Genomic DNA, 144,179 nt, shown 5'->3' on the forward strand with positions numbered 1-144,179 from the left:
ATTAGAGGGAACGTTGATTCAGACCCAGCTACAGTATGGAAACTGCTTTGGTCGTGCTAATGATCTCTGGCAGGCCCGGGACAGGGGTTTATCCTCTGTCCTGGCGCTTCTTGACCTCTCAGCGGCTTTCGATACCATCGATCATGGTATCCTTCTGCGCTGCTTGGAGGGGTTGGGAGTGGGTGGCACCATTTTACGGTGGTTCTCCTACCTTTCTGGTCAGTCGCAGTCAGTGTTAGCGGGGGGTCAGAGGTCAACTCTAAGGTCCCTACCTTGTGGGGTTCCTCAGGGGTTCGGTCTTCTCCCCTTTGCTGTTTAATATCTACATGAAACTGCTGGGTGAGATCATCCAAGTACATGGGGTGAGTTACCATCAGTACGCTGACAATACTCAGCTGAATATCTCCAACCCATGTCCACTCAGTGAAGCAATGGAAGTGATGTGCTGGTGTCTGGATGCTATCAGGGTCTGGATGGGTGCCAACAGACTCAGACTCAATCCAGACAAGACGGAGTGGCTGTGGGTACTGCCTTCTAAGGACATGTCCATCTGTCCATCCATTACCCGGGGGGGGGGGAATTATTGACCTCAGAGAGGATTCATAACTTGGGCGTCCTCCTCGATCCACAGCTAACTTTAGAGTACCATCTTTCAGCTGTAGCAAGGGGGGCGTTTGCCTGGGTCCGCCTGGTGCACCAGTTGTGGCCCTATTTGGACAGGGAGCCTTTGCTCACGGTCACTCATGCCCTTATCACCTTGAGGTTCGATTACTGCAATGCTCTCTACATGGGGCTGCCTTTGGAGAGTGTTCGGAAACTTCAGATTGTCCAAAATGCAGCCGCGCGAGTGGTATTGGGCCTTTCAAGACATGCCCATATTTTGTCATCACTCCACAGACTGCATTGGCTGCTGATCTGTTTCTGGACACAATTAAAAGTGTTGGTTATGACCTATAAAGCCCTGCATGGCATATGATCAGACTACCTCCGAGACCGCTTTCTGCCACACGAATCCCAGCATCCGGTGAGGTCCCACAGAATTTGTCTCCTTAGGGTCCCATCGACCAAACAAAGCCAGTTAGCGGGACCTAGGGGAAGAGCCTTCTCTGTGGGGGCCCCGGCCCTCTGGAATCAACTGGAGATTCGCACTGCCCCCCCACTCCTTGCCTTACGAAAGAGTTTAAAAACTCATCTTTGCCGCCAGGCCTGGTGTTTTTAGATCTTCCCCCCTGACCAATGAATGTTTTTAGTATGATTGTCGAATGAATTGTAATGATAGCTTTTTAAATTAGAATTTTAAGGAGTGTTTTAATGTATTATTAATTGGATTGTTTATTTCTGTTTTTTGTATATGCTGTGAGCCGCCCCGAGTCCTCAGAGAGGGGCGGCATACAAATCCAATTAAATCTAAATCTAAATCTAAATCTGGCTGAATCGAAACTCACTGATATACTCTCGGAGGGATGCTTGGCCTTTAAGTTCTTTAATTGCCTGGTAGCTGTTGGAACTTTGACAGGATCTGCAAATATCTCCTCCAGTCAATTAAAAATAACCTGGAAATTCTGGAGGAGGGGGCTGTTCTAAACAAACAAAGGCTGAAGTGCTATCCCAATCATGTGGAAAATCCTCCGCCGTAGAGCCATGAATAACTGACATTGTCCCCAAAAAGCCAGGAACATATTTACATCGTTAAATTTATCTTGCATAGCAACAGGGCAATTTCTCCTTGGAGCCGGAGCAGGTGGGGCCGAAGCTGAGCCATCTGGCCAGACATTGCAATTACCTGATACTGAATCTGCTGATTCTTTTCATGAAGTTGATCCATGATTCTAATTGTTGTGTGCATGTGGACTGGGGTGGAAGTCAATCTGCTCTGTCCACTTTCTCAATTTGTAATTCAACATAAATTGTCCAAGAGCAAGACTTATGCACTGACTTGTCACATGGCTCACCTTTAAATAGCCAAAAGACATGGCCAATTTTTCTAGAGATATATTCACACAGAGATCTCGTCTTGCTCAGCCACTCATACCTTCTGACACTTCTGTGTATTCTAGCATCAAGAAGAGGCTTCTCTTCTTCTCCTGAGTCACTCGTGCACCTTTGGAGGTGCCAAAGGCCCTGGTTGGCTTTCGGCCTCTAACCCCACATCTTCTCCAACTGCCTTGCTCTCAGACCCAGTACAGTGTCCTAGGATACCAAATCACATCTGTTTCTCAATCCTTGAAATCCATGATCAGCTGCGCAGGACGTGGATGGGCCACAACAACTGGTTCCTTTGCTGCTACCATCTTGGAAACGATGTGAAAAAAGTATGAAAACCCCCCTATTTTATTTTCAAAATGTATGATAAATAAGAATACAACTTTGTGTCATCACATAAGTAAACTGAACTATGGTACCAGTTTTTCAAAATTAAACCTACCTTGATGGTTTATGAAAATATATAACACAATAAATTAATTAATTTTTAAGATATCAATGATTTTAAAAAATAATTCTGGCAGAACAATTTGAAGGTATTGGGCAAAAGGAGTCAAATGATCTATTTCCTATTGGTTTTTAGTAGCTAGGGAAGGAAGAAGACATGGTATTGTTTTTATTTCTTTGCCTTTTATTTTCAATTGTACTGGGTAGGGATTAATTATGCTAATCTCCAGGCTGACATAATATACTATTCCAGTTTCAGCATTATGTCAGAACATGATGAGAAGAGAACCTAGAATTCTGCGGATATTCAACAGGCTTTGAATGTTGCCTTCCATATAGACAGAAGTCTCTCTGGGCCATCTCACCAAAAATGTCAACATATCCAATTTTTCATTAGGCAATCTTGCAGGAAAAATACAATACTCCGTTAATAGATTTTAGAATATATTTATTTTAATCCTGTCTTATATTTTCAAACACAACTAAAATGGAATCTTATTGTATTTTCTTTCTTTTAACTTGAGTTAAAATATAAGAAAGGTATTGTTTAGCTCTCTTTGGAGATTTTAAGAGTTGCTGAATAACATTTCATGTAGAATTCATAGTACTTAAATCAGAAGCTGCAAGCCTCCATCTACAACCAATACGAGGCCTGTTACATAAGGAGTTTCTAAAAGGAATGCAATAGTTTGGGCAACTTCCTGTGGCTGCCCAAATCTTCCAAGAGGAATTATTTTTTTCAGCTCTTCTTCCTTCAAATGGGCTGTCATATTTGTATGAATGAAGCCTAAAAAAAGAAGAGGAATTTGTAAAATATGACTTCAAAATTTATATGTCACAGGACAATTAGGAGTCTCCTGAGGGAGATATACATATTTTTTTACTTTACTACATTCTGCAAACATACTCTTAAATTAATTGAAATATTTTATACATAGCATAGACACAAAAATAAACACACATACAGTGGGGGGGGGGAAGTATTTAGTCAGACACCAATTGTGCAAGTTCTCCCACTTAAAAAGCTGAAAGAGGCCTGTAATTGACATCATAAGTAGACCTCAACCATGAGAGACGACATGAGAAAACACATCCAGAAAATCACATTGTCTGATTTTTAATGAATTTATTTGCAAATTATGGTGGAAAATAAGTATTTGGTCAATAACAAAAGTTCATCTCAATACTTTGTTATATATCCTTTGTTGGCAATGACAGAGGTCAAACGTTTTCTGTAAGTCTTCACAAGGTTGCCATACACTGTTGCTGGTATGTTGGCCCATTCCTCCATTCAGATCTCCTTTAGAGCGGTGATGTTTTGGGGCTGTCGCTGAGCAACATGGACTTTCAACTCCCTCCAAAGGTTTTCTATAGAGTTGAGATCTGGAGACTGGCTAGGCCACTCCAGGACCTTGACATGCTTCTTACAAAGCCACTCTTTCATTGCCCTGGCGATGTGCTTGGGATCATTGTCATGCTGAAAGATCCAGCCACATTTCATCTTCAGTGCCATTGCTGATGGAAGGAAGTTTGCACTCAAAATCTCACGATATATGACCCCATTCATTCTTTCATGTACATGGATCAGTCGTCCTGGTCCCTTTGCAGAGAAACAGTTGCCACCCCCATGCTTCACAGTAGGTATGGTGTTATTTGGATGTAACTCAGCATTCTTTCTCCTCCAAACACGTCGAGTTGTGTTTCTACCAAACAGTTCTACTTTGGTTTCATCTGACCATATGACATTCTCCCAATACTCTTCTGGATCATCCAAATGCTCTCTAGCAAACTTCAGACGGGTCCGGACATATACTGGCTTAAGCAGGGGGACACATCTGGCACTGCAGGATCTGAGTCCCTGGCAGCGTAGTATATTACTGATGGTAGCCTTTGTTATGTTGATCCCAGCTCTCTGCAGGTCATTCACTAGGTTCCCCAGTGTGGTTCTGAGATTTTTCCTCACCATTCTTGTGATCATTTTGACCCTACAGGATGAGATTTTGCATGGAGCTCCAGATTGAGGGAGATTACCAGTGGTCTTTTATGTCTTTTATTTTCTAATTATTGCTCCCAGAGTTGATTTCTTCACACCAAGCTGCTTGCCTATTGCAGATTCAGTCTTCCCAGTCTGGTGCAGGGCTACAATTTTGTTTCTGGTGTCCTTCAACAGCTCTTTGGTCTTCACCTTAGTAGAGTTTGGAGTGTGACTGTTTGAGGTTGTGGACATGTGACTTTTATACTGATAACAAGTTCAAACCGGTGCCATTACTACAGGTAATCAGTGGAGGACAGAGGAGCCTCTTAAAGAAGAAGTTACAGGTCTGTGAGAGCCAGAAATCTTACTTCTTTATAGGTGACCAAATACTTATTTTCCACCATAATTTGCAAATAAATTCGTTAAAAATCAGACAATGTGATTTTCTGGATGTGTTTTCTCATGTTGTTTCTCATGTTTGAGGTCTACATATGATGTCAATTACAGGCCCCTCTCATTTTTTTAAAGTGGGAGAACTTGCACAACTGGCATCTGACTAAATACTTTTCCCCCCACTGTACATAGACATAGAAGGGTAATTCATATTCATAGTCTTAATGTTTATTTGCATGCCCATTCAGCAGTCTGATAGTTCTTAATAAGGCTTGCTCCAAATAAATTATATGCAGAATTGTAATTTTAGCAAAATATAATAAAGAGACATACACATTTAATAAAATCAGCAGAGACTATGGGTTAGAAATATATTTTTCTCTTGAGTTGTAAAGCTGGAAGTTTTAGTCAAAACCTATACACTGTGTGCACAATTATTAGGCAAGTGAGTATTTTTGACTCACTATGCATAATTTTTATGCATATTTTCCACCTTCATGCTGTATAAACTTGAATGTTTATTAAATATAAGCAGATCATGTGATGTGCCTTTCTGTCATGTGGCCTAAGGAGATCAACACCCTATATCAAAGTGTGCATAATTATTAGGCAGCTTCTTTTCCTCAGGCAAAATGGGCTTAAAAACAGATTTAACTGAGAATGAAAAGTCAAAAATTGTAAAAAGTCTTATAGAGAGATGCAGCACTTTTGAAATTACTAAGATATTGGGACATGATCACAGAATCATCAAATGTTTTGTTACAAATAATCAACAGGGTCATAAGAAACGTGTTGAGAAAAAAAAAGTGTCAACGATTTGAGAAGAATCAAGCATGAAACTACTGTGATATTCCAGAACTGCAACCTACCTGGAGTGTCCAGAAGTACAAGGTGTTTAGTGCTCAGAGACATAGGCAGGGAAGGAAGGTTGAAACCCAACCACCACTGAACACAATACATAAGTTGAAACAGCAAGACTGGGCCAAGAAATATCTCAAGGCAGATTTTTGAAATGTTTTATGAACTGATGAGATGAGAGTGTCTCATGATAAAATGAATGGGCCCCTGGCTGGATCAGTAATGGGCACAGAGCTCCACTTCAAATTTGACACCAGCAAGGTAGGATACTGGTATGAGCTAGTATTATGAAAGATGAGCTAGTTTTCAGGTTGAAGGTGGACTCAAAATCAACCTACTGCCAGTTTTTAGAAAACACTGTGGTACAGGAAAAATTCTGCACCTTTTAGGAAGACTGATTTTTATGCAGGACAATGCTTCACCACATCATCAAAGTACTACCTAAGAATGCCTCTACTTATGAACTTTTCTAGATAAGAACCAGGTGTTCCAGATTTTTTTGCCTCTTCTCAAGAACCATTTTCCACTTACAAACCCGAGCCTCCGAAACTGCAACCGGAAAAGGCAGGGAGAAGCCTCCGTGGGGCCTCTTTAGGAATCTCCTGGGAGGAAACAGGGCCTCCACCCTCCTTGGGTTTTCCCCAATCGCACACATTATTGGCTTTTAGATTGATTCCTATGGGGAAAATTGCTTCTTTTTACAAACTTTTTTACTTAAGAACCTGGTCACGGAATGAATTAAGTTTGTAAGTAGAGGTACCATTGTACCCCACTTTATGGCTAGCCAGTAAAGATCTTAAAGATTAAAGAATAATGACATTCTCTCCTTTCCGCACCTGACCTAAACCATACTGAGAACTTGTGGGTCCTTCTTAAAAGGGATGTTTGTGATAAACGTAAACAGTACACTACTCTGAACAGTGTCTGGGAGGCTGTGGTTGCTGCTGCACCAAAAGTTGATCATCAACAAATCAAGAAACAGACTCTAGGAATGGAAGGCTTATGACTGTTATTGAAAATCACTGATATTGTTTTGAACTATCAGAAATGTTTATTTGTAAATTTTGAATTGTTTATTATGTTCACTTTAACTGATGAAAAAGACATTTTTAACTGTTAGAACTTTAAATTTTAATTAGACTTTCTCCCCCACCACCACCAAATTTGAAATTTGAAATGCTCTGTTAGAATATCAAAATTCTAAGTTAGACATTTTTCCTCTTCTAAAAATCTGTGGTAAAATCTACACTTTCATTTTTTAAAAATCCACTCATGGAAACAGAAACTGATACTATTGTGATCTGCAGAACATGTTCCATGTATACACTTATGCCCATAGAATACCCAAATATATATGTACCAAATATAAATTAATCAAATTACTAGAAGAAAAAGTTAAGGGTCTAGAGAAAACTCTAACCCCTCTGACACTCAACCTATAAAATGAGATACCTCAAACCTTGCAAAAAGAATATGCCCAAATTGAACATAGTAATGATGAAACAACTGCTAAAAGAATTGACCCCTTAGAGCAGAGGTCTCCAAACTTGACAACTTTAAGACTTGTGGACTTCAACTCCCAGAATTCTCCAGGCAGCTATGCTGGCTGGAGAATTCTGGGAGTTGAAGTCCACAAGTCTTAAAGTTGCCTAGTTTGGGGACCCCTGCCTTAGAGGAAGGTGATGACAGATGGAAACATGTCACTCATAGAAAAAAAAAACCTGTCCATCTCAACCCACTCTGATGCAGCCCCACTGATGCTAAGCAATTGATTTCCTAGACTCTCCCTGGAAGAAAACATGCAGATACATAGAGTATCATTAAGTATCATTAAATGTCCCTAATATTTATGATGGTCCCTAGCACCATCAAATATTTCTGTGATAAAAAAATACCCCAAACCTCCCTAGGAAAAAAAGGGTGAGTATTGGTGGATTGATTGATTGATTGATTGATTGACTTACTTACTTATTGTTAGAGTTGAAAGGGACCATGCAGGTCATCAAGTCCAACCCCCTGCCTAAGCAGGAACCCTATAGCACCCCAGCCAAATGGCAGTCCAATCTCCTCTTAAAAATGTCCAGAGTATTGGAGTTCACAGCGTCCGCTGGTAGGTTGTTCCACTGGTTGATCGCTCTGACCGTCAGGAAGTTCTTCCTTATTTCCAGGTTGAATCTCTCCTTGATCAGCTTCCAGCCGTTGTTCCTCGTCTGGCCCTCTGGTGCCCTGGAGAATAAAGTGATCCCCTCCTCTGTGACAACCCCTCGTATACCTGTAGACTGCTATCATGTCCGTTCTGGCCCTCCTTTTCTCTAGGTTATCCATGCCCAATTCCCGCAGTCTCTCTTCGTGATAGGAGATTCAATTCTTAAGGGAACAGAACCAGCTGTCTATAGACCAGCCAGTCAATCCAGATATGTATGTTGTCTTCCTCGAGCTAAAATCAAAGATGAGATTGAGAACCTAGCCAAAATGAGAGAACCTGTTGGCATTGTGGGTGGGACTGCTGAAAATAGTGGAGCTCTCCTGAGCTCCATGAAAATCAGCTGGTATCTGCATGCTGGGGGAACCTATGTGGTCAAAACCACCTTGGAAGGGTGGTGAAGGAAGGAAAGGTGCTTCGTCAATCACGAGGAAACCACAATTTCCTTGTTAGGTCCAAAGAAAGCTTTCCCGAATGCAGTAGGGATGACAGCCATTTTTGTCAAGTCACAAGGTGTGACAACTGGGACAATAATTGTGTTGGAACAGTTCACTAACTGCTGAACCCAACACCACTACAGTCCCAGACTTCAGAAAAGTGGACTTCAACAAGCTCAGAGACAACATGGAAAATATCCCCTGGAAGGAAGTTCTGATGGGTAAATGCACATAGGAAGCTTGGGAGGCTCTCAAAACACAATCATAGATGCCCAACATAATACAATCCCTATGAAAAAGGAAAACAGGAAAACCAAAACAACATAAATAAAAACACAATAGGGGACCACTTGTGGGAGCTCAATGAGTACAAATCACCAGGACCAGATGGATTACACCCCAGAGTCCTAAAAGAACTGGCAGACACCATTGTGGAACCACTTCTCCTCATCTACCAAAAATCCTGGACCACAGGAGATCTACCGGAAGACTGGAAATGAGCTGATGTAGTCCCCATCCACAAAAAAGGTAAAAAGACTGACCCAGGCAACTACAGATCAATCAGTCTGACTTCTATACCTGGAAAAATACTGGAGAAAATAATCAAAAAACATATTTGCCACTACCAAGAAACAAACAAGATAATATCCAACAGCCAACATGGGTTTGTCAGAAACAAATCATGTCAAACCAATCTCATCATTTTTCAACACCATAACCAAATCAGTAGACCAATGCAGCGTAGTTGATCTCATATACTTGGACTTCAGCAAAGCTTTTGATAAAGTAGATCACAATCTCCTAATCCACAAATTACGAAAAAACGGGGTAGACTACGACACATGCAGATGGATAAACAGTTGGCTGACCAACTGCACCCAATGAGTTGTCCTCAAAGGCTCCAAATCCAGATGGAAGAAAGTAGGCAGTGGGGTACCACAGGGTTCTGTCCTGGGCCCTGGGCTCTTCAACATTTTCATCAAAGACCTAGATAAGGGAATAGAGGAGGAACTAATCACATTTTCAGACACCACCACGCTGGTGGGGATAGCCAACACCCTCGAGCAGGGGTGGGCAATTAATTTTGCCATGAGGCCGCATGAGAAATTGGGATGGTTTTAGAGGACCAGACTAATATAATTAACTCAGTTCTACCCAATACTGTATATTGCGAAGGTCGTAAGCATAGTTCCCTCTAAGCTGAGCAGTGAGCAATCGCTCACTTAAAAATCATCATCAACTCAGAGTTTTCCAAACCTGCCCAGAAGCCGAGAGGGAAAGAGTGAGAGGGAAGGAGAGAGAGAGGAAGAGAGGAAGAGAGAGAAACAGATAGAAAAAAGAGAGGAAGGAAAAGAAAAAGAATGGGAGTGAGGAAGAGAGAAAGAAAATCAAAATCTAGTTTGAAACTAGCTCAACTATTTAAGTGGCATTTTGATATTAACAGAGTTGCCCTATTATGAGCTCACTGTTATAGACACAGAGTACAATATTTTATTTTGAAATTCTCTGAGGCAAAACAGGGTGGGTTTTTTATTTGTTTGTTTGTTTGTTTGTTCATTCATTCATTCATTCATTCATTTATTATTTCTGTGCCGCCCAGTCTCGAAGGTAATCCTCGACTTCTGTTCTGACCCCAATGGAGGCCAACGTTTCTATCTCCTGAGTAAGACGGTTATTAAGTAAGTTCTGCCTCACTTTACCATCTTTTTTTGGCAAATTATTTTTTTATTTTTTTCTCTCCAATCACAGTACAATAGAAATTATAACAACAACATCAAATCGTTTTACAATAAATCAATTTCAGGAAGTTACAGAATACAATGCTACCACCTTCACTTTTCACATCTGAATAAAAATAGCTGCCCAATTTTTTAATGCTATAGAAATATACTATTAGCTAAGACCCCATTTAAGCTGTTCCAAATTCTAGTATCTCACACTGAATAGGCTGAAATGTTTCAAATCTCTTCTAATCGCTTCCATATCAATTTTCATATATAAGCAATACCCTTTACAAATAGTTAACGCCTATTAATAAAATACCCTTAAAAAAACATTTGAAAAATTCTTACAGTAGTGTAGTCAAAGGGGAAAAAATAAGCCCAATAATATCACCAAATATTGCCTAATTAATCCAATTACCAACCTAATTACTTTTTTTAAAAAATAGTTTGAGTTTTACAAATTAAAAAAGGGGAAATGGGAAGGGGTCCAAAGAATCAAAGAGATGTAAAACAGTAAACAAATGATTACATCATAGTACAAAAAGTTTTGAAGTACAGTGATGCATCGTCTTACGAACTTAATTGGTTCCGGGACAAGGTTTGTAAGATGAAAAGTTTGTAAGACGAAACAATGTTTCCCATAGGAATCAATGGAAAAGTGATTAATGCATGCAAGCCCAAAACTCACCCCTTTTGCCAGCCGAAGTGCCCGTTTTTGCATTGCTGGGATTCCCCTGAGGCTCCCCTCCATGGGAAACCCCACCTCCGGAATTCCGTGTTTTTGTGATGCTGCAGGGGAATCCCAGGAGGGGAATCTCAGCAGCGCAAAAAAGGGTGCTTTGCTGGCAATGGAAGTCCGGAGGTGGGGTTTCCCAGGGAGGGGAGCCTCAGCCAAAATTGTAGCATCGCAAAAACATGGAAGTCCTCAAAACCCCACCTCCGGACTTCCGTGTTTTTGTGATGCTGTGATTTCGCTGAGGCTCCCCTCGCTGGGAAACCCCAGCTCCGGACTTCCATTGCCAGCGAAGCGCCTGTTTTTGCACTTCTGGGATTCCCCTGCAGCATCGCAAAAACATGGAAGTCCGGAGGTGGTGTTTTCCATGGAGGAGAGCCTCAGGAGAATCCCAGCAGCGCAAAAATGGGCGCTTCGCTGGCAACAGACATCTGGAGGCAGGACATCCCAGTGGCGGCGGCTTGGGTTTGTAGGGTGAAAATAGTTTGGAAGAAGAGGCAAAAAAATCTTAAACCCCGGGTTTTTATCTCGAAAAGTTTGTATGATGAGGGGTTTGTAAGACGAGGTATCACTGTATACAGAGAATTGTCAATATCTTTGGGTAGTTGTTTTGTAACCAAGATTACATCTCATAGAAAAAGGAGAATATATAAAGTATATATACATAGTCCATAATAATGGGTAATTGAAACATTTTTATAAGGGACCCGGGAAAGGGAAGAAATTGAAAAATCAGAAAAGAAGTATAGAAAAGGTAGGAGTAGAAGAAGGCGATAAGGAAAGAGATAAGGAAAGGGGTAAGGGGGATCTGCTGAGTCGAGATATGTGACATGATAGTAGAATAGAGTAGTAGGTGTATAGGATAAGAGAATGTAAAATTTTGATATGGAATTGAGTCAATAATAAATGATTGTGTTGAAAAAGTGTGGTTTGGTTCTTATTTCAGGTTAGTATAGAAAAAGAAAAAGATTATGTTGCAATAATTTTGTCTTCAGAGTCAAATTAATTATTGTCTGTTCTGCCGGGCTCTCTGGTAGGAGCCTCCTGAAAATTCAAGGGTACAAATTTCAGACACACACACGTTTGAAAATTCAAAACAATGTTCTTTATCACAAAATTCAAAATAAACTAAGCACTCTTTTTGTATTGCAAAGAGCACTCGTCCCAAAACAACCGGAGAGTCTGTACTATTTCCCTTAAGCAGTATTTCCCTTAAGCAGTACTTAGCTAGCTGCTATGAAGAAACTTCACACCCCTTCTTCTTCCACGTTGCTCTGCTTTGGTTTCAAAGGCGTGAAAAATCAACAAAGTCCAGAAAACAGCAACACAGGATTCCTGAAGAACTGCGATCAGATACTCTTCCACAACGGCCAAACCCACGCGCTGCTATTTATAGCAGCAGCCCTAATTACTGGAGCCCCACCCAAACAGGGGTGGCCTCTCTTATCTCCTGTAATATGTCCTTACTTGGTCTCTTCTACGCATAATTCTGCGCTTGCGCGGGTCCAAGACGTCTTCATCCGAATCAATGGAAGATAATTGAAATTGACTGCCTGGGCTGTGTGCCAAGCCCCCCTCTTCCAAGTCACTCCCACCTTCTTCTTCATCCGAAACTAAACTCTGAACTGACTCTGTCGGCAATAACACAGATCTATGACATGTTGAAGTTTCCCCTGCATCCACCTCCACATTCCCTGGGGCAGGAGCTGGGCCAGAGCCAACCACAACATTGTCAGTGTTTGGATTCCTTGTATTAAGTGTATAATATTTTGATTTAGAGCGTTCAAAGATGAGGTGAATTTACTACTTTTAAGTGATAAAGAATTGGTATTTTTTTTGCTGCAGTCCATTGATACCATTTATCCCAAATCTTATAGAAATCAGATTCTTTTTTATTTTGGGTTTTCATAGTAATTTTGGTCATCTCGGCACATTCCATAATTTTAGAAATAACTGTTATAATCGAGGGGATTGTTTCCTGCTTCCAAGTTTGAGCATATGAAATTCTGGCAGCCCCTAATATCTGTAAAGTGAGATTTTTTCTTGGCATGTAAGTTTTTGTCTGAATATCCCTAGAAGGAATAATTCAGGTTTGAGTGCTAGGTCTATCAATATGACTTGGTCAATTAGGATTTTAATATCTTTCCAGGATTTTTTAACATAGGTGCAGGTCCACCATAAGTGATAGTACATTCCTGGCTTTGTTTTACATTTCCAGCATTTAGAGGATAAGTTCGAAAACATTTTGGATAGCCTGGCTGGAGGAAGGTGCCATCGATAAAACATTTTCAGTTGATTTTCTTTATATGACATTGCCAGAGTCATCTTATAATTTGTGGTCCATGTTTTTTCCCATTCTGCAAGATTGATGGTGTAACCGAAATTCTGGCACCAGGCTATCATGCAACCTTTAACTTGCTCTTCAGAATTGTCATGCATTAATAAGTAATTGTATAATTTAGAGATCATTTTTACAGTTGGGCCAAAGAAAATTAAGTCTTTTTTTATGATCAATATATTTAGAATTGATTTGTAAATAAGTTAACCAGTCCAAATTAATCCCTATGTCTTGTAGTTGTTGTCTTGTTAGCAAGGTGTTCATCGAGTAATTGTTGATATGTCAGTAGTCTGGAAAGAGAAAAGAGGTTAGGGTAAGTAATTAGTTCGTTGGGCGATATCCATTTTGGTACAGAGTGGCAATGATTTCTTTTTATAAGTTGCCAAGTTGTTATTAGGGTTTTTGTAGATAATGGTGTTTAAAGTAGTTGGGTATTTTTTGAGAATCCATCATGAAAAAAGAATGCCACCCGGATTGAAGGTCGAAGCCTTCAAGGGTTAGCAATCTTGTATTCTTAAGAGTCACCCAGTCTTTTAACATGGTTAAAATCGCTGCATGGTGATATAAGTGGAAATAGGGAAGTCCGAGGCCACCTCTACTTCTATGATCTTGAAGATTTTTTAGTTTGATTCTGGCCTCTTTTTTTGACCATATAAATTTACAGATTTCCTTATGTAAAGTTTCAAAAAAAGATTTTATTCAAATTTATTGGTGCGACTTGGAAGAGGTATAAGAATCTTGGGAGGATGTTAGATTTAATGGCAAATGTTTTCCCCATCAGAGAAAGATTCAATTTGGACCATCTTATTAAGTCTTTTTGGATATTTTTGAGTAACCACAACAATAGTTATCTTTTTTTATGGTTCTGTAATTTGAAGTCATCCATACACCCAAGTATTTGATTTTTTTAACTGTTTTTATATTAATCAGATCTTCCAGAAGATTAATTTGTTTTGGGGTCATGTTTTTGCTTAACATCTGAGTCTTTCTCTTGTTAATTTTTAAGCCAGATACTTCTCCAAATTTATATATTTAATTTAATAAGATCGGGGCACTTTCTATTGGGTCCTGTACAATGAAAACAACATCATCCACAAATACTTGTAGTTTGAACTGTTCTTTTTTGATATTAATACCATGGATTAAATCATTATTTCTTATATTGTTCAAAAGTGTTTCTATGGCCAAAATGAAAATCAGTGGGGCTAACGGGCACCCTTGACGTACGCCTTTTGTATTTTTTCAGTAATATTGTTAAAAAGAATTTTCGCAAATTGTTGGGAGTAAATAGCTTTAACTAAATTAAGGAAATTTTCACCGAAGTCCATATACTGAATTTGGGTAATAAAATATTCCCATTGTAAACTGTCAAATGCTTTCCTTAAATCCATAAATATTAAAGCTACTGGTTTATCAGTGTTTATCATAGAATGCAATGGTATTTAATATTACTCTTGTGTTAGTTGATATGTTTCTCGAGGGGAAAAATCCATTTTGGTCTGTATGGATAATAGTATTTAAAATTTTCTTTAAATGGTCTGCAATTATTGAAGTGAAAATTTTATAGTCGGTGTTAAGCAATGGGTCTATAATTTTCAAGATGTTCTCTATTCTGTTTATCTTTTGGTATTAATGTTATATACGCTTCCGACCAGGAATTGGGAAGCTTGGCATATAAAAGTGCATCATTATAAATATGTAACATTATTGGTTGGAGTGAGTCTTGATGTTGTTTGTAGAATTTGGCAGGAATTCCGTCGGGACCGGGAGTTTTATTGTTCTTTTGTTTTGCAATAGCAGTTTAAAGTTCTGTAATAGTAATTACATCAATTAACATAAGTCTTTGTTCATCATTTAGTAGTATTTTTTCATTTTGTTGTAAGTAGTTTAGTATCGTTTTATCATCTATTTTTACTGTATTGTATAATCGTTCATAAAAGTCATAGATGATTTGTTTTTTATCAGTGTTGGTGGACTTCAAATTTTCAAAATTATCATATAATACTTCAATATTCTTATCTAGTTTTTAATGGGCTAATTTAAGGGCCAACCATCGACCTGGTTTGTTAGCGGATTTGAAGTGCACTTGTTTTGCCATTTTTAATTTGCGTGAAATTTGCTGTTGTATTATTAAATTTATTTGATGGTTGATGGTTTTTATTTCTGCCAGAATTGAAACAAAGCAAAGCTTTTTCAGCATGTTCTAAAGATGGACTTAATTTTTGTAGGTTCTCTTGTTTTTTTAAAATTTTATTTGATGAATAGGATATGTAACTTCCTCAGATGTAAGCTTTGGTGGCATCCCATACAACTAGTTGGGATGTCTCACCATTACAATTAAATTCAAAAAAAGTAGATAGATCTTGTTGCGTTATCTCTTGAAATTGTTGTTCATTAATAATTGTTTGATACATCGACCATCTTTGTGATTTTTTATTATTTAAATTTCTGAGGGTTAATAGTAGAGGGTTGTGATCTGCCCAAGTAGTGGTCTGTATTTGTATATCTATAATTTCATTTATAATTTCTAAATTTGACCAAGCCATATCGATACGTGAGAAAGATTTGTGTGGTGGGGAGAAAAAGGTATATTGTTTAGAGTCAGGGTGGTAATATCTCCAAATATCTTTTAGTGCAAATTCATAAACTAAAGAGTCAATTGTAGATGGTAGTATTTTCTTTGATCTATGTTTGGAACTGCCTTTATAGTCATTAGTTCTGTCTAAAATAGCATTAAAATCGCCAATTATGATAAATTTTGTTATATCCAGTTCTAGTATTTTTTTATGCAAATTCTTTTAAAAAGTAGATTGGTTGGTAGAGGAAGCATATATTCCTATGATGTTGATTTTTTTATGTCCTAAATTTAATTGAACTATAAGTATTTGACCGTTTGGTTCAGCATAAATAAATTTTGGAAAAAAGGTTTTTTTAACATATATAGCTATGCCTCTTTTTTTAACAGACCCTGATGCAGTAAAAAGTTCTCAGAGAGTGGGAAAATGTAGTAAATTGATCTCATCTTTTAAGACGTGTGTTTCTTGCAGACATACTATATCGTAATTATAGTTGATCAATTTATGAGAAGTTTTTGTTCTCTTTTGGAGTGAATTTAAACCATTAACATTGGTAGAAAATATTGTGATCTGATTTTGTTGAGAGTTACTGTGTGATCTCTTTTGCTTTCTCTTTTTGGGCTTCAGCCTTTGCTCGAGTTGTTGGTCTCTTCTTGCATATTCGTCATCCGGTTATTTAATTTCATGGTCCTTATCTAGTAGGTTGTCTTCCGAGCTAAGCTCTTCAGACATAAGTTTATCTCTGCTGTCATCTTCTCTTGGTCTTATGTCATCGACCTGTTTAAGAACTTGATCATAAAATTCCTTTGCTTCGTCAGGTGATGTAATTTTGTATTTTTTATCTATCAGGTCACCATTATACCTTCAGGAATAAGCCATCTGAATGGGATATTGTTCTTGTTTAGTTTATTAACTATCGTTTGATATAATTTTCTTTTGTCTCTGACACGCCTTGGAATTTGACGAAGAACAACAATTTCTCTACCTTTGTGAGATACCTTATTTTCTTTGGACATATTGTATACCTCGTCCTGGATAGTTCTTTTGAGAAATCTAATATGAACTTCTCTTGGAAGTCTATGGCGTCTTGCGTAGGAGGTCGAAATTCAGTAAATTTTATCTGTATGGTCAATCATTTCTTGGGGAGTCTTACCAGTGATGTTCGCAAGTATCTTGCCCATTATATGGGGGAGATCTTGGATTCAGTAACATTTTGAAAATGGAGGAAAAACGCTGATTTTTCTAATTCAAGATTAATTATTGATTCTTCTAAATTTTTATTAATATACTCGGTTCTTGCTTCATTAAATTGTAACCGAGTGTCCATCCTGTCATTGGTTTCTTCTGTTTTTTATTCTTTGGACATTCTGTGTTAGTATCCCTTGGATGTCTTCCATTCTTTCATTGAGTTTTTCCATGCGTTCATCAAGATGCCCGACATGGTCTTCTATTTTTTTTATATCCTCTTTCATTACTCCCATGGTTCCTGTTAAGACATCGTAGTCCCGGTCTATCGACTCCTGCATCTTGGTCATCATGTTGAAGAGTGAGTTTAGAGTAATGATTGGTGCTGATTGCGGAGGTTGTATCGTAGGTGCTTTTTCCGCTGAGGCCATTTCTGTAGTACGTTGAGAAGTGGGAGTCGATGGTTGTGAAGTGTTCTTCTTCCAAGATTTTGTTATGGTAGATTGAGTCGAATAGGACATTTTAAATTTGTTAAAAATGAGTTCCAATGTAATCATACAGTTTTGAAAATTAATTGTACGAAAGAAATTTGTACAGTTGATAAGTAATAAATATCAGTAGGTTGAGAGGATATTATAAATAGTAAGGCAAAGTAGAAAGAATTGAGAGTATAAAAGTATCAGGAAGACTAAGATATTAAGATAAAGTCATATAACAAATATAATATCTAAAGTATATCATATAAATATATAATAAACGTATAATCAATCTGAACAGTTACAGTAAAAAGTCAGTTCATCAAAAAAGATCAATCGAAAGTTGATTCAAATATTAGTTTTTTGTTTTAAATAAGGAAGTACAAACAATTCATTCTATAGAAATAAATCCACTATATATTACTATATTTACTAAGTTCTAACAAATATACTATGTATATAATTAATTCCTCACGTGATTCAAAATTAATCAAAAAATCAGTTATTGGGGGTTAAATTAAACTGTTTAGATATTAAAGTAAATGTGTTAGATATTAAAGTAATGTATTAGATATTAAAGTAAATTATAAGTTTATATGAGTAAGTACCATCAAAGTATGTATTATTTATAGACTTTTAAAGTAATAATTCTATGAGTAAAGGTATGGAATAATAATAGAAAAAGATAAAAGGAAAAAGAAAAAAGGAAAAAAGGAAGAAATACAGCTCCCAGAAAAATACAGTTCCAAGAACAAATATATAAAGATACTTAGTGACTATTTCAACTTAATCTAATTTAATATAAATTTAATATGAATATAATATAGGTTTAAATTTAAATATTAAAGTAGCCTATAAATGTAAAAAGTTGGCGAGGCAGTAAAATATTAATTTCCTCTTTAAATACTTATAACGTTATTTTGATTGTAGTAGGTCCTGTAGGTCCTGTAGATATAGTAGATTCAACAGCTAAGTTAATCCAATAGGTGATGTGTTGGTTCAATACATAGAAACAGTTTCAATAGAGAAGTAGACAAGTTCAAATAAATTCAAACCGTAAGATGACTGCGAAAGTTCCAAGTATGTTTAAGAAAGTTAATAAGTAACTGATCAAAGGAGGATTAGTCTATTGTTATTGCTGAAATCAGGTAAATGTCCAAATGTCCAAATATCCAAAAGGGGGCCCAATAAATATAAATAACGTTGTCTGAGTGATCAAAGGTAAAGTCACGTAGGTCTACAAGGTATTTGGGTCAGTAGCAAAAAAAAATATACATGGGTAGGGAAAAAAGGTATGGAGTGAACAGACAAAGGGTATGTAGGAAAATTCCGGTTGTTATAAAGTTGTTATAAAGTTAATGAAAGTTGATTCATTCCATTCAAAGTTTTGCTCCAAACGATGACAGCAGTCTAACAGAAACTCCTTTCTCTTACCTTCAGCACATTCTAAAGTCTTTCGCCCTTTGTGGTCTATATATCTAACAATCTAATAGTATTACTGGGGTCCAGCGAAGGATATGTTGTTTATGCCTACCCGGCTTTTTATTGCAGAGTCATTGACGCCATATTTTTTTAATTAAAAAAAGAGAAGTCGCAGTCGCCGCTTTCTAGTCCGTTACTTTCATAAGCTTTCAAAACCCAAAGTACCACTCAAAATCTTTCAAATCTAGTCCCAAAAAGTGCTTCATCACTACCGCGGCTTCCTCTAATGAATCAAGAACGCCACGCTTCCGGATCTGCCTGAAAGATAGATCTCTTTAAGAGACAATCAGGAGGGGTTTCCCCACTTCCTGAGGGGCCCGCTAGCCAGCCAGCTGGAATTTCCTCTTTGAAACCGTGGGCTCTACGGGTCCGCGGTCACCCAATACAGCAATCATAGCTCTCAAAAGGCCGAAAACTATCTCGGAGAACTGTGAATCGCACCGCAGCAGCGTGCCACCAACATAATTACTAATTGCTTTATATAAAAAATTAAAAATGAAAAGGATAGAATCAAAATAAAATTAAATCTATAAAAAATAAAATGAAATTAAGTCTCTAAAGAAATTAAGAAATAAGAAAAACTTAAGACAGAGAATAGAAAAATACTAAATAGATAAGATAAATATAGATGTAAAGACACAGCAGGTGAAAAAAAGAAAGCTAGAAAAAAGAAAAGAAAAAGAAAAGTGCAAAACAAAAAAAAGAAGAGGAGGAAAGAGAAAAGAAAGAACTTTCCTCTTCTTCTCATTGACTTCTCCACCTATATAAACATGTGATTCTGATAAATCCTAAGTTCTAGATTTAATTTTAAATTTTCCCAAATATTAAATTTTTCTCCATGAAACATTTTCAATTTTTGCAAACTTTTAAAATTGCTTTGTGTTCTACCAGGCTCTCTGGTAGGAGCCTCCTGAAAATTCAAGGATACAAATTTCAGACATACAAACGTTTGAAAATTCAAAACAATGTTCTTTATCACAAAATTCAAAATAAACTGAGCACTCTTTTTGTATTGCAAAGGGCACTCGTCCCAAAACAACCGGGTAGTCTGTACAATTTCCCTTAATCAGCCTTTAAGTACTTAGCCAGCAGCTGTGAAGAAGCTTCACACCCCTTCTTCTTCCACTTTGCTCTGCGTTGGTTTCGAAGACGTGAAAAATCAATAAGCAATGAACAAAGTCAAGGCACGATTCCTGAAGAACTGCGATCAGATACTCGTCCACAACGGCCAAACCCACAAGCTGCTATTATAGCAGCAGCCCTAATTACTGGAGTCCCACCCAAACAGGGGTGGCCTCTCTTATCTCTGTAATATGTCCTTACTTGGTCTCTTCTACGCATAATTCTATGCTTGCGTGGGTCCAAGACGTCTTCATCCAAATCAATGGAAGATAATGGAGATTGACTGCCTAGGCTGTGTGCCAAGCCCCCCTCTTCCAAGTCACTCCCACCTTCTTCTTCGTCTGAGGAAACTAAACTTTGAACTGACTTTGTCAGGAATAACACAGGCCTATGACATGTTGAGGTTTCCCCTGCATCCACCTCCACATTCCCTGGGGCAGGAGCTGGGCCAGAGCCAACCACAACACCTTGTATATAAAGAAAAAAAAATTCCTTAGAAATTAACTTATTACATGAATCAGTTCATTTCTTATCTAGATAAATTCATTCCATTCTTAATTCATTTTAATACTTATTTCATACACATTATATCTTATAAAAATCTTATAGAATCAATTAGCTGTTCCTAAAGTTTAAGATCATTTTTTTATATTCTTGCCATCGCTTAGCATACTTCACTCCGCCATTCAGATCATGTATTTCCATATAAACATATGTTTCTTTTATATCCTAAGTTCTAGATTTAAATTTAAATTTTCCCAAATAGTAAAAAAAAAAATTAAGAAAAAGATCTAATAAAAAATTTATAAAACGAAAAAAATACAAACCCTCATTATAACCAGTATCATATAACACATAAAAGCTTTTTACTTATTAAATAATTCCCCTTTCCTCAAACCAGATATTCTCCAAAACAAAATACATTCCCTCTAAAATTATACCCCCCCCTTTTTTTACGCTTTTCCCTCCTGATGTTAATACTATCAAATCCATATTATTATCAAGTAGATTACATATCCAGAGTTTTTTCCCATATATATGCCTGTTAATAAATTCAATAATTTTAATATAGTTAAACATTTAAGAATAACATTTAAGTTGCTCTGCAGATCTTTCCCATTCCTCTCCATGACTATGTTTATTTATTTATTTATTTATTTATTTATTTATTTATTTATTTATTTATTTAGATTTGTATGCCGCCCCTCTCCGCAGACTCGGGGCGGCTCACAACAAAGTGAAAAAACAATTTACAACAAATCTAAATTTCTACTAAAAACATTTAAAAACCCCATTTTCTAAACACACATACATACACACATACCATTCATAAATTGTATATGCCCGGGGGAGATGTCTCAGTTCCCCCATGCCTGACGACACAGGTGGGTCTTAAGGAGCTTACGAAAGGCAAGGAGAGTAGGTGCAGTTCTAATCTCCGGGGGGAGTTGGTTCCAGAAGGTCGGGGCCGCCACAGAGAAGGCTCTTCCCCTGGGGCCCGCCAACCGACATTGTTTAGTTGACGGGACCCGGAGAAGGCCCACTCTGTGGGACCTAATCGGTTGCTGGAATTCGTGCGGCAGCAGGCGGTCTCGGAGATATTCTGGTCCAGTGCCATGAAGGGCTTTAAAGGTCATAACCAACACTTTGAATTGTGACCGGAAATTGATCGGCAACCAATGCAGACTGCGGAGTGTTGGTGAAACATGGGCATACCTAGGTAGGCCCATGACTGCTCTCACAGCTGGATTCTGCACGATCTGAAGTTTCCGAACACTTTTCAAAGGTAGCCCCATGTAGATAGCATTACAGTAGTCGAACCTCAAAGTGACGAGGGCATGAGTGACTGTGAGTAGTGAGTCCCGGTCCAGATAGGATCGCAACTGGTGCACCAGGCGAACCTGGGCAAACGCCCCCCTCGCCACAGCTGAAAGATGGTTCTCTAATGTGAGCTGTGGATCGAGGAGGACGCCCAAGTTGCGGACCCTCTCCAAGGGGGTCAATAATTCCCCCCCAGGGTAATGGAAGGACAGATGGAATTGTCCTTGGGAGGCAAAACCCACAGCCACTCCGTCTTATCCGGGTTGAGTTTGAGTCTGTTGACACCCATCCAGGCCCCAACAGCCTCCAGACACTGGCACATCACTTCCACTGCTTCGTTGACTGGACATGGGGTGGAGATGTAAAGCTGGGTATCATCAGCGTACTGATGATACCTCACCCCATGCCCTTGGATGATCTCACCCAGCGGTTTCATGTAGATATTAAATAGCAGGGGGGAGAGGACCGACCCCTGAGGCACCCTACAAGGGAGAGACCTCGGAGTCGACCTCTGACCCCCCACTAACACAGACTGCGACCGACCGGAGAGGTAGGAGGAGAACCACTGGAGAACAGTGCCTCCCACCCCCAACCCCTCCAGCCGGTGCAGAAGGATGCCATGGTCGATGGTATCGAAAGCCGCTGAGAGGTCAAGAAGCACCAGGACAGAGGATAAACCCCTGTCCCGGGCCCGCCAGAGATCATCCATCAACGCGACCAAAGCAGTTTCCGTGCTGTAACCGGGCCTGAAACCCGACTGCTGGGGACCTAGATAATCGGCTTCTTCCAAGGATCGCTGGAGCTGGAGTGCCACCACCTTCTCGACAACCTTCCCTAAAAAGGGAAGGTTGGAGACTGGCCGGTAGTTATTATGTACGGCTGGGTCCAGGGAAGGCTTCTTGAGGAGGGGGCGCACAAACGCCTCTTTATAGGATGATGGGAAGGATCCCCTCCCCAAGGAAGCATTGATAATCTCCTGGACCCAGCTCCGTGTCACCTCTCTGCTGGCCGAAACCAGCCAGGAGGGACACGGATCCAGTAAACAGGTGGCGGAACTCACAGCTCCAATGGCCTTGTCCACTTCCTCTGGTGTCACCAGATCAAACTCTTCCCAGACAGATGGACAAGTACGTGCCCCAGTCACCTCAACTGACTCGTTGTCAGCCGACTCTGTTTTCCAATTGGAGTCGAGGTCCGCCCGGATCTGAGCGATTTTATCAGTGAAAAATGTGTTAAAATCCTCGGCACTACTCTGTAAGGGCTCCCCAACTCCCCTCTGATTAAGAAGGGAGCGGGTCACCCCAAACAGAGCGGCCGGGCGGGATTCCGCTGATGCAATCAAGGCGGCATGATACGCGCATCTTGCCGCCTTGAGCGCCACTTTGTAAGTCTTAATAAAAGCTCTTACAAGTGTTCGATCAGATTCAGACTTACTCCTCCTCCATTGCTACTCTAGACGTCTCTTCTGGCGTTTCAACTCCCGGAGCTCCTCGTTGAACCATGGAGCTCTACGGGGTCTAGCGCCACGGAGAGGTCGCAAAGACGCAATCCGATCAAGAGCCTCCGCTGCAGCCTTGTTCCAGGCTTCCGCAAGAGAGTCCATCGAACTGTGGATGAGTGCATCTGGAATAACCCCAAGCGCCGTCTGAAAGCCCTCTGGGTCCATCAGGCGTCTGGGGCAGAACATCTTAATTGGTTATTCAAATCTTCCCATTGTTATTCAAATCTTATTCAAATCTTCACATTGCATTTACTTCCCAAATCCAAAATCGCAATTCCAAGATGGAAAATCAGCTCCCAAAGCCACACGACAGCCACACAACAGCCCCAAGATGACACGTCATTTCCTCAAAGGCAAAAGGGACAATTTCAAAGGGAAAGCAAAAAAACACCATAATCCAAATAAACAATCTGATCTGATCCAAACTCCATCTTTAACAGCCTTTAAAGCTCTTCAAAAGAAGAACGTCGATTAGGCACTTTAGCTAATCCATGTTCTCGCTGTATGCCCCCACTCACGAGCAGCCGCTGTGATCTATTTCCGGCTTCTCTAATCATGATCATAACCGATTCTCGAACAGATCCAATTAGCTTCCTTAGCACTCCAAATTCACCAGCACACCGCTTAAAATTTCTTCACCAGTGCTTGTTTTTAATTCCCTTTCCAGATCTTATCGGTCTTCTACAATTGCCTGCATTGTGTTGTCTCCCGTGGCTGGTGCCGGCACAGACATGGCTGCCTGACCGGCCTCGCGTGAGACCAGGTCGGTTCGCCTGGAGGGGGTTTGCCGACCCCCTACCAGGCCCCCGATAGCGTCCCCTACATCACCTCCCCTCCAGGGAGGATCGGGTCCAGCTCATCAAAACCGAGACCCCCGGACGGTGGGGATTTGGAGCTACCCTCTAGAGACCGAGGGCAGCTCCATGTTGCCACGGCCATTGACCCCACCCCTCTCCACTTTACCATCTTTCTTGCCACAGTCGTTAAGTGAATCCCTGCAGTTGCTTGTCAGAAGATCCCAAAAAATGTTCACATAACCCTGGGACATGGCCACCATCATAATTACGGAGCAGTTGTCAAGTGTCCAAAGTTTGATCCAATAACCTCTTTCTTTTTCTAACAAAGTCCTTCATAGAAACATAGAAAAATAGAAGACTGATGTCAGAAAAAGACCTTGTGATCCATCTAGTCTGCCCTTATACTATTTTCTGTATTTTATCTTAGGATGGATATATGTTTATCCCAGGCATGTTTAAATTCAGTTACTGTGGATTTATCTACCACGTCTGCTGGAAGTTTGTTCCAAGGATCTAGTACTCTTTCAGTAAAATAATATTTTCTCATGTTGCTTTTGATTTTCCCCCCAACTAACTTCAGATTGTGTCCCCTTGTTCTTGTGTTCTTGTGTTTCCTATTAAAAACACTTCCCTCCTGGACCTTATTTAACCCTTTAACATATTTAAATGTTTCGATCATGTCCCCCCTTTTCCTTCTGTCCTCCAGACTATACAGATTGAGTTCATTAAGTCTTTCCTGATACGTTTTATGCTTAAGACCTTCCACCATTCTTGTAGCCCATCTTTGGACCTGTTCAATTTTGTCAATATCTTTTTGTAGGTGAGGTCTCCAGAACTGAACACAGTATTCCAAATGTGGTCTCACCAGCACTCTATACAGCGGGATCATAATCTCCCTCTTCCTGCTTGTTATACCTCTAGCTATGCAGCCAAGCATCCTACTTGCTTTCTCTACCGCCTGACTGCACTGTTCACCCATTTTGAGACTGTCAGAAATCACTACCCCTAAATCCTTTTCTTCTGAAGCTTTTGCTAACACAGAACTGCCAATACAATACTCAGATTGAGGATTCCTTTTCCCCAAGTGCATTATTTTACATTTGGAAACATTAAACTGCAGTTCCCATTGCTTTGGTAAAGAAATCAATGAGATTAGTCTGACATGATTTGCCTTCAGTAAAGCCATGCTGATTTGGGTCCAATAAGTTATTGTTTTTTAGGTCCTGATTTATCCTCTTTTTGAGTAGAGTCTCCATCATTTTAACTATAACTGATGTCAAGCTAACTGGCCTGTAGTTATCAGCTTCTTCTCTACTGCCCTTCTTGTGGATAGGCACAACATTGGCCATTCTCCAATCCTCAGGAACATCTCCTGTTAACAGGGATTGGTTAAACAAATCAGTCGGTGGGGTAGCAATGACAGATCTGAGTTCTTTAAGAACTCTGAGGTGGATGCTATCTGGACCCATTGCCTTATTTATCTTTAATCGTTCAAGTTATTCTAAGACATCGACTTCCAAGATCACTGGAGATGAATTTGTACAGCTGGAAGCAATGTTATATCCCTCTATAGTATTATTTTGTAAGGTGTCTTTTGAGAAAACTGAACAGAAGTAGCTATTGAACTGGTCAGCGATCTCATTCCCATTAATGCATGTATTATTCCCGGTACTAAGCTTCGTGATGCTGCAGTTTTTCTTCTTCCTATCACTAATATATCTGAAGAAGGTTTTATCCCCCTTCTTTACAGATTTGGCAATTTCTTCCTCTTTAGAGGATTTAGCAGCATATATTATCTGTTTCGCACCCTTCTGTCTCATTTTATACACCTCTCTATCAGCTATGCTTCCAGACTCTTTATACCTCCTATAGGCAGCCTTTTTTACTTTTCTTTTTTTAAAGTAATTTTTATTAATTTGTTTTAAAAAGCATAATCAAGAAAATATATATATATTGACATATTTGCAATATTTGCAATACACAAAAAAGAAAATAGAAAAACATACATACACTTCTAAACAAACAAAAAAACACCTGGACAATTACAAAATTACAAATAACATAAAAATATCATCAATTTCCTCTTGAGAGAAGGAGAGTTACAGTCTTGTTGCATCTCAAATTATTTTCTGGTCAATAGAAGTCATCGGCATTCACTGTTGTTCTTTTTGGTTATCAATGTCTTCATTATTATTATTATTATTATTATTATTATTATTAATTTTATTTTTTTTTAAACTGCCTTCCATAACCTTTTTTATTAATTAATTTAGTTACATAAACATTTGTTTTCACAAAAAAATTGTTGTAATTGCATCATATTTCATCTTTCTGTCAATAAGTACATATCTTAAAGCATCGTTATTATCGTAGTTCAATTTGAACTTCTATTTCTCCTCTTAAACCAGTAATAAAATATGTTCATGTTTTATAATAATCAGAGTCTTCTTTGTTTTTAAATTTTAATGTTAAGGCATCTAGTTCTGCACAATCAAGAATTTTCTTTAGTATTAATGAGTCTTCCGGAGGGTTAGGTTTTTTCCAGCATTGGGCTATTGCCATTCTAGTTGCAGTCAGTATGTGTATCAGCAGATAGTATTTATTTTTGTCTAATTTTTTATTTATTATTCCTAGCAGGAACGCTTCCGGTCTTCTGTTTATTTTGATTTGGAGTACAGTATATTTGTTAGCCAATCTTGTATTTTAATCCAAAGTTTCTTTATTTTTGGGCAGGTCCACCAGATGTGGTAAAATAGAAACATAGAAGACTGACGGCAGAAAAAGACCTCATGGTCCATCTAGTCTGCCCTTATACTATTTCCTGTGTTTTATCTTAGGATGGATATATGTTTATCCCAGGCATGTTTAAATTCAGTTACTGTGGATTTACCAACCACGTCTGCTGGAAGTTTGTTCCAAGGATCTACTACTCTTTCAGTGAAATAATATTTCCTCACGTTGCTTTGGATCTTTCCCCCAACTAACTTCAGATTGTGGCCCCTTGTTCTTGTGTTCACTTTCCTATTAAAAACACTTCCCTCCTGAACCTTATTTAACCCTTTAACATATTTAAATGTTTCGATCATGTCCCCCCTTTTCCTTCTGTCCTCCAGACTATACAGATTGAGTTCATTAAGTCTTTCCTGATACGTTTTATGCTTAAGACCTTCCACCATTCTTGTAGCCCGTCTTTGGACTCGTTCAATTTTGTCAATATCTTTTTGTAGGTGAGGTCTCCAGAACTGAACACAGTATTCCAAATGTGGTCTCACCAGCGCTCTATATAAGGGGATCACAATCTCCCTCTTCCTGCTTGTTATACCTCTAGCTATGCAGCCAAGCATCCTATTTGCTTTTCCTACTGCCCGACCATACTGCTCATCCATTTTGAGACTGTCAGAAATCACTACCCTTAAATCCTTCTCTTCTGAAGTTTTTGCTAACACAGAACTGCCAATGCAATACTCAGATTGAGGATTCCTTTTCCCCAAGTGCATTATTTTACATTTGGAAACATTAAACTGCAGTTTCCATTGCTTTGACCATTTATCTAGTAAAGCTAAACCATTTACCATATTACAGACCCCTCCAGGAATATCAACCCTATTGCACACTTTAGAGTCATCGGCAAATAGGCAAACCTTCCCTACCAAACCTTCCCCTATGTCACTCACAAACATATTAAAAAGAATAGGTCCCGGAACAGACCCTTGTGGCACACCGCTTGTAACCTGTCTCTGCTCAGAATACTCGCCATTAACAATAACTCTCTGATGTCTATGCTTCAGCCAGCTTGAAATCCACTGAACTATCCAGGGATTAAGTCCAATCTTCACTAATTTATCTATCAGCTCTTTATGTGGAACCATATCAAAGGCTTTGCTGAAGTCCAGATAGGCAATATCCACGGCACCACCTTGATCCAACACCTTTGTGACATAGTCAAAGAAATCAATGAGATTAGTCTGACATGATTTGCCTTCAGTAAAGCCATGCTGATTTGGGTCCAATAAGTTATTGTTTTTTAGGTGCTGATTTATCCTCTTTTTGAGTAGAGTCTCCATCATTTTAACTATAACTGATGTCAAGCTAACTGGCCTGTAGTTACCAGCTTCTTCTCTACTGCCCTTCTTGTGGATAGGCACAACACTGGCCATTCTCCAATCCTCAGGAAATAGGTAATAGGTCCCCATATGTTCTTTGCACCTCCAACATTGTGGATTTATCCCTTTGTACATTTGTGCCAGTCTTGCTGGAGGGAGGTGCCATCTGTAATACATTTTGTACAAATTTTCCCTATATGCTGTTGATTTTGTTAATTTGTAGTTTCTGGACCATATCGTATCCCATTTGTCTAGGCTTACACTATATCCAAAATTCCTGCCCCAACTATGAATATTGTTTTTGACTATATAATCTTCCATTTTATAGTTTAATAGGTACTTATAGAATTTCGAAATCATTTTCTGGTCTGGACCTAATATTATTTTGTCAAGTTCTATTTCTCCTTTTTGTATCCCATTTGTTTTTTTATCCTCCTGATATCTCGATTTTATTATATTGTATGGCCACCAGTCTATTCTTATTCCATTTTTTTCTAATTGCTCCCTTGTTTTCAGTTCACCTCTTCCATCTAGTAATTTATAATAATTAACCATGTTATTTAAATCTTTTATATTGGGATGCATTATGGCCTCCATACTGGAGAACCATTGTGGGTTTTGTGAATAGTGTGATCTTTTAATCTTGGTCAATACTTAGAGGATCAAATTTCTAATAATGTGTTGTCTAAAGTATTTATGGGTTCTATCTTTCCTGCCCCATAGAAAGGCGTGCCCCCCTACCACCAGGTCATGGTCTTCTAGAAATAGTAACCGTTTATTCTCTAATTTGATCCAGTCTTTTAGCCAATCCATAACTGATGTTGTATAATATAGCTCAAAGTCCGGTAACCCGAAACCTCCCTGCTTTTTATTATCCTGTAGATACTGTATTTTGATCCTTGATTTTTTTTCCTGACCAAATAAGTTTTGTTATAATTTTGTTAAGCTTTTGAAAGAAGGTTTTTTTAAAGATAACTGGAATTGTTCTAAATAAATATAGTATTTTAGGGAGAATAGTCATTTTGATTACAGAGATTCTTCCCATAAGAGAGATCTGTAGTTTGTTCCATTTTTCTAATTTTTTACTAATCTCTTTGATCAGTACTGTATAGTTATCTTCCTTGATTGTAATTGTCTTTGAGGACAGATTTATACCCAAGTATTGAACTTTTTTTACAATTTGTAGTTCTAATTTGTTTTCTAATATTTTTTCTTTGTTTATTAAATTTCTTGTTATTATTTTAGTCTTTTGTTTATTAATTTTTAATCCTGCTACTTTCCCAAATTTAATAATTTCATCTAATAATTTCCCGCCGCATTCAATGGGATCTTCTATGTTAAAAAACTAGGTCATCGGCAAATGCCTGAATCTTATATTCTTGATCTTTTATTTTCAGTCCTGTAATATCCTTATTAGTTCGAATCTGTATTAGTAAAATCTCTATAGCCAATATAAATATCAATGGAGAGAGGCACATCCTTGTCGTATACCTTTTTCTATATTTATATTATCTGCTAATTCACCGTTAATAATCACTTTGGCTGTTTGATGGGTGTATATTGTTTGGATAGCCCTAATAATTTTTTCTTTAAATTTCATCTTTACTAATTGATTTATTAAAACATTCCAATTTAAATTATCGAATGCTTTTTCTGCATCCAAAAATATCAAAGCTACGGTTTTCCCAGGGTTTGTCTCATAGCATTCTAATATATTTATTATATTTCTTAGATTATCTTTAATATTTCTATTTGGTAGGAAGCCGTTTTGGTCTGGGTGTATTATTTCATTTATAATTATTTTGAATCTTTCTGCTAAAATCATTGCGAAAATTTTATAATCTGAATTCAATAGTGCTATTGGTCTGTATTGTTTTATCAAATGTCTTTGATTTATGTCTTTAGGTATTAGAGTAATTAAGCTGTCCTTCCATGATTGAGGGATTTTCCCTTTATTTAACACCTCATTTAACATTACTAACATCAGTTTTTTTGTGGGTTCTTGCATTTGTTTGTATAGTTTCGCTGGGATCCCATCTGTTCCAGGTGTTTTGTTACTATTTTGTTTTTTAATTGCTCTCTCAAGCTCTATCATTGAAATATCTTTTTCCATTCTCTCTATATTAATTTCAGACATCTGTGGTAGTTCGGACTCGTTTGAATATAGTTCTATATCTTCTTCTCCTATCTCGTCTTTTTTGTATAGACCTTGAAAATAATTTTTAATTATCCTTTTCCCCCCCTCTATTTCAACTTGTTTCTCTCCCATTTTGTCATCTAATTGCTGGATATATTTCTTTTCTTTTTCCTTTTTTAATATATATGACAACCATCTTCCTGGCTTATTCGCATGTACAAATTGATTTTGTCTTTTGAGCTATCTCCTCCTGTACTGAAAGATTAATTTTATGTTTAATTAATTCCCTTTCTTCCTTTATTTCCACATTTTCTGGGTCTTTTATCAATTTAGTTTCCAATTCTAATTCCTTTTGATTTTCTTTCATTTGGTTATTCTTATTTTTATTTCTTTTACTTATGTATGGTATTGTTAGACCTCTTATAAACGCCTTTGTCGTGTCCCAAATGTTTTGGATTGATGTATCATTATTCCAATTTTTTTCTAGAAAGAAATTTAGTTCTTTATCTATGTATTGTTTATATTGATTGTCTTCTATTATTTTAGTGTCCATTGTCCATCTATACCTCCTACTATAATCTACTTTAATTGTAATACTTAGCGGATTATGATCCGCCCAAAGATTGGGTTCAATTTCAGCCGCTATTATCTCTTTTTGGAGTTCTATATCTGTCCATACCATATCTATTCTGGACAATGACTTATGTGGGTTCGAGTAGTAAGTATGTTTATATTCATCTTTGTGGAGTTCCCTCCATATAACTTTCAGTTTAAATTCCTCTATTATATCTTTAAATTCATCTGGCAATTCTTTTTTCTTTTTATTTCTTTCCATTCCCTTATAATCTTTCTCAAAACTTGCTATTACGTTAAAGTCTCCAACCACACAAATGTTTTCTTTCTCAAGTTTTATTATTTTTTGACATAGTTTTTTATAAAAGGCTTTTTGGTCGTTATTAGGTGCATATATCACAATTAATGTTATTTTTTTTCCTTTTAATTTCAATTTCCATAATAAGTATCCTCCCTTCTTTGTCTCTTTCTATTATTTTGGGGGGGAAAGGCAGCCTTTTTTTCATTGACTTCCTTCCTAGAAGGAAGATTAGAAAGAATAAAATGGAAAAGAGGATACAAAAAAAAGAAAAAAAGAAAAGGGTTCAGTTCAAAGTTCTGCTCAGCAATGTTCCCTCTAATTTGTTTTCGGTGTGGGCGGAAAAGTAGAGTGTGTGAGCGGCACATTTTCATGCCTGAGCACAGATGTTACCCAAGACAACTTGTTGCGTAATTATTTGGGGCTCAGTGCTGGGGCAGAATAAGGCCCCTACCCACTATGTTATTCTGTTATTTTATATTTCAATTAATATCATTATCCTCTTACAAATCCAGATAGGCCATCATGCCTACTCTTCCTTCTTATACATTCTTCTTAAAAGAAACTAAAAACCCTTATACAACCTTTTCCTAATTAATAAGAAAAAAATCCTAATAAAACCAATATCTATTACTATTAAAACTAAAAAAACCAGCAAAACCAAAAACACAACTATTAATAAATCTATGCTTTAAAATCTTCATTTCTTAAATATTTATCATAGCATTATAGTAATCTATAATCTATCTGAACACCAATGCATCAATTAATATATTTCCATATTTACTTTTCTATAATAATTTCATTCAATATTTACAAACTCAATTTTCAGACATTTAGCATTTACTATTATTAACTTTCATCAATCTTCTACATTTTCAAATATATTTTAAATTCATAATGCAAAATCATAAAATCCTACAGCACATATCATAAAACCCTTATTTATGTTCTGTCAGGCTCTCTGGTAGACTCCTCCCAAAATTTCCCAGGTACAAATTTCAGACACACACACGTTTGAAAATGCAAAACAATGTTCTTTATAATGAAAAGTCACTTAAACTAAGCCCTCTTTTGGTATAGCAAAGAGCACTGGTCTCCAAACAAACTGGTAATTTGTACAAGTCCCTTATCAGTTCTGTGATACTTAGCTTGCAGCTGTGAGGCAATTCACAGTCCTTCCTCTTTCACAAAGCGAAACACACTTTGCTCTGGTTTAGTTTCAAAGCGGGGAAAAATCAGCACACAAAAGGTCAAAGTCAGTAAAGCAGTCACGAAACACAACGATCAGATAATCCTCCACAATGGCCAAACCCACAGGCTGCTATTTATAGCAGCCTCACTAATTACCACAGCCCCACCCAACCACAGGTGGCCTCATTTTCTTTGATAATAATCTCTCAGTTGTTGTTGCCTATGCATCGCTCTCCGCATGCGTGGCTGTATCATTAACTCTTGTTCTGAATCCAAGGAGAAACTAGATAATTGATCTCCTTCTGAGCTGTCTGCCACACTCTCCTTCTCCCTGTCACTCATGTCTTCTTGGTCAGAGGAGCCTTCATCAGCAGATTCCACCAGGGGCAAAACAGGCCTGAAGCATGTGGATGTCTCCCCCACATCCACAGTCCTTGGGGCAGGAGCTGGGCCAGAGCTAACCACAACACCTTATCATATGTATTTTCCATTAATTCTACCTATGTAATTCTATATAGTTCTAAAATTCTAATCCATTTTTACAAATTAATACATCCTAATATTAAACAACATCTAAATATATATTTTACCATCATTCCATAGTCAATTCATATTTAATAATCACCATGGTGCAAAAAAGGATGTTGAGAGACTCTAGAAAAAGTGAAGAGAAGAGCAACAAAGAGGATCAGGGGACTTGGGGCTAAAACATATGAAGAACGGTTGCAGGAACTGGGCATGGCTAGTTTAATGAAAAGTAGGACTAGGGGTGAGACAATAGCAGTGTTCCAATATCTCTGAGGCTGCCACAAAGGAGGAGTCAACCTATTCTCCAAAGCACCTGAGGGTAGAACAAGAAGCAATGGGTGGAAGCTAATCAAAGAGAGAAGCAACTTAGAACTAAGGAGAAAATTCCTGACAGTTAGAATCTGTGGAACAGCCTGCCACCAGAAGTTGTGAATGATCCAACACTGGAAGTTTTTAAAAAGATGTTGGATAACCATTTGTCTGAAGTAGTGTAGGGTTTCCTGCCTAAGCAGGGGGTTGGACAAGAAAACATCCAAGGTCCCTTCCAACTTTGTTGTTATTATTATACAAGCCAGTTAGAAAATGTTTCACATTTTAAAATATCTGTACAAGCCACAAGAGACATCACTTAGAGGAACATCTTCCCACCTTGTAGACAGTACTTCCAGAAACCAAGAATAACCATAAACATCTAGTATCCAGTATCTAGTTCAGGAAACACAGACATCTGTATACTATATTTACAATAAAATTAGAAGGGAATTTGTCATTATCCTGCATAAAAACATTAAACATGATCAATGTGTTTTTTATTACATACATGGCCTTGTAAATCCTCCACAAAAAGCCTGGATAGCAGATAATCAGATGACACCTCTGCTAAGTATCAAAATGCCACTTAAACAGTTGAACTAGTTTCAAACTAGATTTTGATTTCTCTCTGTGTGTGTGTGTTCCTTCTTCCTTCTCTTTCTCCCTCTGTTTCTTTCCTTCTCTCTTCCTTCCTCTTTTCTCTCTCTCTATCTCGTTTCCTCCTGTCTCTTTCTCTATCTCTTCCCTCCTTCCCTGCCTCTTGCTCTTTCTCTCTTCCTTCACTTTCTATTTCTCTCTACCCTCCCTCTTTCTTTCTTTCTTTCTTTCTTTCTTTCTTTCTTTCTTTCTTTCTTTCTTCCTTCCTTCCTTCCTTCCTTCCTCTCTTTTTTCTCTCTCTTTTCCTTCCTCCTGCTGTCTCTCTCTCTCTCTTCCCTCCCTCTTGCTCTCTTTCTTTTCTCTTCCTCCCTCCTTCCCTTTCTCTCCACCCCTCTTTCTCTCTCTCTTCCTCCCTTCCTTTCTTTCTTTCCTCCCTCCCTCCCTCCCTTCCTTTCTCCCCTTCCTCAGCAAAGTTCTTAGTTTGGTGTGTGTGTGTCTGTCTGTCTGTCTGTCTTCCCCCCGCCTAGCCAGGACACAACGGAGCCGAAGGATTTACGTGCAGGAGTATATAGTTCTTTTTTTAAAAAAAACCTGCTTGGCTTCTGGAGGTTGGGTCGAGTTGAAAAAGGCCCTCTGGCTTTGTGAACGTTTGACTTCCCGAGACGGGAACAGTTTGTGAAGGGAACAAAAAGGGAGTCTGGCTTGTATGTGTGTGTGTATGGGGAAGGGAGGCTTCGGTTGGAGCACTGAATTCTCCCTTTCCTCAGCAAAGTTCTTAGTTTTGTGTGTGTGTGTCTCTCCCCGCCCGTCCAGGACACAACGGAGCCGAAGGATTTACGTGCAGGAGTATATGGTTCTTTTTTTAAAAAAGTCGCTTGGCTTCTGGAGGTTGGGTCGAGTTGAAAAATGCCCTCTGGCTTTACAAAGGTTTGACTTCCCGAGACGGGATCGGTTTGTGAAGGGAACAAAAAGAGGGTCTGGCTTGTATGTGTGTGTGCATGGGGAGGGGAGGCTTGGGCTGGAGCGCTGAAGTGGGAGAAAGAAAGCAGAGCCGAAGGAAGGTGGGTGCTGTTCTGCCGGGCTTCTCAGCACGAGCCTTCAATTAAGTTCAAAGGTAGGAATTCAGACACACACGGTTGTAAGTCAATAATACTGTTTTTTATCGAAAGTAAAAGAGGAGCCACATACATTTTTAGTCAGGCAAAATGCTCACCTTCAAAGCAACCACCTTAAGTGCTGTGAACAACAATAAAGAAACACAAAGCAGATAACAAGCAGCTGTGAAGACGTCACAGCCACTCTCCTTCAAGAATTCGCAAAGTCACAAACTTGACTATGATTTAGTTCAAAAGTCCTGGAAACATTTCACAGAGAGTCCTTGTAGAATCCTGATACAAAACACATGTCCTCCTTTACCGAATGGATAAACTTCCACAACCATAGGGCAAAACGCTGACTATTTAACAGCAGCCCCAATTACACCCAGCCACAGGTGTTCTACCTTATTTCCTGTAGTATTTACGCAGTTGCTCTTTCCTAGACATTGCCCTGCGCCTGCATACATCAATGAATGTCTCTCTTTCTGAATCCATTGATGATAATGATGATGAATCACTCAGGGGGCGACTACCTAATGGGCTGTCTGCCATTACCCCCTCTGAGGATCCCATTTCACTTCCACTATCTGCTTAGAGACACTTCGCTGTGAAAAGCAGTCGGCAATAAAACTGGCCTCTGACCCTGGGAGGATTCACCCACATCCACCCCCACAGTCCTTGGGGCAGGAGCTGGCCCAGAGCCAACCACAACACACACACACCGGAAGGCCCTCCCCTGACTCCAGCGCAAGTGGCTTCTGCAGAAATTGCACATGAAATGCTTGAATGAGGGCGGGAGCATCGACCAATGCAGCCTCCACCCCTGAGCAATCATCTGGCTCGCCCTCCACCCATTGCACTAAGTACTGAAAGCAATCGTCCACCCAACGGGAGTCCCAGGTGGCGTGGATCATGACGTCGGGCAGGTGATCCCGAACACAGGGTGCAAGCAGGATAGGTACACTAGGACGGAGCAGGCAGTCAGGACGAACAGGGACCAAGAGGAAACGATGGAAGACAGGTGGACGTGCATGTTGGCAGGCAAGGTGAGACAATACGCCACCTGATTGATTGGGTAAGGGCCCATGAATCGTGGATCCAATTTGTGATCCAATTTTGTTTCCTTTTTTTCTTTTCTCAAATTGACTGAAATTTAAGTTTAATAATTAAGTAAGAAATGTAGATAAGTATTAATTGGTTAAATGTTAGATGGGCTGAAATAATTTTTAAATTTGGGATTAGGTAAATGTACTATTAAGAGGGGGGGAAGAAGTCTGAAATTCGTATATGTTTATGTTTTGTTTTTAATTTTCTTTTGTTAACATCTGATTGGCTATACAAGATTTTCTTGGTTTATAGAAAAATGTATAAAGAAAGAAGGAAGCACTTTGGCATAATGGTTAATAAGTTAGAAATATAATTGGTGTACCTTTTGAAGGAACATTAAGGAGGGAATTTAATTAAAAGAAAATGTAAATTAGAAAAAAACTATTGCAACTTTTTTGATGATTGATATTAGTTACTAACAAAATACTACATTTTATTCATGGAAAATTAGATGGTACATTGTATTGTTTGAAGGTATGTTGAGAGAAAAATTTAAAAAAATTACCCCCCCCCAAAAGGTCCTTCCTTCCTCTTTCCTTCTTCCCTTCCTTCCTTCTTTGTTCCCTCCATTTCTCCTTCCTTCCTTCCCTCCCTCCTTCCTTCCTCTCCACTTCTCTCTCTCTCTTTTCCGTCTTTTCCCTTTCTCTCATTCTTTCCCTCTCCCAGGTACCTCTCCCTCTCTCTCCCCCTCTCTTATTTGTTTCCCCTCCACTTTTGCTCTCATTTCTCTCACTTTCATTTCTGTTTTTCTCTCTCTTTCCTCTCCTTTTTTCTCGTCATAATCCAGAAGCAGGCGCTGCAGGACCCCAGAGGGGGCAGTGGTGGCCGTTTCGTTTAATAATCTCACTCTGGTGCCCGACTCCTCTGCGCAGGCTTGGAAAAGTCTATGCAGGGGTGTTTTTGTCTGCGCGGTTGCACAGCCGCACGCCTTAGAGGGAACACAGGTCTGCTCTAGAAGATAGGCTCAAGATCCAGATGGATCTTGACAGACTTGAACACTGGGCCCTATTTAACACAATGAAATGTAGTGTAGAGAAAAGTAAAGTCTTATACTTGGGCAAGAAAAACCAAAAGTATATATTAGGTGAAACGAGGCTTAATAGCAATAAGTGTGAGAGGCATCTTGGAGTCTTTGTGGGCAACTAGCTAAATATGAACCAGCAGTGTGCAATGTGCAGTAGCAGCCAAAAAAAAGAATGCAATCCTAAACTGAATTAACAAAGATCAAGATCAAGTGAGGGATTAATACCACCCTATAAAGCCTTAGTAAGACCACACCTAGAGTACCACATCTAGTTTTGGTCACCACACTATAAAAAAGATGCTGAGACTCTACAAAAAGTGCAGAGAAGAGCAACCACAATGATTAGGGGACTGGAGACTAAAACATATCAAGAGCAGTTGCAGGAACTGGGCATGGTGAGTCTTATGAAGAGAAGGACCGGGGAGACATGATAGCAGTGTTTCAATATTTGAGGGCTACCACAGAGAGAAAGGGGTCAAGCTATTTTCTAAGGCATCTGAAGGCCAGACAAGGAATAATGGATGGAAACTGATCAAGGAGAGATTCAACCTAGAAATAAAGAGAAATTTTCTGACACTGAGAACAATCAACCAATGGAACAGCTTGCCTTCAGAAGTTGTGGGAGCTTCATCACTGGAGGCTTTCAAGAAGAGATTGGACTGCCATTTGTCATAAATAGTGTAGGGAAGTGATGGTGAACCTATGGCACAGGTGCCAAAGGTGGCATGCGGAGCCGTATCTGCTGGCACTCGAGCCATTGCCCTAGCTCATCTCTATCGTGCATGTGTGTGCCGGCCAGCTGATTTTTGTCTCACAGAGAGGCTCTGGGCGGATGTTTTTTGCTTTCAGAGAGGAAGCTTTTTTTCACCCTCTCCAGGCATTGAATTATGGGTGCAGGCACTCGCATATCCAGGATAGCACATGCCCACGCTCTTTTGGCACCCGAGGAAAAAAGGTTTGCCATCACTGGTGTAGGGTTTCCTGCTTGGGGAGGGCGTTGGACTAGATGACCCTTCCAACTCTGTTAATCCGTTAAATATCTATTAAAATAAACGAATGAGATGGGCAAATTTTCATTTTTTATGTAGTTGCATAATAATTATACACACTGATAGTTGCCCAGTAATTATGCACCAGTAGAGAAAAGCCAAAACTTCACTTTTACTTTCTTAAATATTCAGGTTTGAACTTTATTAACATTTTGGATTGACAGAGAGCACTGTAGTTTTTCAATAATAAAATTAATCCTCAAAAATACAACATGTCTAATAATTGTGCACACAGTGTAGTTCGAATATGGTATTAGTATGAAAATAGTATATCATGAGAAGAGGATTCTATTTATATGTACCAATATGTGTTGGTACATGATATGTACCCACAGTATCTTCACTTTTTCTTTAAAATGTACATATGCATTTAATTATATATGGATATTCTTTCAGGTATCTAGTATTTCTTTATTCCTGCTATCTAACACCATTTGGCAGGATCTCAAAAATAACCCTGTGTGGCTACCTCAAGTGTCTCCCATGTGTGTATGTATCAGGACTGTCACTGAAGTAAATTCGCCATTATCTTGAAAAAAAATACACAAGTACCCCTAGCAACCATTTTAATTTGCTTTAACTACTAAATATGAAGCTGATACAATTGTTCAATAGACATTTGGGAGAAATACCCACCCATAGTTATGTGCCCATGTTTTATTTATTTATTTATTTATTTATTTTTATTTTATTTTATTTTATTTATTTATTGTTAGAGCTGAAAGGGAATATGCAGGTCATCAAGTCCAACCCCCTGCCTGAGCAGGAATCCTAAAGCGCCCCAGCCAAGTGGCAGTCCAATCTCCTCTTGAAAGTGTCCAGAGTTGGGGAGTTCACAACCTCCGCAGGTAGGATGTTCCACTGGCTGATCGCTCTGACTGTAAGGAAGTGAGTATTTGTATTTGTATTTGTATTTATTAGATTTGTATGCCGCCCCTCTCCGAAGTGAGTGCTTCCTTACTTCTAGGTTGAATCTCTCCTTGGTTAGCTTCCAGCGATTGTTCCTCGTCCGGCCCTCTGGTGCTCTGGAGAATAGAGTGGCCCCATCCTCTCTGTGGCAACCCCTCATATAGTTGTATACAGCTATCATGTCCCCTCTGGCCCTCCTTTTCTCTAAGCTATCCATGCTCAGTTCCCACAATCTCTCTTCGTAAGTCTTGTTTCAAGTCCCCTAATCATTTTGGTGGCTCTTTTCTGCACCTTCTCCAGAGTTTCAATGTCTCTTTTGAAGTGTGGTGACCAGAACTGGATGCAGTACTTCAAATGTGGTCTGACCAGGGCGTAGTAGAGTGGTATTAATACAGTGGTACCTCATGATACGAACCCCTCGTCTTACGAACATTTCGTGATACGAACCCGGGGTTCATGATTTGTTTGCCTTGTCTTAAGAACCATTTTCACCTTACGAACCCGAGCCGGGGGCGTGGGCTCTCCTACTGCGCATGCGCTCTACCTTGTGCTCTCTTACTGCAGCAGGGATTTCCCTGCCTTGTGACTGTCATTTCCGGAATTTCCTCCCTGCCTCCCTCCTATTCCTCCTCCTGTATTCCGCCTCCCTCCCAGCTTTCGGGCAGCATTCGCCTTCCTCCGCCGCCATCGGCACCCAGCTCCTCCTTGTCTTCTCATTTCTTTACAAGTTGAAAGTCGGGCGGCGGCGCAGAGGCTGGGGGCGGTGAGGGTGTGTGGAAGAGGCACCTAAGGCAGAACTTTCAGCTTCTGGGTGGATGGGAGGAGTTAAGTGGCTGGGCTAGCAAAATCTCCGTGCTGCTTAATTTCTCCCAAAGCTGAAAGAAACGCTGGTAAATAAAAGCAGAACTTTCAGCTTCTGGGTGGTTGGGAGGAGTTAAGTGGCTGGGCTAGCAAAATCTCCGTGCTGCTTAATTTCTCCCAAAGCTGAAAGAAACGCTGGTAAATAAGAGCAGAACTTTCAGCTTCTGGGTGGATGGGAGGAGCTAAGTGGCTGGGCTGGTAAAATCTCCCTGCTGCTTAGTTTCTCCCAAAGCTGAAAGAAACGCTGGTAAATAAGAGCAGAACTTTCAGCTTCTGGGTGGATGGGAGGAGCTAAGTGGCTGGGCTGGTAAAATCTCCCTGCTGCTTAGTTTCTCCCAAAGCTGAAAGAAACGCTGGTAAATAAGAGCAGAACTTTCAGCTTCTGGGTGGATGGGAGGAGCTAAGTGGCTGGGCTGGTAAAATCTCCCTGCTGCTTAGTTTCTCCCAAAGCTGAAAGAAACGCTGGTAAATAAGAGCAGAACTTTCAGCTTCTGGGTGGATGGGAGGAGTTAAGTGGCTGGGCTGGTAAAATCTCCCTGCTGCTTAATTTCTCCCAAAGCTGAAAGAAACGCTGGTAAATAAAAGCAGAACTTTCAGCTTCTGGGTGGATGGGAGGAGTTAAGTGGCTGGGCTGGTAAAATCTCCCTGCTGCTTAGTTTCTCCCAAAGCTGAAAGAAACGCTGGTAAATAAAAGCAGAACTTTCAGCTTCTGGGTGGATGGGAGGAGCTAAGCGGCCGGAGGAATCAATGTAAAACGCCGCTGGGCTGTAGCTCCTCCCATCCACCCAGAAGCCGAAAGTTCTGCCTTTTGTTTACAAGCCTCCATGCGTTTCTTTTGGCTTTGGGCTGCTTGCTCTCCCGGAAAGACCCCAGCCCACACCTTCGGGAGCTTCCCAGCCGGGTCCCTTCCACGGGGCAGTGGCCACGGCTCCCCCCAGTTCTCCCGCTGACCCTTTTCACACACGCACACCATCCCCAGTCTCCGCGCGGCCGGCTGTCATCTTCTAAAGAAGCAAGAAGAGGAGGAGGAGCTGGGCGCCGGTGGTGGCGGAGGAAGGCACCCAGCTCCTCCTCCTCTTCTTGCTTCTTTAGAAGATGACAGCCGGCCGGCGGCGCGGAGAATGTGGCTTGGAGGCTGGGAGGGAGGCGGAATACAGGAGGAGGAGGAGGAGGGAGGCCAGGAGGGAGAGGGGGAAGGAGGGAGGGAGGAAATCAGAGAAGACGCACGTACAAACCGCCCGTGCGTTTCCCTCCCTTCCCTTCCAGTCATTGCAAGCCGGACAGTAACTGTTGACTTTTCCGTTAATCCACCCACGAGGCTCCCTCCGGGCAGCCTGCGCTGTCTCCCCCCGTCTCCCCCCCTCCACCCACACCCGAACAAAATCCGAATGCCGGCGGAAATGAGGCAAAAGGGGTGAATTTTGGGCTTGCACGGATTAATCGCTTTTCCATTGATTCCTATGGGAAACTTTGTTTCATGTTACGAACTTTTCACCTTACGAACCTCCTCCTTTCACCAATTAAGTTCGTATCATGAGGTATTACTGTACTTCCCTGGTCTTGGAGTGTATCCCCCTGTTGATGCAGCTTAGGATAGTGTTGGCTTTTTTGGCCACTGCTGCACATTGCTGGCTCATGTTTAGTTGATTATCCACCAAGACTCCAAAATCTCTTTCGCAGTCACTACTGCTAAGTGGGGTTTCTCCCAGGCTGTACGTGTGTCTAGGTTTTTTTTTACCAAGGTGAAGGACTTTGCTCTTGTCGACGTTGAACTTCAGGTTGTTAGTGTGGGCCCATAGTGTTAATCTCTCTAGATCTTTCTGTATTTTGAGCCTGTCTTCTAGGGTGTTGGCAACCCCTGCCAGCTTGGTGTTGTCTGCGAATTTGATTAGTTCCCCTTCTACTCCCTCGTCCAGGTCATTGATGAAAATTTTGAAGAGTACAGGGCCCAGGACGGAACCCTGTGGTACCCCACTGCCTACCTTCTTCCATGTGGATTTGGAACTGTTGAGGACAATTTGTTGCGTGCGGTTGGACAGCCAACTGTTTATCCATCTGCATGTGTTGTAACCTACCCCGTTTTTAAAAAAAATTGTGGATTAGGGGGTTGTGGTCAACTTTGTCAAAAGCTTTGCTGAAGTCCAAGTATATGAGGTCTACTGTGTTGTGTTGGTCCACTGATTTGGTTATGGTGTTGAAAAATGATATGAGGTTGGTTTGGCATGATTTGTTTCTGACAACCCCGTGCTGGCGGTTGGATATAATGTTGTTTTTTAATTATTTTCTCCAGTATTTTTCCAGGTGTAGAAGTCAGACTGATTGGTCTGTAGTTGCCTGCGTCAGACGTTTTACCTTTTTTGTGGAGCTTGTTTCCAGTCTTCCGGAAGGTCTCCAGTGGTTCAGGATTTTTGATAGATGAGAAGTGGTTCCGCAATGGTGTCTGCCAGTTCTTTTAGGACTCTGGGGTGAAGTCTGTCTGGCCCTGGTGATTTGCACTCGTTGAGCTCCCACAAGTAGTCCCTTATTGTGTTTTTGTCTATGTTGAGTTCGGTTCCGGGGCTATTTCTTGTAGACTTGCAGGTTGGTTGGTAGGTGGTCCCATTTTGTGTGAGCACTGATGCAAAATAGGTGTTGAGCAACTGTGCTTTGTCTCTGTTGTCTGTGATTTTATTACCGTCTTCATTTTTTAGTGTAATGACTGTTTCCTTGATTTTCTTCTTGTTAATATGCTGCAAGAATTTTTTTTTGTTGTCTTTGACTTTTGTTGCAAGGTATTGTTCGTGTTGGGCCTTTGCTGTTTTTGTTTTTGGTTTGCAGGTTTTGGCTGTTTGCTGATATTCTGCTTTGGTCATGAGTCCTGCTTTCTATTTTTTGTACGTATTTGGCTTTTTTTTTCTTTTATGTTGTCTGCGAGTTCTTTGTTTAGTCAAGCTGGTTTCATTTTGGTTTTCCTGTTTTTCTTTTTCATGGGGATTGTATTGTTTTGGGCATCTATGATACTATTTTTAGGGCCTCCCAGGCTTCCTGTGAGATTTTATCCTTTAGAAGTTCCTTCCAGGGTTTTTTCCATGTTCGCTCTGAGCTTGTTAAAGTCCGCTTTTCTGAAGTCTGGCACTCTAGTGGTGTTGGTTACAGCAGTTGGTGATTGTAATATGTTGAATTTGAGGATGACATGGTCACTCTCACCCAGTGTCCCTTCAATTCCCTCTTTTATGTTCATGAGACTTTCATGTTCAAAAAATATGAATCTTATGTGACAAAGAATAGGTAACTGTACCCAAAACTCACCTGGAGCAACCATGTTGACTTGAATGTTCTTCCTTGCTACTTCTTTAGCAAAAGAACGTGAAAATCCAACTAATCCTGCTTTGCTAGCACTATATGCACTTTGACCTGCATTGCCTTTTAAGCCAACAATGCTTCCTAAAATAAACATAAAAACAATAAAGCTTTTTAGAAGTTCAAAATTTGTAATTGTACATATTCAATTTACAATAACAATATTGAATGTTGATAGCTTTTAATTTTAAAAATTGCTCATTTAATTCAATTTGTTAGGACTTACAATGAAAATTCAAGCTGTCATTTGTATAAAATAACTTACATATTACCCAATGTCTACTGGAAGATTTAAAGCAATATGCCAACAGTAACTGTGGTGAATTAACAGTTGAATTAAATATATGTAATGATGTACTCTATAATTTTTGTTTTTATACATACTTGAAAAAATATAAAGCTATAAATTAAATAAATAAAATCAATCTGTACAGAAAAAATAAAATTATCTAAGTCTCTACTACATTTTAAAACTGAATAAAAAATATGCTTAGCCACAATCATTTTTAAAAGCAACAACAATATAAATAATATTTTCTGTGCTAAAGTGGGAGATATTATGGAACTGTTATAATGTTTGGAATTACCGGTATTTGATTCTAAAAGAATAAAAGGAAAAGCACTATTTTGTTTTGAAACATTGAAAGGGAAGAGAAAGCCTTTCTCTGGTGGAAGGCTCACCCCCAAAATGCCAAAAGTAGAGCATTAAATTATCATTTATTTTCAAAACCAACAGTCTGCAGTTGAGTCCTAGGTCTCTTGCATCCAGAAAAACCATGAGGTGACAAAGTTTGCAACTAGTAAGGAAAGGAAATAAAGACAGAAACGTAGTGTAACATCCTAAATGAATTAATTAACCTATTCCAACATGCAGGACATAGAAATGAATTGGTGTACATGAGTTGGTTGTTATTCTAATAATTTGACATACTACAATGGGACCATCCTTGACAGTCTTATAGTTTCTTAGTGCATTAAAGTAGAAAGAAGACAGTCATTCTTAACATGTGTCAAATATATCAGTTAAACTAGACTTATAATAAATGTGACAGAAACAAAAATTTCATTCATTCTTTTCATCCATCAATATTTGTGCCGTGCTTTTCCATTTTCAGTTCCTCATTTATATCATAAAGCTAACATTTAAATGTAACCTATATGTAACTTAAAGAAAATATTGGAATGTGAGCTTCTTATATAATTATTGTTGTAAGCATTGTTGCAGAAGCTTCCTTCCCTCATTTTTTAAAACCAGAAAGAATTTAAAAGGCTTATTAATATAATTGTTTATTAGAGCTGATATGCCCCTCCATCTTAAAAAAAAATCTCTTAGTTAAGATACGTAGTAGAAAAATAAATAATAAAAGGAAACTTATAACTTGATTTCTGAAAAAAAAAATTCAGAAGGGAGTTCGTCAAGGCTGTCCTATGTCCCCGCTTCTATTCATAACTGCACAGGAAATTCTTTTAAATAAAATTTGCAATAATACACAGATAAAAAGTATTAAAATCAAGGACCAAGAATATAAAATACAAGCTTACACAGATGAATATGCGATAAAAAATACCCTAAACCAACACTTCATTTGATGACCCATATAATCACTGCAATGAGATTAACATATGCCCAAAATTGGAAAAATCAAGACACTCTTTCAGAAAAGCAAATAATAGAGAAAATATACAGATATGCTTATAGTTCATTGTAAGGTGCGCAGTGCGCTGGAGCGCAGGCAAATCCTAACGACAGCCGAGAGTTTTCCAAGCTGGGGCGGAGCCGGCGCAGTTTCTCCCAAACCGACAGTTGATCCGCCACTCCCAAGCTGTCGGTGGGGGAGAAAGCCCCAGCTTCCTTGGCTCTCCTCCCATGCCCTTCCGCTTCCCCTCATGATAGACACCCGCGCTGCGTCGGAGGAGGCGTTGGCCTCCTCCCCAGCCGCCGTGCTGGGAGCTGTCTCCTGGAGCCGGAGGCGACGGGCCCGGGATTGGCTACTCTGCCCTGAACTCTGCCTCCTCCCCCGCCGCCATGCAAAGCATCAAGGCTTCTGAGGTGAGCTGCGTGGCGGCGGCGAGAGGCAGAGCCAAGGGGAGGGCACCCCAGCCAGCAAAGCCGGCTTTCTGGGAAAGCAGCACGCTTTTCAAACGTGTTGCTTTCCTGTACCTTTTTCTGGGCGGGGGGGGGCTCGGAAGGTGGCCGCCTCCTTCCCCCTGCCCAGGAAAGAGGTGCAGGAAAGCAGCACATTTGAAAAGCGCGCTGCTTTCCTGCAAAGCCGGCTTTGCTGGCCGGCGAAGGGCTTACTCTGGGGGGAGAATCACTAACCCCCTCAGAGAGGGTTCGCAACTTGGGCGTCCTCCTCGATCCACAGCTCACATTAGAGAAACATCTTTCAGCTGTGGCGAGGGGGGCGTTCGCTCAGGTTCGCCTTGTGCACCAGTTGTGACCCTACTTGGACCGGGAGTCACTGCTCACAGTCACTCATGCCCTCATCACCTCGAGGCTCGACTACTGTAACGCTCTCTACATGGGGCTACCTTTGAAAAATGTTCGGAAACTTCAGATCGTGCAGAATGCAGCTGCGAGAGCAGTCATGGGCTTTCCCAAATATGCCCATGTTACACCAACATTCCGTAGTCTGCATTGGTTGCCGATCAGTTTCCGGTCACAATTCAAAGTGTCCGGTCACAATTCAAAGCCTTCATGGCACCGGACCAGATTATCTCAGGGACCGCCTTCTGCCGCACAAATCCCAGCAACCAGTTAGGTCCCACAGAGTGGATCTTCTCCGGGTTCTGTCAACTAAACAATGTCGCTTGGTGGGATCCAGGGGAAGAGCCTTCTCTGTGGTGGCCCCGGCCCTCTGGAACCAACTCCCCCCCAGAGATTAGAATTGCCCCCACCCTCCTTGCCTTTCATAAGCTACTTAAAACCCACCTCTCCCGTCAGGCATGGGGGAATTGAGATCCTCTTTCCCCCTAGGCCTTTACAATTGTATGCATGGTATGTATGTATGTATGTATGTTTGGTTTCTATATTAATGGGTTTTTAATCATTTTTAGTATTAGATTACTATTGTACACTGTTTTATTGTTGCTGTTAGCCGCCCCGAGTCCTCGGAGAGGGGTGGCATACAAATCCAATAAATAAATAAATAAATAAAATAAAGCCGGCTGCTCGCCGGAGAAGTGGAGAGAAAGAAGGGAAAGAGAGGGAGGGAAAGAGAAGTGGAGAGGAAGGAAGGAGGGAGGGGAGGGAGGGAAGGAAGTAAGAGAGAGAAAAGAGAGAGAGAGAGAAAGCAAGAGAGAGAGAGAAGTAAGCCCCTTACCATGGGGCCCCCCCGAATGCGCCGGCCCCGCCGCCAGCCCGATGTCTGTCCGTGGCGGGGGCCAAATCCGCTGGCCCTGCCGCCAGCTCGATGTCTGTCCGCAGGGCCGCCGATAGGGGGGTACTACTGGTAGTGGTGTACCGGGCCCGGCCATGAGGGGGGCCCGGTTTTGCCCGCCATCGCACATGCGCAGTACCGGCCCTCTCTTGCCTGCCTCACCAACGAAAAAGGCGGGCCCTCTGGCCCTCGCGAGGCAGGACTCGAAGAAGCCCCGACGGAGCCTTTGGCAGCGCGGTCCTCCAGTCCCAGAGTAAAGCGTGCGGCGAAGGTAGGAGCCCCTTCAGGGTGGCGGTTGCAACTTGCGCTTGTGTTAAATTTTGTTTCTTTCCTAAGCAGCCTTCTGTGTAAAAAAATCCATTTGGGAACGAGTCGTTCCCAAATGGATTTTTTTACACAGAAGGCTGCTTAGGAAAGAAACAAAATTTAACACAAGCGCAAGTTGTAGGCTTCCCACGCGTGCGCCAGCGTCCCCCAAAAGGCCGCCCCGCGCACCCTTTTCCAAGGGCGCACACGAAGTCGCGGCCGCCCCCCTGCGCCTCTAGCCCCCTCGCGCCCCCGTGGCTACTCGCCGCTGCCCTCGCCCGCCCGTCCGCTCCGCCTCTCTTCCCTGCAGGCATTCTCACAGCGGGGGCCACCGCGCTCTCTCCATCTCCCTGCTAGCCTGCCCGGAGCATTCAAAGTAAGAGCGAAGGTTTTTCTTACTTTGAATTTTCCGGGTTGGGCTGGCAGCAGGGGGGTGGACAGAGCGCGCGTCAGCCCACGCGCCTGACATTCCAGGCGCCGTCCCCTGACCCCGGTTTCCTGGATTCCTGGTGGCGCCAACCGAGCCCTGACCAGCGGGCTCCCGACCGAGCCCTGCAGCAGGAACGAAGCGAGTGGGGGCTCCCCGCCCGGCTGCGGCTCTTGTAACTCGGCCCGGGATGGGTGTGACTCTACGGGCTGCCCTCGTCGGGGAAAGGGAGCGGAGGGGTGGCGGCGACCGAGCCCTGACCAGCAGGCTCCCGACCGAGCACTGCCGCGGGAACGAAGTGAGTGGGGCGCTCCCCGCCCGGCTGCGGCTCTTGTAACTCGGCCCGGGATGGGTGTGACTCTACGGGCTGCCCTCGTCGGGGAAAGGGAGGGGAGGGGAGGGGAAGAGAGGACCAGGAGGACACAGAAGGGAAGGAAGGAAGGAAAAATAGGGAGGGAAGGAAGGGAAAGACGGAGGGGAAGGAAGGGGAAGAGGGAGGAGAAGGAAACAGGAAGAAGAGATAGGTTGGTTGGTTGGAATGAAGGAAGAAGGGAAAGAAGGAGAAAGGGGAAGGGAAGGAAGGAAAGGAAAAGAGGGAGGGGGAAAGGAAGGAAGGAGAGATAGGTTGATTGTAATTGAAAATTACAATTGAAAGTAATTGAAAATTACTTTCGCCAGCCTCCGGAGAATGAGAGAGAGTGAGAGCGATGACAGAACAAGATAGAGAGAAAGAGAGAGAGAGAGAGATATAGGGGGAGAGAGATAGCAAGAGAAAGAGAACGAGAGAGAGAAAGAGTGTGAGAGAGAAAGCAAGACAGAGAGAGAGAAAGAAAACAAGAGAGGGAAAGTGAGAAAAAGAGAGAGAGAGAAAGAGGGGGAGAGATAGAGAAAGAGAGAGAAAGAAAAGAGAGAGAGATCAGAGAGGAAGGAAGAGTGAGAGAGAGGAAGAAAGCAAGATAGAGAAAGAGAGAGAGAAAGTAAGAGATGAGAGAGGAAGGAAGAGAGAGAGAGGAAGAAAGCAAGAGAGAGAGAGAGAGAAAGAGAGAGAGAGAGATGAGAGAGGAAGGAAGAGAGTGAGAGAGGAAGAAAGCAAGAGAGAGAGAGAGAGAGAAAGAAAGAAAGAAAGAGAGGGGAAGAAAGCAAGAGAGAGAAAGAAAGAAAGAGAGAGATAGAAAGAGAGAGAGAGAAATGAGAGAGGAAGGAAGAGAGTGAGAGAGAGGAAGAAAGCAAGATAGAGAAAGAGAGAGAGAGAAGGAAAGAAAGACATGAGAGAGGAAGGAAGAGAGGAAGAGAGGAAGAAAGCAAGATAGAGAATGAAAGAGATGAGAGAGGGAGTGAGAGAAAGAGAAAGAAAGCAAGAGAGAGAAAGAGAAAGAAAGAAAGAGATGAGAGAGGAAGGGAGTGAAAGAGAGGAAGAAAGAGAGATAGAGAAGAGTGGAAGGAAGAGAGAGAGAAATGATAGAAAAAAGGGGAGAAAAAAGAGAAATGAGAAAATGATTTAGGCAGAGAATGACAGAAAAGAGAGAGAAACAGAGAGAGAAGTGATTCTTGATTTAAAGCATATGGTAAAAGCACTTAAATAATAACAGAGAAAAAAACCCAGCCCTCATCTGTTTTTATTAATAGTTTTGCTGGTTGTTTTAGTTTTAATAGTAATGGATTTTGGTTTTAAAAAATTATTATTGACAAAATTGAACGGGTCCAAAGACGGGCTACAAGAATGGTGGAAGGTCTTAAGCATAAAACGTATCAGGAAAGACTTCATGAACTCAATCTGTATAGTCTGGAGGACAGAAGGAAAAGGGGGGACATGATCGAAACATTTAAATATGTTAAAGGGTTAAATAAGGTCCAGGAGAGAAGTGTTTTTAATAGGAAAGTGAACACAAGGACAAGGGGACACAATCTGAAGTTAGTTGGGGGAAAGATCAAAAGCAACCTGAGAAAACATTATTTCACTGAAAGAGTAGTAGATGCTTGGAACAAACTTCCAACAGACGTGGTTGGTAAATCCACAGTATCTGAATTTAAACATGCCTGGGATAAACATATATCCATTGTAAGATAAAATACAGGAAATAGTATAAGGGCAGACTAGATGGACCATGAGGTCTTTTTCTGCCATCAGTCTTCTATGTTTCTATTAATTTCTTTTAATAAAAAAGAAGGGATTTATTTATTTATTTATTTATTTATTTATTATTTCTATGCCGCCCAGTCCCAAGTTTTTCCTTATTTCCAGATTGCATTTCTTCTTGGTGAGGTTCCACCCATTGCTTCTTGTACTACCTTCAGGTGGCATGGAGAATAAATAGATGCCATCTGCTCTGTGGCAGCCCTTTAAGGATTGGGAAACTACTATTATATTCCCCCTCAGTTTTCTATTTATTGAGTTAAACATACTCATTCTCTTAGCCCTTGTTCATAGGATTTAGCCTCTAGGTCAGGGGTGTCAAACTCAATTTCATTGAGGGCCACATCAGGGCTGTGTTTGACCTCAGAGGGCCGGGGGAGGGCTTGCCCAGGGTGTGTGGCCATGGTGGGCATGGCACCGGATTTGGGGGGCAATAGTTTTAAAATGGCTGGGGGGGGGCAGACACTTAGGCTGTATGGGCCCCCAAAATTCCTGATTGTGGCCCTGTCTGTCCGTGGATGGGGGGAGGTGAATCTGCTGGCCCCGCCGCCAGCCCGATGTCTATCCGTGGACGGGGGGTGCAAATCCGCCGGACCCGCTGCCAGCCCGATGTCTGTCCGAGGGGGGCGAATCTGCCGCCAGCCCATTGTCTGTCCGTGGAGGGGTGTGTGTGAATCCACCGGCCCCGCCGCCTGCCCGATATCTGTCCGTGGAGGAGGGGGTGTGAATCTGCCGGCCCCGGCGCCAGCCTGATGTCTGTCCGTGGGGGGGGGCGAATCTGCCGGCTCCACCGCCAGCCCGGTGTCCGTCCATGGCGGGGCGAATCTGCCAGCCCCGCCAGCCCAATGAGAAAGAGGGAATGAAGGAGGGAAAGAAAGAAAGAGAGTTATAAAGGATAGAGAGAAAGAGGGAGGGAGAGAAAGGAAAGAGAGAGAAAAGGAGGGAGAGTAAGAGGGAATGAAGGAGGAAGAGAAACAAAGAAATAGAGAGATAAAGGATAGAGAGAAAGAGGGAGGGAGAGAAAGGGAGGGAGGGAAAGAGAAAGAGGGAATGAAGGAGGGAGAGAAAGAAAGAGAGAGATATATAGGATAGAAAGAGGGAGGGAGAGAAAGGGAGGGAGGGAATGAGAAAGAGGGAATGAAGGAGGGAGAGAAAGAAAGAGAGAGAGAGATAAAGGATAGAGAGAAAGAGGGAGGGAGAGAAACAAAAGAGACAGAAAAGGAGGGAGAGAAAGAGGGAATGAAGGAGGAAGAGAAACAGAGTGAGAATAAAGGATAGAGAGAAAGAGGGATGGAGAGAAAGGGAGGGAGGGAAAGAGAAAGAGGGAATGAAGGTGGGAGAGAAAGAGAGAGATATAAAGGATAGAGAGAAAGAGGGAGGGAGAGAAAGGAAAGAGAGAGAAAAGGAGGGAGAGAAAGAGGAAAGGGAAGGAGGAAGAGAAACAAAGAAAGAGTGAGATATATAAAGGATAGAAAGAGGGAGGGAGAGAAAGGGAGGGGGGAACGAGAAAGATGGAATGAAGGAGGGAGAGAAAGAAAGAGAGACATATAAAGGATAGAGAGAAAGGGGGACGGAGAGAAAGGAAAGAGAGAAAAGGAGGGAGATAGAGGGAATGAAGGAGGAAGAGAAACAAAGAAAGAGTGAGAGATATAAAGGAGAGAAAGAGGGAGGGAGAGAAAGGGAGGGAGGGAAAGAGAAAGAGGGAATGAAGGAGGGAAAGAAAGAAAGAAAGAAAGAAAGAGAGAGAGAGATATATAAAGGATAGAGAGAAAGAGGGAGGGAGAGAAAGGAAAGGGAGAGAAAAGGAGAGAGAGAAAGAGGGAATGAAGGAGGAAGAGAAACAAAGAGTGAGAGAGATAAAGGAGAGAGAGAAAGAGGGAGGGAAGGGAGGGAGGGAAAGAGAAAGAGGGAATGAAGGAGGGAGAGAAAGAAAGAGAGAGATATAAGGGATAAAGAGAAAGAGGGAGGGAGAGAAAGGAAAGAGAGAGAAAATGAGGGAGAGAAAGATGGAATGAAGGAGGGAGAGAAAGAAAGAAGGAGAGATAGAAAGGATATAGAGAAAGAGGGAGGGAGAGAAAAGGAGGGAGAAAAAGAGGGAATGACAGAGGGAGAAAGAAAGAGTGAGAGATATAAAGGATAGGGAGAAAGGGAGGGAGAGAAAGGAAAGAGAAAGGGAGGGAGAGAAAGGAAAGAGATGAGAGAGGAAGGAGGAGAGAGAAAGGAGGGGGAGCGAATTATGGATGTCAGAACTCGCGTACGTGTGATATTTATGTATGTATGTATGTATGTATGTATGTATGTATGTATGTATGTATGTATTTAGTTATTTAGTTATTTATTTATTTATACTTCTATGCCGCCCAGTCCCAAAGGGATTGCCGCTCAGACACTATACCTTTCCGCCCACACTGGAAAAAAATTAGAAAGAACACTGGATGTGCGAAGATGGACCAAATGACAAGAGACGTTAGGGGCACGAACGTTGATGAAACATACAAACCATGGGATAAATGGTACGACTAGATGCAGAATAGAATAACCCAAAGAAATGTTAAAAGACCTATACAAACTCAAGATAACAACAAAATAATATTTATGTTTAGTAAGATAGTAGTTACCGTATATACCCGAGTATAAGTCGACCCGATTATAAGCCGAGACAGCTACTTTTGCCACAAAAACTGGGAAAACTTATTGACTCGAGTATAAGTCCAGGGTGGAAAATACAGTGGCTACTGGTAACTTATAAAAATGGAATATTCTTGTATTGTAGCTTCTTAAAATTGTTTTTGTAGGAGAATAAAAAAAAACATATGAGGAACGGTTGCAGGAACTGGGTATATCTAGTTTAATGGAAAAAAAGACCAGGGGAGACATGATAGCATTCTTCCAATATCTCAGAGTTTGGCCCAAAGAAGAGAGAGTCAATCTATTCTCCAAAGCACCTGAGGGCAGAACAAGAAGCAATGGGTAGAAACTAAACAAGGAGAGAAGCAACTTAGAACTAAGGAGAAAATTCCTGACAGTTGGAACAATGAATCTGTGGAACAGCCTGCCACCAAAAGTTGTGAATGCTCCAACACTGGAAGTTTTTAAGAAGATGTTGGATACCCATTTGTCTGAAGTAGTGTAGGGTTTCCTGCCTAGGCAAGAGGTTAGACTAGAAGACCTCCAAGGTCCCTTCCAACCCTGTTGTAATTATTATATTATGTAACTTTTTTCCTCCCAAAATGTTTTTTATTTCTTGCATCTTTCTTCCTCCTCTTCCAATATCTTTCTTTTTTTTAAATTCTAAAAACCTCTTAAAATATATTTAGGAATGTTATCTTAATCTTAAAACCTGTTATCTTAATCTTCATTGCAATATCATTATAATTTTCTTAATTATTGGGATTTCATATATTCTTTCAAAACAATTGCTTAAATCAAACTAAATCAAATTAAATATGATAAATATTCAGATTTTCCATTTAAAATGTATTTCATAAGTTAAAATCATTATTACTATCTCAATAGATCAGTAAATAACAATTGGGGGTTACTCATAGATTACAATTACTCAATCATTAATTGTAAAATCTTTCTTCTACATGATATTTATCTTGCATAAGGAGTAATCATACTCTTTTAAAAAGGTAAATCTATTCATATTAATTATGTAGAACAAATGATTAATGACAAAATTCACACTATTATATTATCCTAACCTTTGTATTGTTTTAAACAAGTCAGCATTAACAATCCTCTTGGGAAGGATAAGTATAGTTGGAAGAAAAAGTTTAATTACACAGAGTTATCCCCAATTTGAGCAACATTTTCTTACAAAACAACCCATCCTGTTAATCAAATTTAAATGGGTAACTTACATTTTACTTGTACATTTTATTTACTTGTAAAATATTGTTGCTGGCTTGATCAGAAGAGAAAGCCATGGTTCCTTGTTCTGAAAGTCTTTTCAACCTTCCCACTCCTTCCCCCAGTGTTTCCTGTAGAGGAGGAGCTGTGATTGGTACAGACTGCTGCCAATCAGATAGCTCTCTCAGTGCCTCCTTTCTGTGCAGAGAAGGAGCTGTGATTGGTTCAGCTTGCTGCCAATCAGGCAGCTGAGGGGTACCAAGAGCAGAAAGAAAAAAAACCCTCCTGTTGCCAGCCATGAGGTTTCTTTCCTCCCTGCCTTTCACATTGGAACTGTGGAGCTTTGGGACAGTTTTCAGGTCAGTGAAAGTCAGTGACTCTAGTACAAGTCGAGGTTGGATTTTTCAGCACATTTTTTGTGCTGAAAATATCAACTTATACGCAAGTACAGTGGAACCTCAAGATACGAACTTAATTGGTTCCAGGGGGAGGTTCGTAAGACGAAAGGTTCGTAAGACGAAACATTGTTTCCCATAGGAAACAATGTAAAGTCAATTAATCCGTGCAACAAAAAAAAAAACCCCGCAAAAAAACGCTGCCGCCCGGCTGTCACCTTTTAAAACAGCCGGGCGGCTTCCCTCTCTCTCTCTCTCCTTCCTCCCTCCTCCTCCTCTTCCTCCTCCTCCTCTTCCTCCTCCTCCCGTATTCCGCCTCCCTCCCAGCCCGCTAGGCAAGCCAGTGGTTCCCGTCACGGAGCACAGCCATGTGGGCTCCGCTCTGTTCCCTGCCGGCCCGATTGAGGGGCCCGCGGTCTCCGCCAGGGACAGCTTCCTGGCTTTCGTTCTTGTTGGATTCGCGAGCTTTCATGCCCAGGAAGCTCTCCGAAGTGAGGAGAACCGCCGCTGTCGCCGCTCGGCCGCGCCTCCTCGCCCGCTGCCCGCCCAGGATGCAGACCTGCTGCCTCGCCCTGCGCCTGCCGCCGGCCCGATCCTGCGTCTCTTGCTTCTGGGCTGGCTCCATTCTGTTCCCTGCCGGCCCGATTGAGGGGCCGGCGGGAGGAAAGCGAATGCCTCTCTTCGTTGCGCTGCCTGGCTGGCAGCGGAAGATGTAACCGAGCCCACGGGGCCGGGCTCCGTGGCCGGCAGGGAACAGAACGGAGCCTTCCACGGCAGCTGCCTGCTGGGCTGGTAAGAGGGGGAGCCGAGCCCAGGCAGCGGAAGATGTAACCGAGCCCACGGGGCCAGCTCCGGCTTCGGACGATGGGTGGGAGGAGTGACGCAGAAACCGGTGGCTGTGGCAGCTCGTCCCACCCATCGCCCATATCCAGCAGAAGCAGCAGGATTCAAAAGTGCTGGGGTGGGGGGGCTGTCGGGACACCCCCCCACCCCAGCACTTTGAATCCCGCCGGCCAAGAGCACTCGGGCAGCAGCTTCTGCCAGGATTCAAAGTGCTCCGCCCCCCTCCCAGCCTCCGGGCCACCGCTCGGGTGTCATTTTGTGGAGAAGCGAGAAGCGGAGGAAGAGCTGGATGCTGGAGGTGGCGGAGGCTTCTCGCTTCTCTACAAAATGACAGGGAGGAGGAGGGAGGCAGCTTTTACATTGATCCCTTTCTCTGGCCACTTAGCTCCTCCACCGAAAGAAAAGCGTGGACGCTGCCTCCCTCCTCCTCCCGTATTCCGCCTCCCTCCCAGCCTCCGGGTGTGGCGGCAACAGCAGCAGTGCTGCTGCTCACTTCACCCAGTCCTCTCCTGCCTCCGGCGCCGATGTTCCCCGCTGCATCAGGCACCGCCAGCCATGAGTCGGACACACCCTTGCCGCCGCGCCCAGCCGCTGCCCGCCCTGTCCTAGCCAGAGGTTTCTTTCCTCCCTGCCTTTCACATTGGAACTGTGGAGCTTTGGGACAGTTTTCAGGTCAGTGAAAGTCAGTGACTCTAGTACAAGTCGAGGTTGGATTTTTCAGCACATTTCAGCATAATGTGCCTTCCCGCCTGCTGCTGATTCCACAGTCGCACCTGCTTGCTTGGACAGCCATCCTAGTGGTTGCAGTGGGGTGCAGAGCCGCACAGTGTGCCAGCTAAGGGAAAGGACGGCAAATGTACAGTCCCAACCTATGGAGACTCCTGGATTCCTTCCCCAATCTTGCGTGGCCCCTACAGATGCCCCCATGCAAGTGAGGTTGAGCTGGCCATCCACCCCCTGGGCCAAGCCTAGTCAGCTGTGATCACCCTGGCCATGCCCCCCTCTCTCACCCCTGCCCTCAAGAACAGCATTTTATGAAATCGAATTTGACACCCCTCTTTTAAAAGAATGCAAAAGACCAGCTGTTTACAAGGAATATAAATCCTTCCATTCCCCACTATTCTATCAGAGCTGAAGAAGTTTCTTGGATGAGAAGCGAAATGTCTCCTAAAGAAAAAACAAGGCATTCCAGTTGTTTCCTGAAAAAGGACAACCATGAATAATAATAATTAAATAATAATAATAATTGATTAGATTTGTATGCCGCCCCTCTCCGAAGACTCGGGGCGGCTCACAACAACGATAAAAACAATATTATACAGGCACAAATCTAATATTAAAAAAAACTAAAAACCCTATCATAATTAAAAACCAAACAGCACATACATACCAAACATAAATTATAATAAGCCTGGGGGAAAGGTGTCTCAAATCCCCCATGCCTGGCGGTATAGGTGGGTCTTAAGTAGTTTACGGAAGACAAGGAGGGTGGGAGCAGTTCTAATCTCCGGGGGGAGTTGATTCCAGAGGGCCAGGGCCGCCACAGAGAAGGCTCTTCCCCTGGGGCCCACCAGACGACATTGTTTAGTCGACGGGACCCGGAGAAGGCCAACTCTGTGGGACCTTATCGGCCGCTGGGATTCGTGCGGTAGCAGGCGGTTCCAGAGGTATTCTGGTCCAATGCCATGTAGGGCTTTAAAGGTCATGACCAACACTTTGAATTGTGACCGGAAACTGATCGGCAGCCAATGCAGGCCACGGAGTGTTGTAGATACGTGGGCGAATCTGGGAAGCCCCACGATGGCTCTCGCGGCTGCGTTCTGCACGATCTGGAGTTTCCGAACACTTTTCAAAGGTAGCCCCATGTAGAGAGTGTTGCAGTAATCGAACCTCGAGGTGATAAGGGCATGAGTGACTGTGAGCAACGACTCCCTGTCCAAATAGGGCCGCAACTGGTGCACTAGGCGAACCTGGACAAACGCCCTCCTCGCCACAGCCAAAAGATGATGTTCCAATGTCAGCTGTGGATTGAGGAGGATTCCCAAGTTGCGCACCCTCTCTGCGGGGGTCAATAGTTCCCCCCCCCAGGGTAATGGACGGACAGATGGAATTGTCCTTGGGAGGCAATACCCACAGCCACTCCGTCTTGTCTGGATTGAGTTTGAGTTTGTTGACACCCATCCAGTCCCCAACAGCCTCCAGGCACCGGCACATCACTTCCACTGCTTTGTTGACTAGACATGGAGTGGAGATGTACAACTGAGTATCATCCGCATATTGATGATACCTCACCCCATGCCCTTGGATGATCTCACCCAGCGGTTTCATGTAGATATTAAATAGCAGGCGGGAGAGGACCGACCCTGGAGGCACCCCACAAGGGAGAAACCTAGAGGTCGACCTCTGACCCCCCACTAACACCGACTGCGACTGACCGGAGAGGTAGGAGAAGAACCACTGGAGAACAGTGCCTCCCACTCCCAGCCCCTCCAGCCGGCGCAGAAGGATATCATGGTTGATGGTATCGAAAGCCGCTGAGAGGTCAAGAAGCACCAGGACAGAGGACAAGCCCCTGTCCCGGGCCCGCCAGAGATCATCCATCAACGCGACCAAAGCAGTTTCCATGCTGTAACCGGGCCTGAAACCCAACTGTTGGGGCCCTGACCTGATTGACTAAGAATTTCTACAGACTCCTGTTAACTATCAATTTATCCTGAAATGTAAAGTACTTTCTGTAGGTAAAAGATACCACATACAAAGGAGAATTTTAAATATTAGGGATAAACTTTTATAATAACTTGCAATTTTGTTTGTTTGTTTGTTTGACTTATATGCCGCCCCTCTCTGTGGACTCAATTAATAGAATAATTAGTTTAAAAATTGTCTTAAAAACTAAACATTTAAAATCAAAATGTCACATACATACTATCACACTGAATACATTCATTGGGCAAAAGCTGAGGCCTAATGACCCCAAGAATGGCAACATAAATGTATTTTCAAATTCTTATGGAAGGCAAGGAGGGTGGGGGCAGTGCGAATCTTTGGGGGGAGTTGATTCCAGAGGGCCGGGCCCCCCACAGAGAAGGCTTTTCCCCTCGGCCACGCCAGCCGACATTGTCTGGCTGATGGGACCAACTCTGTGGGACCTAACTGGACACTGGAATTCGTGCAGCAGAAGGCAGTCTCAGAGATAATCTGGTCCTATGCCATGTAGGCCTTTGTAAGTCATAACCAACACTTTGAATTGTTCCCGGAAACCAATCGGCAGCCAATGTGGTCTGCAGAGTGATGGAGAGATGTGGGCATATTTTGAAAGGCCCAAAACTGCTTGTGTGGCTGCATTTTGGACGATTTGAAGTTTCTGAATACTCTTCAAAGGTAGCCCCATGTAGAGAGCATTGCAGTAGTCGAACCTCGAATTGATAAGGGCATGAGTGACCATGAGCAGAGACTCCCTGTCCAAATAGGATCGCAACTGGTGCACCAGGCGGACCTGGGCCAACGCCCCCCTCGCCACAGCTGAAAAATGGTGTTCTAAAGTCAGCTGTGAATCGAGGAGAATGCCCAGGTTGTGGACCCTCTCTGAGGGGGTCAGTAATTCCCCCCCAGGGTAATGGATGGACAGATGGACGTGTCCTTGGGAGGCAGTACCCACAGGCACTCCGTCTTATCTGGATTGAGCTTGATTATTGAGCTTGATCATCCAGACCCTGACAGCCTCCAGACACCGGCACATCACTTCCACTGCTGCACTGAATGGACATGGGGTGGAAATGTACAGCTGAGTATCATCAGCATATTTATGGTAACTCACCCCATGCCCCTGGATGATCTCATCCAGCAGTTTCATGTAGACATTAAACAGCAAGGGGGAGCTGATCGACCCCTGAGGGACCCCACAATGTAAGGACCTAGGAGTCAACCTCTGACCCCTGCTAACACCAACTGTGACTGACCAGAGAGGTAGGAGGAGAACCACCGTAAAACGGTACTGCCCACTCCCAACCCCTCCAGTCGGCACAGAAGGATACCATGATCAATAATATTGAAAGTCGCTGAGAGATCAAGAAGGATCAGGACAGAGGATAATCCCCTGTCCCGGGCCCGCCAGAGATCATCCATCAGCGCGACCAAAGCATATTGACTTATGCAAGGGTATTTTAAAACACTGCTTCAGAGATAGGTTCCTCCCGGTTCAGACCTGTTTGCCTGAACCTGTAGCCACTCGCTGGTGACATTGTGATGATGTTACAGAACTGGTTCTGTCAATACCAGTCCATGGATACCACCATCTTTAAAAAAGAAAACTTGAATTTTTAGGGGAATTTTTCCCGGTTATTTTCTCTTCTGTGCATGAGCAGAAAACCAAGTTTCTGACACTGCACATGCGGCACCATCTTGTTTTCTACATTTTTTAAATATATATATATATTTTTTTGGCAGCAAGGCAAATTAGAACCCACCCCTAACCTGCTTACATTATTTTAAGAAAAATAAAGTACTAAAGTACTAAAATAATGAATCCAAGTTTGCTTAGGTATACATACCAACATTGACAATAGCACCACCCTGCTGTTGAATCATACTCTTTACAGCAGCTTTACATGTCAACATGGTTCCCAAAAGATTGGTCTGAAGCTGGGATATAATATCTTCAGACTTGGTTCGCAATAGTAGTCCATCCCTGGAATCAAGAAAAAAACAGTGGTATTTAATTGATTATAGTCGGACAATTATTAATTTATTCTAATAATTTCATTATGAAGTTGTATATCTAAACTCAACTTACTATATTTATTAAAAGAACGTTGCTAATTAAGAATTAACTAACATTGTATATAAATATGTTTCCACATTTTACCAAAATAAATTTTCATATTGTAATTGCAATATACAGTATTTGAAGTCTTCCAAAGTTTAGATTTATTTTAATATGAAATGATATACAGAAAACTCTATATAATTCTGTTTAGCATGTTATCAATTTATAGATTCAATGAAGTTAAAAGGATATGTCAATATCATATTTTGATCTTCCTGTATTTGTCTAAGTCAGGTGTGCTGTGAAACAAAGCAGTCATGGATTCTTTGGCTAATTTTGGATCCATGGATGTGAACAGGGCTGTGACATCAAATGAGGCCATGGTTTTGCCCTCATCTGTAGTCACATTACCGATTGTTTGAAGGCACTGTAATGGAGTGTTAATGGAGTGTTTTCTTCTTCTTGTGAGGTGTCCAAGCCTTTTTGCAATGTTGTATGCAGGGGTCCCTGGTATGATTGGATGGAGGGGTATGGCAGGTTTCTGTAATTTGGGGTGTCCACAGAAGCTTGGGAAGATGGGTTCGCTGCATCTCATCCGTTCCACTGCATCCCTGACTTAACTGAGGACATTGAAACACTGGGATTATGGATCTCATAAACCTCTGCTTAACTACATGTTTCCAATTTGATGGAAAAATTTATCAACAAATTAAAGGTACATCTATGGGATTACCACTTGCATGATTTATAGTAGAGGTTGTTGTGCAATGTCTAGAAGCCATAGCACTTCCACAAATACAACCAAAAATGTGGATCAGATATGTAGACAACAGTTTCACTATAATAAAAGGGAACAATTAGAGCCGGGGTGGGCAATTAATTTTGCCATGGGGCCGCAAGAGAAATTGGGATGGTTTAGAGGGCTGGACTAATATAATTAACTCAGTTCTACCCAATATTGTATGCTATGGTTAGCTTTGGCCCAGCTTCTGCCCCAAGGAACGTGGAGGTGGATGTGGGGGAAACATCCACATGCCGCAGGCCTGTTTTGCTCCCAGTAGAATCTGCCGACGAAGTCTCCTCTGACCAAGGAAGCGTGAGTGACAGGGAAGAGAGGAGTTTGGCAGACAGCCCAGGATGAGATCAGTCATCTGTATCATCCCTGGATTCTGAACAAGAATTAATGACACATCCACGCATGCGTAGAGTGATGCATAGGAGACAACAACTGAAGGATTATTAAAAGAGAAAATGAGGCCACCCGTGGTTGGGTGGGGCTACTGTACTTAGTGCTACAGATAAAAGCGCAGCCTGGTGTTTTAGCCTCATGGCAGTTTATCTGATTCATTGTTTCATCAAGATCGTGGTTTTTGCTGTTCAGGATTGTGTGTGTGGACTCTCTGGACTTTAGAATTGGACTCAATTTCCCAGTTATTGGGTGAGCAATTGGACTGCATTTAACCTGTGCCTTGTGTGTACCAGAAAATCCCTTTGACATTTAAAAAGGGAGCTGTTTCTGTTTTTCTGTTTATAAAAACTTTTGGGTTTTCCTTTTATCGTGTGGTGTGTGTCTTCCTGGACTAATTACCCTGTAGTTACAGGCGGTTGAGACACACCGGCAGAACAGAATAAACTGCCATCAACCCCCAGACACATACCGTTCCAGAGTGAAGTGTGTTGGATTGTTTGCTTCTCTTTTTTCCGGCATTTATCTGATCATGGCTGCTGGTATGGCAGAAATGCAAGCAGTCTTCGATGCTTTGAGGATGGAAATCCAAGAGTTAACTCAGACAGTGCAGCAGTTACAGAACCAGGTGGATATATTATCTCAACAGCCTATCATTCCACAGGTGCAGCCAGCAGCTCCTGCCCCACAGCCACTACCAAGGAGGAAATATTTTGTGGCTCTGCCTGAAAAATTCTTGGGTGACAGATGCCTGTTTGCAGCTTTCCTCAGTCAAGTGCAGTTGTTTATTAATGCACAACTGCCCCATTTTCCAAGAGATGCAGAGAAAGTGGCGTTCCTCTGCAGTTTGTTGGCCGGCCCCGCTGCTTCCTGGGTGTCTCCATTGCTGGACAGAGATGATCTGATACTGCAGGATTATACCGCCTTTTGTACTCAGTTGCGACAGCAATTTTCGGATCCGGTGCGGGAGCAGACGGCCACGAGGGCGTTGAAATAGCTGAAAAAAGGTTTGTGCCCATTAGTGGAATATTTAACTGACTTTCGTAGCCTCAGTGGACAGGTGCAGTGGAATGAGGCCGCCTTGATGGAGGCGTTTCAGGATGGCTTGTCAGAGACTATGCTTGATGAGCTGGTGCACGAGGCCCTGCTGGGCACCCTGGATGAGCTGGAGCAGCATTGTTTGGCCATTGAGGCTCAGCTGCTGGCTCGAGAGGTGCGCCTGGCTGGGCGGTCCCCCCCCTGTGTTTCGGGCGTCACACCAGTGCCTGCTCCATGGCGGGGGGTGTTCGCTATGCCTGTGCCAACCCCGGTTCCTGTACCCCATTGCTTCCTGCCTGCCCTGCCTCCTCGTCTAGCGGATCGTGCCCCTGCCGAGGAGCCCATGGAGGTGAATTTTGTCAACCCCATTTGTCCCTGAAGGAGAGAGTGCAGCAACGTGCGAAGGCCGGTGCTTCTATCGCGGGGGGGGGCAGGTCATTTCGCAAATGCCTGTACCTGCAAGCAAAGGAGCACAGCTGCTGCCGCGGTTTCCAATCCTCCCAGTCCTCCTGTTGCCACGCCAACTCTTGCAGGACAGCTCCCAGAGTCATCAACTCATGTTCCCACCATAGTTACAGATTCCTCGATGGCTGTCTCCATGCCCCTGGTTTTCCTGCCGAATGTGCAGTCGGGAAACGAGGGCGGCCCAGCTTGGTGACAACGCTAGGTCGGGCTGGCATTTCATCGGTTAAGGATTCTTCAGATAATGACCCCGGAACGTACCGTCACCTCACAATTAATGTCAAGCTCCTGGTGGATCGGCGTACTCAATCGATTTCTGTTCTTGCCCTCGTGGATTCAGGGGCCACCACGAATTTCCTGGATGAGAAGTTTGCACAGAGACATTCGTTGCCCTTGAGTCCTGTGGACCCTCCATTGACTGTAGAAACCATTGATGGGTGGGTGTTGTTGTCTGGGCCCATCCGTTTTCAGACCTTGCCGGTGCGGGTCAGCATCGGGACTCATGAGGAGGCTTTACAATTTTATGTCACGTGGGGCCTCCATTTCCCTCTTGTCTTGGGGTAGTCATGATTAAGGACGCATGATCCTCAGGTGGTGTGGTCACAGAACAGTGTCACGTTTTCCAGTTTACAATGTGTAGACCACCATCGTCACGTTTGTGCCTCGCAAGGGCCCGTTATCCCCACAGCAGTGTTACCAAAGGGCCTCGCTGAGTTTGCGCATGTCTTTAATGAAAAAGAGGCGGAACGCATGGCACCGCATTGTGCCATAGAACTGTTACCCGATGCCAAGTTGCCGGCTGGTCATTTGTACTCTGTTTGTCGGAACCTGAATTAGTGGCCCTCAAGGACTTCATAGATAAAAATCTGGCCAAAGGGTTCATCAGGCCATCGACCTCCCCGTTATCAGCACCCATCTTGTTTGTTAAAAAAAAACCTGGAGACTTACGTCTGTGTTGTGACTACCGGCGCCTGAACAGCATTACGATGCGCAATCGCTATCCCTTGCCACTGATTCCGGAATTAATGGAACGTTTATGAGCTGCCATTGTTTTTTCTAAGATAGACCTACACAGTGCTTACAATTTGTTTCGTATAAGGCCAGGGGATGAGTGGAAAACAGCGTTTGGTACCCGACATGGGCATTTTGAGTATACGGTGATGCCTTTCGGCCTCACAAATGCCCCGGCTGTTTTCCAGCATTTGATGAACGATGTATTCCAGGACAATACCCTAGAAGACAGGTTCAAATTATGGAAAGACCTAGACAGACTAACACAGTGGACCCACACCAACAAAATGATGTTTAACATCGACAAGAGCAAATTCCTTCACCTAGGCAGAAAAAACCCTGGACACACATACAACCTGGGAGAAACCCCTCTTAGCAGTAGCGGCTGTGAAAGAGACCTTGGTGGACAATCAACTAAACATGAGCCAACAATGTGCAGCAGCAGCTAAAAAAGCCAACACAATCCTAAGCTGCATCAACAGGGGAATACACTCCAAGACCAGGGAAGTCTTAATACCACTCTACTACGCCCTGGTCCGATCACACATGGAGTACTGTATTCAGTTCTGGTCACCACACTTCAAAAGAGACATTGAAACTCTGGAGAAGGTGCAAAAAAGAGCAACCAAGATGATTAAGGGATTGGAAACCAAGACTTACGAAGAGAGACTGAGGGAACTGGGCATGGATAGCCTAGAGAAAAGGAGAGCCAGAGCAGACATGATAGCAGTCTACAAGTATACGAGGGGATGTCACAGAGAGGAGGGGATCACTTTATACTTCAGGGCACCAGAGGGCCGGATGAGGAACAACGGCTCGAAGCTGACCAACGAGAGATTCAACATGGAGATAAGGAGGAACTTCCTAATGGTCAGAGCGATCAACCAATGGAACAACCTACCAGCGGACATTGTGAACTCCAACACTCTGGACATTTTTAAGAGAAGATTGAACTGCCACTTGACTGATGTACTATAGGGTTCCTGCTTGGGCAGGGGGTTGAACTCGATGGCCGTCATGGTCCCTTTCAACTCTAACAATAAATAAATGTTAGACCATTTTGTGGTCATATATCTGGATGACATTTTAGTGTACTCCCCCTCCAAGTCTAGTCATTTGGGACATTTGTGCCGAGTACTGCTCCGGTTGAGCATCGTTTATATGCTAAGCTGGAGAAATGTCAGTTTTTGCAGACCATTATAGAATTTTTAAGTCATGTCATTTCTCCAGGGGGCATAGCCATGGACCCGGGCAAGGTGTCAGCACTAAAAACCTGGCAACCCCCAAGGAGAGTCAAGGATGTGCAGAGGTTGTTGGGGTTTGCAAACTACTATTGCACATTCATACCAGGGTTTACCCAGTTGACCGCACCTCTCACCCGGTTGTTGCAAAAATGGGTGTCGTTTCAGTGGGGTGAGAAGGAGCTTTTGTAGCTCTTAAGGACGCTTTCATGAAAGAGCCCTTGTTAGAGCATCCATCCTTCTTGGTCATCAGAAACGAGTGTCCCTCGCCTTTGTATCATAGGTACTAGGGACATTCATTTCTTGCATCAATATCGTGCCTTGGTCCCGCCTGCATACCAGACCACTCCAGTGGTTCCTCCTACCCTTTCAACGGAACCGATCCAGTCACTCATCACGGCTGGTGCTGGTACCCAGGAGGGTCAGGCGTTCCCTTCCATGGTGGCAACCAGTGGCACTGCTTCAGGGTTCCCCCTTCCTGAAGCAGGAAGAAGTGATCATCACCACAGATGCAAGCCTTACAGGTTGGGAGGCCCACTCCAAAACACAGATGGCCCAAGGCCTATGGACACTCGAGGATCTGTCAGAGATTAACATCAATCTCCTGGAGTTGAGAGCCGTGTTCTTGGCCCTACAAGCCTTCCAGACACAGAGTCAGGGCAGACACGTGTTAATACTCCTGGACAATGTGGCCACTCGATCCCACATAAACCATCAAGGTGGGACGAGATCGGACAGACTAATGCAGGAAGCAGAATCCCTCATGACTCGGGCAGAGACAAATCTACTCTCACTGAGAGCAGAACACATTCCGGCTGTACAGGCTGATTGGCTCAGCAGGTCTACCCTCCACCCACCAGAATGGCGCCTGGAGGAGGACGCATTTCAGGACATTGTCAACAGATATGGCACACCACTCATAGACCTGTTCGCTACACCGCAAAATACACAGCTTTATCGCTTCTTCTCTCGGTTCCTGTCACAGGGGGCCGAGGGGGTCAATGCCCTCAGGATTCCATGACCTGGAGGACTGCTGTACACCTTACCATCGGTGTGCCTTATTCCCAAGGTGATTGCCAAGCTGATATCAGAACGAGCCAAAGTCATCTTCATTGCTCCGTACTGGCTTCGACGACCATGGTTTGTGGATCTGATGGACTTGACGATTTCTCCACCTTGGCGGCTTCCGAGCCATCGAGTATCCCTCAGCCAAGGGTCAGTGTTCCACCCAGACCCTCAATGGTGGAAACTTGCCGCGTGGCACTTGCGGGGAACAGAATGAGACAGGCATCACTTCCGGAAAAGGTGATTTTAACCATTCAAGTGGCACGGAGACCATCAACCATTCGAATATATCAAGCCATGTGGGCGGCCTTTTATCAATTTTGCACAAACAGCCACATGGAACCACAGTCTTCATCAGTGGAGAACCTTTTGGCATTCCTGCAGTCCGGACTCGACAGGGGACTGGCCCCTAATACTCTGCGCAGACAGGTGGCCGCCATTGCCACCATTGTGAAACTGGATAACTGGAGATCCATAACCCATCATCCCTGGATCAAGGACTTCCTAAAGAGAGCTTCCAATCTGCGCCGTCCGACAGTACACAGATTCCCTTCATCTGTCTTGGATGCTTTGTCCGCACCACCATTTGAGCCTCTCCGCCACGTTTCATTACGGTTTCTGTCTTTTAAGACAGCATTCCTAGTTGCCATCACGTCGGCCAGGAGAGTATCTGAACTCATAGCTCTGTCAGTCAGACCAGATTTATGCATATTCCATCCAAATAGTGTAGTTTTACGCCTGGACCCAACCTTTCTGACAAAGGTTAATACACTATTCCATAGATCTAATGACCTCATTCTGCTGGACTTCTGTGCCCATGGGAAACACCCATTGGAATTGCATTGGCACAAGCTGGATGTACGTCACGCTTTAAAAGTCTACATTAGTTGAACCGCTCCACATCGTAAAACGGAGGCCCTGTTTGTGTTCTTTGTGTCATCTACTATGGGGACTAAAGTATCTCCTATGGCAATGTTTTTCAACCAGTGTGCCGCAGCACATTAGTGTGCCATGAGACATGGTCAGGTATGCCGTGGGGAAATTAAACATGGGTCCCCAAACTATGGCCCGCATGCCGGATACTAGCCGCCTCTATCCGAACATAAACATTCCCCTCAAAACCCTCCAGCTATCAGTGACAGGAAGAGTGGAGGCACACGGAACGCTCACTGACCAATCACCTTCTAGGATTTATCTCAACCACTAGCGATGAACCAATAGCAGGCCACCTTTCATCCACACCCAGGAAGGTCCCCGCTCGGGCTGCCGCACACTTGTCATTGTGTGGCCACAGCGAGTAGTTGAAGCTGCTATTCCTCCCCATGGTCCCAATTTCGAGTGTCATTTTGCATCATTTTGGTTGGTGGTGTGCCCCAAGATTTTGTAAATATAAAAAAATGTACCGCGGCTCAACAAAGGTTGAAAATCACTGTCCTACAGTGGTTAGCCGTTGTGTGAGGTCTTGTATCGTGATTGCCTATGAGGCACAGTCATTGCCAGTACCCGAGAACATCACTGCTCACTCTACAAGGAGCGCTGCAAAATCAGCGGTGTGGTCCACACAGGCTCCCTTGGAAGACATTTGTCGAGCAGCCACTTGGACCACTCCAAATACTTTCATTAAACATTATAAACTGGACTCATTCGGGTCCTCTGATGCGGCCTTCAGCCAAAGAGTGCTGCAGAGGGTGTATGATTCACATAAGTCCCTGGTCCAGCCGTCTCCCGCCCTGTTATCTTGATCTTGGGTATATCCCATGTTGGACTCTCCACAGCAGTGCATTGGAGAACGACCGTTGAACTTACCTGAACGGTCTTCTCGATGCATTGCGAGGAAAGTCCAAACTCAACCTGGCCAGTTGGCCCAGGGGCTCAGTTGTTCCTTACTAGTGAATTAATAAAGTTGTGTTTGTTTGCACTATTCCTTCGTTTTTATTGACTGAGCTATTGGGGGTAGCTACAGGGCGGAGCTAATTACTATTCTAATTTAACTCAGTCCCTAACCAATCAAGCTGAAGTATCACCCATGTTGGACTCTCCTCACAGTGCAGGTAAGTTCAACGGTCCTTTTCAGACCACCATTGAATTTCTGGGGCAGGTCATTTCTCCAGGGGGCATAGCCATGGACCTGGGCAAGGTGTCGGCTCTCAAAACCTGGCAACCCCCGTGGAGGGTGAAGGATGTGAAGAGATTGTTGGGGTTTGCAAATTATTATTGCACATTCATTCCAGGTTTTGCCACCCTGACCGCGCTCGTCACCTGCCTGTTGCAGAAACATGTGCCATTTCAATGGGGTGAGGTTGAGCAGCAGGCCTTTGTGGCTCTCAAGGATGCGTTTATGAAGGAACCCCTGCTGCAGTATCCAGACCCGCGTCGGCCATTTGTCATGGAGACCGACGCTTCCGATGTCGCCATCGGTGCTGTGCTTCTTCAGGCCCGTCCCGAGGGAGGCACTCTGTTCCCATGTGCCTACCACTCCCGCAAGCTCACGCCCTCGTAACGCAATTATACGATCTGGGAGAAAGAATTGTTGGCTGTCAAGTCTGTGTTCGAGATGTGGAGTCATCATCTTAAGGGAGCTCGGCATCAGGTCGAGGTCCGGATGGATCATCGGAATCTGGAATTCCTGCAAACGGCCCGAAAGTTGAAGCAAAGACAGATACGTTGGTCATTCTTCTTTGCACGGTTCAACTTTCGGATCCGGTACACACCGAGTTTTCAAAACCCTCGAGCGGACGCCTTATCTCAAAAACCTGAGTTCATGCATCCCAAAGACCCGGCCCCATTACAAACTATCCTGCCCGCGGAAGCTTTGGCTGCCACCCATGACCCTGCTGATTTGCGGAGGCGTATTCGAGAGAGGCAGTGGGGGGATGGTTTTGTGGCACAGCAGGTGCGGGATATGGTGCCTAATTCTCCCTGGACATTTGCAGATGGACTGCTCCAGTACCGGGGGCAGTTGTACGTGCCAGCAGGGCCACCTCGTGGTTTAATCATGTCCCAATGTCACGACAATCCCACCACTGGTCATTTTGGATTGTTCAAGACTGTCCTGAACATTCAGGTGGCTGCAGCTCCATGATGATGTACAATCCTATGTCAACACTTGTGAACATGCCCAACTATTCCTACAAAACATTTTCTGGCTCCATGGGTTTCCAGATCGGGTGGTGTCGGACCGGGGGACTCAATTCATAGCACGGTTCTGGAGGGAACTTACAGGTGCAGATTTGTCTCGCATCGACACGGCACCCTCAATTCAATTCAATTCAATTCAATTTATTAGATTTGTATGCCGCCCCTCTCCATATACTCGGGGCAGCTCAGAACAATAATAACACAATATAAAACAAATCTAATAATTAAAAGTCATTTTAGAAAACCCTTATTAAAAAGAAAACATACACACAACACAAGCATACCATGCATAAACTGTATAGGCCTGGGGGAGATGTCTCAGTTCCCCCATTCTTGGTGGCAGAAGTGGGTTTTAAGAAGTTTACGAAAGACAAGGAGGGTGGGGGCAATTCTAATCTCCGGGGGAAGCTGGTTCCAAAGGGTCGGGCCGCCACAGAAAAGGCTCTTCCCCGGGTCCCGCCAGACAACATTGTTTAGTCGATGGGACCTGGAGAAGGCCAACTCTGTGGGACCTAACCAGTCGCTGGGATTTGTGCGGCAGAAGGTGGTCTCGGAAATATTCTGTCCCAATGCCATGAAGGGCTTTGTAGCTCATGACCCCCAGACTGATGGTGGCACCAAGAAGGTCATTGGCATTCTCGAGCAATATTTATGGTGTTTTGTGTCAGACTGGCAGTCCAACTGGTCATGCTGTCTCCCGATGGCTGAGTTTGCTTTCAATAACTCCCGTCATACATCCATAAGAATCACACCCTTCTATGCCAATTATGGGTTCCATCCTCTTTTTTTTCCACTAACCTTGTTAGATTCCCCATTCCCGGTGGCAAAGGACTTCCTCTCAGAACTTCACACGGTGCATGAGATGGTGAAACGATATCTGCTCAAGGCCAAGGAGGATTACAAGGGATTTGCTGATCGGTCCCAGTGAGACGTCCCCCCATTGGCCATTGGAGATCAGGTGTGGCTGTCCACAAAATACATCGCCTCGGAGTTGCCTCATCAAAAGTTAGATCCACGATTCACGGGCCCTTTCCCCATCGAGCAGGTCATCAATCCTGTGGTGTATCGTCTCACCCTGCCTGCCAATATGCGAGTTCACCCGGTGTTTCATCATTCCCTATTGGTTCCAGTTCCTCCTGACTGTCCGCTCTGTCCTAGTGTACCCATCTTGCCTGCATCCTGTGTTCAGGATGCCTGCCTGACGTCATGATCCATGCCATTCAGGACTCACGTTGGGTGGACGATTGCTTCCAGTATTTAGTGCGATGGGTTGAGAGCGAGTCAGATGATTGCTGTTGGGTAGAGGCCGCACTGGTGGATGCTCCTGCCCTCATTCAGGTGTTTCACGTGCAATTTCCACACAAGCCTCATCCCTTGCGCTGGAGTCAGGGGAGGGGCCTTCCAGGGGGAATGGTCTTGTGGTTGGCTGTGAGCCAGCTCCTGCTCCAAGGACTGTGGGGGTTGATGTGGGAGAATCCACACATTATCAGAGATCGGTTTTACTGCCAACAGCTTCCGACAGCAAAGTGTCTGTGTCAGGGGAAGATTCTAGTGAAGTAGGATCAACGGAGGAGGTAATTACAGGCAGCCCATTAGCTAATTACCCCATTAGTGAACCATCATCATCATCATCATTATCGTTAGGTTCAGAAGAAGAGGCATTCATAGATGTTCGCAGACACTGGTTGATGTCAAGAAAGGAACAACTGTGCAAATATTATCGGAAATAAGGAGAACACCTGTGGCTGGGGCAATTAGGCTAATGGGGGTACAGTGATCCCCCGGTTATTGCGTCCCCGACCATTGCGAACAGGGTAATTCGCGATTTTTCAACCCGGAAGTCAAAATACCATCTACGCATGCGTGCCGGGCACGCATGCGTAGATGGCAGCGGCTTCCCTGGGTCTTCCCCCTCTTGCTGGCGTCAGCGAGGAGTTTCCCCACCGCCCACGCAAACTCCTCGCTGCCGCTCGCCCGCCCTTCGCCTGCCCACGCCGTTCGCTCCCCCCCTCTTGCTGTCGGGAGGGCGAGAAGCCCTCCCCAGCACCCGCTCGCCCGCCCTTCGCCCTGGCGGAGAAATTCCAGCCCCCACCTGGTCCCGCCCGATCCTCCTCCCTGAGGCAGCTCGCCCTCCCATGGCCGCTTCCTCCACCCTCTATTGCAAGCCTCTCTCCTCCCATATTCTGCCCCCCTCCCAGCTTCCAAGCCGCATTCGCCTTCCTCCGCCACCACCAGCATCCAGCTCCCGGCCAAGCAGCCAGGAAAGCCGAGCCGGGCGTGGCGGGGAACATCGGCGCGGGAGGCAGGAGACGGCCGCCGTCACCGCCATACGCGGCTCGGCTTCCCTGGCTGCTGCTCCGGTCGCCCGATCGTCTCCTGCCTCCCGTGCCGATGTTCCCTGCCAAGCCTGGCTCGGATTCCCTGGCTGCTTGGCCGGGGGGGGGGCTCGGCCGAAAGGAGCTGGAGACGCAGAGCTGAACACACCCCTTCATCCCCAAAGGCCGGCCTTTTTGTCTGGGAGGGAAGATGACGTGCCGGTGGCACAGGGGCGAGGGGCGGGAGGCAAATCGCTGCGTCTCCAGCCCCTTTTGGCCGAGCCCCCCCCCCTCCGGCCAAGCAGCCAGGGAAGCCGAACTGGGCTTGGCGGGGAACATCGGCACGGGAGGCAGCTTCTGCCGGACATGGGCAATGGGCGGGACAGAGAAGCGGGGAGAATCAGGAGGCTCCTTTGGCAGCTGGGGGCTGCCTGGCTTTGTTGTTTTGGCTGCAGCGGGTGCCAGGCAGCCTCCAGCCGCCAAAGGAACCTCCTGATTCTTCCCGCTTCTCTGTCCCGCCCATTGCCCGTGTCCGGCAGAAGCTGCTGCCTTATTGCTCTTTGCCAGCGGGATGCAAAGTGCTGGGGTGGGAGGGTGTCCTGACAGCCCCCCCACCCATATGCTTCGCCTCCCGCCGGGCAAGAGCGCTCGGGTGGCAACTTCTTCTAGATACGGGCGATGGGCGGGACAGAGAAGCGGGGAGAATCAGGAGGTTCCTTTGGCGGCTGGAGGCTGCCTGTCACCCGCTGCAGCCAAAACAACAAAGCAGGGCAGCCCCCAGCTGCCAAAGGAGCCTCCTGATTCTCCCCGCTTCTCTGTCCTGCCCATTGCCCGTATCTAGAAGAAGCTGCCACCCGAGCGCTCTTGCCCGGCGGGAGGCGAAGCATATGGGTGGGGGGGCTGTCAGGACACTCCCCCACCCCAGCACTTTGCATCCCGCCGGCGAAGAGCAATCAGGTGACGGAAGGCAGCCGCTTGGGCCGAGAGGAGCCGGCCTTGATCCGCCAACGCGCGCTACGATCTTCCGGGCCAGCCAGGCTCAGCGGATCAAGTCCGGCTCCTCTCGGCCCAAGCGGCTGCCTTGATCCGCTGAGCCTGGCTCGCCCGGAAGATCGTAGCGCGCGTTGGCTGCAGCGGCGAGCGATTTCGCCGCCGGTGCAGCCAACGCGCGCTACGATCTTCCGGGCGAGCCAGGCTCAGTGACGGAAGGCAGCCGCTTGGGCCGAGAGGAGCCGGCCTTGATCCGCCAACGCGCGCTACGATCTTCCGGGCCAGCCAGGCTCAGCGGATCAAGGCCGGCTCCTCTCGGCCCAAGCGGCTGCCTTGATCCGCTGAGCCTGGCTCGCCCGGAAGATCGTAGCGCGCGTTGGAGACAGGCTTTGAGTTTTGGCTGCGGGGCGAGGGAGTTAGGAAAGTCCTACTTCTCCCCCCGCAGCCAAAACTCAAAGCCTGTCTCCTGCTGCCCGGTTTAGCCAGGACACGAGCGGCGAAATGACTTGGAGGAATGGTTTCAGCTTCACATTCCTCCAAGTCATTTCGCCGCTCGTGTCCTGGCTAAACCGGGCAGCAGGAGACAGGCGGTGGGCTGGGAGCCGCAGGCGAAAGGAGCTCGGGCATTGTTCTCCGGACCCCGCCCGCAGCCTGGAGAGGGAAAGGGCCGCCGCGGGGCTGAGCGGGCGGGGTCCAGAGAACAATGCCTGGCGCCGCGCTCCGATGCCCGAGCTCCTTTCGCCTGCGGCTCCCAGCAGCACTTTGAATCCAGCAGCTTCTGCTGGATACGGGCGGTGGGTGGGACGAGCAGCGCGGAAGCCAGGGGCTGTGGCAGCTCGCCCCCCCATCGCCCGTATCCAGCAGAAGCGGCGGGATTCAAAGGGATTCAAGGCTAACTTCTGCGCTTGGCTTGAGGACTCAGCTCGGAAGCTGCACGGGTGTTTTAAAAGGTCTCCGCCGGCATGGGGGGCTTCCTACCACCTCCCGAACCCCCAACTCGGGTTTGGGGGGGTGCTAAGAAGCCCCCCATGCCGGCGGAGACCTTTTAAAACACCCGTGCAGCTTCCGAGCTGAGTCCTCAATCTTCGGCTCCTCGCTAGCGCTGCGGAAGTAAAAATACCATCTGCACATGCGCAGATGGTGTTTGTACTTCCGCAGCGCTACTTCGCGAAAACCCGCTCGTTGCGGGGGTTCCTGGAACGGAACCCTCGCAACGAGCGGGGGATCACTGTACTGATAAATTGCCAGTGTTGTTGCCTTTTGGCATGGGAGTTTGTCCCTTTTGAGAGAAAGAGACTTGTGGTTTTGCTTCAGAAATTTACAAAGACTTTTGTGAACGGTTTCAGGATTTACAAGGACTTTGTGGAACAATTCACAGTTAAGTTTAAGCGTGAGGACTCTTGAAGTGGGGGTTGTTGTGACATCTTCACAGCTGCTTTTTATCTGCTTTGCTTTTGTTTTATGTTTTTCACAGCATTCAAGGCTTGTGTGTAGGAGAGCACTTTGGCTGATTAAAAGTGTGTTTTGGATAGTATTTTCCTTTTCATAAACCAACTTTGTTTACTTTACAAACTTGTGTGTTTGAATTTCTCCTTTGGACTTAATTGGGGGCTTGTAACGTGAAGCCCGGCATAACAGCCAGGGTGGCGCAGCAGGTAGAGTGCTGTACTGCAGGCCACTGAAGCTGACTGTAGATCTGTAGGTCAGCGGTTCAAATCTCATCATCCGCTCAAGGTTGACTCAGCTTTCCATCCTTCCAAGGTGGGTAAAATGAGGGCCAGATTGTGGGGGCAATATGCTGGCTCTGTTAAAAAGTGCTATTGTAAGTTGCAAGTCGCACTGAGTCTAAGGAGAAGGGTGGCATAAAAATCAATCAATCAAACAAATCAAGATTTTTGCCTTCGTCCAATCCACAGGAGCTCTCTGCAGGCTCCCCAAATCTTTTGCCCATCCCATTTTTGTGAAAAAATGGGTGAAAAACGGCCCATTTTTAACAAAAACAGGGGCTTCTTTTGCCATCCACTAGCACCCATGAGCTCTCTGCATGTGCGGGTGGGGCTTCAGGACAGCAAAAATGACTGCATTCGGTGTACACCAACATTTCCACCCTCTTTTGGGGGGGGGGATGGGGCATCTTATACTCCGAAAAATATGGTCTCTGTGTGTCTTTCTATGTCTATATCTGTATTTTTTCTATAATTTTTGTACTTTATTCTCTAAAACAAAATAAACTGCATGCTGCTTTTTATACAAAGTATTTTCATATGTTACAATATATGAAACTAACCTGTTGATACCAGCAGCATTAACCAAATAGTGTGTATGACCTAATTTGTTCTCTATTTCTTTAAATGTTTTTTGGATGGCTTCTTCTTTGGTGATATCACAACTCAATGCAAGATGACCTGCTGTGTTGAAATAAAATTCATGATGTAAATTACTCAAAATTAGGTTTGCAATTCTTAAAGCAGAACTATTTTAAAAAGAAGTAGTAATATTTAGATAACTGAAAACATCAGTAAAGATGCAATTTTTTTCTGAACAATATTAATTAGTGAAAAATATAATTTTGTTAAAATATATCCAGGGCTTCAGTTCCTCATCAAACAGCACGATATTAATCGAACATAACACCTTTTTCCCATAAAAAAATACAATGACTTTTGAAGTGACTCCAATTTAAATCATTTAGCAAATTTCGATTAAATAATGGGCTATTTTAGTGGGTCCATATGTTAAAGTACGGTATATATGAAAAACAAATATCAACACTTACGTCCTAATCTATCCACAGTTGCTTGAGCCCTGTCCAGATTTCTTGCTATAACAGCCAGGCAATATCCTTTCTGTGCTAGTAGCTCTGCGACAGCCTCACCAATTCCCCGAGAACCTCCAAAAATGGCACAAATCTTTGACATCTCCAAAATATAATTGACAAATAATTACTATTATGGATAGTTGATAGACATATATTGCTCCTGCATATGAAATAAAATCTTCCTGTTTCTCTGACTATTGAGTCTAATGGATTCTGATTCCATTCAGATTTGGAAATATTACCATTTAATTTTCAATGTACCAAAGATAGGGCACTGAATCTTTGATATAACATTTAAGTGAAATATTCTTGTTAACTCAACTTTGAGATTATGTCTTCGGAGAGGGGCGGCATACAAATCTAAGTAATAAATAAAATAAATAAATAAGTCTTATATTCTGCATCAATTTTTCCTAACACTGTCAAAAGTTGACTTGAAAAGTCAGTTTTCATCTGCACTGTGAAGATAATAGCCACAATTAAATATTATCCATTTAAAAAAATATATATTTATTGGTTATATACATTAAAAACAGGGTACAGAAAAAAAGGGAATATATATAATGTACATTCTAACAATTATAGTTTACTTATATAGCATGCGTGATTGGGGAAGGAGAGGGAAAGAAAGGGAAAGGGATTTAGAAAGAAGGGAAAGAAATACAAGAGGAGGACGAATAGAAAAATAAAGGAAGAAAAGAGTAGTAAGAAGAGTGTGGGGGCCCAGCGTTAGAGCTGGGGCTTCCATGTTTTGAGGCCTGTGGTTTAAGCATATAGGTGGTATAGATTTTCCTGAAGTTTTATCCATATGCATTTGACGTAGTTGCTAGTGCCATCATTTATCAGTGATTTATAAATTTATTCATTCAGTTTCTTTGTAGTTCAAAATTTGTGTCGATCGATGTTTACATTTTATCGTTTCAATTTGGTATTATGATTCATGTCGTTGTTTACTGGTTTTACACGTTGTTTTAGTTGGACATTTTTCTTGATGTATAATTTTTAAGTAATTTCTTTTTTTTAACCAATGGTACCATTTGTCCCATGCTTTATAGAAATCTGTCTCATCCTTGTTTTGCAGTTCCATTGTTAGCTTGGACATTTCTGCACATTCCATTATTTTAATCAAAAGAGATAAAACGGTTAGGTTTTTTTCCTGTTTCCAGTATTGTGCATATAGAATCCTTGCAGCTGTAATAATGTGAATTATAATATATCTGTTTTCTTTATTAAAATTTTGTCTTATGATTCCTAATAAAAATAGTTCAGGTTTTGCATGGATGGTCTGGGAGGTGATTTGTTCTAGTATAATTTTGATTTTATACCAATATTTTGGGTGGTTTCACATGTCCACCAGATGTGGTAATATGTACCTGGTTTTTCCCTGCATTTCCAACATAGTGGTGATAAATTTGGATACATTTTTGCAAGTCTAGCCGGTGGCAGGTGCCCTCTGTATAACATTTTGTAATGATTTTCCTTATATGAAGTTGCCATTGTTAGTTTGTAGTTGACAGTCCAAATTTTTTCCCATTCGTTTTAATAGTACTGTGATCCCTCGATTTTCGCGATCTCGATCTTCGCGAAACGCTATATCGCGATTTTTCCCACCCGATGACGTCACTCTCTTCCTTTCTCATTTTTCTTTCTCTCTCTCTTTCTCTATCTTGCTTCTTCCTCTCTCACACTCTCTTCCTCCCTCTCTCATCTCTTTCTTTCCTTCTCTCTCTTTCTCTATCTCTCCCCCTCTTGCTCTCGAGCGGCGGGCGGCGAGCGGGCGGGCGAGCGGCGGGCGCCGCAGCAGCGAGGAGCCGAAGATCGGGGTTTCCCCTTTGCGTGGGCGGCGGGGAAACCCCGATCTTCGGCTCCTCGCTGCTGCGGCGCTGCTGAGCAGATCAGCTGCTGGGCGGCCGAAGAAACCTTCCCTGGGTCTTCCCCGCCGCCCAAGCAAACTCCATCATCTGTGCATGCGCGGCCATGGAAAAAGGGCGCGCATGCGCAGATGGTGTTTTTACTTCCGCACCACTATATCGCGAAAAATCGAGTATCGCGAGGGGTCTTGGAGCGTAACCCTCGCGATACTCGAGGGATCACTGTATATCCAAAATTTTGTGACTACGCTATCATAGTTCCTTTAACTATTTCTTCTACTGTATCGTGTTGAAGGAGAAGACTGTATATTTTTGATATTTGTTTTTTTTTGTGGGCCGAAAATTATCTTATCAAGGAGATTATTTTTTTGAAAGCCTAATTTGTTCTTATCTTCATTATATTTTGATTTAATTTGTAGGTAGTGTAACCAATCCACTTTAATACCTTTTTCCATGAGTTTTTGTTTAGGGATTAGATCATTATTTTCATTTAACAGTTGGTCGTATGTTATAATTTTGTCAGGGGTTAATGCATTCGGGTATATAATTGCTTCTGTTGAGGATATCCATTTCGGGATATAGAGGTAATGGTTTTTTTTAATGAAGTGCCAGGTGTTAATTAAGGTTTTTCGTATGTAGTGTGACCTGAAGTATGTTGGTATTTTACCTATGTCTGCCATCAGAAACTTGTGCCACCCGGATTGAAGGTCATAGCCTTCAAGTGTTAATATTCTAGAATTTTTTAGTGTTATCCATTCTTTCAGTAAGTTTGCAATTGAGGCATGGTAATATAGTTCCATGTATGGTAACCCGAATCCACCTCTTGACCTATGGTCTTGTAGGTTTTTAAGTTTTATTCTGGCCTTTTTTTTTGACCATATAAATTTGCGAATTTTTTTGTGTAGGTTTTTGAAAAAGGTCCTGTTTAATTTAATGGGTGCAGTTTGAAAAAGGTATAAAAATCTAGGGAGTATATTACTTTTAATTACGGCAATTTTCCCCATTATAGAAAGTGGGAGCTTCGACCATCTGGAAAAGTCTTTGTCCATTTCATTGATTAGTTTATTGTAGTTGTCTTTCTTAATAGTGCTACAATTAGCGGTAATCCATAGTCCTAGGTATTTAACTTTTTTGGCGGTTTTGATTTTAGTAGATTCCTCTAGTTTCAATATCTGCTGTTTTGTCATATTTTTTGTTATCATTTTAGTTTTTTCCCTGTAGATTTTTAGTCCGGCAATCTCTCCAAATTTATTTATTTCATTAATTAGAATAGGTGCAGATTCTATGGGGTCTTGTACAATGAACACCATGTCATCAGCAAATGCCTGAAGTTTATAGTGTTCACTTTTAATTTTTAGTCCTTGGATTTCCTTGTTGTGTCTTATTTTATTTAGTAGAACTTCTAGTGCGAAAATAAAAATCAGGGGGGCTAAGGGGCAGCCCTGCCTCATTCCTTTTTTGATGTTTATTGTTTCTGTCATATCATTGTTTATCAGTATTTTGGCTGTTTGTATTGAGTAAATAGTTTTAATGAGTTCTGTAAATTTATTACCAAGTTGCATTGATGCCATTTGTGTTGTGAAGAATTGCCAGTATAAACTATCAAAGGCGTTCTGTAAGTCTACGAATAGGAATGCTACTGGTTTGTCTATGTTTTTATCATAGTATTCTAAAGAGTCCAAAATAATCCTTGTATTTGTTGCTATATTTCTTGCTGGAAGAAAGCCATTTTGGTCTGTATGTATTCTAACAGTAAGTATTCTTTTAAATCTTTCAGCTATGATTGATGCAAAGATTTTGTAGTCTGAATTAAGAAGGGATATTGGGCGATAATTTTGAATGTAAGCTCTATTTTGTGTATCTTTAGGTATTAAAGTTATATAGGCCTCATTCCAAAAGGAAGGAAGCTTTGAACCTTCAAAAATTTCATTAAAGAGAGGTAACATTATAGGCTCCAGCATTTCTTGAAATTGTTTGTAGAATTCAGCGGGTATACCGTCTGTGTCCGGGGTTTTATTATTTTTTTGTTTCATAATTGCATTGATTAATTCTATTGATGTTATTTTGTCATTTAGCATATCCTGTTCTTCCTTATTTATTTTTTTTGTATTTTCTAACCTCTCGAATAGTTTATTTATTAGTTGTTCATTTACGTCATCCATTTTAATACAGGCAGTCCTCAATTTACAACCACAATTGAGCCCCAAACTTCTGTGAGATACTTGTTAAATGAGTTTTGCCCCATTTTACGACATTTCTTGCCATAGTTATTATGTGAATCACTACAGTTTTAAATCAGCAATACCATTGTTAATCTGACTTCTCCATTGACTTTGCTTGCCAGAAGGTTAGAAAAGATGATCACATGTCCCTGGGACACTGCAACCGTCATAAAGAGCAGTCAATTGACAAGCATATGAATACTGATTATGTGACCATGGAGATGCTGCAACAGTCATAAGCAGAGGAGCTCCTCCCGATTCATGTAAGTTCTACAGAACTGATAGCAAACCACTGGTGATGTCATGGAGCCGGTTCTGTTGGTACTGCCATCTTTTAAAAAAAAAAATACTAATTTCTTCTGCGCATGCGCAGAAGCGGAATTTCTGGCACTACACATAAACTGCCACCTTGTTTTCAGTTTTTGGGGGTTGGGGGTAATTTTCAACACTGTGCATGCATGTACGTGTGTCCACGCGGTGCAGCCACGCACTGTGGGATGAAGCAAACCAGCGGCAAGGTAAGTTAGAGCCCATTTTGGTGTGAAAAATAGTCATAAGTCACTTTTTTCAGTGTCACTGTAACTTCGAATGTTCACTAAACAAACTGTTGTAAATTGAGGACAACCTGCATTTAGTGTTTTAAAGAGTTAAAACTGCAAGAGCATATCAAAGATTATCCATTAAATTCATGGCAGAGATCAGATACAAGTCAGGGATTTTTAACTTAGCTGTGTCTCTTAACTATAGTATTACATTCCTAGCAGATTTTTTTTTCTTCCTAGCATTTCCCCACAAGTGCAGAATTCATTTTTTTCCAGATCAACCAATGTAACAGCTGTAAGAGGGATAGAATGGCTGGCTTGTCAAGCCCAAGCTTGACATCACAGGCTGAGAAAGAATGACTGGCCCAAAGTCACCAAGCCAGTTTTCATGGCTAATGCAGGGCTAGAACGCAATAGAAACTAGAACTCCTACTTGCTAGACTGATGCCTTAACCCCTAGATCAAAATAGCTTTCCTACATGACTGTACTGTAATAGTAGTCAATGGAAATATTCCATGTTATTCGACTCTCTGAAGCGTATGAATAAGGAAGAATGTACAAAGTCAGCTTGATGAGTCAAGCTGACTTTGTACATTCTTCCTTATTCATACAGGATTTTTCACCATTCTACTTTGCCTTACATTACTTTGGAAATGGTAGCCATTGTTTGTCTTATTTCGTGTCCCATATGAAAATGCACAAATGATGTATCCTATGTTCAGGCATGAAAGGAGTAGTTTATTTGCATTACAGTTTTTGGTATATTCTCCAATGTATTTGCTATGTTTAAGCAAGCTAAAACCTCTTTATTAATACACACACACATATGTGCACATCAAATATTAAATGAAGTAACCTAAAAATGATAGGGGGGGCAGAATTTGTTTTTGTTATCCTTGTGATCTATTCTGTTTTCTCCCCATATCATTTCTCCTAATGTCATTCAGCAATACTGTGGTTTACAATATTTGCAAAAGCAATGCTAGATATTTCATCTTCATGAATGATTTAGATGAGGAAACAGAAGGAAAACTCATCAAATTAGCAGATGACATCAAACATGCAATAGCCAATATGCTAGAAGATAGGGTCAAAATCCATATGGATCTTGGTAGATTTGAACACTGGTCTCTATCCAACAAAATAAAATTGAATGTAGAGAAAAAATGATATTTTACAAGTACATATTAGGTGAAACCTGGCTCAGTAACAGTAACTGAGAGAGATCTTGGCCTAATAGGATTTTTTCAAATTCTGACTTTTCTTTTTGTAATCCAAATTGTCTCTTAACTTTTTTTAGTCTTCTCTTAATTTGGAAGTAGGGCCACCAATCAATTTTAATTCCTTCTTGCTCCAATTTTTGGATTTGTTTTAATTTTCCTCCTTCCTCTAAAATTTCCAAATAGGTATCTATTTTATTTAAATCCGTTTTGTTGGGGTGTGTTATAGCTTCCATGCCTGAAAACCAAATGATATTTTCAAGTAATGATATTTTTCAATTTTAATCCAAATCTCATATATTGAATTCCTAATATTGTGTCTATGGACCTATGTTTCTCATCCCAGAGAAATCCATGCCAACCCAGTTGTAGGTCATATCCCTCTAGCATCAAAAGTCTTTTGTTTTTAATTTGTATCCAATCTTTTAATCACGTTAGTACTTATGCTTGATAGTATAGTTCGAAGTCCAGAAGTCCAACCCACCCACGATTACTATTGTCCCATAGATGTTTTAATTTTATTCTGGACCTTTTCCCTGCTCACATAAACTTATTTGCTTTTGTTTGAAAATATATATAAAATTTGCTGTAGAATACACATTTTAATTGCTGAAATTCTTCAAATTAAAGATATTGATAGTTTATTCTATTTCTCTAATTTCTTTTTTATTTGTTTGAGTAGTTCTACATAGTTGTTGTTTTTAATTGTGGTATATTAAATTTATCCCTAAATATTTTACTTTTGTCACTATTTCCTAAACTTTCTTCTAATTATTTATTTTGTATAGTTGTTAAATTTTTGGTTATTTTATTTATATCAATTCTACTTCGAGCAGTTCCTCTATATTAAAAACCAAATCATCCGCAAATACCTGTAACTTGAATTTTTCTTCTCTGATTCTAAGACCCTTAATTTCTTTGTTTGCATGAATTTGTAACAGTAGCATTTCCAGTGATAAGATAAATAGTAAGGAGGATAGTGAACAACCTTGTCAAACTCCTTTTATTATATTAAAACTATCTGTAATTTCTCCATTAATGATAATTTTTGCTGCCTGATTAGTATATATTGTTCGAATTGTTCTGATATATTTTTCTCCAAAGCTCATCTTAATTAATTGATTTATAAGGAATTACCAATTTATATTGTCAAAGGCCTTTTGTGCATTGAGGAAAATGACTGCTGTGGATTTCTCTAGGTGGTATTCCATAGTATTCCAAAATGTTTAATACCATTCTTACATTATTTTTTATATTCCTTTTCAGTAAAAACCCGTTTTGATCAGGGTGAATGATCTTATTAAGTATTGTTTTTAGGCATTCAGCCATTATTGTGGCGAATATTTTATAATCTGTGTTTAACAGTGAGACTGGCCTAGAGTATTGAATCTTATGTTTCAATACAGTGTCATTTGGAATTAGTGTGATCAGTGCCTCTGTCCATGATTGTGGCATTTTTCCTTTCTTAAAAGCTCATTATATGTCACTAAAAATAGATTTTTTAAGAGATGCTTGTAATTCTTTGTAGCACTCTACAGGAATTCCATCAGGTCCAGGAATTTGTTTTTTGTTTTTTTAATTGCTCTAACTCATTTAGTGTTATTTCTTCATCCATTATACCTTTGTTGCTGTTATACTGTTGCAAGTGCAGTGATGGCAAACCTATGGCACGGGTGCCACAAGTGGCACACGCACCCATATCTGCTGGCACACAAGCTGTTGCAGTAACTCAGCTCCAATGTGCATGTGTGTGCCAGCCAGCTGTTTTTTGGCTTGCACAGAAGCTCTGGGAGAGCATTCTTGGATTTCAGGGAATCTTGGGAGGGGGGGAGGCAGGGCGTTTTTACCCTCCGTTGGCTCCGAGGAAGCCTTTGAAATCTGGGGATGGTGAAACACGAGCCTACTGGCCCCACCAGAAGTTGGGAAACAGGCTGTTTCTGGCCTCCAAAGGGCCTCTGAGGACGGCAGTGGAAGCTGTTTTTGCCCTCCCCACGAATTATGGGTGTGGACATTCGCACATGCACGCTCTTTCGGCACCTGAGAAAAAAATGGTTCGCCATCACTGCCTTAGTGTATAATTCTAGCTCTGACACATATCTACTTTGTGCTTTGATTTACTTTCGGGGGAGGGCCATCTGGTTTTTCTCAGTTCTGAAGCCTCTGGAGAGAAGTGCCTGGGAACAATTCCTTATATACTTCTCAGGATGTCCATCTTCACATCTATGGATTGGCTCATTCAACATCAAACTGAGGGGAGGAGTTTCTAACTCCTTTATCCTAACAGAATTGCCTAAGTGGACCTTAGAGCCTTCTTTGCTTGTGTCTTGCAATCACTTGATTTCAATAAAAGGGGTTATTTTTTTGAACTGCTGCTGTTTCAAGGGGAGTAGAGGCAGGACCTTACAATTACAATTTTATTTATTTATTTATTTATTATTTATTGGATTTGTATGCCGCCTCTCTCTGCAGACTCGGGGTGGCTAACAACAGTAATAAAACAGCATATAACAATAATCCAATACTAAAAACAGTTAAAAACCCATTATTATAAAAACCAATCATACATACAGACATACCATGCATAAAATTGTAAAGGCCTAGGGGGAAAGTGTATCTCAATTCCTCCATGCCTGGCGGCAGAGGTGGGTTTTAAGCAGCTTACAAAAGGCAAGGAGGGTGGGGGCAATTCTAATCTCTGGGGGGAGTTGGTTCCAGAGGCCCGGGGCCGCCACAGAGAAGGCTCTTCCCTTGGGCCCCACCAAGCGACATTGTTTGGTTGACGGGACCCGGAGAAGACCCACTCTGTGGGACCTAACTGGTCGCTGGGATTCGTGCAGCTGAAGGCGGTCCCTGAGGTAATCTGGTCCGGTGCCACGAAGGGCTTTATAGGTCATAATCAACACTTTGAATTGTGACCGGAAACTGATCGGCAACCAATGCAGACTGCGGAGTGTTGGTGTAACATGGGCATATTTGGGAAAGCCCATGATTGCTCTCGCAGCTGCATTCTGCACGATCTGAAGTTTCCGAACACTATTCAAAGGTAGCCCCATGTAGAGAGCGTTACAGTAGTCGAGCCTCGAGGTAATGAGGGCATGAGTGACTGTGAGCAGTGACTCCTGGTCCAAATAGGGTCGCAACTGGTGCACCAGGCGAACCTGCCACAGCTGAAAGGTGTTTCTCTAATGTGAACTGTCGATCGAGGAGGACACCCAAGTTGTGAACCCTCTCTGAGGGGGTCAGTGATTCTCCCCCCAGGGTAATGGACGGACAGATGGAATTGTACTTGGGAGGCAAGACCCACAGCCACTCCGTCTTGTCTGGGTTGAGTTTGAGTTTGTTGACACCCATCCAGGCCCCAACATCCTCCAGGCACCGGCACATCACTTCCACTGCTTCGTTGACTGGACATGGGGTGGAGATGTATAACTGGGTATCATCGACATATTGATGATACCTCACCCCATGCCCTTGGATGATCTCATCCAGCGGTTTCATGTAGATATTAAATAGCAGGGGGGAGAGGACCAACCCCTGAGGCACCCTACAAGGGAGAGACCTAGAGGTCGACCTCTGACCCCCCACTAACACCGACTGCGACTGACCAGAGCGGTAGGAGGAGAACCACTGGAGAACAGTGCTTCCCACTCCCAACCCCTCCAGCCGGCGCAGAAGGATACCATGGTCGATGGTATCGAAAGCCGCTGAGAGGTCAAGAAGCAGCAGGACAGAGGACAAGCCCCTGTCCTGGGCCCACCAGAGATCATCCATCAGCGCGACCAAAGCAGTTTCCGTGCTGTAACCGGGCCTGAATCCAGATTGTTGGGGACCTAGATAATCGGCTTCTTCCAAGGACCGTTGGAGTTGAAGCACCACCACCTTCTCAACAACCTTCCCCTTCTCAACAACTTTCCCCATTGAACTACTGCATCCAGTTTTGGTAACACAATACAAAAAAGGTGTTGAGAGGCCCTGGAAAGTGTGCAGAAAAGAGTGACAAAGGTGGCTGGAAGCTAAAACATATAAAGAATGGTTGCAGGAATTGGATATGTCTACTCTAAAAAAGAATCGGGGTGACATGATAGCAGTGTTCCAATATTTGAGGGGCTGCCACAAATAAGGGGTCAACCTATTTTCCAAAGCAGTAGAAGACAAGACAAGAAGCAATGGATGGAAACTGAAAGTGAGCAGCAGTCTAGAACTTAGGAGAAATTTCCTGACAGTAAGAAAAATCAAACAGTGGAACAACTTACTTTCAGAAGTTGTGGATGCTCCAGCATGGAAGATTTTTAAGAAAAGACTACACAGTTATTTGTCTAAAATTGTATAGGGCACAAGTGTCAAACTCACGTCATCATGGAAGCATTATGTGACATATTGGTATTTTCCCCACCTTCCCTAAACCTGGTATGGGCATGGCCAAGGCATGATGCATCCAGTTCATGGGCCACGGGTTTGAAAGCCCTGGTATAGAGTCTCTTGGTTGGATTGGACAAACACCTCCAAAGTCCCTTCCAACCCTATTATTTTGTATCTGTGTGGTTAACTGTCTTACCACTCATATCTTTCAACCCTTGAAGACTGAATCATTAGGCTACCTTCAAATGAAATTTGAAATTATAAATGCTACAAAAGGCATGAATGACAAAGCCATTAATTGTCAAGCCATTGTCAATATTTGCCATTTTTATTGAACTGTAGACAACTGGATAATTAATCGATTTAATATTCAACTATGCTTGCTCTCTACCAGAGGCATTATTTCTTTTCTTCAAACATCAAAATGCAGAATAAACAATTAATAATACCATAACCTGAACAATAAAGTTTTTTATTGTTGATTTGGAACAAGGTCCTTGATGGGTCCAGCCAAAGATACAGCTAGCTAAACTTGTTTTCCACAAAGCCCAGCAATATATATAAATAATCCTTGAGATATAACCATAATGGAACCTGCTCACTATGATTGCATGTCATACCAACCATTGTGAACTGGCTCACTTAACAACCCCCTATCCTTGCTCTCCCCATTGAATTATTAAATTAATATGCAGGTTTTTAAGTGGAGCAGTTTGCCTTAGAGGTGGGGATGGGCCTTGGCAGTCTAGCACAGGCATAGGCCCACCTGCCCCAACCTTCCCAAGGCCTTCCCCATTCCCCAAGATACCCCATGTTCCTTCCCCACTCCCACCACATCCTCCCAAGCCCTTTTGGCCTGATTCCACTCCATATGGCTAAATTCCTCATTTACCCTTTGAAGAGCTCTGAAGCCTTGCACATCACTAGGTCACCTGGCTGCCCAACCAGTGGCGCAATTCCAGAAACATGCTGCAGCACAGTGCAGCTTTACTTTTTTTTTAAAAAAAAAATATTTTTATTGATTTTGTAAATATGGTTACATAAAAAACAAACATAAAACAGTGCACAGTGCATGTGCCCATCACCTGACCGACAAAAGAACCTCCATCACCACCACCACCCATTGCGGGGGGGGCTCGAAAATTTACTAGTTTATATATATATATTTCCTTGGCTCTACTTTGCATTTGTTATTACTGAAAGAGTGATTGGAGTTTATTTTTCACATTTGCATCACAGATTCTACTCAACATATAACCTTTCACCTTATTCCATCGTGCCATCAGCTTCTCCAGTTTGTTTTCATCAAAGTTGTTTAATCTTATTTCCATGATTTCAAAATGTATGTGATCCACCATGTACCAGTACCAGTTCTGTAATGTCCATTTTATAGACTCTTTCCAACCCAATACCACTACCGCTTGAGCACTTTCCAATGCTGCAGTTTTTATTTCTTTAAAATCTCTTAGTTCTCTTTGTTTAATTAAAATCGCTATTTCTTTTGTAATTGTCCAATTAATATTTAACATTTTATTTATTTCATTCTGCACTTCCTTCCAAAATTTCTGAATTTCTACACACTCCCAGAAAATAAGCATGAAAATTCCTTTCTTTTGGCAACCATGCCAACAGTTACCTTTCTCTTTCCCCTGGAAGTGTGCAAGTTGTGCTGGTGTATAATACCATTTGTGTAAGATTTTTCTTCTCATCTCTTTAACTCTTGTGTTTTTAATCTTATGTATATTTTCTACTATTTCTTTCATTTCACTTTCATCTATTTGTAAATCATTTTGCCAGCATCTTGTCAAACCTTTTATTACTTCCTCTTCTGCTTGCAATAACATTCTATATATATTGCTACCATGTTTCCCCGAAAGCCCCACTATGTCTTACTTTCGGGGTATGTCTTATATTGTTAAAGGGGCACTGACAGCTAAAAAAACTGTGTAAAATGTGTTTTTTTAGTGTATATGCATTTTACCTTCTGTGACGGGCGGGGGGGGGAGGTTTCTTTGGAGTAGGGACGTGCCCGAGTAAATTTGCAGAGGCGGCAGTGACAAGTGCAGGGGACGGCGCGGTGACGTATGGAGAGGGGGACAGCGCAGGCGTGGGCAGGAGGCGGCGCTCATTTGGATCAGATGGAGGCGGCAGATGCGGTGACGTATGGAGGGGGGACGTGGGCAGGAGGCAGCGCGCAGCTAGATGAGAGGGAGGGGCACTGACAGCTAAAAAAACTGTGTAAAATGTGTTTTTTTAGTGTATATGCATTTTACCTTCTGTGACGGGCGGGGGGGGGGAGGTTTCTTTGGAGTAGGGACGTGCCCGAGTAAATTTGCAGAGGCAGCAGTGACAAGTGCAGGGGACAGCGCGGCGACGTATGGAGAGGGGGACGGTGCGGACGTGGGCAGGAGGCGGCGCGCAGATAGACGAGAGGGAGGCAGCAATACCCGTGTTTCCCCAAAAGTAAGACATATGTCTTACTTTCGGGGTACGGCTTATATTAGCCGACCCCCCTGAAACCCCCGATACGTCTTACAATCGGGGGTGTCTTACTATCGGGGAAACAGGGTAGCTTGAGCTTTTGTATTATTAATCTTTTCTTTTATTATTTTCTCTAAACAATTTTCTTCTCTCAAGAAAGCTTCTTTATTCTCACTTTTATTTAAATATTTACTTATTGCATTAATCTGCAGCCATTTCTGTTGACCCAGCCACCATTCCAGCCGAGTTCTGCTAACTCTCCCGTCCTTCTCATATAATTGTTCAATTCTCATTATCCCTTTGCTATTTAACTCTTTTATAATTCTGCTTAAGTTAACATCATTACCTGTATTCAATACATGTAACGTTGATAATTTTGAGTTTCTAGTTCCCAATTTCCCCTGCTATTTAAACCATATTTCTAAACCTGCTTTCAGAGGGTCAGTTAAATTATTAATTTCTATTTTACTCCATTTTTTAAATAACTCCTTATTATTTATATTATTAATTTCCTTTTCCAATTTCACCCACTTCTTTTCCCCCCATAACTGTAGTTCCATTAATCTTTCTATTTGAAATGCTTCTCTATATAATTCTAAGCTCGGGCTTCCCTACCCCCCCCCTCTTTCTCGTGGGCAAACAGCCATTTTTTCCTTATTCTAGGCATTTTGTTTCCTTCAATCCAAAAATTTAGTTTACTATCCCATTCTCTCAATTTTGCACCAGGAAAGGTACCTGGTAAAACCTGAAATAAATACATCATTTTTGGTATAATCATCATTTTAAGGGCTCTAATCTTAGCAATTCTTCTCAACCTTTTTTTCCTCCAGTTTTTTATCTGCTTTTGAAGTCTCTTCCATATTGAATTATAATTAACCATCGCAATTTTGTTGGGATTCTTTAACAACCAAACTCCTAAGTATTTCATTTTTTTACATCCTAGTTTCAATCCTGACACTTTTTGTATCTCAATCTGCTCTTTAGGGCCTGTATTTAAACAAATTATCTCTGATTTCTCTATATTAACTGTAAGACCCGACTGGTCTTTAAATTCCTGGAGTAAGATCTTTATTCTTTTCATCATTTCAATTGGGGTTTCAGTCAATACTATAGCATCATCTGCAAAAAGATTTAATTTTAATTCAAGTTTTCCTATTTGGTAACCTCTCCACTCCTTGTCATTTCTAATTTTATTTGCTAAGACCTCAATTGCCAATGCAAATAACATTGGGGATAGTGGGCAACCCTGCTTAGTTCCATTCTGAATTTTAACCTTCTCTGTTCTGTTACCATTTACCCTAATGTAAGCTATATTATCCTTATAAATTGCTTTTATAATTTTACAGAAGCTATCTCCCATATTTAAATCTTTATACAATTGAAACAAGTAATCATGGTTAACTTTATTGAAAGCTTTGTACACATTTAACTTTAAAATACCTAGTTTTCTTTTGGTAGTGGTAGCATGGTGTATCACATTAACAACATTTCTAATTGGTTCATAAATCTTTCTTCCTTTAACAAATCCATATTGGTCTTCTCCAATTATCTTTGGTAAAATATTCTCTATCCTGTTTGCCAATATTTTCATAAATATTTTGTAATCCTGGTTAAGTAAGCTGATAGGGCGATAGGAACCTGGATCCATTAAATCACGATCCGGCTTTGGGATAGTTATAATCTCTGAAATTTTCCATGACTGTGGAATTTCGAAGGTCTGAAAAACATTATTAAACAATTTTTCCAAATGCGGTAATAATTCATTCTTATAAGTCTTATAATATTCACCAGTAAAACCATCTGGGCCTGGGGCTTTAGCAGGTTTCAACCCTTTAATAACTCTAGATATCTCATCATTCGTTATTTTTGCATTTAAGATTTGTCTATCTTCTTCAGTTAATTTCTCATTAACTTCTATAGTTTGCATTATGATATGATCTTTTTTATATAAATTCCCATAAAAGTCTCTCATTATTTTTTCCATTTCAATATTACTACGTTTTATTGCACCTTCCTTATCCTTTAAAGCAGGGATATGGGATTTCTCCTTTCTTTTTTTCAGATAGTGTACCATTTGTTTCATTGATTTGTTCCCCCATCCCATAATTCTCTGTTTTACAATCATCTTCATTTTATTCCATCTCTCTTCCTCAAGAGATTGTAGTTTCTTTTTCTTAGATAATAATAATGTATTCCAGGCTCTATTTCTTGTAATTTTCAGACTCTTGGATTAGGTCTATCTCTTTAATAATCTTTCTCTTTCAACTTCCCAAGATTTCTTAATAAAAGCTTTCAGTGCTAATACAATTACCTCTCATAACAGCCTTGTGTGTATCCCAAACTATTGTTTGCTTAATTTCTCCTGTTTCATTAATACTAAAGAATTCACACAATTTGTAATTTGTAATTTGAGTCTATTTTTTTCACTGGCCGAAACCACAGGGTTATATCTCCAGATCCTTTGTTGTCTACTAGCATCCATTTCAATCACTGCTAACAATGGAGCGTGATCTGATAACCAAATACTTTTAACTTCTGCTCTCTTGAGGTGTACCTCCCCCGTTTTATTCATTAATATAGATTAGATTAGATTAGATTTATTGGATTTATATGCCGCCCCTCTCCGCAAACTCGGAGCGGCTCACAACAACAATAAAACAGTACATAATAACAAATCCAATGCCCACCAATCTAATTACAGTTTAAAATTAATAAATTTATAAAACAATCCCAATGTATATAAAAACAGATCAATCACTCAATGGCAGAACAACATGGGCAAGGGGGAGATGTTTAGTTCCCCCATGCCTGACGGCAGAGGTGGGTCTTAAGGAGTTTACAAAAGGCAGGGAGGGTGGGGGCAATCCTAATCTCAATGCAGCTAAATTTATTATGTCTTGCTGAATAAAATGTATCCCTGTTTGCTGCGTTTTTGTGGAGGTCCAACATATTAATTTTATTTAAGTGTAACTTTTTCTTTTCTCCCCTCCCTGCTATTAATTCCAAATTAAAATCACCTGCTAAGATCACTATGCCTTCCGCAAAATTGTCTAATTTATGCTTTACATTTATTATAAATTGCTTTGTATTTGCATTGGGAGCATAGATTACTGCTAAAGTTGCTACCTTATTATTTATTTTCCCCTTAATGAATAACATTCTGCCATCTTTTTCTCTTTTAATATTAATTAATTGAAATGGTACTCTTTGATTTATCAGAATTGCCACGCCCCTGCTTTTTGCGGTCCCTCTGGACTCATAGACCCGTTGCCAATCACTATTGGTAACTAATTTGTCTGATCTTTTCCTCCCTTTATGAGTTTCTGATAGAAATAAAAAATCAGCTCTACTATCCCTGGCCAGTTTCATGATTCTATAACGTTTTTTCTGTGATGACAGTCCGTTCACATTTAATGACAGTAGAACTCTTTCACCTGCAAAACAGAGCCTGTTGGAAAAGTATTTGTTAATTGTCTTGAACCCCCACCCTAGTGCCCCTTCCCTTGCACCCCCCCCCAAAGGGGAGGCAACGAAAAGAATTTTCGTTATCCAAGAGGCACTCCTGGATTTGCGTTCCACTGGAGAACCACTGGATTTGCGTTCCACTGGAACCACTCCTCCTCATCTACCAAATATCCTGGATCACTGGAGACCTACCGGAAGACTGGAAGCGAGCTGACGTAGTCCCCATCCACAAAAAAGGCAAAAAGACCGACCCAGGTAACTACAGACCAATCAGTCTGACCTCTATACCTGGAAAAATACTGGAGAAAATAATAAAAAAACAACTTACCCACTTCCCAGAAACAAACAAGATCATATCCAATAGCCAGCACGGATTCATCAGAAACAAATCATGCCAAACCAATCTCATATCATTTTTCAACACCATAACTAAGTCAGTTGACCAACGCAACTCAGTGGACCTCATATACTTGGACTTCAGTAAGGCTTTCGATAAAGTCGACCACAATCTCCTAATCCACTAACTAGAAAAAAATGGAGTAGATTACTACACATGTAGATGGATAAACAGTTGGCTGACCAACCGCACCCAACGAGATGTCCTCAACGGCACCAAATCCACATGGAAAAAAGTAGACAGTGGAGTACCACAGGGCTCTGTCCTGGGTCCTGTACTCTTTAACATCTTCATCAACGACCTGGACGAGGGAATAAAAGGGGAACTAATAAAATTTGCAGATGACACCAAGCTGGCGGGGGTAGCCAACACCCTTGAGGACAGGCTCAGAGTACAAGAAGACCTAGACAGACTATCACAGTGGGCCCATACCAACAAAATGAGGTTCAACACCGACAAATGCAGAGTCCTCCACCTCGGCAAAAAGAACCCTAGACATACATACAGCCTGGGAGATACCCCACTCAGCAGTAGTGACTGTGAAAGAGATCTTGGAGTCTTGGTGGACAATCAACTAAACATGAGTCAGCAATGTGCAGCAGCAGCCAAAAAATCCAACTCAATCCTAAGCTGCATCAACAGAGGAATACGCTCCAAGACCAGGGAAGTACTAATACCACTCTACTATGCCCTGGTCAGACCCCACCTGGAATACTGCATCCAATTTTGGTCACCTCACTACAAAAAAGACACCGAAACTCTGGAGAAGGTGCAAAAAAGAGCAACCAAAATGATTAGGGAACTCGAAACCAAGACTTACGAAGAGAGATTGAGAGAACTGGGCATGGACAGCCTAGAAAAAATAAGGTCTAGAGAGGACATGATAGCAGTTTACAGATACTTGAGGGGTTGCCACGGTGAGGAGGGGATCTCTTTATTCCCCAGGGCACCAGAGGGCCGGACGAGGAACAATGGTTGGAAGCTGACCAAGGAGAGATTCAACCTGGAAATAAGGAAGAACTTCCTGACGGTCAGAGCGATCAACCAATGGAACTGCCTGCCAGGGGAGGTGGTGAACTCCCCAACTCTGGACACCTTCAAGAGGAGATTGGACTTCCATTTGGCTGGGGTGCTGTAGGGTTTCCTGCTCAGGCAGGGGGTTGGACTCGATGACCTAACGGTCCCTTTCAACTCTATTAATTAAAAAAAAAAAAACCCTCCCCCACCTTTCCCCTTTAAAAGCAATAAAGGAAATCCCCTCCTCCTTCCCTCTTTATCCCTTGTTAGTTAGCATAAGATACACAAAGAAGATAGTTAGTTGAGAACAATAATACCATGTTAACAGATCAGTTCAGTTCATTATTTCTTCTTTTGACGCGTAATTCTAGGTTCTTCTTTTTTTTTCTCTTTCCTGGAGTAATGCAAGCTCCTTTTGTAAGGCTGCAATTTTTTCATCTTTTTCTTTATCTGCTGTGCGAGTTGGCTGAGCTGTAAACAAATCATCTTCTCCTCTTCCATCTTCTGCTGCTGGTTTCTCCTTCCCTGCTGATGCCTGGAGATTTACATCCGAATCAATCCCCAGCTGTTGGAGCAGTTTCTCCCCCTCATCCAAGGATCTTGCCTGGAGACTTTGGAATCTTTAAAAACAATTATTATAGCAGGAAATTTCCAGGTGAAACGGACTCCGTTTTGATATAATTGACTCGTGAGAAGTCTCATTTGATTTCTCGCCTGAAGCGTCTCTGCAGACAAGTCTTTTAAAACGCGTATTGGAGTGCCTTTATAATGTAAATTATAAATTAAGATTTTAAGGAATTTTGATTGAAGTATAAATATTTCTCTTTGACGGTTTACTATTTCTCAAATAACATAAGGAAACACCCCCATTGATATATTTATACTGTGATTACTATAAAATTTGATTGAACTTCGCAGCTGGGGGAAACTAATCACAAAACCTAAAAGTATTGAATGTAACTGAAGCTAAGCTATTGTACTCTCTTCCAATAGCTTAACATATCTGTGTACAGTGCTATCTACACTTATTTGCTCTGCCTGATAAAAAACTGCATTCATACCTTTCTTCTATCACTTACCCTTCTATTTCTAAAGGCCAATTGATTTGAGGATCCTTAATATAAAGTATTTGAATTGCTATTTGTATATCTGAATACTTAACACACTAATTAAGCATTTTCTTCTTATCTAACTCTGGAACGGACTATTAGAGATCTATATAAGTGGGCCAGCGGGTGGAATATCGCCAAAATGACGAGTCTATCTAACCTGTCTAGATTGGGATCTGGGAAGCGATCAATTAATCAATCTACTTCAGCCATACCCAGCCCCTCTTCTCAGAGATCGCTGGATGATATGCTGCCCAGAGAAAGGTCTAATTCATACAAAGACCTTCAATCCATGTTGCTCCAAATGCAGGAGTTAATGCTTAAGAACCATGAAGATATTAAAAAAGAAATAGGTGAAGTGAGAAACGATACATCCGAGTTAAAAGAAAAGATGCAAAATATGGAGAAAAGGCATGAGGCTTTTGAACAACAGATGTTAAAACAAGAACAAAAAATTCAGGATCTGGAAAACAGGATTGACCAGGATCATAAACAAATGGAAGATCTAACTGAAAAATTAGTCCATGCCAATAAAGAATTAGAAAACACTGTAATTCAACTTGAGAGCGAAAAAGCTAACCACTTCCTTAGATTTCAAAACCTCAGGGAGGAGAAAAGTGAGGATCTACCAGACATTATGGCCGACATTCTTTCAAAGGCGTTAGGCATTGAAAAGGACACAATGCTAAACGAAATAGACGAAGTCTACAGGATCAATACTAACTACGCCAGACGCCATAACCTCCCTAAGGAAGTCCACATTAAACTTGTAAAAAAATCAGTCAGAGACGAAATTCTACATAGAGCACGGGAAGACCCCATAGACTACAAAGGGAGACAACTGGTTATTCTAAAACAAGTCCCGAAGCATGTCAGAGACCTACATGGGCCATACACTTTCTTATCAGCTAAATTGACCAGACACAGCATTAACTTTAGATGGCTTGTCCCAGAGGGAATGCTTGTGACCTGGCAAGAGAGAAAGATTAAAATAGATTCGGTCAATAAAGCTGAGGAATTTTTTGAAAAACATTTTACAAATGATCGGACGACCGAAATAACAAACAATAAAGAAACCAGGACTACTATAGCAATTAGTGAACAGCCAGTGGATCAGATTCCAAATAGACCGGAAGAAACACTGGCAATCGATAATATAAATATGGGAAATAATGGCTACGCAGGCTTACCAAAAGAGACTAGAAGTACTAGGGCAACTAGACCAAAGTACAGATAACCAAAACTTAACACAAAATCCGTCTAGCAGGGGAATTGAGCTATACTCAATTAACATAAATGGACTGAACGCGCCAAAAAAAAGAAATCAAATTTTAAATTAAATTGCTAAATTAAACTTAGATATTATTGCAATGCAAGAAGTGCATATTAAAAACAAATTTGAACATCTTCTTAATAGAAATAAACTTGGGAACCTGTTTACATCTCTAGCGTCCGAAAAAAAGAGAGGTGTAATTTGTTATATTAATCCCAACATTCAAGCTAAACTGAAATATAAAGATAGAGAAGGTAGAGTTTTGATATTAGAACTACAAAAAGAATTAGAAACAATAACCTTAATTAATATCTACGCCCCGAATGAAGGCCAAGAAAGATTTTATAAAAAACTACTTAATACCATAAAAGAATATGCTACGGACAATATTTGCTTATTGGGGGATTTTAACGGAATAATCGATAAGGAACTGGACTATAATAACGATAAAAGGAATAAGCACAAGAAAAAAATATTACCTAAAGCCTTTTTTGACTTAATTAAAGAATTAAAACTTAAAGACAGTTGGAGAGACAGAAATCCTAACCTCAAAAAATTCACTTTCTATTCAGATAGGCACCAATCTTGGTCAAGACTGGATATGGTCTGGACCACAATAGAACTCAATACCAAATTTCAATCTGTAGAGATAGAACCCAACCTTATTTCAGACCACAATGCGCTAAAAGTAATATGGAAAGGAAATAAACAATGTCCTAGATGGACGCTTCAAAAATCTATACTTAACCAGGAAAGTTTTAAACAGAAGTTACAAACAGAAATGAAATTTTTATTTCAAGAAAACATTAAAGAACACACTAGCCTTCAAAATGTATGGGATACAGCCAAAGCCGTAACCAGAGGAATAGCTATTTCGTATATGGCCAAAGAACACAAAGTAAAAAAACAGAAACTGATTAAACTTGAAGAAGAATATAGATCTTTAGAAGAAAACCTACAAAAATATCCCCCCAAAAAAGAACTCAAACAAAAAATGTCACAAATAAAACACGAGTTAAATTTAATAGATCAACAAAACCTAGCACAACAAATTAAAAGCTGTAGTCAATATAACTTTGAAAATGCCAACAAACCTAGCAAATGGTTAGCTAATAAACTCAAAAAACAAAAAGAAAAGAAACTCATAAACTGCCTCAAGACAACAAATGGGGAAATATGCCATGACCTGGAGAGGAAAAAACAGATTGCTAGGGAATTTTACAGTAAACTCTATGATAACCCTGAAAATATTGCTAACATTGAACATGACCAAAAAATACTAGAAATCTTAGAACAGGCTAACCTCCCCAAAGTACCCCAGGAAGTGATAGATACAATAAACAAACCAATTACTGACATAGAATTAAAAGAAGCAATTAAAGGGCAGAAAAATAACAAAGCCCCGGGCCCTGACGGCCTCCCACCCGAATTTTATAAAGACCTCCCCAAAGAAATGGAAAAGGCCCTGCTAGAAACTTTAAACGAAGCCCTAGATAGAGGCATAATTCCAACATCCTGGACTGAAGCAAACCTAGCGCTAATATTAAAAAAAGATACAGACCCTACAGACATAGCTAATTACCGCCCTATCTCTCTTCTAAACGCCGATTATAAGATTTTTAGCTCCATCCTAGCTAGCAGAATTAAAGGATTCCTAAACCAATTCATACATTCGGATCAAAACGGCTTCCTCCCCGGGAGACAGTTAAAGAATAATATCAGAATAGTATTGGACACCCTGGAATACTACGAAGCCCATAGTGAAAAACAAGTGGCATTAATCTTTCTTGATGCTCAGAAGGCTTTTGATAACGTGTCCTGGAAATTTATATTCAAACAACTTGAATATATGGAATTTGGCCCTAAATTCATAAACGCAATAAAAGCCATCTATACAGACCAATCAGCATATATCATCCTCAATGGAGATATATTGACAAAAATCTCCCTTCACAAAGGAACGAGACAAGGTTGTCCACTGTCCCCACTACTGTTTATCCTAACATTAGAAGTTCTAACTAGAATCATTAGAAAAAAGGAGGATATAAAAGGGCTAAAATGCAAAAATGAAACTTATAAGCTACAAGCTTTCGCGGACGACCTGGTATTTATCATTGAAGAACCTTTAGCATCAGGACCTAAACTACTGGCCGTCCTAGAAGAATATGGCACAGCAGCAGGTCTTAAAATAAACAAAACTAAAACTCAAATTTTAACCAAAAATATGAGAGAACCGCAGAAAGCTATCTTAACAGCCAAACTTGATATCCAAATAGTTAAAAAAATCAAATATCTAGGCATTAATTTGACAAATAAAGTGTCCAGTTTAAAAGAAAACAACTACAATAAACTAATAGATAAAATACAACTCGACTTGTTGAAATGGAAAAATTTACAACTCTCCTTACTTGGGAGGATCGCGGCTATAAAACTTAGCATTTTGCCCAAAATATTGTTCCTATTTCAAACAATCCCAATCATAGTTCCCTCTAAGCTGAGCAGTGAGCAATGGCTCACTTAAAAATCATCATCAACTCAGAGTTTTTCAAACCTGCCCAGAAGCCGAGAGGGAAAGAGTGAGAGGGAAAGAGTGCCGCCCAGTCCCAAAGGGACTGCCACTCAGACACTATACTTTTCTGCCCACCCCCCAAAAAGATTAGAGGGAACACTGATCCCAATTCAATTGAAACAAGAATTCTTTATAAAATTGAACAAAATTACTAGTAACTTCATTTGGCAGAACAAGCGTCCTCGAATTCGGCTAAAGTACCTACAGGATAGGAAAGATGAAGAAGGTCTGGCTCTCCCAATTTGGAAAGACTACTATATTGCCGCTTCACTAACATGGATGAGAGAATGGATGAGCCTAGCTAACACCAGATTACTTAACTTAGAAGGTCACAACCTTCACTTAGGATGGCACTACTATCTTTGGGATGAGAAGCCAAGGACCCATAAATATTTTACTAACCATCTGATTAGGAAATCTTTAATACTTACCTGGAAAAAAATTAAGTTTAAACTTTACAAAGGAATCCCTACATGGTATGTCCCATTAGAAGCATATGTGCATCCTAATTTCCATAAAAAAAACAATATAATAAGGTACAAGGATATATTAAATTCTAACGGGGAAATTAGATCAAGAATAGAATTGGAAAATTTAGGTCAAAAAACGGAGTGGTGGGAATACTTACAGATACAAACTAAATTTAACAAGGACAAAAGTAACCCTGGAATAATAAAAAATGCACTGTTAGACAAACTGTGTATAGAAGCCCAAGAACAATTAATTAAAAAATTCTATTGCTACCTAAACTATAATGAATTGGATAATATTAACACAAAAATCAATGTAAAACAATGGAATATGGATTTCAAAAAAGAAATTAAGGAAGAGGAGTGGCAAACACTCTGGAGCAGAAATTATAAATTGACTATTGCCACATCCTATAAAGAGAACTTAGTTAAAATGTTTTACAGGTGGCATATTACTCCGATTAAATTAACAAAACTAAATAATAAACTTTCACCTTATTGTTGGAAATGTCACCAAGAAATAGGCACCTATTTTCATTTATGGTGGCAATGCTCAAAAGCTAAAACCTATTGGAATAAAATTGGAACTTGGATTGACGAAATACTTAAAATAACAATAGAAAAAACCCCTGAATGTTTTCTTTTGGGCATTATTAGACAAAAATTACCTAAATCCCAAATTCAATTAATTGTCCACTTAACAACAGCAGCCAGACTAACCTTTGCGCAGTGGTGGAAGAATGAGGAGACACCTCCGAATGATGCAATAACAAAAAAAATTACATACTGCGCAGAGATGATGAAATTAACTATAATAGTAAGAAACGAAACAGTGGATACATTCAATAACTGTTGGGATCCTTTTTATAATTGGATAGGAAAAAAGAGTGAGAATAACACGCCATAAGAATGATATGTTAGATATAAGCACGACCAGTTACAAATCTGGTATATAGCTATTTTATATTTAATATAATATCAAGAGAATTTATATATATATTGACAGTATCTTTACTATTGCTTTCTAAAATCTCTTTAACTGGATTAACTCAACACCTGCACTAACCAATCTTGATAAATAAACCGAACCATGGTAACAAGCTAATGAAATAAGAAACAGTTCTCGTTCTCAATACAGTTCCCCCGGACACTCGCCAACCTTTTACCCTTTTTATCTTTTCTACGTTCTCTGTCCTTTCTATCTTTTTCCCTCTTTCTCTCTACCTTCTCCCTATCTACTTTTTCCCCTCTCTTTTTCTAGTTCACAATTTGTATCTTGTCAATCGATACGCCATTCGATCGTTCTCAATTGTTACGATCATTGTTTTATGTTTTGTATATTATGTTATATTTTGTATTATTTGTATAATAAATTTTTTTAAAAATTAAAAAAATATATATATATAATGTAAATTTGGAATTTGCTTTAATTCTCTGTAAATTTCTGCTGCCCTCCTTTCCGAAATGAATCTTACAATAATATCCTTTTGATTTCCTTGACTCCGAGGGCCAAATACCCAGTGTGCTCTCTCATATTCACATTTAATGTTATTTTCACCAAACCATTGATGGATTGCTTGGATGAGACGTTTACCCTCAACAAAATCTTGCTTGAAGCCCCTCAAACGCAGATTAGATCTCCTTTGTCTGTCTTCTAAGTTATTTATGTGTGACTCCTGGCGAACTTTCCCCTCCTCCAGTTTCACAATTCTCAGATCTTGTGCTTTCGACTGCTCTTTTAAATCTGTTACACCAGCACTGACGGCAGTTATTGCCTTTTGCATCTCTTTGAGTTGCTGCCCCATATTTGCAAATGCCGTTAACAGTGAGTCCATTTCCCCCCCCAAATCCGGAGTAGTCGCCATTTTTCCTTTGTTCTCTATTTTCCCCTACTCACATTTAAAACAGCAGCTTGCTTCTTTTTTGTAATGTTTTCAAAAACTCCGTTTAGTTCTCTTCCTCTCAATCCGCTTTCCACCAAGCCAGAGAGGGTTGTCAGGGGTTAACTTTCACTTTTCTTAATTCACATTAGGGAGTTCTCTGTAGAGGCGTCTATCTCTTTCGACGCATGCACAAATCCCCCACACAGTGCAACTTTACTAAATCAGCAAAATGGAATGAGTTGTCTCTGGACTGGGTGGTGGTGGCCCAAAAATGGCTGCCATTTTGCCCATGCCTGCTTGTGGATGGGTATAAAATGGCAGTTATGAGACAAACTTCCTCATAGCTGCCATTTCGGGGCAAGCCAGGGGAAGAAGGGATCGCTGCTTGAAAGTGATCATCTGTTCCGGCCCCATGAGCTCAACCAGGGGTGCTAGTGTCGAGTGTAATTTGGGCCCTGGGCTCAAGCTGCTGCTACTCAATGCCAGGTCAATGGTAAATTAAGCTCTCTTCATCCGGGATTTGATCCTGGATGAGGAGGCTGACCTGGTTTTTGTGACTGAAACCTGGCTGGGCCTGGAGGGAGGAGTCCCTCTCTCTGAAATTTGCCCAGTCGGGTTTCAGGTAAGGCATCAGCCTCGACCCCAGGGAAGGGGAGGAAGAGTAGCTATTATAGCCAGGGAGTCACGTTGCCTATGCAGACTCATTGTTCCCGAGATTGCGGGTTGTGAGTCCCTCCTGGTGAAGTTGGACTTAAGGGTTCAGGTGGGCTTGTTGCTCATATACCTGCCTCCCAGCTGCATGTCAACAGCCCTGCCTGTGCTGCTCGAGGAAGTAGCTGGGTTGGCGGTGGAGTTCCCTGGGCTTATTGTCCTGGGGGACTTCAATCTGCCTTCACTCGGTGGATCCTCTGGGTCAGCACAGGAGTTCATGGCCACCATGACAGCCATGGACCTGACTCAAGTAGTTCAGGGTCCGACTCACGAGGGGGGGCATGCATCTGACATGATATTTCTCTTGGAGCAATTGAGTAATGGTCTGAGACTAAGAGGCTTATATGTCTTGCCTTTGTCATGGTCAGACCATTTCCTGCTATGGCTCGACTTCATGGCTCCAATCCTCCCCGGCAGGGAGGTGGAACTGATTAGGTGGTTCTGCTCCAGACGCCTAATGGACCCAGAGGGCTTTCAGTGGGCACTTGGGGTTCTACCAGATTCACTTGTCCACAGTTTGGCAGAGTCTCTTGCCGTGGCCTGGAACAAGGCTGCGACGGAGGCACTAGATCCCGGAGAGCTCCTTGGTTCACCAAGGAACTCAAGGAGTTGAAACGCCAGAAGAGACATCTAAAGAAGCAGTGGAGGAAAAGTAAATCTGAATCCGATCAAACACTTGTAAGAGCTCATATTAAGACTTACAAAGTGGCACTCAAGGCAGCAAGATGCGTGTATCATGTCGCCTTGATTGCATCAGTGGAATCTCGCCCGGCCGCTCTGTTTAGGGTGACTCGCTCCCTTCTTAACCAGGGGGGAGCTGGGGAGCCCTTGCAGTGTAGTGCCGAGGATTTTAACACATTTTTCGCTGATAAAATCGCTCAAATCCGGACGGACCTTGACTTCGATTGGAGTCAGTTGAGGTGACCGGGGCCCGCCTTTGTCCACCTGTCTGGGAGGAGTTTGACTTGGTGACACCTGATGAAGTGGACAAGGCCATTGGAGCTGCGAGCCACCTATTTACTGGATCCATGTCCCTCTTGGTTGGTTTCAGCCAGCAGAGAGGTGACACGGAGCTGGGTCCAGGAGATTATCTACGCTTCTTTGGGGAGGGGGTCCTTCCCGGCTCCCTACAAGGAGGCATTTGTGTACCCCCTCCTCAAGAAGCCTTCCCTGGACCCTTAATAACTATCATCCAGTTTCCAACCTTCCCTTTATGGTCCTTGGAAGACGTCGATTATCTAGGCCCTCAACAGTCAGGATTCAGGCCCAGCTACAGCACGGAAACTGCTTTGGTGGCGCTGATGGGTGATCTCTGGCAGGCCTGGAACAGGGGTTTGTCCTCTGTCCTGGTGCTTCTTGACCTTTCAGCGGTTTTCGATACCATTGACCATGGTATCCTTCTGCGCCAGTTGGAGATGTTGGGAGTGGGAGGCACTGTTCTTCAGTGGTTCTCCTGCTACCTCTCTGGTCGGTCGCAGTCAGTGTTGGGGGATAGAGGTCGACCTCTAGGTCTCTCCCTTGTGGAGTGTCTCAGGGGTCGGTCCTCTCCCCTTTACTATTTAATATCTACATGAAACCGCTGGGTGAGATCATCCAAGGGAATGGGGTGAGGTATCATCAATATGCTGATGATACCCAGTTGTACATCTCCACCCCATGTCCAGTCGGTGAAGCAATGGAAGTGATGTGCCAGTGCCTGGAGGCTGTTAGGGTCTGGATGGGTGTCAACAGGCTCAAACTCAACCCTGTGGGTTCTGTCTCCCAAGGACAATTCCAGCTGTCCATCCATCAGCCTGGGGGGGAACTACTGCCCCCCTCGGAGAGGGTTCACAACTCACATACAGCTAACATTAGAACACCAACTTTCACTTGTGGCGAGGAGGGCGTTTGCACTGGTTCGCCTGGTGCACCAGTTGCAACCATATTTGGACAGGGCGCCATTGCTCACAGTTGCTCATGCCCTCATCACCTCGAGGTTCAATGACTGCAACGCTCTCTACATGGGGCTACCTTTGAATGTTCGGAAACTCCAGATCGTGCAGAATGCGGCCGCGAGAGCTATTGTGGGGCTACCTAGATTTGACCACATCTCTCCAACACTCTGCAGCCTGAACTGGCTGCCGATCAGTTTCCAGTCACAATTCAAAGTGTTGGTAATGACCTATAAAGCCCTACATGGCATCGGACCAGAATACCTTCGGAACCGCCTTCTGCCGCACGAATCCCAGTGACCGATAAGGTCCCATAGAGTTGGCCTTCTCCGGGTCCCGTCGACTAAACAATGTCATCTGGCGGGCCCTAGGGGAAGAGCCTTCTCTGTGGCGGCCCCAGCCCTCTGGAATCAACTCCCCCCAGAGATTAGAACTGCCCCCACCCTCCTTGCCTTTCATAAGTTGCTAAAGACCCACCTATGTCGCCCAGCATGGGGGAATTGAGATTCTCCAGGCTTATATAGTTTACGCATGGTATGATTGTGTTGTATGGTTTTAATGTTGGGTTTTAGATGTTTTTAATATTAGATTTGTTACACTGTTATTATTTTGTTTCGAGCCGCTCTGAGTCTACAGAGAGGGGAGGCATAGAAATCTAATAAATTATTATTAGTTATTATTATTATTAAACTGTTTTGTTTTCTTAATGAGGTTTCACAGTACTGCAGATAATTGCAGAATGGAATCATGCAGCCGAGCAACAAACTGATTTGTTTCAGTACTATGGAAGGCTCTGGAACTTTTCAAAAGATAAGTGAAGATGAGTGTGTAGGATGTAGTAGGATGGGAATCAGGCCTACAGCTGGTGGAGAGCCATTGGTCAGAGGAAAATGCTTGCAGGGCAGGGAGTAGGACAAAGATAGAGAGGGAGGCACTGCAGTATTTCTGTGGTCAGTTGTATTGGCAAATAAATGTGTGTCCTGCAGCAGCTGTAACTTCACGTTGGGTCTTAAATAGCAGACTCCAGACAGTGGCAATGTTCAGAGACTGTAAGATTTGTATTTCAAAATATTATCCATATGTTTCTTGGAAGTTTAGTAAGAAATACACAGCCACGTTTAAATAGTTGCTTTCTGGCTGAGGCTATTTAGATCTTTAGATGAGGGAAGCTACTTGAGAAGCAGATTGATGTTAATTTTATGAACTAGTTATTTGTTATCTATTTAGCGGAATGCTATAATATTTCTAATCACAGAGCATAAATCCTTTAGGATTCAACTGCGACCATCTTCCCCAATCTGGCACCCTCCAGTTTAGCCTGCCCTCTATTGGTTGCAGCAATGGAACCGAGATCCTTATCATTCAGAGGATCCCAGATGGGAAGCAGCTGGTTTGGAAACAGACTGAACGTGGGGATTAGGATTTAAATAGCAAAGCATAGTTAAGGGGTTTCTGCAACGCCGCACAGTAAAAGTACTATTTTTTTGTTGTCAGTCATGGAATGAACCTAGAGGTGGAGCTCTTGAGGTTGCGAGTTCGATCTTAGATAGGGTCTCCTGCTTAGGCAGGCGGTTGGACTAGATGACTTGCAAGGGTCCCTTCCAACTTTGTTAATCTGTTAAAGCGAGTTTTTCGGGCGCAGATGTGCTTTTCGCCCATGTGATCGCCAACAGTGCTTTTACATCCTGCTAGCCTAGAATGTAATACTCAGACTCGTTACTCGCGCACCCCGAGAATGGCGTTCTCCAAAGACAGCGTTCCACTCAAGCTGCAATAACACGGAACTGCAGCTTCGGACGCTGCAGGGATGCAAGCCAGCACAAAGCCACAACCCTGGGCCACGCGGCCGAACGCGAACGTCACATGTCCACCGACCGAGACTGTTGTACCTACCGCATAAAGCGCGCAGGGCGGAAGAGCGGACAGGGAAAAGGCCAGGAGGAGGCGGTCTTGGCGAGTGGGCGAGGTGATCACGTGACCGAAACGCGGCTAATGCTGGCTAAACCTTGGATCATTTAGTCGCCCGGGTTGCGTCTCTAATCTGCTTCCTGGAAAGCGAAGAGAGTCGGTTGGAAGCCTTAAAGTCCCTCTTCTCTTCGAAAAAGGTCTCTAGGCCGTGAGTTCTTTAACCCAGAATGGGCGGTCCTTATCCTGAAAGAGGCGTGGTCATCATTTGAGAGACTTCCCTGACTGACATCTCTTCAGTACCGTCGTCTTTTTAGTTGGCGTTTAGCGATGCCCACAATGTGGCAGTAGCAATTGTTTTGTTCGCCTTGTGTTGAACTGATACTAGATTTTTTAAAATTGTCTTTTGGTGGAATTAGTAATTGTTTTACTTATTGACAGTGTTCAAGTGCTTCTCGGGTGGTTAAATGCTGTTATTTATGGTTATAAGGTTAATGTATGATAGACGATTGTAATGAATTATTTATTAGATTTATATTACACCTTTTCTTCTCCATCTTATTTTCCACACCATGAAAGCCCAAAGGCATCTACTAAGTGTTTAGGTCCAAGGATGGTGTAGAACATGAATCTCCTTAATGCAGTCCAATGGACTGACCATTACACCCCAAATTTGGTGGGGGGGGGGTAGGGTCTTTAAAAATCTATAAACCTAATCCCATCCACTTTTTTAAAAATGGGCATGCCATGCAATCCCACTGAGGTCTTCAAGCAGGCAAAAGTTCCATTTGGCAACATTTGTAAATGAAGCCTTATTTAAAAACGTATTCGCATCATGGTGCATCAAGCTATCAATTAAAATAAAGGGAAAGGTTTCTTTTAAAAATATATATGTAGTTTTCTCATTATTAAAATATTGTAAGATTTTGTTCTAACAATTCTGTTAAAAATACATGGTAAAGCATTCTCATTTGATTCAGAAAAGATTTTTAAACAATTGTTTATTAAATAAGTAATAATGGCCTATTAAATTTTTAAAGTTGTTAAATGCAAACAGTAATCCCTAAAGAGTGGATTTAAAATAAACACATTTTAGAAAGCTTGAACAACTTGCTGACCTTTTCCAAGCACAGACTATAGAAATCAGAATGATACAGTTAAAGAATTGTCACTACAGTTGATACAGTTTCAGAATATGTCAAAAAATATATTCTGTTAATTAATTATATGGTGCTGTGATTTAATAAGATGTTGTATAAATTACTGTCAACTTGGGGGGGGTCTTTGCCATCAATTTATTAAACAATATGGATGAAAAGAAATTTTCATCAAAAAAAGAAACAGAAGCAAGATAACTTCAGGGAATTGATTCATTTGTGCTGGAAAGGGACATTGTTAATAATGCTGTGGGAATAAAATAGAACAGAATAGAATTGAATTCTTTATTGGCCAAGTGTGATTGGACACACAAGGAATTTGTCTTTGGTGCATATGCTCTCAGTGGGCATAAAAAGACAAGATACATGTCAAAAATTATCAGGTACAACACTTAATTATTGTCATAAGGTACAAATAAATAATCGGGAAACAATCATTAATATAAATTGTAATGATACAAGCAACAAGTTACAGTCCTGCAGTCATAAGTAGGAGGAGATGGGTGGTAGGAACAATGAGAAGACTAATAGTAATGCAGCCTTAATAAATAGTTTGACAGTGGTGAGGGAATTATTTGTTTATCAGAGTGATAGCGTTCGGAGGAAAACTATTCTTGTGTCTAGTTGTCTTGGTGTGCAGTACTCTGTAGCATCGGTTTGAGGGTAGTAATTACAAGGGTCAGTAAATATTTTCACGGCCCTCTTTTTTTTGGGTTAGGTTTTTTTTATTTTTCTCCACTCAAAAAATGTACAATGTCATATACCTTCAATCTGCATTACAGTACAATAATTATCCATTTACGTTTGGTATTTATCATCCCACAAATGCTGCCTCCTTTTCTTTGATCACCTGAAAAATTAAATATAAAATTTTACAATATCCTTATTCACATTTGCAACTCCATTACATTAACTCCACATACATCTTAATCAACTGCTTTTATTCGTCTAATACATTTGGGCCAAAGGGACCTCTAACAGTGCTAATTTTCAATTTTTATACATCCTTATTTATTTCATATACTGTACATCTCTGAATCCTTATCCAAGCTTAATTGCCCTTTTTAACAAAAAAGAAAATAACAAAAAAAAAGAAAAAACCAAATTACTTGTTCCTAAACATTTATCATCCATTCATATAATCTTACAAAATATATGTCAGCCTTTACATTATTCTTCATATCTTCACTGCATCGGCTGCTATCAGGAAACGGGAGCGGGGGAAGGGATTTGGGGGAAGCATGCTGGAGGAGCACATGGGAGTTTTGATTTTGTATGAGAAAGAGAAAGGAGGAGGGAGTTGCAGCCTGGCACAGATGCGCAGAGCAGACCTGCTTATCACCAACTGCATTCCAGAAGTGTGACACACCAACGAAGATGCACCCATCTGATGCTTATGGACATTTTGCATTGGGTGGACTGCCAAAAGTAGGGTGTTGGGGCTACTTTGTAATAGGCATCTTGCATGTCTTTTTCTCCGGACGTTGCTTTTCTTTCATTGCATTCACTTCTGATTTAGTAAAGTGCTCTTTGAAGTTCAAAATGGACTCTAAGTTTTATTTTCCTAAATTCTGAGCGAAGCAGACCTGACATTAAGCAAAGTCTGCAGTAAACAGCCATCTCGGAGATAAAACTACCATGGGGACTAAGCAGCAATGTTCAGCCAGGATAGTGATGGTGACCAGGGAGAAAAAGCAGCCGGCTCACTCTGCCCTTCCCCCGTTGGAGTCAGGAAGAAGATGACTGGAGGCGAGCGGAGGACGAAGAAGAAGAACCAGACTCAAATCTCACCCTACAACTAAGTGGGTTTCTTAAAATAAATTTTTATTGATTTTTGTAATACAGTGGTACCTCGAGATACGAGTTTAATTCGTTCCGGACCTGGGCTCTTAAGTCGAGCAGCTCTTATCTCGAACGACTTTTCCCCATAGGAATTAATGTAAATAATTTTAATTGGTTCCAGCCCTCAAAAAACTCACAAAGTTAGTCTAAATTATGCAGAAAGACATGTTTTTAATGAAGAAATGTACATGTACATATAAATGAATAATGAAGTTTCTTTCACTTAACTTGTAAACTTTCTTAAACTTTTAAATTTACATATGTTCAACTTCTCTGCCACCCAATCCTGTAGGACAGAGGTCCCCAACCCTTTTTGCACCAGGGACCGGCTTTAAGCGATCAAGAGAGGAATGGGTGAATGAATGGACGGAGGGTGGGAAGGAAGGAAGGAAAGAGGGAAGGGACAGGAACAGAGGAAGGAAGCAAGGAAACTTATGAAAGGGGAGAGTAAGAGAGGAATGAGTGAAGGGAGGGAGGGAGGGAAGAAGGTGGGAAGGAGAAAGAAAAGAAGAAATAGAGGAAGGGAAGGTAAAAGAGAGAAAGAAAAAGAGCAAGAAAGAAAGAAAGAAAGAAAGAAAGAAAGGGGGAAGGGACAGGAACAGAGGAAGGAAGCAAGGAAACTTATGAAAGGGGAGAGTAAGAGGAATGAGTGAAGGGAGGGAGGGAGGGAAGAAGGTGGGAAGGAGAAAGAAAAGAAGAAATAGAGGAAGGGAAGGTAAAAGAGAGAAAGAAAAAGAGCAAGAAAGAAAGCTGCAAGCACCCCCCCGAGCCCCCCAGGCCGGCTGCAACCTTTTAAAACACGCACGCCGCTTCGCAGCTGTCTCCTGAAGCCGAACGCGGAAGTTAGCGTTCGGCTTCAGGAGACAGCTCCTTGGCGCTTGTATCTCGAATTTGGGCTTGTAAGTAGAACAAAAATATCTCTCCCCTCCCAGCTCTTATCTCGAGTTGCTCTTAAGTAGAGCAGCTCTTATGTCGGGGTTCCACTGTATAAAGAAATACACACAACACAAAACAGTGCAGAGTGAAATGTGCTCCTGCCACTCAACAACATTTATTCAATCCCTCCACCGAATGAGGGTGTACTAATTTATAATTTTTTAAAACCAGGAACATCAATGTATTTACAACATGTAGAGTGATTCCAATTTGTTCTTTATGGCTCGGTCTTGAATTCTACTAGCCATAAAACCTCTGTCCCTGTCCCATCTTCCCATCAGTTTTTCCACTTTATTTTTATTGATCACATTCATTTTAAATTCCATAATTTCAAATTGAATGTGTTCCACCATGTACCGATACCAGTTTTGCATCCTTCCAACCTAAAACTATTACCACTTGGGCGCTTTCTATAGCTGCTTCTTTAATTTCTCTAAACTCACCCATGTCCATTTTATATTCAGCATCCTATTAATCTCCTCTTGCATCTCTTTCCAAAATTTCTGTACTACCAGTCTCATATGATCTCATCTGCTATACCATCTCTCTTATGCTGTCCCTACGTTCCTGCAAGAGGAAGACTTGGGAGGACAGGGTTTCGATTACTGTCTCTAAATGGGTCCGAGGGTCTTCTCCCAATTTATGGAGAAACCATGATCCTGCAGAATCTGAACTGTGAAAAGGTGATCTCTTTTTTTTTTTTAATTATTTTTTAAAATTAATTTTTAACAAATTTATATTACACACAACATATAACATTGCATAGTAAAATGTGCCCACCACCAGACACACACACATTCCCCACCACCAAATCGGGGGTGTTTCTTGTATAGTCCACTTGACCCAAGACCAATATATCTATTTACATATTATAGTGATTCCAATTTATTTCTTGTAGCTTGGTCTCGGATTCTGCTCGTCATATATCGTCTTACCTTGTCCCACCGTCCCATCAGTTGTCCCAATTCAGTTTCATTATCCGAATTTATCCTTTTATCCATAATTTCAAATTGAATATGGTCCACCATGTACCTATACCAATTTTGCATTGTCCATTTTGTCGCATCCTTCCAACCCAAAACTATTACTGCCTGAGCGCTTTCTATTGCTGCTTTTTTTATTTCTCTAAATTCTCCCATCGCATTGCTTTTAACTAGTACTGCCATTTCCTTAGTGATTGTCCATTGTATATTTAGCATTCTATTGATATCCTCTTTCACTTTTTGCCAAAATTCCTGCACCATCGGACATTCCCAAAACATATGCATAAACACTCCTTTGTCTTGACACCCATGCCAACAATTCCCCTGACATTCTGCTGAAAGTGTGCGAGTTGAACGGGAGTAAAATACCACTTATGTAATATTTTCCTTCTCATTTCCCTAATTCTTGTATTTTTAATTTTCCTTATATTTTCTACTATATTTTCCATCTCTTGTACCTCTACTTGTATCTCATTTTGCCACCATTTAGTCAATCCTTCAATCGTGTCCCCGTCTGACTGCACTAGCAATTTATATATATTGGTTGCTTGCACCTTTATACCCTCACTTTTTTATCTTATTATTCTCTCTAACCCTGTCTCCTCCCTCCATAGTACTTCTTTATTCTCCCTTTCATTAAGATATTTACATATTGCATTTATTTGTAGCCACCTTCCCTTACCTAACCACCATTCTATACGATTTGTACTTGGCCTGCCACCCGTCTCATATAACTGTTCTATCTTAGTTATCCCTCTTCCCTTCAACTCTCCTATAACCCTATTTAAGTTTGTTTCATTATCTCTATTTATTACATAAAGCGATGACAGTTTAGATTTATATACAGTGATCCCCCGATCATTGCGAGGGTTCCGTTCCAGGACCCCTAGCAATGATCGGGTTTTCGCAAAGTAGCGCTGCGGAAGTAAAAACACCATCTGCGCATGCGCAGATGGTGTTTTTACTTCCGCCGCAGGAGCGAGGAGCCGAAGATTGGGGTTTCCCCGCCGCCCACGCAAACTCCTCGCTGCTGCCGCGCCCGCCGCTTGTCCGCTGCCTGCCTGCCCGCGCGCCCGCCCTTCGCCCGGCCACCCGCCGTTCGCTCGCTGCTCGCCCGGCCACCCGGGTTCATTTGGCTTCGGGACATGCCGGCGGCGACGTTTTAAAACAGCCGTGCGGCTTCCCAACTGAGTCCCGAAGTCAAAGGCGAACTTCCGCGTTTGGCTTCGGGACTCAGTTGGGAAACCGCGCGGCTGTTTTAAAACGTCGCCGCCGGCATGTCCCGAAGCCAAACGAACCCGGGTGGCCGGGCGAGCAGCGAGCAAACGGCGGGTGGCCGGGCGAACGGCGGGCGAGTGGCGAACGGCGGCCGAGCAGCGAGCGAACGGCGGGTGGCCGGGCGAAGGGCGGGCGAGCCGGGCGAACGGCGGGCGAGCGGGTGCTGGGGGGGGCTTCTCGCCCTCCCGCCAGCAAGAGGAGACCCAGGGAAGCCGCCCAGCAGCTGATCTGCCCGGCGCCATCTACGCATGCGTGCCCATAGAAAAAAAGGGCGCGCATGCGCAGATGGTGTTTGTACTTCCAGGTTTAAAAATCGCCATATAGCCGTTTCGCAATGATCGGGATCGCAATACCCGGGGGATCACTGTAATCCTATTTTCCCCTGCTATTTTTTCCAAATTTCCATAGTCCCTTTCATGGGGCCTATTAATTTCCCTAAATCGCTCCTGTTCCACTTTGTAAAGATTAATTCTCTATTCTTCATCCTGTTTATCTGTTTTTCCAATTTCACCCATTTATTTTCACATAACTGCAACTCCATTAACCTTTCCATTTGAAAAGCTTCCCTGTACAGCTCCAAACAAGGAACTCCCCATCCCCCCTCTTTTTCGTTCGCAATTAACCACTTTTTCCTTATTCTTGGTCTCTTATCTTCTTCAATCCAATAATTTAGTTTTTTGTCCCACTCTTTAACCTTACATGCCGATAGCCCCCCCGACAGCACCTGAAATAGGTACATCATTTGGGGAGCTATCATCATTTTTAAAGCTCTTATTTTAGAGAGTCTCCTTAGCTTTTTCTCTTTCCAGCTCCTCATCTGTTTCAACATTTTCCTCCATATTAATCTATAATTCATCTCTTCAATTTTCACTGGGCTTTTCAATAATGAAATTCCCAAATATTTTATTTTTTTAAATACTAATTTCAACCCTGATTGTTTCCTAATTTCTATCTACTCTCTCGGACCTGTATTTAAACACATAATCTCTTATTTTTCCATATTAACCGACAGTCCCGATTCCTGTTGCTATTACAAATAATTTTGGAGATAAAGGACATCCCTGCTTGGTGCTGTTTAATATTTTAATACTCTGCGTTCTTTGTCCATTCACTCTTATATATGCTTCATTCTCTTTATAAATCTCTTTTTTAATTTCACAAAATTTCCCCCCCATATTTAGTTCATTACATAATTTAGATAAATAAATATAAATTTAAAAAGTGAAAAGGTGATCTCTCCCTGCCAGCACTGAAGATGATGCCTGGGACTTCCAGTTTGGGCACCGTGTTGCCATGTGCAACCAGCAACTGTGCTGACTCATTTCTTTGGAACCTGTGGCCTTCTTTTGGCAAGGTCCGATCGAGGAAGAGGGACTTATAGAGAGAGGAGATCTTCAGGCATCAGAGAGAGAAAGGAGATCTCCCGTACGACGCCTAGATCGCTCTTGGATCGAGTTCAAAGAGTTTTGGCCTTTTAAAAAATAAACCGACGCCAAGGCGTGACGATCAACCATCTTAACTGGAAGTCAGAAACGAAGCAGAACCTGTACCAAGCTTAAAGGGACACGAACTACCCCATTGCAAAACCTTCGGTAAAATTACTTTAATACAGAAGCCAAATAGCGGCGACTACTTATAGGAGATAGTCTACAAGTTTTTGAAAAGTTGTGCCAGCCTTAAACAAGAGTTCTGAGAGATCTCTCTTGGGAAACTTTGAGAACGAGAGCTGCCTTACGCCCAATTTCAAGCCGTTAAACTTATGTGAATGTATTGTTGCCGCATTTGGGGAAACTGTTTAATAATATATTGTTAAATCATGATATCCCGCAGACATGGAAGCTTTCAGAAATTGTTACTATCCCGAAGATGGATCGAGATTTAAGCAAGCCTGGGTCCTACCGTTCTATCAGTTTGGCAAATCAAGATTATAAAATATTTATGAAAATATTGGCATATAGATTAGAAAATACTTTACCAAAAATAATTGAAGAGGATCAATATGGATTTGTGAAGGGAAGGAAAATAAGTGAACCAATTAGAAATGTAATAAATGTGATGCACCATGCTACCGTTACTAAAAGGAAATTGGGAATTTTAAAATTAGATGTTTATAAAGCTTTTGATAAAGTTAACCATAGCTATTTATATAAATTATGTAAGAGACTAAATATGGGGGATAAATTTTGTGAAACTATAAAAGAGATTTATATCGGGAATGAAGCGTATATAAGGGTGAATGGACAAAGAACGCAGAGAATTAAAATATTAAACGGCACCAAGCAGGGATGTCTTTAATCTCCAAAGTTATTTGTAATAGCAATAGAAATTTTAGCTAATAAGATAAGACAAGATAACACTTGGGCAGGATGTAAATAGGGGAATTAGAAATGAAATTAAACTTATTTGCAGATGATGCAATTATATTGACCCAGACCCCGATGCAGATAATCAAAGGTATAAGAAATATTTTACAAGAGTTTAAACAGGAATCAGGACTGTTGGTTAATATGGAAAAATCAGAGATTATGTGTTTAAATACAGGTCCGAAAGAGCATATAGAAATTAGGAAAGAATCAGGGTTGAAGTTATGATTAAAGAAAATTAAATATTTGGGAATTTGGTTATTGAGGAAACCAGCAAAAATTGAGGAGGTGAATTATAGATTAATATGGAGAAAAATGCTGAAACAGATGAGGAGCTGGAAAGAGAAAAAGTTAAGGAGAATCTCTAAATTGAAAATGATGATAGTTCCCAAAATGATGTACCTATTTCAGGTGCTGTCAGTGGGGCTATCAGCATTTAAGTTTAAAGAGTGGGACAAAAGAATTAATTATTGGATTGAAGAAGATAAGAGACCAAGAATAAGGCAAAAGTGGTTAATTGCGAACAAAAAAGAGAGGGGATGCGGAGTTCCTTGTTTGGAGCTGTATAGGGAAGCATTTCAAATGGATAGGTTAATGGAGTTGCAATTATGTGAAAATAAATGGGTGAAATTGGAAAAAGAGATAAATGGGATGAAGAATAGACAATTTTTATAAAGTGGAATAGGAGCGACTTAGGGAAATTAATAGGTCCCATGAAAGGGACTATGGAAATTTGGAAAAAATGGCAGGGAAAAATAGGATTATATAAATCTAAACTGTCCCCTTTATGTAATAAATAGAGATAATGAAATGAATTTAAATAGGGTTATAGGAGAGTTGAAGGGAAGAGATAGAACAGTTATAGGAGACGGATGGGAGCTCAAGTAGAAACCGTATAGAATGGTGGTTAGGTAAGGGAAGATGGCTACAAATAAATGTAATATGTAAATATCTCAATGAAAGGGAGAATAAAGAAGCATTATTGATGGAGGAGACAGTGTTAGAGAAAATAAGAAGAGAAAAAAGTGAGGGTATAAAGGTGCAAGCAACCAATATATAGAAGATGCTAGTGCAGTCAAACGGGGATACGATCCAAGGGCTGACTAAATGGTGGCAAAATGAGATACAAGTAGAGGTACAAGAGATGGAAAATATAGTAGAAAATATAAGGAAAACTAAGAATACAAGAATTAGGGAAATGAGAAGGAAAATACCGTATTTTTCGCTCTATAAGACGCACCTGCTGATAAGACGCACCTAGATTTTAGAGGAGGAAAATAGAACAAAAATATTTTGAGCCAAAAAGTAGCTATCACACATGAGCAAGTTCTTGCATCCATAATTCTATCCTTTCTATGTCTTCCTCCCTCTTTCCTCCCTCCCACTTTCCTTTCTATCTCTCCCTCCCTCTTTTCTTTCTATCTTTCCCTCCCTCTTTCCTTTCTATCTCTCCCTCCCTCTTTCCTTTCTATCTCTCCCTCCCTCTTTCCTCCCTCCCTTTTTCCTTTCTATCTCTCCCTCCCTCTTTCCTTTCTATCTTTCTTTCCCCCTGCCTTTCTCCAAGCCCTTCCTTTTCCCTCTCCCTAACTACCCCCTTCTCCCTCCTTTCTATCTCTCCCTCCCCCTTTCTCTCTCCCTTCCTTCATCTTTCATTCCCTCTCTCTCCATCCCTCTTCCTTTCTCTCTTCCTTCCTCCCTCTTTTTTGTTCTTTCTCTCTCCCTCCTTCCCTCCCTCTATGTCTTTCCCTCCCCCTTCTTCCCCCCTCTCTTTCTCTTTCTCTTGCTTTCTTTCCCTGTCTTTCTCTCTTGCTTACTTTCTCGCTTTCTTTCTCATTCTTTCTCCCCTCCTTTCTTTCTCTCTCTTTTTCTCTCTCGTTCACCACGCCGGCAACAGAGAGAAAAAGAGAGAGAGAGAGAGGGAGAGAGAGTGGAGGGCGCCGTTGTCTTCGCCTCTTCCCGACAGCTCTGCAGCGAAGAGGAAACAGTCGCGCACCGCCTCCCGGGAGCCCAGCCGATTTTTGGAGCCGTTTTGTTTTCAGCTGGGCTCCCGGGAGGCGGAGCGTGGCTGGGCACCGTGTCTTCGCCTCCGTGTGGCTCTGCAGCGAAGAGGAAACAGTCGCGCACCGCCTCCCGGGAGCCCGGCCGACTTTTGGAGCCGTTTTGTTTTCGGCCGGGCGGAGGCAGCGCGCGGAGGCGAAGACACGGTGAACGGTGCTTCGAGACCTCCCCACCTCCTGAAGCGATTCCCGTAGCCTTCCCAAAGGCTCGGAACCGCCACCGCTCCTCCGGTGCCGCTCCGCCTCCTAAACCTGCGCGGTGGAGGCGTCCCCCGGCCGAGCACTCCCGGAGGCCGAAAGGCGCGGCTCTCTTCAGGGTTGGGAAGAGGAGAGGCGGCGACAGAGGCGGGACACTTTTGGTGAGTATATCACCGCCGCCCCTCTGCTCCAGCGCCTCCCCCCCCTCCCTGCCTGCAGCTTCGCTCCATAAGACGCCGCTGATTTTTCATCCTACTTTGGGAGGAAAAAAACTGCGTCTTATGGAGCGAAAAATACGGTATTACATAAGTGGTATTATTCTCCCATTCAACTCGCACACTTTCAGTAGAATGTCAGAGGTATTTGTTGGAACGGGTGTTCTGGGAATGCCCGATAGTGCAGAAATTTTGGCAAAAAGTGCAAGAGGACATTAATAGAATGTTAAATACACAATGGACAATTACCAAGGAAATGGAAGTATTAGTTAAAAGTAATGCAATGTGAGAATTTAGAGAAATAAAACAAGCAGCAGTAGAAAGCGCTCAGGCGGTAATAGTTTTGGGTTGGAAGGATGCGACAAAATGGACAATGCAAAATTGGTATAGGTATACGGTTCAATTTGAAATCATGGATAAAAGGATAAATTTGAATAATGAAACTGACTTGAAACAACTGATGGGACGGTGGAACAAGGTAAGACGACATATGACAAGTAGAATCCAAGACCAAGCTATAAGGAATAAATTGGAATCACTCTATAATACGTAAATAGATAAATTGCTCTTGGGTTAAAATGGTCTATACAAGAAACACCCCTGATTTGTGTGTTTGTCGGGGTGGTGGGCACTTTTCACTATACACTGTTTTATGTTGTGTGATAATACAAATATTTTCTATTTATAAATCAATTCACTTAAAATACTTTAAAATATACATTTAAGCATTTATAGTTAATTTATAGAATTAATAAATATATAGAGTTTATAGATAGAGAATTTACAATACTTTTTACAATATTACAATTTACAATATTTTTGCTGTAATTTAGATATTTACTATTTATATTTGTGGACCATATTAGTTTTTGAAACATGGAACTTCCTCTATTGGAGTATAGCCTTCCTCCTTTTTTCAAGGCCTGTTTAAAATTCAAGTATTTAAGTAACTAAATTGTGTTTGATCCCCCCTCCTCTTCTTTGTAATAATTGGATATATTGTATAATTGGATACACAAAAAGACTAAAAGATTAAAAGCTTTAAGATAGTACTTTTAGTATCTAAATGGCTAAAAGAAAATGGCCTCTAGAACCTTTACCCAAAATAAAGGAACAAATAAACAAACCCTTTTACTCACGACTCCGACAAAACAAAGATCATTAGAAAGTATGTTGGCAGAAGAGAAAACATCATCTCAGAAACTTGAAATTACATTAAACACATTACAGGAAACTCTTTTAAAAATGCAAGACAACATTACAAAAAGTATTGACAGAGTGAGAGAGGAAATTAGTGAAAAATAATATGGGTAAAATGGACAAGAAAGTTGGAGTAATGCAAGCTGCTCTAACAAGAAATGAACAAGAGATAGAAATGATGACGAAGAAAACATTAGAAATTGAAAGACAAAGAGAAAAAACAAAGGATAGACTAGAAGTCATTAACCACGATTTAGAAGAGGCCATTCTTCATCTCGAGCTCAAAAAATCGGCCTTTTTTTCTACGAATTCAGAACATAGAGGAATTTAGAGATAAGAACCTCCCAGACCTGATTGCTGAAATCTTAGGCCTTGTACTAGATAACGCTCCGCAACGAGTGAATTTTCGCGAAGTAGCGCTGCGGAAGTAAAAACACCATCTGCGCATGCGCGATCTTTTTTTTAATTATTTTAAGGCCGCGCTTGCGCAGACGGTGGGGCGATGGCAGTTCGGAGGCTGGCAATGGTTATTTTTCATGGTTTTTTCCTGCTCTCAAGTTCCTAGCTCTCAGTGAGTAAACTTGCCACTTTTGATTTTAAAGTCCATTTTTAACATGGTTTTTTCTGGTCAAGTTCCTAGCTCTCAGTGAGTAAACCTGCCACTTTTGATTTTAAAGTCCATTTTTAACATGGTTTTTTCTGGTCAAGTTCCTAGCTCTCAGTGAGTAAACCTGCCACTTTTGATTTTAAAGTCCATTTTTAACATGGTTTTTTCTGGTCAAGTTCCTAGCTCTCAGTGAGTAAACCTGCCACTTTTGATTTTAAAGTCCATTTTTAACATGGTTTTTTCTGGTCAAGTTCCTAGCTCTCAGTGAGTAAACCTGCCACTTTTGATTTTAAAGTCCATTTTTAACATGGTTTTTTCTGGTCAAGTTCCTAGCTCTCAGTGAGTAAACTTGCCACTTTTGATTTTAAAGTCCATTTTTAACATGGTTTTTTCTGGTCAAGTTCCTAGCTCTCAGTGAGTAAACCTGCCACTTTTGATTTTAAAGTCCATTTTTAACATGGTTTTTTCTGGTCAAGTTCCTAGCTCTCAGTGAGTAAACCTGCCACTTTTGATTTTAAAGTCCATTTTTAACATGGTTTTTTCTGGTCAAGTTCCTAGCTCTCAGTGAGTAAACCTGCCACTTTTGATTTTAAAGTCCATTTTTAACATGGTTTTTTCTGGTCAAGTTCCTAGCTCTCAGTGAGTAAACCTGCCACTTTTGATTTTAAAGTCCATTTTTAACATGGTTTTTTCTGGTCAAGTTCCTAGCTCTCAGTGAGTAAACCTGCCACTTTTGATTTTAAAGTCCATTTTTAACATGGTTTTTTCTGGTCAAGTTCCTCGCTCTCAGTGAGTAAACCTGCCACTTTTGATTTTAAAGTCCATTTTTAACATGGTTTTTTCTGGTCAAGTTCCTAGCTCTCAGTGAGTAAACTTGCCACTTTTGATTTTAAAGTCCATTTTTAACATGGTTTTTTCTGGTCAAGTTCCTAGCTCTCAGTGAGTAAACCTGCCACTTTTGATTTTAAAGTCCATTTTTAACATGGTTTTTTCTGGTCAAGTTCCTAGCTCTCAGTGAGTAAACCTGCCACTTTTGATTTTAAAGTCCATTTTTAACATGGTTTTTTCTGGTCAAGTTCCTAGCTCTCAGTGAGTAAACCTGCCACTTTTGATTTTAAAGTCCATTTTTAACATGGTTTTTTCTGGTCAAGTTCCTAGCTCTCAGTGAGTAAACCTGCCACTTTTGATTTTAAAGTCCATTTTTAACATGGTTTTTTCTGGTCAAGTTCCTAGCTCTCAGTGAGTAAACCTGCCACTTTTGATTTTAAAGTCCATTTTTAACATGGTTTTTTCTGGTCAAGTTCCTAGCTCTCAGTGAGTAAACCTGCCACTTTTGATTTTAAAGTCCATTTTTAACATGGTTTTTTCTGGTCAAGTTCCTAGCTCTCAGTGAGTAAACCTGCCACTTTTGATTTTAAAGTCCATTTTTAACATGGTTTTTTCTGGTCAAGTTCCTAGCTCTCAGTGAGTAAACCTGCCACTTTTGATTTTAAAGTCCATTTTTAACATGGTTTTTTCTGGTCAAGTTCCTAGCTCTCAGTGAGTAAACTTGCCACTTTTGATTTTAAAGTCCATTTTTAACATGGTTTTTTCTGGTCAAGTTCCTAGCTCTCAGTGAGTAAACCTGCCACTTTTGATTTTAAAGTCCATTTTTAACATGGTTTTTTCTGGTCAAGTTCCTAGCTCTCAGTGAGTAAACCTGCCACTTTTGATTTTAAAGTCCATTTTTTACCTGGTTTTTGGCTCTCATGTCCTCCTTCCATCCCTCCCTCCTTCCTTTAGTAAAAAGCACTTAAACAATGACAGAATAAAAAACCCCAGCCCTCACCTGTGTTTGAATTTCATTCACTCAGTCATTCATTCATTCTTCTCTATGCCACTCAGTCCCAACACTTTCAACCCACAAATTACCATTTCCCATCCCCTTACTGTACCTCTACCTGTACCTGTAACCTGTACTGTACACATTGAATAACACTTAGTCATCCTGATAGAAACAATAAAAATATTTATTTACATTTTTACATTTTTTGGGGGGGGGGGTTAGCATAACTAGGATAAATCGGGATCTTCTTCTATCACCATGTCTACAATGGACGCTGCAGGTGATGTTGTGGCAGACCTCTTGGTTTTCGTGAGAAACATAGTTATGGGCAGTTGTTGGCGCGTTTTCTTTTGCTTGGCTAACAAGGCTCTGTATGGTGCAATGGTGTTGTCAAGGGAGGCCTTAAAGTGTATAGAGCGAGTCATGTTGGGATCCCAAAGTTCCGCCATGCATTGCAGATGTGCAGCAGTTCTGTTCATTTCTGCAAGCCGCTCTAGCGTTAGGCCAACATCTTCTTCTTCCTCAGCTTCTACAGCTCCCTCCTCTTCTTCACTCGCTGACCTGGTCAGCTCCTCCAGATCTTTGTCTGTCAGCGGTAGGCCATGCTCATCTATCAAACCATTGACTTCCTCTGGTGTCATGTCAACGAAGCCTTCTCCACCCAGTGCCTGTGCCAGCTTCACAGACTTCTGGACTGCAGCATCTTGAATTTCTTCGGGAGCAAATCCCCTGTGATCATGCACCACTTCTGGCCACAATTTCCTCCAGCAGGCATTCATTGTCTGTGACTTCATATCCACTAAGGCACTCTGAATGTTCTTCAGACAAGATGCAATTGTGTACTGACGCCAGTAGGCCTTCAATGTGAAGTTTTGATCAGCTTCCATTGCTTCCACAATGCTTCCAAGAGAATTGCGCGTGTACAGTGCCTTAAATGCGCGGATAATACCTTGATCCATCGGCTGGATAAGCGATGTGGTGTTTGGTGGCAAGAATTCGACTTGCACCCCATCATGTTCATCTGCCAGATCATCATGGCCTCCGGCATTGTCCATTAGGAGAAGCACTTTGAAATCTAGTCCTTTGGCAGCCAAATAAACCTGCACCTGTGGGATGAAGCAGTGATGAAACCAGTCCCGCGTGAGGGGTTTTGTAATCCATGCTTTAGGATTATGCATCCAGTACACTGGCAATGCATTCTTATTTCTGTTCTTGAGGGCTCTTGGATTTTGTGACTTATAAATTAGCCCTGGCTTCAGCAAAAAGCCTGCTGCAATCCCACACATGACCAAAGTCACTCTATCTTTCATGGCCTTAAAGCCAGGGGCTTTGGCTTCATCTTGCATCAAGAAAGTCCGTGAAGGCATCCTCTTCCAGAACAGGCCTGTTTCATCCATGTTGAACACCTGTTCTGGATGGTAGTCCCCTTCTGCAATTAGATCTTTAAAGGTGCGCCGGACAAAGTTTTCAGCTGCACCTGTATCTGCTGAGGCAGCTTCTCCATGCAATGACACACTCTTCAGGCCATAGCGCCATTGAAATCTGTCAAACCACCCTTTGCTTGCTGTGAATGTGGCTGGGGCTGAAGAAGCAGAAGATGTTGATGGCTGGGGGTCTTCAGAGTCATCTACAGAGAATGACAGGAAAGGGAGAGAGAAGTGACTTGAATGAAAGCATACAGTCTTTCCATCACTCCCTCCTTCTCTCCCTCCCTCCCTCCTTCCCTTCTCTCCCTCCCTCCTAACATCCCTCCCTCCCTCCCTCCATCCATCCATCCTTCCATCACTCCCTCCTTCTCTCCCTCCCTCCCTCCTTCCCTTCTCTCCCTCCCTCCTAACATCCCTCCCTCCCTCCATCCATCCATCCATCCTTCCATCACTCCCTCCTTCTCTCCCTCCCTCCCTCCTTCCCTTCTCTCCCTCCCTCCTAACATCCCTCCCTCCATCCATCCATCCATCCTTCCATCACTCCCTCCTTCTCTCCCTCCCTCCTTCCCTTCTCTCCCTCCCTCCTAACATCCCTCCTTCTCTCCATCCATCCATCCCTCCTTCCATCCCTCCCTCCTTCTCTCCCTCCCTCCCTTCTCTCCCTCCCTCCTAACATCCCTCCCTCCCTCCTTCCATCCATCACTCCCTCCTTCCATCCATCCATCCTTCCACCCTTAACACTTAACACTTAAATACAGTATGTAATGACAGAATAAAAAACCTCAGCCCTTACCTGCGTTTCCCTCATCTGCATCGCCTCCTTCTGTGTCTTCAAGACGGTTGTACAATTGCTGTGCCTTGGTTCTTATGGTGTTGGTATCCAAAGCAATGCTCTTTTTGCGGCAGTCTTGTACCCACACAGACAAAGCAGCTTCCATCTTCATAAGCCGTTTGTTTCTAGGTGTCACTATTCTTTTTGCACCCTTGTTGAATGATATCAGAGAACTTTGCCTTATCTTCTTCTCCTCTTTCCTAATGTATCGCACAGTCGATTCGTTGATCCCATAATGCCGACCAACCTCTACATTAGAATGTCCCGCTTTCAGCATGTCCAAAAGTTCAATCTTTTCCTTAATTGTCAGCATCTTCCGGGTCTTTTTAGCATCGCCGGCTCCACTCCGCATGGAACGTTTAGGTGCCATCTTCCACGAAGTCTTCACAAAAGAGCTCCAAGCAAGAGATCGAAGAAACAGATCCAAGAAAGAGCTCCAAGCAAGAGATCGAAGAAACAGATCCAAGAAAGAGCTCCAAGCAAGAGATCGAAGAAACAGATCCAAGACAGAGCTCCAAGCAAGAGATCGAAGAAACAGATCCAAGACAGAGCTCCAATGCAAGAAACAGCTCCGACCAACAGCTCACAAAGTTCCAAGACAGAAACGGCTGCATAAGTTGCAAGTTGCAAAGGAAAGCAAAGCAAAGCACTGATTGGCCGAGATTTCTGCCCATCAGCAATGACAATGGTGATTGGCTGAAATTTTGCTGTATCACCATTGCCATTGCAATGGCAAAGCTGATTGGCCGAGATTTCGGCCAACCAGCAATGCCACACGTCAGTTTGGTCAGTTTGGGCGGGAAAAACCGGGCAAGTACTGTATTTTTAACTTTTTTTTTTTTTTGAAAAATCGCGATGTAGCCTGTAAAGCGTTTCGCAACGATCGAGATGGTAGCAATTGCTCAAAAATCGCAAATTACCCTGTAAAGCGTTTCGCAACGATCGAGATGGTAGCAATTGCTCAAAAATCGCGAAGTACCCTGTTCGCAATGGTCGGGGACGCAATAAGCGGGGGATCACTGTACATTAAGAAATATTTAAATCCTAGTATAATTTATGAAGATACTGAGGGAAGAGTATTAATAGTCAAAATTTTTACAGATACTGTAAAGGGAAAATTTCTCTAGTAGGAATTTATGCACCTAATCAGAAACAAAAAATTTTTTATTCAAAACTACATAAAAAATTAACGAATTCAGCTGGCAAAACATTGTATACTAGGCAACTTCAATGATATACCGTATTTTCCGGCGTATAAGACGACTTTTTAACCCCTGAAAATCTTTTCCAAAGTGGGGGGTCGTCTTATAGGCCAGATACTGCGCCCATTCCACAGCCGCGGAGCGGGATTGAGGGGGGGGGTGGACCCGCGCTCACTTTCAGCTCCGGGGACTGCGGGTGGCTATGGCGCCGAAAGGAAAAAGCGCTGCTGTTGCTGCTGTCGCTGCCGCCTCAGGCTGCGGCACTCGAATCTGGCGTGGTGGAAAATCTGGAGGCAGGCAAAGATTTTCCACCACGGTAGATTTGAGTGCCGCCGCCTCAGGCGGCAGCGACAGCAGCAACAGCAGCGCGTTGATGAAGCCGGCGAGGGAGCTCCGGAATCGGTTGGCGCTCGCCCGACGCCTTGTTTTTTTATTTCCCCCTTTGGTTTCTCTTCACAGGCGGGAGTTCGGGAGGCAAGGGAGCGCTCGAGGAGACAGCGTCTTGCGGCATCGCTCAGCAACTTCTTTTTCCTTTCGGCGCCATAGCCATCCGCAGTCCCCGGAGCCGAAAGTGAGCGCGGGTCCGCTCCGCCCGCCCGGTTTGCAAGCGGCGGAAATCCCGGGCTGCTTGGCCGAGCGGGGCTTCCATTCAGGATGGGGGCGGGGGGGAGGGGAGGGAAACGCAGCCCTTTGCCTCAACCCGCCGGCTCCGGGGACTGCGGGTGGCTATGGCGCCGAAAGGAAAAAGAAGTTGCTGAGCGTCCCTTCGTCGTAAACCCGACGGGAGGCGATGCCGCAAGACGCTGTCTCCTCGAGAACTCCCTTGCCTCCCGAACTCCCGCCTGTGAAGAGAAACCAAAGGGGGAAATTAAAAAACAAGGCGTCGGGCGAGCGCCAACCACTCCCGGCGGCAGGAACTGCGGGGGGTAGCCGGCGTAACGAGCCCTTGCTGCAGCTATCCGCCGCTTCTTTCTTCTCCGCCTTGCCTCCGCTACTCCCGCCGCCGCCTTTGCGTCTTGCCCGGCGGGGAGAGCAAAGGCGGCGGCGGGAGTAGCGGAGGCGAGGCGGAGAAGAAAGAAGCGGCGGATAGCTGCAGCAAGGGCTCGTTATCCGGAGCGTACGCCGGCTACCCCCTGCAGTTCCTGCCGCCGGGAAGCAGCCCCTTTACATTAGCGGTGGCTGCAACGGCACTGGCGATGCGGCCGCTAGCCGCTCCGAGCGGTGTGGGAACGGCCACCCCTCTCACAGTCCGGTCCCGGGCTGACAGTAAAGGGGCTGCTTCCCATCCTCCTGCCAGCTTGCTCAGAAGGAAACCTTCTGAGAAGGAGGATGGGAAGCAGCCCCTTTACTGTCAGCCCGGGACTGGACTGTGAGAGGGGTGGGCGTTCCCACAGCGCTCGGAGCGGCTAGCGGCCGGATCGCCAGCGCCGCTGTAGCCACCGTTGTGGGAGGAGCCTCAGAAAGAAAATAAGAGAGAACAAGAGAGAGAGAGAGAACAAGAGAGAGGGAGAGAGGTGATTCTTGAAGCATATGGTAAAAAGCACCCAAATAATAAGAAACACCCCCCCCAGCCCACACCTGTGTTTGAAAAGAATAAAAGAGAAAAAAAAACCAGCCCTCAACTGGTTTTGGAAATGGTTCGAGTGTGTATATACACACACACACACACACACACACACGTAAGGGGGGGAGAGAGACAGGGATGGAAAAAGAGGAGAAGTGAGAGGGAGAAGGAATGAGGGAAAAAGGGAGGAAGAGAGAGAAATGAGAAACATGAGAGAGAAAAGGGGGAAAGACAGGAGAAGAACCCAGAAATGAGACAGTGGTATAAATTTGAGGAGGGATGATTGATGATTGACTGTATTTATAAGGGGATGTTACATGGGATTGTATATATGAGGGGGTTATTTGTGTGTGTGTGTGTGTGTGTGTGTGTGTGTGTGTGTGTGTGTATGTATGTATGTATGTATTTATTTATTTATTTATTAGATTTGTGTAATTTTGGTTGGTGGTGTGCCCCAGGATTTTGTAAATGTAAAAAATGTGCCGCGGCTCAAAAAAGGTTGAAAATCACTGCTCTAGCAGGTGGTAAATCAGCACTCCTTTTAACTGACAAGGGACCCATTTCCCAGACTTTGATAATTTCCCCAGGTATTTTTGTACCTACTTGACCAACATTATTAGTGGTTGCAAAATTGAATGTTAAACTGGATGCATTTATTTCTGCCTGTTTGTATTTGTTCTTATGTTTAACCATTGAAAATGTACTTTTCCTCCAAAAAGAATCATCTTTCCATATTTCTTAGGCAACATTTTAAAATAACTTTAAAAGCTGAGGTCATATTATTCACCCTGCTCTGTATCATAGCACACTGCACAGTACTGAAAATTGGCAGGGTCACTAATTAAACCCGACAAGTTAAAATCTGTTTAAGTGACATTGCAAGAGGATAAAGACAGAAAGTGCGGAAAGAGGAAAAAATGGATGGGCTGTTTGGATTGCCATATCATGATATCACATACAGATTCTCATTCCATAATAGATTCTCACATAGGTGTCAGCATGCTGCATGTTAGACTGAAAGATACCTGCAGAATAGATGGTAGGAGAAAGAAAAATAGCCAGGTTCACCTTTTTGTGTTGACAAATTATGATGAGTTATAATAATAAACTTAATTGTGGTGAGGAGAAATATGAGAGGCAGACAAGACAGATAGACAGAGACATATGGAGAGATAGACAGAAGAGTGCTCCCACTTGGCTCTCTCTCTCTAAATAATTCATTCATAATTTTAACAATAAGATCTTCATCATTAGTAATTAAAATATTGTGTTATCATGTTCAGAAATGATTTTTTTCTCAATGCAAGTACATCATAGACCTAGACTCAGTCAGGTCTATGATGTACAGAAGAGGGGTAGTCTTATACGGCGAGTATATCTCAAATTCTATATTTTAACTGGAAAAGTTAGGGGGTCGTCTTATACGCCCAGTCGTCTTATACGCCGGAAAATACGGTAGTTTATCTTAATTTGGACTACAAAGAGAAAAGTAAAACTTACATTAAACAAAAACTGCCAAATTCATGTACGACCATGATTAAAGAATTTGATTTATATGACACTTGGAGAAAATTAAATCCCAAAAGTCAACATACCCACATAAATCCTGGGCCTGCATAGATATGGCGTGGACCAATCTAACTCTGCTTTCACAGATAACCAAGGTGGAGATACAAAATAACAATTGGTCAGACCACTCTTTGATTCTATTAAGCTTGGAAAAATCGTGTCAAAGCAGGAATAGGTGGACACTAAATCAAAATTTACTCAGGAATTCCACAGGAAAAGGAATATTTGGTTAAAATGGAAAAAGAGTTAAATTTCTTTTTTAAAGAAAACCTAGGCAAAGACACATCTACATATAATGTATAGGATATGGTGAAAGTTTGTTTTAGAGGCATATCAAATACAAATACAAAAAAACATTACAAAAAAAAACTTCGATATATAGAAATCCAATGCCAGGAAAACCCCGTAAATGAAAATTTTAAAGAAGCGAGAGATTTAATAATGCATAAAATAAACTTAATCAATCAGGAATAATTAACACTCAATATGAAGCAATGAAGCAAAACTACTTCAAACATGCCAATAAAATGGGGAGGTGGTTGGCTTATAGGCTCAGGAGAAAGAAAGCTAGAAAAGTAATTCAATATCTTGAAGATATTCAGGGACAAAGACAACAAGATATGGCAGTGAAAAAAAAGTATAACTCAAAGCTTTTTTCAAGATTTGTACAAAAAAGAAATTTGTGAGTCAGAGGTTAAAAACTACTTACTGAAACAATAGCTGGCTACCTTGACTGAGGACATGAGAACTAACCTAAATAGAGATATTACCAAAGAAGAACTACAAAAAGCTAAAAAAACCCAAAAACCAATAAAACCAGGGTCCAGATGGCCTTCCGGTAGAAATCTACAAAACCTTTATCAATGTATATGAAGATAAATTATTAGAATTATTTAATAAAATTTTGAAGGAAGGCAAGTTACTGAAGTCTTGGGGGGAAGCATATATCACTTTACTTCAGAAGGAAGGGTTACATGAGTGTCAAATCCAAAATTATAGATCTATGTCCCTCCTTAATGCCGACTACAAAATTTTTAATTTGATTTAATTTGATTTATTGGATTTGTATGCCGCTCCTCTCCGGAGACTCGGGGTGGCTAACAACAATAATAAAGCAGTATACAAAATAATCCAATACTAAAAACGATTAAAAACCCATTAATATAAAAACCAAACATACATACAGACATGCCATGCATAAAATTGTAAAGGCCTAGGGGGAAAGAGGATCTCAGTTCCTCCATGCCTGACGGCAGAGGTGGGTTTTAAGTAGCTTACGAAAGGCAAGGAGGGTGGGGGCAATTCTAATCTCTGGGGGGAGTTGGTTCCAGAGGGCTGGGGCCGCCACAGAGAAGGCTCTTCCCCTGGGTCCCGCCAAGCGGCATTGTTTAGTTGACGGGACCCGGAGAAGACCCACTCTGTGGGACCTAACTGGTCGCTGGGATTCGTGCAGCAGAAGGCGGTCCCCGAGATAATCTGGTCCGGTGCCATAAAGGGCTTTATAGGTCATAACCAACACTTTGAATTGTGACCAGAAACTGATCAGCAACCAATGCAGACTGCGGAGTGTTGGTGTAACATGGGCATATTTGGGAAAGCCCATGATTGCTCTCGCAGCTGCATTCTGCACGATCTGAAGTTTCCGAACACTTTTCAAAGGTAGCTCCATGTAGAGAGCGTTACAGTAGTCGAGCCTCGAGGTGATGAGGGCATGAGTGACTGTGAGCAGTGACTCCCGGTCCAAATAGGGTCGCAACTGGTGCACCAGGCGAACCTGGGCGAACGCCCCCCTCGCCACAGCTGAAAGATGTTTCTCTAATGTGAGCTGTGGATCGAGGAGGACGCCCAAGTTGCAAACCCTCTCTGAAAGGGTCAATGATTCTCCCCCCAGGGTAATGGACCGACAGATGGAATTGTCCTTGGGAGGCAAGACCCACAGCCACTCTGTCTTGTCTGGGTTGAGTTTGAGTTTGTTGACACCCATCCAGGCCCCAACAGCCCCCAGGCACTGGCACATCACTTCCACTGCTTTGTTGACTGGACATGGGGTGGAGATGTATAACTGGGTATCATCGGCATATTGATGATACTTCACCCCATGCCCTTGGATGATCTCACCCAGCGGTTTTATGTAGATATTAAATAGCAGAGGGGAGAGGACCGACTCCTGAGGCACCCCACAAGGGAGAGACCTAGAGGTCGACCTCTGACCCTCCACTAACACCGACTGCGACCGACCGGAGAGGTAGGAGGAGAACCACTGCAGAACAGTGCCTCCCACTCCCAAACCCTCCAGTCGGCGCAGAAGGATACCATGGTCAATGGTATCGAAAGCCGCAGAGAGGTCAAGAAGCACCAGGACAGAGGACAAGCCCCTGTCCTGGGCCCGCCAGAGATCATCCATCAACGTGACCAAAGCAGTTTCCGTGCTGTTACCGGGCCTGAATCCAGACTGCTGAGGACCTAGATTATCGGCTTCTTCCAAGGATCGCTGGAGTTGAAGTGCCATCACCTTCTCAACAACCTTCCCCATAAAGGGAAGGTTGGAGACTGGACAGTAGTTATTGAGCACGGCTGGGTCCAGGGAAGGCTTCTTGAGGAGGGGGTGCGCAAGTGCCTCCTTATAAGGAGCCAGAAAGGACCCCCTCCCCAAGGAGGCGTTGACAATCTCCTGGACCCAGCTCCGTGTCATCTCTCGACTGGCCGAAACCAACCAAGAGGGACACGGATCCAGTAGACAGGTGGCGGAACTCACAGCTCCAATGGCCTTGTCCACTTCATCAGGTGTCACCAAGTCAAACTCCTCCCAGACAGATGGACAAAGACGTTTAGCCCCAGTCACCTTGACTGACTCGTTGTCAGTCGACTATGTTTTACAATTGGAGTCGAGGTCTGCTTGGATCCGAGCGATTTTATCAGCGAAAAACGTGTTAAAATCCTCGGCACTACTCTGCAAGGGCTCCCCAACTCCCCCCTGGTTAAGAAGGGAGCGGGTTACCCTAAACAGAGCGGCCGGGTGGGATTCCGCTGATGCAATCAAGGCGGCATGATACGGGCATCTTGACGCCTTGAGCGCCACTTTGTAAGTCTTAATATGAGCTCTTACAAGTGTTCAATCGGATTCGGACTTACTCTTCTTCCATCGCTTCTCTAAACATCTCTTCTGGCTTTTCAACTCCTGGAGCTCATTGTTGAACCATGGAGCTCTACGTGGTCTAGTGCCACAGAGAGGTCGCAACGGCGCAATTCGGTCAATGGCCTCCGCTGCAGCCTTGTTCCAGGCCTCAGCCAGAGACTCTGCCGAACTGTGGACGAGTGCATCTGGAAGTGCCTTCTGAAAGCCTTCTGGATCCATCAGGCGCCTGGGGCGGAACAACTTAATCGGTTCCATCTCCCTGCGGGGGAGGATTGGAGCCAGGAAGTCAAGCCACAGTAGAAAATGATCTGACCATGACAAAGGCAACACTTTTAAGCCCCTTAGTCTCAGACCATTACTCAGTTGCTCAGAGAGGAATACCATTTCGGGTGCATGCCCCCCCTCGTGAGTTGGACCCTGTACTACTTGGGTCAGGTCCATGGCTGCCATGGCGGCCATGGCGGCCATGAACTCCTGTGCCAGTCCAGAGGATTCGCTGAGCGATGGCAGGTTGAGGTCCCCCAAGACAATAAGCCTAGGGAACCCCACCGCCAGCCCGGCTATCTCCTTGAGTAGCACAGGCAGGGCTTGTGCCATGCAGCTGGGAGGCAGATACGTGAGAATCAAGCCCACCTGAACCCCTAAGTCCAACTTCACCAGGAGGGACTCACAACCCGCAATCTCCGGAGCAACGAGTCTACACAGGCAAAGGCTCTCCCTGGCTATAATAGCCACTCCTCCCCCCCTTTCCTGGGGTCGAGGTTGATGCCATATCTGAAACCCAGCTGGGCACATTTCAAAGAGAGGAACTCCTCCCTCCGGGCCCTGCCAGGTTTCAGTTACACATTCCAGGTCGGCCTCCTCATCCAGGATTAAATCCCGGATGAGAAGAGCTTTATTTACCACTGACCTGGCATTGAGTAGCAGCAACCTGAGCCCAGGGCCAGGATTACACTCGTCACCAGTGACCAGGGTTGAGCTCACGGAGCCAGAACAAGGAATCGTTATTAGACAGCGATCTCTCGTTCCCCTGGAACAGCTAACTCCATGGCTCCCGCCATATCTGCCTCTCCCCAGCAACACCGGGATATTCCGACCCTCTGCCACCCCAGAGATCGGTGCCCTCTCCCCTCCTGCCTCTCCAGCGTCAGGTGGCCCAAATATATCATTCATACTATTTCCATTTATCTCATCCCTGGCATAACCCCACCCACTCCAACCATCCCACTCATACCAATCATTCATTACATACACATTATTGCACCCACCCCAGTTATCCATCAGTTAACCCCCGCCCCCAATTGATTAAAAATAGATTAAATTAGTAATAGATTAATGCACTAATAAAATATATTACAAATATATAAGATATAAAATTATAAATCTGTAATAAGTTAATAAGTTAATATAAAGAATATAAAATCAGGTCTTGGTCACTATCAATCATAAGTCAATCAATCAATCAATCCAGGCATGATGTCCTCTATAGATCTTCCATATAGTCTTAGAGTCTTAAAGTCTGCTGTTTTTCTATAATCTTCCCACTAGGGGCGCAGTTCTTCTATGGTCTTAGCAGTAGTTAAGAAGGAGATGGGAAGATGGGGGGGGGGGAAAGATGACAAACGATGACAAAAACAGAAGTTAGACGATAAACAATATCCCCAATCTAATTGGCCATGATAATTCTAGGCAGTTAATTCCATAATTCTCACCCCCTCTAGTTCCTCTAGTCACATTAATCAGTTGTTAGTCAATGTCAGTTGTTCTGATATCTACCAACACCTCCTCCATAGGCACTCATACTGGGCGTCTATCTCCTTCATCCCATTTTATCCCCCCTTGGCACCAGCAGCTCTCACCCACTAGTGCCATGCGGGAGGGGTGTTATTTCTGGATATTCCTCGCCCACCATATCTCCGCAGACGTCCTCCACCACCGACAGCAGGTCGCTCCCACCAGCCTGGATCGTCAGCGTCTTTAGTCTCACAAGCAGACAGGGTCACCTCAGTTTCAGCACTGGTCTCTGCTCCATTCCGCTCTGCTCCGCTCCCCTCCTTTCCGTCATCCCCTCACCTCCACCGCCTCGGCACTGGCACTGGTCACTCTCACTCACCAATGCCGCACCAGGAGGCTCGGCTCGGTCTGGCTCTCTGCTTTCACAATTCCCTTCCTCCCCTTTGGCATTTTGCATTTTGCATCCAGGCACGCCCGCCATGTTCCGCGCCCCAGCTGATCGCCCTGAAGAACACTCTAGGCGTCGCAGTCTCTGGCGCCCCTACGGCAGCGAAAGCATTTAGTTTCTAGCCCCCCCAACAGGGGACAAGGTAGCAGATCGACTTCGGGTCATTTCAAATCTGGATTGATTCATTCCTGACGATTTTGCTTCAATAATCGGAGAAAGATTAAAAACAATATTAAATGTCCTGATCCATCCTGCCCAAAATGACTTCCTTCCAAACTGTCATATTAGATACAATACTAGAACAGTGATAGATGTGTCAGAATATTATGAATTAAGACCAGACAAACAATCGGCCTTTTTATTGACGCACAAAAAGCCTTTGATAATGTAAACCAAAATTTTCTAATGACATTAATTAAAATGATGCAATTTTGAGATAATTTTTTTTAAAGTAATTTTTATTAATTTGTTTTTTAAAAAGCATAATAAAGAAAATATATACATTGGCATATTTGCAATACACAAAAAAGAAAATAGAAAAACATACATACACTTCTAAACCAACAAAAAACACCTGGACAATTACAAAATTACAAATAACATAGAAATATCAATTTCCTCTTGAGAGAAGGAGAGTTACAGTTGTTGCATCTCAAATTATTTTCTGGTGAATAGAAATCATCGGCATTCACTGTTGTTCTATTTGGTTATCAATGTCTTCTCTATTACTATTATTATTTTTAAACCACCTTCCGTACCCTTTTTTATTAATTAATTTAGTTACATAAAGATTTGTTTTCACAAAAAATTGTTGTAATTGCATCATATTTTATCTTTCTGTCAATAAATACATATCTTAAAGCATCGTTATTATCGTAATTCAATTTGAACTTCTATTTCTCCTCTTAAACCAATCATAAAATATGTTCCATGTTTTATAATAATCAGAGTCTTCTTTGTTTTTTAATTTTAATGTTAAGGCATCTAGTTATGCACAGTCAAGAATTTTCTTTAGTATTAATGAGTCTTCTGGAGGGTTAGGCTTTTTCCAGCATTGGGCTATTGCCATTCTAGTTGCAGTCAGTATGTGTATCAGCAGATAATATTTATTTTTGTCTAATTTTTTATTTATTATTCCTAGCAGGAACGCTTCCGGTCTTCTTTTTATTTTGATTTGGAGTATATCTGTTAGCCAATCTTGTATTTTAATCCAAATTTTCTTTATTTTTGGGCAGGTCCACCAGATGTGGTAATAGGTCCCCATATGTTCTTTGCACCTCCAACATTGTGGATTTATCCCTTTGTACATTTGTGCCAGTCTTGCTGGAGGGAGGTGCCATCTGTAATACATTTTGTACAAATTTTCCCTATATGCTGTTGATTTCGTTAATTTGTAGTTTCTGGACCATATCATATCCCATTTGTCTAGGCTTACACTATATCCAAAATTCCTGCCCCAACTATGAATATTGTTTTTGACTTTATAATCTTCCATTTTATATTTTCATAGGTACTTATAGAATTTCGAAATCATTTTCTGGTCTGGACCTAATATTATTTTGTCAAGTTTTATTTCTCCTTTTTGTATCCCATTTGTTTTTTTATCCTCTTGATATCTTGATTTTATTATATTGTATGGCCCCCAGTCTATTCTTATTCCATTTTTTTCTAATTGCTCCCTTGTTTTCAGTTCACCTCTTCCATCTAGTAATTTATAATAATTAACCATGTTATTTAAATCTTTTGTATTGGGATGCATTATGTCCTCCATACTGGAGAACCATTGTGGGGTTTGTGAATAGTGTGATCTTAGTCCATACTTCAAGGATCGAATTTTTAATAATGTGTTGTCTAAAGTATTTATGGGTTCTATCTTTCCTGTCCCATAGAAAGGCGTGCCACCCTACCACCAGGTCATGGCCTTCTAGAAATAGTAACCGTTTATTCTCTAATTTGATCCAGTCTTTTAGCCAATCCATAATTGATGCTGTATAATATAGCTCAAAGTCCGGTAACCCGAAACCTCCCTGCTTTTTATTATCCTGTAGATACTGTATTTTGATCCTTGATTTTTTTCCTGCCCAAATAAATTTTGTTATAATTTTGTTAAGCTTTTGAAAGAAGGGGTTTTTTTAAGGTAACTGGAATTGTTCTAAATAAATATAGTATTTTAGGGAGAATAGTCATTTTGATTACAGAGATTCTTCCCATAAGAGAGATCTGTAGTTTGTTCCATTTTTCTAATTTTTTACTAATCTCTTTGATCAGTACTGTATAGTTATCTTCCTTGATTGTAATTGCCTTTGAGGGCAGATTTATACCCAAGTATTTAACTTTTTTTACAATTTGTAGTTCTAATTTGTTTTCTAATATTTTATTTTCTTTGTTTATTAATTTTTTTGTTATTATTTTAGTCTTTTGTTTATTAATTTTTAATCCCACTACTTTCCCAAATTTAATAATTTCATCTAATAATTTCTCACCGCATTCAATGGAATTTTCTATGTTAAAAACTAGGTCATCGGCGAATGCCTGAATCTTATATTCTTGATCTTTTATTTACAGTTCGAATCTGTATTAGTAAAATCTCTATAGCCAGTATAAATATCAATGGAGAGAGAGGACATCCTTGTCGTACACCTTTTTCTATATTTATATTGTCTGTTAATTCGCCATTAATAATCACTTTGGCTGTTTGTTGGGTGTATGTTGTTTGGATAGCCCTAATAAATTTTTCTTTAAATTTTTAAATTTTTATTATCTTTCCCCCCCCCCCCACCCACCTCTATTTCAACTTGTTTCTCTCCCATTCCGCCCTCTAATTGCTGGATATATTTCTTTTCTTTTTCCTTTTTTATTATATATATGACAACCATCTTCCTGGCTTATTCGCATGTTCAAATTGATTTTGTCTTGCTGATTTTATCTTTTGAGCTATCTCCTCTTGTACTGAAAGATTAATTTTATGTTTAATTAAATCCCTTTCTTCCTTTATTTCCACATTTTCTGGGTCTTTTATCAATTTAGTTTCCAATTTTTCTAATTCCTTTTGATTTTCTTTCATTTGGTTATTCTTATTTTTATTTCTTTTACTTATGTATGCTATTATTAGACCTCTTATAAACGCCTTTGTCGTGTCCTAAATGTTTTGGATTGATGTATCATTATTCCAATTTTTTTCTAGAAAGAAATTTAGTTCTTTATCTATGTATTGTTTATATTGATTGTCTTCTATTATTTTAGTGTCCATTGTCCATCTATACCTCCTACTATAATCTCCTTTAATTGTAATACTTATCGGATTATGATCCACCCAAAGATTGGGTTCAATTTCAGCCGCTATTATCTCTTTTTGGCGTTCTATATCTGTCCATACCATATCTATTCTGGACAATGACTTATGTGGGTTCGAGTAGTAAGTATATTTATATTAATCTTTGTGGAGTTCCCTCCATATATCTTTCAGTTTAAATTCCTTTATTATATCTTTAAATTGATCTGGCAATTCTTTTTTCTTTTTATTTCTTTCCATTCCCTTATAATCTTTCTCAAAATTTGCTATTGCGTTAAAGTCTCCAACCACACAAATGTTTTCTTTGTCAAGTTTTATTATTTTTTGACATAGTTTTTTATAAAAGGCTTTTTGGTCGTTATTAGGTGCATATATCACAATTAATGTTATTTTTTTCCTTTTAATTTCAATTTCTATAATAAGTATCCTCCCTTCTTCGTCTCTTTCTATTATTTTGGGATTTAACCCATTTTTGATATAGACTGCGATCCCTCTTTTCCTCTCCTCTGCTAAAGATGTAAATGATTCCAATTTAGGCTTTTCCAGTATTGTTTTATCTTTTCTTTTTATATGTACTTCTTGAAGACATATGATATCCGCATTTTGCTTTTTTAATTTACTAAATACCTGTCCTCTTTTTTGATGAGTTTAATCCGTTAATATTCACAGAGAATAATTTGATCTGCTTATCCATCCTGTTCTTATCTATTTTGTTCTTTTACTGCTTCTTAATTCTCGGTAGGTTTCAATTTTCCCCTTTCCTCCTTTTTTAGAATTAATTATTCTTTCTTCTTCGATCTCTCCCTCCTCCCTATTTGCTCTTTCTAGTTCAATATTTCCTTCCCTTTCTGTTTTTAGATGCTCTGCTATAAATTCATCTGCCTGATCTACTGTTTTTATAGAGATTTTTTCCCCCCTTCCAGGTGACCATCACCCCTTCGGGTATCAGCCACCTGAATTGTATTTCTTCTCTTATTAACTTTGTGGTGAAATAATGAAAATCCCTTCTTTTCTCTGTAATTCTTCTCGGGATCTACTTTAATACTTTAATATCTTTTCCTTTGTACACTACTATGCCTCTGGTATTCTTATAAATTTCGTCCCTTAGTGTTTTCTTCATGAATCTAACATGAATCTCCCTGGGGAGTTGATGCCTCCGGGCATAGTTGGTTTGCACCCGATAAATCTCGTCTATGTGTTTGCCTAGTTCTTCTTCGTCTATTTTCAACTCCTCCGTAAATAGTTCAACCACTGTCTCAAACAGATTCCCCCCCCCCTTTCTTCTGAGATGTTTTGTAGCCTTAAATAAAAGAAAGCTTTTTCAAATTCAAGCTGGGCCACTGCCATTTCCAAATCCTTGTTTACTCTTTTAAGCTCCTCCTCATTTTAATTTAATCTCAATTTATTAGCTTCCACTGTTTCTTCTACCTTTTTAATCTTAGTCTCATGATTTTCCACTGTCTTTTGGATTCCTTTTATTAAAGTATTAATTTTGACAAAGTTCTCGCATACTTCCTCAAATTTCTTTTGTGTTTCTAAATGGTTTTGTAATATTGTTTCTTGAGTTTTATTTGTAGCTTCCTGTTGTTTAATCATAAACTCCTGTATTTTATCCAGACAGTTCTGTAGCGTTTGTAAGGTAGGAGTCTGTTCTTTACCCTCTGCGCTGTTAATATCAGAGGCTGAGGAAGATTTTTGTACAGCTGGGGATGCAATAGTTGAATTACCCCTCCTCATTGATTTCGTTATAGTTTGTCGAGTTGCCATTGGAACTTTTAATCTACAACCAATAACACCCCTTATATACTATATGTCTAGTCTAACTCAATATATGAATATCACAATATTCTAAGAGGTAAGCAATATTTTCTATCTATTATTCTAATATCAGTTTATATAGTTGTAAAGAGAAGCACATAGATCTTAAACACTTAATTAATATAGTTTTCTCCACGCACCTACTAATTAATATGACTATTTGCCTTACGGCGGGGGGGGGGGAAGCAAAAGGAAAACAAGAAAACAGAGCAAGAAAGGGAAAAAGCAGAGAGATTCGCTCCAATATAGGAGCTTATGCTAATATTGAACTTAAGTTAAACTTATAATTGATATCTATGTAATATTTTATATATGCACTTATTGTCTTGTTATTTTAACATATCAATATCAATAACTAAATAATATACTTATTATATAATTTTTAAAGTGAATAATTAATTAATAATATTTCTTAATAACCTAATAACTTTCAATTCATTTATTTCCTATCTTAACATATAGGTACTCAACATTAATAGTTCATGAAAAAGCTAGACAATAATATTATTTAGACATAGAGTATTTTGATTTTCAATTCATTAAATATTCAAGATTTCAGTCCAAATCTTCGGTAAAAGAGAGAGTAAATACGAAGAGATGAAAAGAGAAAAATAATCTGTTTAGGTTTCAGTTCATTGATAGTAATATTCAAATAATATTCAAGTCCAAGTCTTTACAACTCATTCACTTCTTCTTCTTTATATCTAATTAGTTACCATAATACCCTTGATTCCTATTTACCAAAGCTTTTCTCAGTCCCAAGTTATTTCGATATATCACAATAAATCCAAAATTCTAAGATGTTTAAACAATATTTAACTAAGTTTATCAGGTTGAGACTGAGACATCTAAATAGTTAATAGTATGGTACAATATAGTATTCCCTTGTTTTCCACGTAGGGTTCAATCAGCTAGCAAACGAAGCAGATGAAATGGCAATGTCTTTGTGACGCAGTTACAATGAAGACAGATCTTGTAGTTTCTTTCACTGTGTTCTTAAAAAAGAAACCAAACACTCCCCTGCTGTACTTTGTTAAATTATTGCCTTCCGCGTTTCAAAGCCTGTCAGTTATGTCGCCCTTTGCTGATCTCCGATCACTTTATTTTGCTGCTCAAACCTCTCAGTCGCCGCTTATTCCAATCAAAACAGAGCTTCTCTTTCTTTCCACCTAGTTGTAAATCTCACACGCATCCAAGAAGTCTCTGAAGAAAAAACATCTCCAAGGTAAATACCGACGATCACCGATCTTATTCTCTCCTCCTCATTGTTATGGGCCGGCCATGTCTATGGGCTAGCAAATGCTAGCTTCTTTTCTGCTCAGTCCTGGCGGTCTAAAATCCTAAGCCAATGAGGATTTGCAGTCCTCTCATTGGGTCCAGCATAACCACCTCTTACAGTACCCCCCTCCAAGATGGGCACCTGATTTAAATTTTAAAAGCAGAAAAAGTCGTGCCGGTAGAGCAGCGGCTCACTCCCCAGCTCTGCTCTGACGAAGCCCCGCCCCAGCCTCCCCTGGAGATAAATTTAATAAATTGATAGAAATTATATATTTAGACCAAACAGCTACGATATTAATAAATGGAGATAAGACAGATAAAATCAACATTGAGAAAGGAGTCAGACAAGGATGTCCAATCTCCCTGCTATTTTACATTCTGTACATCGAAATTTTATTGAACATTGTGAGAGCCAATCCAGACATTGGAGATTTAAAAATTAAAGACAGAATTAAAAACACAAGCTTTTGCTGATGATACAGTCTATATTATAGAAAATCCATTAACTTCTGGACTGGAATTATTAAGGGAAATGGAAAATTTTGGAAGAGTAGCGGGGCTCAAAATTAACAAAGATAAAATGAAGATGTTAACTAAAAATCTGTCTAAAAAACTCATAGAGGAACTGGAAGAAAGTATAGGAATCAAGTCGGTTAAAAAAGTTAAGTATTTGGGGATCTGGCTAACAGCTTAATGTACCTCAATAAAAGAAGACAATTACCAAAAATTATTAAAGGATATCCAGAAAGATTTATTAAGGTGGTCTAAATTACAAATATCCCTGTTAGGTAGAATTTCAGTAATTAAGATGAGCATACTCCCAAAGGTCCTTTATTTATTTCAGACAGCCCCAATTTGAAACAAACAAAAATTCCACAATGAACTGGATAAATTGGTTAGGAAATTTATTTGGAAGGGGGAAAAAACCAGAATTAAATACAAACTTCTACAAGATGCAAAAAATCAAGGAGGTATGGGTCTACCAAATTGGAAGCTATATTATCAAGTTGCCACTGCTTTATGGTTAAAAGATTGGGTAATATTAGTAAACAAGAGATTATTAACCATTGAGGGACACGACCTACAATATGGATGGCATAAATATTTATGGAACAATGAAGAAAAAATACACAAATATTTCAGAAGCCACTATATCAGAGGCATATTAGTTCAAAATTGGCAGGATATTAAGAAAAATGTTTATTTGCAGACTCCAAAATGGCTTTCACTCTTAGAAGCAATAATGCATCCAAACTCAATTCAGGCAAATAATACTGTTACATATAAAGAATCATTATCAGAACAGAATGAGCTGAAATCAAGGACAAAGCTAGCAGAAGAGGGTGTAAATATTGACTGGCGGCCCTATTTTCAATTACAAAATAAATTAAAATTTGACTTGGGAAAATTTGGCTTTCAAACAAGTGAACAAGAAATTGACAAAATCTTTACAGACCTGGAGGGAAAAGAAATTTCAAAATGTTATAAATGCCTCCTTAAAAATGAAATGGAGGAAGAGGGAGTCAAAGAGGTTATGATTAAATGGGCCCAAAATGTAGATCATACGATAGAGCTAGACAAATGGAATTACAATTTAAAACTTACCATCTCTTCTGCATATAAAGAAAATCTTTACAAAAATTTCTATCATTGGTATCTTACACCAGTTGAACTGGCAAAAATTTATAAAGGAATGTCTCCAAATTGTTGGAAGTGTAAAGACGAATTAGGCACATACTTTCATATGTGGTGGACCTGTGGGAAAGCTAGACAATTGTGGAAATTAATATGGAAATGGATAAAGGAAATAACTGAAATAGAGATCAAATTTGAACCATAAACACTCATATTGGGAATGGTTGATATGAATATTAAAAAAGATGATAAATACCTACCGGTAATTATACATTTGCTTACTGCCGCAAAAATCTCTTATGCTCAAAATTGGAAAAAGGAAATTACACCTACTAATTCTCATATTATAAACAAAATAATGTAATTGGCTGAAATGAATAGGCTGACTATGCATATTAAAGATAGAGAAGACACAGTCTTCTATAAAGTTTGGGATAAATGGTACAGCTGGCTACGTAAAAGAAAAAAAACTGGAAATAGTTTTTGTTTACATTGCAAAGGTGAAATACTTCAGGATAAGAGTTAAAACCTTTTTTCCTTACCCCAGACATGCTATAATGTATATAAACTAAAATTGTTTTTGTTTTGATTCCCAAGACGGAATCTGTATTATGTATTCTTCAATAAAAAAAATATTTTTAAAAAAGACGATGCCTGAATTAACATGTTGCCCATGTAACACTGCAGGCAGATGGGTCTGGTGTAGATGTTTGCTGCTAGAAAATCCAGGAGCTTGATAAAGGCCATGGGGTTGAGGACAGCCCAAAGGGGAGAGCCCTGTACTGCCAATGGTGGCCAGCATAAGTGAATCTGAGGAACCGCCTGATGGGAAACCAGACTGGCTAGAGGAGCATTTATGACTGGAAGCTGCCAAAACTCCTCTAATTCCTGCTCAGTGGAATCCATGTGCATATGCATGCCACTAGGGCCCAGTATAGACCCTGCAGTATAGATCCTGGTTGCTCCCATTGTCTTGTAATTAAATCTACAAAAAAAATGTGCTTCAGAAATCACTTCCTGCTCCAAAACCGGCTCTGAAAACATGCTGGCGGAAAGGTTCTGAGGAGCCACAGACCAATCCCTTGAGGGAACTGAACCACCTAAGTTAGCAGTAGTTTTGGCTTTAAACAGTCCTAAACTAGGCTGGATTAAACAGTGCTTACCTGGAGAGGTTCCCTCATTTTCAGAAAAATCAAATTCCTCCAAATTTTCCTCCTCCTCTCCCTGAGAGGCTACACTATGCCTTCATGGAGTAAGGCAGCGGTCCCCAAACTACGGTCCGAGGGCCGCATGCGGCCCACTAAGGCCATTTATCCGGCCTGCGGGTGAGTGACAGGATCACAGGTTGCTGTGGCTTCCTTTCCTTCTCTCACCACCTGTGTCTAATGCCAGTGCCTCCCGCCAATCCGGCAGCCGTCACCACGGGTTCCTCGGGTGGGAGCTGCCACTTCCCTCAGGGCAGTCCAGTCCGGCGGCCATAGAAAGTGCAGAGATTATTGCCGCTGCCTCTGCTTCCACTCAGGGAGCCACTGTGGTAGCCGTGCCTTTTCCTCTCACTCAGCTTGATCACGGTGGCTCCCTGAGTGGAGGCAGAGGTGGTGGCAATAATCTCTGCACTTTCTATGGCTGCCGGACTGGACTGCCCTGAGGGAAGTGGTAGCTCCCACCCGAGGAACCCACGGTGACGGCTGCCAGTTTTTTTTATAGTCCGGCCCTCCAACAGTCCAAGAGATAGTGAACTGGCCCCATGTGTAAAAAGTTTGGGGATCCCTGGAGTAAGGGAATGAGATTCTCTCATATAATCTCTGCCTTGAGAGTAACTCTGAAGAGGAACTCTAGACCCCTGGCCTAGTAAGCTTCTTTGGGCCAAAGCTGCAATGGTATAGCATTGGATTTTGGAGCAGTGGATATCTGGAAGGAGAGTCCAACATGGGTAGTTTACCAGTCCTATTGGTAGAGACTGAGTTAGAAATTTACATATTAACTAAGCACCGCCCCCTTGCAGTCCCCATGAGCTCAGTTTTAAAAACTCAGTCCCAGTGTAGAGACGTACTGAGTTTTGCTTTAAGTAAATGGTATAAGTAAATTACCTGTTTAATGTTTTTCTTTTTGTTTCGTTATAGGTTACTGAATGTTGTTGGCAATGGGGTCTCTGTCCTCCGCGGACACCACCCCGGACGTTACTCCTTAGGGGTTTGTTTCCCTCCGAGGGAACTACCCTGAAGAGGAGCACCTCAGCCCGGGGTCCCTGGCCTCTGAGGCCAAACTAGGGCTGCGAGCCGAAGGTGGAGGGGTCCGCCCCCCCCATTGGGAGGCTCGAAGGCGTGAGCGCCCCCCAAGGACTCTGCAAAGAAAGTAGAGCAGCGCCTCTCAGCTGTTTGGTGGCCGCCGGACAAGCTGCCGCCACCGCCCAAACAATGGCGGTTCAGCGAGGACAAGGGCCGCAGGCATAATTCTTAAAGAAGCGGCTAGAGAGATACCAGCGGCGGGAATTAGCTGGAAACAGCGGTAAAGCCCAAAAAAAGCCACGGACGACATGAGCGCTGCCATTTTGGGTTGCTACCCTCACAACACCATGAGGGCGCAAAACGGACCGACTTCCTGCAGCTGGTAGGCGCAAAAGGGCAGCAAGCCCTAGTACGCCGATGCAATAGCAAGGGGTGACTGGGTGCCATTTTGCAAGACCTGACGAGGCAGATCGGAGGTGTATTTTTTGTCGGAGGTTCCTCTAGATCAGGGGTCAGGAACCTTTTTGGCTAAGAGAGCCGTAAACGCCACATATTTTGAAATATAATTCCGCGAGAGCCGTACGTATCTCCCTTTCTCTCTTTCTCTCTCTCTTTCTCTCCCCCTCTCTTTGTCTCTTTCTATCTCTTTCTCTCCCTCCCTCTATCTTTCTCTTTTTATCTCTCTCTTTCTCTCTCTCTCTTTCTCCCCCTTCTCTCCGAAGTGGGGAGGGCCGGGTTGGCACCAAGGGAGCTCGAGACGGGGTGCAAAAGCAAACTACTCTGCTGGCCCAGGCCCACATCGGAAGGAAGGAAGGAAGGAATGGTAAAAGGGGCGATCAAGAGAGGAATGGGTGAATGAATGGACGGAGGGTGGGAAGGAAGGAAGGAAAGAGGGAAGGGACAGGAACAGAGGAAGGGTGCAAAGAAAGCAAGGAAAGGTGTGAAAGGGGAGAGTAAGAGAAGAAGGAGTGAAAGAAGGGAATGAGGGAGGAAACAAGGGAGGAAGGAGAAGGAAAGCAAGAAATGGAGGGAGGGAAGGAAAGAAAGAAAGAAAGGGGGAAGGGACAGGAACAGAGGAAGGAAGCAAGGAAACTTATGAAAGGGGAGAGTAAGAGAGGAAGGACTGAAGGAAGGGAGGGAGGGAAGAAGGTAGGAAGGAGAAAGAAAAGAAGAAATAGAGGAAGGGAAGGTAAAAGAGAGAAAGAAAAAGCAAGAAAGAAAGCAAGAAAGAGAGAAAGAAAGAATGAAAGAGAAATAAAAATAGAGAGGGGGAATGAAAGAAATGGAAGGAGGGAAGGAAGGAGAGAAAGCAAGAGAAAGAAAGAAAGCAAGAGAAAGAAAAAAGAATGAAAGAGCAAGAGAGAAAGAGAGAAAGAGAAAGAAAGAAAGGCAACTTCAAAGAAAGACTCACTGAGCATCTCTCACTCTCTCTCTTTCTATCCCTTTCTCTCTCTTCCTTTCTATCTCTCCTCTTCCTTTCTCCTCTCTCTCTCCCTCTCTTTCTACCCTCCTTTCTCTTCCTTCTCTCCCTCTCTCCCCTCCCTCCCTCCTTCCTTCCTCTCCATTTCTCTTTCCCTCCCTCTCTTTCCCTTTTCTTTCTTTTGGTCCACTTCTCTCTCTCTCCACTTCTCCACTTGCCTCCCCCTCGCGCCTCGCCCTTCCCACCCGGCCACCCGCGCGTGCTTACCAGCAGCAGAAATTCAAGTAAGCCCAAAAGAAGCCATTGGCTCCGGGCGGCGTTCATGGCCCCCCCGAACCCCCAGCCCAGCTGGAGCTCCCTCTCGCCGCCGCCATCTCCCTGCGACTGCCTGCGGCCGCTGCAGCCCCCCCCTCCCACCGGGCCCCAAAGGACATTTGCCACCAACGCCAGTGAAGCTTCAGCTGGGCGGGGCGCTGCCGGTACTTCCCTCCTGGGGCTCCCGCTCGCAGCTGTCCCCCGGCTTCTGCTCGATGCCGCGGTTTTCGGCGCTGTCCTGCTGTGCCCCAAAGACGGAAGGCGGGAAAAAGGCGAGAAGAATGGAGCTCTCCTTCTTCCTGCCTTCCGTCTTTGGGGCCCAGCAGGACAGCGCCGAAAACCGTGGCATCGAGCAGGAGCCAGGGGACAGCTGCGAGCGGGAGCTCAGTGCTAGGAGCCCTGTCTGCGAGCCAGATACGGCCATCAAAAGAGCCATATCTGGCTCGCGAGCCATAGGTTCCCGACCCCTGCTCTAGATCATCAGAGATCATGGTGAGTAATGATGGAAAATCAACTGGGAAGTGAAAAAGCTGGTTCCCCTGTTATTCCCAAAGACAAAATCAAGGGGAAATCTAAGGAAAAATCAAAGGCCTCACAATCCCCTGCCTCGGCCTCCTCACTTAAGGAAGCCGAGAAGCGTATTAAAGCCCTGGAGAAGAGGTTGGAGGCAGCTTTACATACCTCCCCTTCAGCGCTACCACTGACACAGAGGCAATCATCAACCCCTGAACCGATGACCCCACAATCTGCCTTTGGCCCTACTGGAGTCCTTAATGAAAGGGACTGGTCACTGGACAGACAATTTCCATCATTGCCTCAGGCCATGCCCTCGCCGGGCACATCCTGGACCAGGCCTGGATCAGTAGGCCATCCCAGGCGAAGTCCCTAGGGCCCCTAAGCCACATTTACCCCCACAGCGGCGGGACTAAGGGCACAGTCAGGCACATGGCAACACATGCCACCTGACTTACAAGACATTACAGTGGAACCTCGACATACGAGCAGCTCTACTTACGAGCTACTCGAGATAAGAGCTGGGAGGGGAGAGACATTTCTGTTCGTCTCCCGAGCTCAAATCTGGGATACGAGCTGAGAAGAGCCGGGCTGGTTTGCTTTCCTTCCTTCCGGCGCTGATGCAGAGCAAAGCGTCAGGCCCCCCTGGCGCTTTCGGCGGCTTCCGAAGCAACGCTGGGCTCTTTTGCCGCCAAAAGCGTCAGGGGGGCGTGACACTTTGCTCTGCATCAGCGCGGGAAGGAAGGAAAGCAAACCAGCCCGGCTCTTCTCAGCTCGTATCCCGGCACTTGGTGAGTGGAGAGGCGGTCGCCTCCCCTGCCGCCCCACTCTGCGGGTCCTTGGCTTCTGCTGGGGGTGGGGGATCTGAACGCTTTCCTGAAAGGGACGGAGAAAGCCCTCTCTCGCAGCGAAAGCGCTCCCAGCCAGGGGGCTGCGAGAGAGGGCTTTCTCCGTCCCTTTCGTGAAAGCGCGCCGCGCCCCTCTCACAGCTCGGAACTGACAGGGCGCTGCTTTCTCTCTCTCTCTCCCGTGAGGCGGGGGAAAAAAAGCAAAAAACCCCTTCTTGGGGGCTGCGAGAGGGGCGCGGCGCGCTTTCCTGAAAGGGACGGAGAAAGCCCTCTCTCGCAGCCCCC

The 144,179-nt window shown here is 42.3% G+C and overlaps 1 protein-coding gene across 2 annotated transcripts; it reads right to left on the minus strand.

The window, feature by feature from the left end:
• Positions 1 to 2,861: 2,861 nt before the first annotated feature.
• On the minus strand, positions 2,862 to 104,213 carry CBR4 (carbonyl reductase 4). Of its 2 annotated transcripts, none has more exons than XM_070757402.1 (6): positions 103,963 to 104,213; positions 74,507 to 74,648; positions 74,018 to 74,135; positions 59,070 to 59,206; positions 43,129 to 43,263; positions 2,862 to 3,217 (listed from the first exon to the last, which is right to left on the minus strand). In XM_070757402.1, the coding sequence occupies exons 2-6, from the start codon at positions 74,646 to 74,648 to the stop codon at positions 3,039 to 3,041; spliced, it is 711 nt and encodes a 236-aa protein (XP_070613503.1). In that variant the 5' UTR covers positions 103,963 to 104,213; the 3' UTR covers positions 2,862 to 3,038. The 2 variants fall into 2 exon arrangements, with proteins under 2 accessions (XP_070613503.1, XP_070613502.1); XM_070757401.1 differs by having other exon boundaries at positions 74,018 to 74,138.
• Between the last annotated feature and the right edge of the window lie 39,966 nt (positions 104,214 to 144,179).

Source organism: Erythrolamprus reginae, chromosome 7 (assembly GCF_031021105.1).
Source record: "Erythrolamprus reginae isolate rEryReg1 chromosome 7, rEryReg1.hap1, whole genome shotgun sequence".
Taxonomy (NCBI): domain Eukaryota; kingdom Metazoa; phylum Chordata; class Lepidosauria; order Squamata; family Dipsadidae; genus Erythrolamprus; species Erythrolamprus reginae.

Bases quoted from the DNA above. Each gene is read 5' to 3' on its own strand.
- CBR4 (XM_070757401.1), bottom strand. From the start codon at position 74,648: ATGTCAAAGATTTGTGCCATTTTTGGAGGTTCTCGGGGAATTGGTGAG. The intron at 74,139-74,506 runs GTAAGTGTTGAT...ATTTCAACACAG, and splicing joins AACTGTGGATAGATTAGGAC to CAGGTCATCTTGCATTGAGT. The intron at 43,264-59,069 runs GTATGTATACCT...TGTTTATTTTAG, and splicing joins TGGTGCTATTGTCAATGTTG to GAAGCATTGTTGGCTTAAAA.